The 108,181-nt window shown below is 41.3% G+C and overlaps 1 protein-coding gene across 1 annotated transcript; it reads right to left on the bottom strand.

Moving 5' to 3' along the window:
• Nucleotides 1–14,444: 14,444 nt before the first annotated feature.
• dchs1b (dachsous cadherin-related 1b) lies at nucleotides 14,445–91,448 on the bottom strand. Its single transcript, XM_080508429.1, has 29 exons — nucleotides 91,219–91,448; nucleotides 76,284–77,129; nucleotides 75,989–76,186; nucleotides 74,842–75,615; nucleotides 33,803–33,991; nucleotides 32,123–32,354; nucleotides 31,684–31,920; nucleotides 29,940–31,001; nucleotides 29,595–29,782; nucleotides 29,337–29,433; nucleotides 29,048–29,205; nucleotides 26,740–27,180; nucleotides 26,264–26,559; nucleotides 26,043–26,158; nucleotides 24,015–24,254; nucleotides 23,299–23,424; nucleotides 23,005–23,214; nucleotides 22,602–22,858; nucleotides 22,288–22,494; nucleotides 21,799–22,195; nucleotides 21,585–21,698; nucleotides 21,262–21,473; nucleotides 20,999–21,150; nucleotides 20,323–20,453; nucleotides 19,889–20,175; nucleotides 19,320–19,461; nucleotides 18,995–19,166; nucleotides 18,505–18,914; nucleotides 14,445–18,398 (listed from the first exon to the last, which is right to left on the bottom strand). Exons 2-29 carry the CDS (start codon nucleotides 77,109–77,111, stop codon nucleotides 16,351–16,353), a joined length of 9,921 nt encoding a protein of 3,306 aa, XP_080364555.1. The 5' UTR covers nucleotides 77,112–77,129; nucleotides 91,219–91,448; the 3' UTR covers nucleotides 14,445–16,350.
• Nucleotides 91,449–108,181: the final 16,733 nt, after the last annotated feature.

The following is a 108,181-nucleotide window of genomic DNA, read 5'->3' on the forward strand; positions in this document are numbered from 1 at the left end:
AAGACTTCAAGCGACAGACTGCACTCAATTAGTTAGGCGGTAATTGTGATGAACTCAGTGCGCCAGAACCCCCCCCAAAAAACCCAACTATTTTTTCGTACAAGTGCTTCAGGAGGCCTGAGATTGAAGAGCGTGTGGATGCCTCATAGCTCACCTACAGTTTTGAGAGAACTGCAAAAAGATTTGTACACAGACTGTAAATAAATATGCAATCAGCGCCTGTTCGGTTCTCTAAACACACATGGGCCGCCATGAGGGATAGCACACAGCCACAGCTTGCTCTACTGTATTTATTGCCAGATGTACACGCGGGCAGAGGCACACGTCAGATTGCTTGTGATTAAACTGTTTTCACCATCTCGGGCTGAACTCTCTGGAGAGTCCCCGCTTTGGTCACCTTCTCCATTGTGTTGAGTTGTGTTGGTGTACATTTAATTTTTAGCCTTTGATGTATGGCATAAGCTTCTTCTATGAGGATTCTCGCTTTACTTTTCAGAGAAAAGCAAGAAAATCCAAACCAACACAATTTCCCAGAGGCACGTCTGCATTGACATTTAACAATATCATACTCTCCCCATGTACACACTTGATATCAAATTGTGTGCAGACGTCATGCTGAGCTCCACGTGTCACAGTCTGGATTACTCAGAGTCTACCAGAACCATCATGGTCACAACCACTGAAAGTTTGTTTCATAATTGTCTGGGTGGGTCTGAAACAACAAAGCAACGACAAAAACCTGACTTGACTTTCTCTACATCAGCCAGGATTTGGATCAGTCAACCTCATGTATTGAACTTGCTATACATACGTACATGCAACAGCATAAAAACTTATGTGCCATTAGAATAATTTAATGAAAATGCAAAGATAATTATTGATAGAAAGCCAGAACACCTGGCTTTGTAGTGATCACTTTAAAACGATAACATGGATTACATGCCATTATTACTGAGTTGGCTCAAAATATTTATTAAATTTTTTTAAGTTGGTAGTTTGTGAGTGTTTGACAAGCTGCTGTTTCACTTTGGGGGTTCATTTACCATCAGAGAGCACAGCAAATGCTGAGAATGAAGTAAAGCAATAAACTGTGGGACAGAAAACACACAACTCTGAACTGAAAACTCCTTTGAGATGTTAAAATGATGGCAATGCCTGCACAGTGCTGAAATTACTTCTAAATGGGATGTAGTAATCATCAGATAATAAACAGAAACACATTGATATGTGGTTATTCTGGTTGTTCCAAGGAGTTCCAAATTATTGCTTTAATTGCTCAAATTTACCACACAAGTCAATGAGCAAACTTAGTTTCTTCATTGTTTAATTTCTGTTGGAATTCATCATCCAAAAGTCGCGTGGTTTGCTCATCAGCTATCGTGCTGTTTGACGGGGAAATACTGCTGGTTTAGTCTTTTGCTACCCGCACAAGTTATGAAAAAAGTACTTAGTAAGCAGAATATTATTTTTACTCCGAAGGGAAAAAAAAAAAAAAAGGATTTACTCTGACTGGCTTCTGTAATGAAATGGAATTGTCACCTCATCCATCTTAGTCCAACCCAAAATCTCTTGGGCTCATTCTCCCCACACTTTCTCCCGCCTTCATTCATGGCTCGCTGGCCTTGACATCTCACTGTTTCTCCAAGTGACATGCCACGCTGCCAGGCCCTCTGTTCATCTGAGCTATGTACCACCACAAGCCGTATCCCTTACAACCTGGACAACTCACTCAGTGGGGGCCGGGGGAAGCGTGAGAAGGACGTAGATAGCGGTAGAAAACTAAGTGGGGGGTTGCAGAGGTGAATCGGTCCAAGTTAAACTTGCCGCTTGTCAAACTCCCTCTCCCAGTGGCTCTTCTGAAATGTTAGGGAAAACTGTGTTTTCTATTTACCATATGCACAAATAACCGTGGAATGAAAAAGAGCAGAGTTGATCAAATTCAAAGGCAGAGAAAGAAATGTGAATAAAGCCGAGAATGTACAGTCTGCAATCCTTGGGTGTCTCTGTCTTCTTAATCAAACACACTTTTTGGGTTTATTTTTTGTCGTTTCTTTTTTCTTTGACACCTCAGTTTTCAAATCTTGTCACAATTAGACCTCGGAGCAATGAGTAATCCTCAGAGCATGTGAACAGAAGGATGGAGGACATGACAGTAAGGGGTGGACAAACAAGTAAAAAATCCCAACCATTGTGTAAATAGAGATCTGCAGACACATCAAAAATAAAGAGGAGACACAGTGCACAATTTCTGACCGCTGCTCCTCCCGAAGGAAAAGGACCAATCAGTAACCCAAGTAAGCACATCAATGACAAGCCAAGCTGTTACTCATAATTGCAAAATGACTGGATCAGTTGGATGGGCTTTATTTTACATATAGTTAGTTAGATAGCTGCACTAACCTTGGTTGAAAAGCTGTTTACCAGCATTGTTTTACACAACAAATGTAATTTTGTTTTTCAGATTTGGGATGTGGAAAAAAATATGTGAGCAGAAGACAAGAGAAAAAAGCAAAAAAAAAAAAAACACAGAAAAAGAGAAAACCCCCCACCCCTCCCACACCAAAGAAAGTGCCCAAACTTTTGATCCCCACTGTATAAAAAAATAAAAATAAAACATGTCAAAAACATCCAAAGACTGCTGCATGATACTGATGATTGGAGAAATAGATTTTCATTATGTTAAAGCTGCCATCAGTGGATTACAGATGATAGAGAACAGAAGACTATAGATGATTCATATAGACTATAGATGACAGTCATCATACATACATACCATAAACTGTATATAGATCAGTGGGGTCAGGGTAAGCAGTGCCTACTCAAGGCTGAATTAAAATGAATGAAAACTTCATTTTGATTATTTGTTTTTATGATATAATTTATTTTTCTTTATTTCTGGTAGCTCACAGTACCTATAAGTTTGAAGGTATCAGCATTTTGTGCTTTTCATAGCCCAAATGACTCAACACCACTGTTTACTGGTATGATGGAGTCACTTACTCCTGCACTGTCTTACCGTAAAGGCCGCACCCTCTCCTGAAGGAGGAGTGGATGTGTGAGTGAGTAAATCTAGGTTACCGCGGCAGAGGTGCCTGTGAGCATATTTGATTAGCGTGGAACAAACCGTGTTTCCTTTATGGGTGCCGATGATTTGATATGATTCTCCTGCTTTTATTGGAGACAACTTAATTTATCCATATTGTTTGGTTTACTTTTCTTTTTCCATTTATTGGCTCTTTTTCATTTTGGAAAAAAACCCAACATTTGGTTCAAATAAGGTATTGCTAATTGAATCCGGGCCCCACCCCAGCATACTACTACACCCCCAAGGAATTGAAGAGGAAAGTAAAAATTGTGACACCTTGGTCATTTATCTATAGTCCACTTGTAGTGCAATGTTTTAAAAACTGCTGCTTGCAGGCCTTGGGTTCTACAAATGCAGCCACAATATCTTTCATATCGAAGGACCTCTGAACGTCTCTCTCTATGGAAATCTATGCTCGTGGCATACTGTGCAGGCAAAGTTGGAGTACCTCTTACAATAAAGCTGTTAAAATTGGTGTAAAGTAAGAATAAATATGTGTTCTAAGTTTGTCATACCACAGAAGTGTGTTGTTACTGTCAAATTTGAATGATTCATATATACATAAATACACACTTTATGAATGTGTTTAGAAAAAAATGGCTGAATTCACTTTCCACTGACGTAAATGTGCAGTTTACTTTTCTGGTGCTTGGTGGATGACTGGGTGTTTGGGACAAAGTCTCTGGGACTAACTGGGACAGACGTTTATTATAATGTAACACATTACACACTCACTTACCGCTATCATGTTTTTCTTTTCATCCTCTTCTTGTTTTTGTTTTCTTTTCATTTCATGTGCCCTGAGAGATTTGTCTGCTTCATTTTGTTCGGTGTGTTTGACAACAAGGACTGCACATTGATGCAGGGTAGTAGTGGGGCCCCATTAGGGAGGTTCCTGATGTGTGGACATGTGTCCAGGGGTTTGAAGTTGTGTCTCTGATATCTGCCTTCTGTCGGGCCCCCTACTGGAAACTAGCCAGTGACTACTCGGAAAGGGCCCCGTGCAGGGGGATTTTCGACGCACTGTCGTTGCAGCATCTAAAGTAGTTACATTACTTTGTCATTGAAATTGACTAATGTCAGCCGTTCCTCTGGGCCCCCTTTAGCTCGGGGCCCTACGCAATCGTCTATGTTGCTTACCCCTTTGTGACGCCTCTGACAGTAGGGGAGGTGGTAGTGATGAGCATGAACTCTCATTCCTAAAGTTGCAGAGGGAGTCTACTTTCTGGACATGTTAAAAGAAAATGGAGGGGCCATGGGGGACACATCAAAGACATCCGCAGCGCTTCTATAAATCTTCTTCATTCACAGCTCACTATACCTGATATCTCTATTCGGTGGTCGGCGACTGTCATCAGCTGAGAAGCCAAAACAGTTCCTCCAGAGTCCACCCATTTAACATACAAAAAAACACCCTCATTCAAATGTGACTCATTGTATCTGCAGCCACACCACCAGCTGCAGGAAAGTGTCTGCAAAACAGGCATCTCTAAAAGTTAAGTGTTATAAATCAGTGAAAGTAATCCAGGTTTTCTATCAGTGAGAAAACAAACATTTTTGGAAGTGGTGAAACCAAAACCCTGTACATTTGTATGATTTCATGTCCCCTATAGCAACACTGCTCTTCTGTCCTCTGCGCCCTGTTTCGTGCAAGAGAAGAAATGTGGTTTCATTACTCATGCTGGCTCAAACAGATTGTCCTTTTCCCCTCATTTTCTTCACACAAACAGCCTATGGGATACACCCTGGGAGACGTGGAGCCCTGAGACATGAGGCAGGAATCAAACACAGGATCCTGACTCAGCTACTACTACTATTGGCAGCTGTATTGACTTGTGTTTTTTTTTCAGAGAAGCACCTAGTTATTATTCACAATGATTATCTAATATACAATGAAGATACTGGATTTTACAATGCATTCCTGTTGATTTGTTAAATTTGGAGCGACTATCATCAGCTCTACCTCGGTCAACATCACACTCATGTAAAAAAAACTTTCAAACTTTCTTCTGATGTGTCTTGGGCTTTATCCAGATGAATCATTACCATGTCTATTAACTGGACCGGGTCCAAGCCATTATGGACCAGTAGGCCAATCCATAATGCATGACTGAACAATTCCACTGACTCTGCCAGCACATATTATAACAAGAAAGGGATACGACTGCAGTGGTGGCAAATATTTGTGGCTTTTCCTGCACTGTCTGTTACATTAAAATGTAAAAAAGAAAGAAAGAAAAAAAAAAAAAACCCCAACAACAATATATTCAAAATTAAGTAACTGCAGAGTTTAAAAATGCTTTTCCGTGCTCTATTATTGATTTCCTGCAAGCTACTTGACTGGGAAGCCAAGAACCGTTGTAAGAGATGGTGTGTTATGAAATTGTCGTGCATTTTAATTGATGAAAAAACAACAACATATGGATGATAATGTAGTATTTGAGTTATAATAAAAATTGTATGTGTTTTTATTGTGACTGCCATTTATCAGCACGAGGACGGTCTCTTTCTTCAGCTCTAAGCTCAGTAATTCTGCAGAGGAGAATGATGCTGCTGTTGGTAAGAGTGTCTTGAAAGACTTGCACTCCATTTATTTAAGTGCAGATGGTGTGGAAATAAGCTACGCTGCTTAGTGATACTTTTACCCTCACACTTAATCTAAACAAAGGATTGGGCAAATTTTTCTGTGCCTTGGATACTTAAGCAGTCCGATGCTTTAAGCTGAAATGACAAGCGCTTGGCTTGTCTGAATGATAAGCCTGATCCCGCTTCGCCAAAAAGCCTCATACAACTGATCTGCCTCTTACAGTAAAGACTCTTTAATTCCCTGTTTCAGTTCTCCACTTTGGCCCAACGCTGAAGTTAAGTTTAGTCTGAACTGAAGACAGATGAAGCAGTTCTTCTCCATTCAGCCACGGGAGGTTGGACAAGACTGTGAGGGTCGATGACGAGGAAAGAACGACAGCGACGAAGTTGGGAAACTCATACTGACCCGCAAAGTGTCAAAACAGCAATCGCTCTTTTTGTTATGTGTGGAAATACTGCAAATGTTTCTGTTGAAAGCACAAGAGGAAGCACAGGAAGGGGGCTGAGTCTGTCATTAATAGTCTAAATGATAAAACATTGCATATCTGCTCTTTTGTATGTATTTAATTTTAACTTTGATTTCATCACAGAGAAGTTCAATATAAAGTTAATAGTCATTTGATTTGGTAGAGATGGTACACAAAATGCACCAGGATGTAAATAAAAACTAAAGTGCTATTAATCTATATCAAAATTATGACCAACAAATGTAACATAAATGTCCCTTCAACTTACTACATTCTCTTGCTTTTTACTGTAGGAACATTACACCACTTTTTGTGCTGGCACTGAACGTTGCCATTACACATAAAAATGCTGTTGGAGAATAGCAGCATATAAATGTAATTCATCAGAGACACGGTTTGCAGGAAAACACAGAAGTGAGGAAGAAATCATAAAATGCACCAAAAGAGGCACAGGAGAGAAAACATCTGCTCCACTGGAGACATGGCCGACTTACTGGAGCTGTGATTTTAGAGGGAATCTGATTGCAAATCATGGCAAACCGTCAACCTGTCAGAGAGGCGGCAGACCTGCGGATTCACCGACTGGTGTGAGTTGGAAAGATTGGAAAATGAAAGGTAAATAACAGTAAAGGAAAGGAGAGTAGTTGCACCAGGTATGGATAGAGTATCGGCAAATAATACCAAACCCTTGGTTATCCATTCAGTATGCCGTGCTAAGTGGAAGACAACCACCTTTTATTCAGGTATCAAAAAAAAAAAAAAATAAAAAAATTATACTATGGAAATGAAAACACTGCTGCGCTTCCATCCATTCATTCATTTCTATACTCACTTTGTCCGGAGTGGGTTTGGGGGAGTTGGAGCTTATTCCAGCTGACATTAGGCCAAAGGGAGTGTTCAGACTGGACAGGTTGCCACAATTCAACACACATACAAACCCTTGTTCCTGGTAATTATAAAATAAGCAAAGCTCATCATGAATATGTCCATTTTTGCCACAAGCTTGACCCCGAAGGTCTACGCTGCTGTGTTTTAAGAGGGCCTGTCTCTTATCATCTTTTTCCAAGTGCCAGCTACAGTCTGTTATCTGGGATTATTTATTAGACTTGTGAGTTATGACTTCAGGGAGAACTACTGGCTCTCGTGATCTAACTTTTGACTGCTTCTCAATCTCAGCCATACAATCCAAGATATAAACGTGCTGAACTTTGGTCGGTCTCGGGGAGGGTGTCAAGGCTGACGAGTGCATCCCAGGTAGACGGGGAAAAAAGAGCTTGTATTTAGCAAACTCTACTGATCACAGCAAATTTAAAAAAAGTGAAAACTCATAAAGATACTCAGTAAACAGACGTTGCACCAAATGAACACTATAATGGCGAAATTCACAAACTTGTCATTCTCAATCAAATATAATTAAAAACAAACTTCCTGAGATCTACGTGTGTTTTAAAAACTGTGTATGGCCACATTTTAATACCATGGATTACATACCATGGTGTACCATGATGAATAGGGTGGAAATACTGGCTTTAACTCTGAAAATAGCGCTCCCCTTTTTTGTTTTGGTTTGAAAACCCTGCAGAGGAGAATACTTGACATTTGTCTGACAGTGAGGGGGTCGGCGGTCTGCACCTTCTTACAGAGCTTAGGGATACATACTCCACATACTGCACAAAAACATACGGTGTACATATGATACGTGGAGCCACGGGGAAACAAATGGGTAACCGTGGTGTTTTAAAATGCTCGTTGCAGTGTCCTACATAGAATTTTTCCATCCAAGAAAAAGCCATGACTAGCACCCTATCAATCTATCAATCATAAATCACCATAATGGCTTGTAATGTGAAACATATTTTTTTCCTTGACGATATCACAATTTTTTCTGTTTTAATGGCTCAGCAGCTTTCTTTTGTTTGGAACAGGGAAAAAGATGTGGTTTTGTTGTCCTCTAGGTTTTGCTCACTGCTTGGTGTTGATATAACCTTCCCTATTGAGGGCCAAGAGTGTTTTCTTAAGTTCAGTATCTCTGTTGGACCTTTGGCTCACATCTCGCACACACACACACACACACACACACACACACACACACACACACACACACACACACACACACACACACACACACACACACACACACACATACAAAATAAATGAAATTGATGGAGAATTAGAAGTGGAAGTGGTATTATGATAGTTGAATAAATAGATGAGAAGAAAATTGAGAAAAAAAAAACAATTACACATAAAATGTCTAGAAAATGTATGTTGGTGAAGTCTGAACTTTCCTGTGGACCTGGACTAAACAGCTGCTGACATTATGAAAGTTCTAAAAAGGCTGACAAACAGTTTCAGCACATCCAGCACTCCCAGTGCATTCGTTAAAAAACAAAAAAATACACAAAGAGGAGGAAAGAAAGTGCTTGGACTGAGGAGGCATAGAGAGAGAGGGATGAAGTCTGAAGATCATTGAATGATCCTGACTATCAACTTCCCTCCCTTTTCCTCTTTGCTTTTCAGTTGATTGTCATTCAAATCGACATTTGAGTTGTATTAACTGTCACTAACCAGACAGGAAGGCCTCCTTTACCGCGGTCTTCGACGGCTTGGCATCCTGCATGTTTTACATGTTGCCCTGCTTCAGCACACCTGAATCTAATAATGGTGTCCTCATAAAACTTGTAAAAAGAAAAAAAAAATCCAATAAGCAGTACCTCATTGCAATCAGGTGTGTTGCATCTGGAAGACACCTAAAACATGCCGGACGCCCGCCTTCAAGTGCCAGAGTTCAACACATGGCTGTTGACGCCATGACTTGCTGCATTGAATGGCCCATTTCAATCAAATAATTACATCATGAATGAATGTTTTACTATGCTTCAATCCTCATCAATAATAAAAACATTCAGCTCCAGCACAGAGGCTTATTTGGTGTTTGTTTTAACCAAGTGTTTGTGTGCGTTTCAATTCTTTAATGTTGTGAAGGGCTCCAGTGAACCAACATTTTTATCTCAACATAATAACTATAGTTGATCTTCCCTCTGAATCATGATTAAATGTGTTTATTTGTGTGCGTGAACTGTTGCTTATGTGATATTAAGTTAGAAAGCTGTGCAAGTCTAATGAAGTAAATAGTTTTTAAGTATGTCTGTCATGGTACAGAAAATACTGAAAGTAACACTTTCAATGCAGCCGCCAGCCTAAATTTAACAAGCATTATAAAGAGTTCCTGGAACAGTTTGATACAGTTCATATTTCATGTTTTATTGTGGGTGCTTTCAGCCACCAGCTTGGGCGATCAAAATTATGTGGCACATAATCACAAGGAAACAGACCAGAGTTGAGTAAAAATTAACTTTTTTTTCAAGCACATCACATTTTTCACACACAATCGTTGCTTTTCTGATGTTTCACTCGGTAAATTGTGATCTATTAATTTGAACAGAACTGATCACATCAATTCCTTTGCAGTACATTCAAACATCGAGAAATGCACACAAGTCCAAACAATTCTTTGCTTGTTTGTCTCCTTTTTTGTCTTATTTGCTGCTAGCTTCCCTCCCCTCTCGTGCAGTGCAAAGTGTGAGTGACACTCGCGAGGGAGTCCTGTAACACAAGGTCAGCACAAATGAGAACCAGGCTTACACTGATTCAGCTGGCTCCTTTCTACTGCCATTTTTCCTCTGCTTGACACTACAGTAAAAAAAAAAAAAAAAAAAAATCCAAAAAACCTGGAAACACACTAAAAATAGCAATTCAGAGGCCAAGTGCCAAATAGCCTTAGTAACTGTTTTTCCTCCGTGAATCCTTTTAGTCATGCAAGTGGCACAGAACGTAAGAGAGAGGCTGAAATTAAATCTTTGTTGGCATTTGAAGTACATTAAAAATTTGATAATTGTATAGTTTACCTTTTCACTTTATATTGGGAAAATCCTGTAGAATTCTTTGCAGCTAATGCAGACCAGGTGGATCATGGGGATCAGCTGTAAATCAAGGCTGTTTCTCAGAAGTTCTTGGAGGACGCACAAAACGCCACTTGACAGTATTGATCAATTATAACACAACAAACTGGAAGCCACACTTTCTTAAAAGGAACCAACCCATGCTGTAATTAGGTTCAGCACATACAGACGCCTCCCTGAAATCAACGAGAAGCTTCCTATCGCCAGCAGAGATAAGAACTGAGAAATACTGAACTGGATCTTGGCATCACAGCTTGACCTGTGAGCCGTTTAATCTCAGAGAATGGAGGGACGCATGTGTCTACTGTAATTTCCTATGAAGGTGGATATCAGAGATGAGGAACAGATTTACTGGGGGCTGCCAGTGTGACCTTCAAGAAAATTATTTTAGCCAAGTTCAACAAGTTTTCTTTGTTTTTCTGGGAATTTGCTCAAAGAGTGATCTGGTTAAATTGGACACTATCAACATAAAGTATTTTTGAATTGCATTACTCTTATCTAACCCTGTATGGAAATAAAACCTTTTGACTTGGTAGAGTGAATGCAAAATGATGAATGGTCATCTAATGTTATTGAGAAATTAGGCAGTTCAGTTGCAACAGATACATTTCCAAAACAATATCTTAAACAACATGATATTGAAGTGCAATTTGGGGGAAAGCATAGCCAGATATATCATGATTTTCTTTGGCCCCCAGTTTGGCTCAAACAAAAGTTTAATCTGTTATATTGCTTTGAGCTGCCATGCATTAAATGTAAGGAAGTCATCTTTTTTGAGTGTTTATCTTCTGTATTTTCAGATTGAAATCAGCCTTGATGTTGGAAGTCCTTGCAGTGATGTTGATGTAAAATGTGGATGCAACCAGAGCTTGGATTAGTTTTGAAATGCAAACATTTATATTGAAATGTCAGGGGTAAAATGAAAAATCAAGATTCCTTTAAGCTAGCCTCTCATGAGAAGCATGCTATTTTATTGACTAATTTCAAGTGAGCAGAGAAGAGTTGGAGCCACAAAGCATCAGGTCCACAAGGAACAGAGAGGTGCAGCAACCAACTGCAAGGTCATAAATGTGACCATGTTAGTTATTTGTTCAATTAACTAACAGCTTGAACCCTGGTCAACCCCAGATTCACATGCTCAGCAAATAGCAACAGAGCTTTAAATAAGCTTGGCGTGTCAAGTCAATAGAAGCAAGAGGAAACAACAGCCAGATAAAAATGCTCTTTCTTTTAAAAAAAGAAAAAAGAAAAAAGAAGGTACTTCAGTAACACGTTCCAAAGTTAAAGCTTCCTTGATGCAAGCTAGAAATAACAGAAGAACTGTTGAAGTGGGAAAATTACTCTGAGCAGGATGGAAAAAAAGTCCAAGCTCCAAAGTGAACATTTCTGGAAGGAAACTTGTGAAGTTAAAAAAAAGAAAAAGAAAAAGAAATACAGAGAAACTGAGCTAGTGTGACATTTTTCTAGGGTCTCAAAGCATTTTTTTTTTACAGCTTGAATGTGAAGTAGAAGACTTAATAGGACTGTTCCAAGACACCATGAACTATGAAGGATGCTCCATTAAAAGACGATATCTGCAGAGACTATGAAAAAGAAAAGATGAAAGTTTCTATGTGGGTACACATGAGGGTGGATAATTTGTGAATGATAATCTGGCTTAAATGAAAAATACAAAGAGCTCTCATTCAGTCATTCAGAGATAAAACAGAGTTGGCATTATGGCATTATATTCAGGTCTACAGAAAATCTCAATCCAATGGACATGATGTATGTATGATGTGTTGAGGAAACAGGTAGATGTCTTGAAGAAAATTCCTGACATTCACATTTTATTACAATCATGAATATCTGAGTCATAGACTAAACTATAAGGCACCAAAAGGGGAAATAAAAATGGAATCAAAGTGAATCATGCATGTAAATCATGAATTGCTGGAGCATTAAAAGGCAAACCTTAGATGAAAAGTATAATGAGCTAAAAGCTGATACTGATGCCTGGAAGACATTAGTTCTTTTCAAGTCTCTGTTGGGATGCTGTGCAACCGTCTCTGTTGTGGGAGTGAGAATACTGACATAAAATGGTGATAACACTCTCCAAAAGCTATACGAGTAGACATATTCCATGACTGTGCGTGCACCGCGAGGTATTGGACCAGATTATTTTAAATTCCTTTCATGAAATGAATACATATATGAATCTTCTCTTGGCATTCACAACAATGATACACACATAAATCACAAAACTTTGAAAAATAATACCTCAAACATCTTCGGGGGGGGGGGGGGGGGGGTCTAAAACATCATGTTAAAATGATCAATAAAGATGGTTTCTTCTTGGTCTTCTATTTCTCGTTTTGCACTCTCTGCACTGACCTACATTAATGACCACTGTATCAAATGGTGAACCACATTAATAGGTTTTCTCTGAATTGCAAAGTAGTATACCTAATAGTTTGCAGTACCGTGCATGTTTTGCATTTTAGAAGTTGTGCATTTATGAACATCGACTGATTCATCATTTGACTGAGTTTCGTGATCAAAGAATGGGGAATAAACCCCCACCTGGAGTCTTGCTGCAGTGTGGGCCAACTCTAATATGATGTTTACAGGCTCTAGTCTCAGTGAGTGCAGCTGCAGATTTCCTCGACTTGCTGGAGAGAAAACACTGTTTAATAGAGTGTGCCGCCTCGGAAAGTAACATTTGTAGAGCAGAAGATTTATCCGAGTGCCTGTTCTCTAAAGCCTTCGCTTCTGTTCCAAACACTTTTCTGGGCGTCTCGTCCCACAACTACAAATCCATGTCAAAAGCTGTCGTTGGAAATGATATTTTTCTCGATAAACGAGTTGCATTAATGACATCTCCATTCGTATTCAACTATGAAAATGGACACAGCGATAAAACATAGCTGCATAGTTGAGTTTCTCGATTTTCATCTGATGAATATCCTCTACATCGTTAAACTTAAATGAGGTGAAGTCATTTAAAGTGTAACATTTCTGTTGCCTTTACGGAGCCAGCAATAACTGGAACTTTTTTCCCCCATTTATTTTGATTCACTAATGCTTCACTGGATAACATTTTGATTCATTTTATGATTTCAAGAGGCTCTCAAGTGTGTTTAAAATGATCATTTTCCTAAATGGGATGTGTGGTACTTCATTGTGCTTCACTAGTTATCACAATTGTCTCATGCTTCCTAACAAAATGCAGACTCACACATCATACTGTACCAAGTTTTTCATGTTGGGCCGACGTTCTCCCGAGGGGATGGACTTCTGCTCCGGACAGATTTCTCCCAGATTCTACCAAAAAAAAAAAAAAAAAATCTCCCAAGTATGTGCCTGTAGGAGCTGGAGCTGCGCCAATGTCAGCTGGGTAGATTGTTGTAGACCATGTGTGTCACTGTGAAGGAGCCTCGATGTGTGCGTGCACTTCTAATTATCTGAAGTTGTGTGGGGTGCGCAAAGGTGCAGGCGGCAAAAGCAGTCTTGGGATAGCAAGCTGTAAACACAGCTGTGCGGAGAGGGGGATGTCAAACCCGAAGCTGCAACCTTTGTCTTTGACTTTTGTTTCTTACAGACCAGCCAATCGCTTAGGTAATGTTTATACTGTACATTTCCCACATGAGCAACAGTTCCTTGTGTAATATAGAATGTATATATGTATCCGTGTATAAGCCTTCCTGTTAATTGCACAATTAACAGACTACAAAAGTGGGAATGTTTTTATGATTCATCATCAGAAGTCTCGCATTTCAATTCTGCGCTATGAGAGCTCCTGTCTACTGACCCTTTCTCCTGCACCTCGTCAAAATCCGTGTCCAGCTCCTTCAGTACAAAGGAAAGCAGGGGGACACTGCACAGCTCTGTGTGATGACCAAATCAGGCAGGAAAGCCCAGCAGCTATGCAAACATGTCAATTCTCGATATGAAATAAACATTTTGCAATCATTCGGCTAGATCAATATCATATGCTTTCTGTGAAACCATTGAATGCCGACTTTAGGTTGTAACATTTCCAACATTCTGACATTTTAGAATTTCAATAAGAATGTATTTTTTAGTTTCATAAATGAGGAGATAAACATGTGTATACAGATTTGATCCCAAACAGAGATACCACTGGCTACTCAAAGCATAGTGGAGTCCTTTCTTTTCCAAAATGAGTGGACATATCTTCTACTTCTAATCACATCATCATCTCACTGAAGCATGGTCAATCCTTTTCAGTTCTTCTGCAGAAGTCTTGGCTTGAATTGTGGGGGAAAAAACAGCCCGACTCCAGTTTGTCAAAAGAGATCAGTAGGAATTTATTATTTGCTTTAAATACATGTACAACCCCTTTTTTTCTGCCATTGTTCCTCTAATCAGTCAAGTGGCAGTCATCTCAAAATTAATTTCAAAGTGAGGTCCTCCAGCATGGAGCCAGAACGACTCTGAGTCAGGAACAAGTTGTGCTGGAGTTTGGCTCATGGCATGAGTAGTTTCTGAGCTGAAAACAGTGCCAGCTTTGCATGAGGCAATTTATAGGGTCCTGTTGAACAAATACCGTAGGTAGAGGCCATATCTTCATACAAGAGGAATTTTACAAAAAAAACAAAACAACATTTACCCCAAAAGATTAAAAACAAGCCAGGATGATAAATGCACATGGAAGAATGACAAAGACACTCTTACAGCCTTTTTGGCTGGTGCTATTGTAACTGAATAGTGAAATTGAAATTGAACAATGGGCGTAAAGAAAGCTGAATTGAACATATGGAACCTTAAAGCAGCTCATCATATCACTGACAATCTTGATGTATGAATAACTGAAAGAAAATACACATTACAGAGTTAACCTGGAACCTCATTACTGGACTGGTTGCTGAATCCATGTACATTCATCAGGGCTCATGCATTCAGACTTGTGCCTCATTTATCTGGCTCATGCGCTACATTTCTCCAAGTTATACCACTTTCCTATGACTATTTTGGCCCGATCATTGCATGTTCTTTCCATCCTGCTGATTTAAGCACTTTACAGTAAATTGCATTTATGTTAATGACTGATGTAACTGAGTTTAGGAAGCACTTTATTCCAAAGACACAGAGGTGATCAGCAAATTGAGTTGTCCCTGAATAAAATCGGTCATGTGCTGTTGCACTCAAGGGCACACACAACAGCAGAGTGCTGCACTACTGCAGAGGTGAATTATAGTTTGATCACCGATTTTCATCCAGTTGCTGTTTTGGAGTTGGTATGATCAACAATTTGACAAAAAAAAAAAAAGAAAAAGTTATCCTAAGGTAACAGCACCGCATGGAGCGAAATCCGCCTCGTTTCCTATTGTCAAATTGGACCTCTTTTCTTATAAATAATACTAAAAACACAAACGTCTCCCTTCTCACTCACATCACAAGTCTCTAAAAACCTAGGAGACACATACAGTACATAGCATAACTTGCATACATACAAATATACATATATGCAAATACACAACACAATAACCTCTCAATGTGGAATAATGGATCTGAAATCAAAACTTCATATAAAAATATAAAAATAAAATCAAAGAAAGTGTCATCTGAGCCAGGTGAAAAAACAAAATAAAACAAAACAAAACAGTAACTTCCATTGATAGTCCACTACATGAGGCAATGGCAAGTCAGTGGATCAAGTGTCTTCATGAATGCACAGTTTGTCTGTCCACAAGATTCACAGACAGGATTTATGTCCAGAGGCCATTTAAAAAGCAGCCATTACTTGAATTTAATACTGAAGTGTAAAAATGTCCACAGACACAAAGAGAGGGACAAGGTCCTTAGTTCTCTGGCCAGCCAGCGAGGTATAACATGAAAACAACACGTTTATCTATCTATACACTAAGGGATCTCTGACTACAGGGCACGGTAAGCGTACACTCCCATAAAGATGTCTGTTTACCTCTCAGCCCTGATCAGTTCATGGAGACCTGCGTCAGTGAGGACATGGATGGGTGAGATTCTCCTGTCAAACCAGGCACATAATCCATTTGGTCTTTTGCATCCAGTAATGTGGCTCATCAAGGGTCCTACTGATCGAAATGTTAAACCACCAGAGGTTAAAGTCTATTTTGAGTTTTTCGTGCCCAAGACAAATCACATGATTGGATGTTCCAAACTAACTTCATTTGTTCCAGGCAAAAGAACAAACCCAATCATAGTCCATCCCACTTTGTTCAGGGTGCCTGCCTAAACGGTTTTCCTTACAAGGTTTTGACATTTTCAATCATATTCTCATTTCGTGATCAGGACTTTGATCCAGCGAAGGCTCCCTGGTGCTGATCATGGATGCTGAGGGTCCTTGGTTGACTCCAAATGGAGAAACAGCTGGAGATCGAGCTGCCAATGGGGAAAGAGATGGGGAAAAACTTGGTGACATTGCTGCTGATGAAATGGATCCCTCATGACTGATTGGAGACCTACGAAGCGAGGCCAAGTGGGGGAATGTTCGCCCGATCACAGGGACTTTTGGTGGAACTGACATAGCCCCTGGGTGGGCCACTGATGTGATTAGTGGAGGGGGATCAATTCTAGGTTTGGGATCCATTTTGGGTTTGGGCTGGAAGGGCTGGCGAGGGTTTTGACTCTGCTGAGCGGTTTCATCTTTAAGCCTTGCAATCTCTGTGAAAACATTAGCCAGAGGTTGGAACTGAGGGCACCAGTTGAGGAGGTAATCCCAGTTATAGCTCCCACGAAGCTCCTCATCACTGGCCACAATAGCTGTGAGGGAACCATCCACTGAAGGTTTGCCATCCTCTGGGAAGGCGTAATCCTTAGGGAGAGATATGTTGAGGCCACGGCCGACACCCAAGTAACCACTTCCCTCATCCCTGTAGACAGGGAGCTGGCCAGAGAGCAAGGTTCCACTAAGACTGCCTCCAAGTTTCTTTCCTTTAAACCAGGTGCTGCCCTCCAAAGCTGCAGGCTCACATGAGATGTCCGAGAGCTGGTCAGCATCCTGCTGGATGCCAGAGTCGGGTCCCCTGGCTGAGATGTGCTCCTGCATGGATGAGGTGATGGATGCAACACGGGGGTATTCATTTATCATCCTGATCTCATCATCCTCTGCTGCCTCAGCTGACCCCCTTCCACTGGAGTGAGAGGGATCCAAAGAGCCTCCTCTGGTGTAGGGACCGCCTCCAGCCCCACCTTGATCGCCAGCATAGCCTGGCAAGGTCTGGTGGTAAATCCTTTCTCCTCCTGCTCCTGATTTACAGTCATCTAGTTTCTGTAAGGCAGTTCCTGTGGCAACAGCTCTGTTTCCTGTATCCTGGCCTTTCTTCCTCCTGCGTGACTTGACCAGGAACACCACCACAGCCAGGACGACGAGCAATATGATAAAACCTAGAGAAACTGCAATTATACTAATAAGCAGGACGTTGACGTCAGTGGCGAGGCCAAAGTTAGTGTTCGTGACATCAATGGAGACCGGAGCTGTAGTGCTCCGAGATGAATCAAGAGGGCTGTGAACTTTGACGTCTACTGTCATCATCCTAGTGTCCCGTTTATTGCGGCCTGATCCACTGCTGCTACTGCTGCCAGAGCTATCCAACTTGAGGAAAATGACACCGGTAGTCTTGTTTACATCAAAATATGGAGAGTTGGAGGTGAGAGAATACAGAACAATACCATCCACCCCTCCATCCTCATCATTTGCTACCACCTGGCCAATGCTTTGGCCTTTCTTAGCTCCCTCTGGGACTTCAAATGAAAGATCTGTGGATGTGAAAAGTGGATCATATTCATCTTCTCCTGTGACAAACACCTGCACTGTCACAGTAGCTGAATTATTTCCTGAATCCACTGCCACTGCTACAAAATCGAAGGAGTTGATCTTCTCAAAGTCAAATGGCATTTTGCTTCTTATTTCTCCTGAACTTTGGTCCACAGTGAAGCTTTCTCTTCCTGCTCCGTGTCGCTCCACCATGTAATACTTCAGCTGTCCAAAAACACCGGTGTCATGGTCTATTGCATGTAGAACCGTTACAGCAGAATTGGCCGGTTGGTTTTCTCTGATACTAGCCGTCAAGACTTCAACGGGAAAGAACGGGTTGTTGTCATTCACATCTTTGACTTCAACAATGATGGGAACTAGTGCAAAGTGACCTTGTCCATCTGTGGCTTGAATAATGACAATATGTGTGGGTTGGTGTTCACGATCGAGCGCACGCTGAAGTCGCAGAGCTCCAGTCCACTGGTCCATTGTAAATAAATTGACTTCATCACCAGAGCTGATAGTATATTGGACCTCAGCATTGGGAGTTGAGTCTGGGTCTGTGAACAAAGACATTAGAAATGTAAATAATTATGACACAGAGTTGTTGTTGTTTTGTTTTTTTTGAGTGAAAAATACAGACATAAACAAAAGACATCTGCCCACCTGTAGCAGTGAGTCGTATAATCTCGGTCCCAGCAGCCGCTCCCTCACTCAGCGAAACAGTATACTCAGCTCTGCTGAACACTGGAGGGTTATCATTCACATCACCAATGGTTATCACGGCAGCAACACTAGAGCTCCTCTGGGGCACGCCACGATCCGACACCACCACAGTGAGGTTGTAAAGTGGCTTAGTTTCAAAGTCTAGCAATTCAGCCAACAGCAGAGTCCCAACTGTTTGAAAGCCTCGTCCCTCCAAGAAGCGCACGCTACTTTCAATCTGGAACGCATTCCCTTCATTTCCGTTTGCAATAGCAAAGTCGAAGCCACAGTTTTCTCGAGAGAGGTCGCTGTCGAAAGCTTCAAATGTCAGGACTGTAGACCCAGGGATGGCATCCTCAAAAACAGTAGCCCTGCAAACCACACAAAGCGTTTAGTGACGGCTGTTGACGATACCTCCTAAGACGTTAAAATGTACTGCATTTAGACTGACCTGTATTCTGACTGATGGAACACAGGAGCATTGTCATTGACATCAGCAATTTGGACCTGGATTGTTGTAAGCGAGGAGAGGGAAGGGGAGCCTCCATCACAAGCTTCAATGACAATACTGACTGATGGGCGTTCAGGGTCAAACTCAGCTCTGTGACTGATGAACAGGGTTCCTGGAAACAGAAGGCAAAGAGATGGATTAGGCCATAAAAAGTTACCTCATAAGTAAAAATGTATTAAAATTTTTAAAAAAAACCTATCACTTCAAATTAAAACTAGAAAACTGATGCATAGAACATAAATATAACAAGATGAAGGTAATCTACCATTGCTAGGGTTAATGTAGAAACCATCCTGTGTTGATGACATCACTTTATACGTGATCCGCCCGTTTTCACCCGAGTCCCTGTCAGTAGCTGTTACTGTGATAACTGCACTTCCTGCTGGTGTGTGCTCAGGCAGAGTAATCTAGAATGCAAAAACACAGGATTTGAGAATAAGTTAAAAAAAATTTTTAATAAATACAAGGCAGGTGCTGATCACAGAAATACTGCAGTAACATCACCAAACAACCAACTCAAGATAAAGTAGTACAAACTATACAGTATCTTCTTTACAAAACTCTGCAATTCTAATGTCAACATCGAGAAAATACTTTCTGAATCAAATGAAACTGATTATTCAGACATTTAAGGAACAAATACATTATAAATGAAATATGGATTCTATCTGCACCGACATGGATACAAAACAGGTATACCAATTAGCAAATTCTATTTATATTGACAATTAAAACAGTAACACTCATTTGAATTATTTTAAAGCTGCTGTCCTTCAAGTTTTCTGATCACAAACAATATATGGAGAAAAACTGTTCCATTGTGTTGATCATTACCTGATAGAGGTCATGCGTGAATGAAGGTGCATTGTCATTGATGTCCTCCACCAGTATTGTAATGTTGGCCTCAGTTTGGTGCTGACTGTCTGTGGCTCTGACAGTCAGGGTGTACCATGTCTTCTCCTCAAAGTCCAGAGGGGCCGTGAGGGAAATGCCTCCACTGTAACGGTGAATCCCAAACTTGCCCATCGATGTTGGGTCGAGCTGCAAGGAGTAGGAAAGGGCGGGACTGGAGTCGACATCGTTTCCTGTGACAACAGTGATCTCTTCGCCAATCGAAGTATCTAAGGAAGAACATAAGTCAACATTGGTTGGTTGTGTCCAACATGTCACAACGAGATCAACAGGCGATAACGAGAAATACTATTAGTTTATGTCTTTGGCTGTTCCAAAGACAAAGAAGCAGTCTGAAATAATTGTTTAATACTTACTCTCTGCAATGCGGAGTTCCTTTGGTAATGGGATGGTGGGACTGTTGTCATTTTGGTCAACAATGATGACGGTCAGTGTGGCTGAACCGGCCAATCGTGGACTTCCTCTATCAGTTGCCGTCACAACTAACCTGTGGATCGACACAATAAAATGTTGTCACTCAACCCTCTTTTGTATCATGCCAACGGTTGGACAAGTTACATTTTATTGTTAATGTTGTGAACAAAGAAACACAACATAAAAATACTTCATGAATGGACTTCAGTTTTGTTTGTGTATTTGATTACAAATTCACATGTTGTTACAAAGGGAATGTGCAACACATGTTGAATTGATGCAGTGCTGAGGACATCTTTTTGTCGATGTTGAAACTTCAGTTTTGATACATCTGGCATGCAGTTTTTTTTTTCTCGCAGTGCTGCTTACATCTTCTGGAGACTGTTAATTTCCTCACCAGCTATCTAAACACAGTCTAGCTGAGTGATTATGAATCATGATGTGGTAAGGATATTTATATAGCTCTTTCTTCTATATGTGTCTACCTGTGTGTAAATATAATGAACTTCACACTTCACAGCACCTTGTGGCAACAATTATTTTACATGAAGAATCAACCTATACTGGAAATACACATACACGTAGGGCGTTTTAATTAAACTACAGGTCTGTCCTCACTTGGTCTGTGTAAAGATCTCGCGGTCCATGATGGCTGCTGTGGTAATGCTTCCTGTCACAGGGTCGATCTTGAACAGGCCACTCATGCTTGATGATTGAATGGAGTAGGTCACCTGACCATTTTGGCCCTGATCCACATCCTCAGCAACCACCTGAGAGAGGAGAGAAACAACAATAAAGGAGAGAGATGATACATTTAGCACTCATTCTGCATGTCAACAACCTGCAACTTTGTGTTATGATCCAGTTTTTTTTATAGGCACCTGTATGATTGGCATTTCATATCCTTGTGTTTCTTTCATGTAAGCCACATAATTCTGCAGGTGGAAGCGAGGCAGGTTGTCATTGACATCCTGCAAGATCAAGTTAATAGCCATGAAAGATGTAGAGGACACAGTCTCAGCCTTGACAACGAGACGGAGTCTTGGGGAGTCTTCAAAGTCGAGCCCCCTGGAGCTCTGGACCCAGATTTCACCTGCAGCACAGACAAACAGAGATCTGGTTGTAAAAATGAGGCATTGGACATACTTATAAAGGGTCCATGTTGCATGACAATACATTCAATAAATATTCCATCAAGTTTCACCTGTTGCAGAGGTGATTCTAAATGCCTGTTTCCTGTTGCCACTGAAAAGGCTGTAGTTGATCCCTTTACGTGTGCCATCTGGATGTTGAGCCTGAGCCTGAGCCACAGCTGTGTCTACATTTTTTATGTAAATGAGGGGGAAAAAATCCTTAATTATGACAGCAGTGAATCAGAAACAGTGCCCATCTTTTAAATTATAATAAAGCAATCCAACCTTTCACAGCATTCTCCTGTAAGCTGACATCTCGGGCGTTCCTGGAGAAGCGAATGCCATTGTACTCCACCTCTTTCACATAAATAACTACAACTCCTTGTGCAGACTGAGCCGGGCTGCCTTGGTCCATGGCCTCCACTATTAGTGTCCTCTGAGCCTGGGTCAGATCCCCCAGCGGCTCAGTTGCCTGGATTTCCCCAGTTAGAGAATTTATACTGAATCCCTTCACAGCAGTGGCAAAGCGATAAAATACAGAACCATTGGCTCCAAAGTCCTTGTCCTCTGCCTTCATGGTGGCTAAGACCCGCTGTGATCTCCTGCTGGACACTTCAACAACTAGTGGATCTTGTATGAAGAAAGGAGCATTGTCATTGACGTCTAAGACAATTACCTTCACCTGTAAAACAAAAGTCATACATATAAGAAACAGTAAAATATAAACTTTTCTTGATTTAACATCAAAGTTGTGAATTTAGAGCATCGAAATACCAGTGCAGAAGAATTCCTGGGCACAGCAGGTGAAAGGTCAACAGCAAACACGTGGAAACTGTACGAATCAGATTTTTCACGATCCAGGGGGGCTGATGTAGTGATGCGACCGGTGTCCTCATTCACAATGAACACCCCGTGTGCATCCTGGCTGAGGAAATACAGAACTCTCCCATTTAGCTCATCATCAGGGTCTGACGCTGAAACCTGGAACAAGCAGAAAAGAAAGTGACATTTGTAAAACGTTTTTTTTTAAAAGGCGTACTTTTTAAAAACAAAAATCTCACATTAAGTTAATTTCTATTTCTTCTTACTTCTAAAACTTGTGATCCCTCTGCAGCATCCTCAGACACCTCCACCTGGTAGGTACTTTTGCTGAAAACAGGGCTGTTATCATTGATGTCCAGTACTCTGACCTTCACCATGACAGTGGCACTGAGAGCAGGACTGCCTCGGTCTGTGGCCACCACCTCCAGCGTGTAGTCTGCTTTCTTTTCCCTGTCAAGCCCATGTGAGGTTGAGAGAGCTCCTGTACTGGCATCGAGTTGGAAATCTCTGTCAGGATCACCCGCTAGATAGAAGGAAATATGACATTCATAATTTTTCTGTTATTGTTAGTCAAACACTTATAATCCGTCAGGTGGTAAATTGAAATAATTGCTTTGCTGAGGCTGTCTGGTGAAACATCAGTGTCATCTGCAGAAGGTTCATTCTCACCAGTGATTTTGTAGTCCAACTCTCCGCCTGGACCTGAATCAGGATCGGTGGCCTTGAGGAAGCAAAGCTCAACAGGCTCCTGGTTCTCCGGCACTTCAAGTCCATACCAATCTCTCGCAAAGACTGGAGCGTTGTCATTCACATCCTGCACCTCCACGCGGACTACAGTCTTAGCGAAGTTTGGAGGCAGCCCACCATCCCTGGCATACACTGGAAAAAGATGGAAAGTATAAGAAGATCACGTGTTCAATACCATGCAAACAGGTCATACAGATCTGGGTGTATATTGTGTACCTGTGAGTGTGTAGTGATCCTGCAACTCCGCGTCCAGTTCCTTTGTGGTGGTGATGGTGCCTGTCGCAGGGTTGATGACAAAGCCTTCCTCTGTCACACCTCCATATGTAATGTGGCCATTAGAACCTGGGTTGAAATACAGGGTAGACATGAGTTTAAAAAAAAAGAAGCAAAAAAACAAAAAAAAAAGCAAATGCATGCCAAAAAATGTTCAATAAAGCAAAGCCATTGAAAGAATTTAACAAGGCGGCAATACTAGCAATTTCTAATAAAGTCTCCATAAATATGAGGCTCAGTATGGTGATGAAAACCACACATTTTCATTAGAATGTGTCCGTGGCCGGGCTTACAATAGTTGGTTTGACTTAAAACTATAGCTTTATATTGTTTCTGACAACCCTGTTTTGGTTTCCTAAATATTCATTCTTCCAGGAAATGTGGAATATTTTTCTTCATTTGTGCTTTCATATGTAAATCTTGACCAACATTTTGACATTTTGACCTCCTAATAAGCCCAAAAAATGTTTAATCAAAATGAGGCAGGACAGCTCTCCTAAAAGTGTTAAATTGATTCTATACGACCAAGACTAGTAAAAGTGTTTACTCTAAGCTCTCGCCACATTTGGCTGGTTTCTTGTGAGAACCACAGTCAGTTCTCTTTTCCTGCTCATTGACGCTCTTTATTCTCTACCTTGAAACAAAACACTTGCACCAACCTTGGTCGCGGTCGGTAGCCGTTACTGTCAACACTGTGGTTCCAGGTCCTCGGTTTTCCATCACCTGGGCCTCACACTCTGCTCGTTGGAACACTGGCGCTTCATCGTTCACATCTATCACCTGCACACACAGCACCTGAGAGGTGGAGAGCTGAGGTATCCCATGATCCTCTGCTACAATGGTCAGATTGAATACTTCTTGCTCTTCCCGGTCTAAGGCTTTAAGAATGGAGAGAGAACCTGTAAAAACATGAATTATAAAAATTTGTGAGAAATCATATGTAATTTATACAATCATTTTTTTAAGGTATTTTTTTTAGGCTAAATTAGTGAGCATGACCCACAACCCACTTCACCACTGTCCTTAAGTTTAGCTTTTAGCACTTTTTCCAGCGCTGCACTATTTATTTGCCTTTAAATCTGCAAGACATTATCCGGTATGTGTAAATGTGTATTTTATGTAAATCATTCTAGTTCACATAGGGATTGTGAATCAGACCTCCGCTGCTCAGACTCTGGCTTCAGTTACACTACTACCTTTTATGTTTACATCCCACAGCCCTGTCATCACCCAACTACAAGAAGGGTCAGCCTGAGTGAGCAAAACACAAGTGTGTGTGTGTGTGTGTGTGTGTGTGTGTGTGTGTGTGTAGTGTGTGTGTGTGTGTGTGTGTGTGTGCGTGTGTGTGTGTTTGCATGTGTCCTTGTGTGCGTGCCTCTGTATATTTCACAGCAGTGCACAGGTTTAGCTGCCGTGCCTCAGAGATGCATATAATTTATAAATGCCACAGTGTGCCAAATGTACATTGTGTTTTCTGAGAGGTCGTGCTTGCTCCTCATATTTCCGCTAAACACAGACAGATGTAAAGCCTTCACTGTACTTTTTCACAGTCCTCTCTTGTCTATTTACTGTTTCCAAGTTAGTATCAACTACTCTATAAATGTTTTGTTAATCCCCTATCATTATGTGCTACTGATGTACAGAAACATAAGCCAGGTTTTTTGGGGGGGGGGTTTGTATTGAAAGTGTTGCCATAACAATGGTATCTACTCTTCTGTTTGTAAACAAATTAATAATAATTAAATAATCCAAACACACAATGGCCACTTCCTTAAATTTGTATCTAAATTATTTTGCCATGTGAGGACTGTTGGACAACATGAGCTGTTTCATAAAGCTAGCAGTAGCTCAATGGTAATCTGGAATAACATGAAGTTGGCAGAATAAACATATAATTTATAAGTGGCAATCAGTCTAATGACACCCCCAACATTCTTCAAGCAGTTTGGCAAATGTCTTTGCAATACATGCTAATCTACTATTAGAGGTTAGGGTTATTAACCGTTATTAACCCCAAGCTTAACACCACACAGTCTCAGGAACAACACAGAACTGAACTTAATCTCCATTCATACACCAGACACTTGACAGTACTGACGTAAGTGACTTTCTTCCATCTGGAAGTTGCATTAAAATGTCTGTCTTATGGTTTTTAATCCCTTCCCAGCCATAGCAGAGAACGCCTACACCACCCAGCCCCTGCGATGAAGAGATTACACATGACCGTATCTAAGATATCAATGGCTGTCCGCATCCCCAGCCCAAATAAAGATCAGTTCCCATGAACAAATCCATCAAGAAAACGCCAAAGCATACTTCGAGTGAAACATTGCAGTGAGGCACTGAAAGATGGTCTCCTAAAGAAGGTTATGTGGGTTATGAGTGTTTAAGCAGTCGAAACTCAGGAGGCGCCGCACTTCAGTGTGTAATTATGATGTTCTGGAAAGTTTTGTTCCTTCAGGCAGCTTCAATGGGTGGGATTCTGGTTATCTGTCAATCATAAGTATCCCACAGAAAAATACCTCAATGCAGTCTTATCGTGTTAAATCACTTAAAGATGAATTGTAAACTGGGAAAAAAAATCATTTTACTCTAATGAATGGAATAATTCTGAGTAATTCCCTCTCTCCTGACATATATACACAATAATTTCATATAGATATATCTGACTGTAATATTACACTTACCAGTGTTGGGATTCACGCTGAAGCGACCGGCACTATTCCCTGCCTGGATTCTGTATGAGACTCTGCCATTTTCGCCTTCATCTTCATCTTGAGCAATCACATATAAAATCACAAATCTGCGAAGTGAGACACAAAACAAACAAACACAAGCAGAAGTTGTTTTTTCAAAGTCATGACACACCTGTAGCTACCAACGAGCAAGCTGCAGAGAAGACACCCACCCAACAGGTTGATCCTCCATGACGCTGACGGCAGACGGAGAGCTGAAGACTGGAGCGTTGTCATTTTCATCTGTAACAAACACGCGAGCGGTGACCGATCCCCAGCGTCTCTGAGAATGATCCACTGCCTGGTCTGTGGCTCGCACAACAATGTAGAGCGACGCCGTGGATTCACGATCTAACTTGTGCCCCAGTGTCAGGACTCCACTGGACGGGTCGAGGCTGAGGAGGTCAGGCGTGTCCGGCCAGTAGTGCTTGATGGAGTAACGCAGCTCACTGTTGGGTCCACTGCCATCCTGGGGAAATAAAGGTCGAGAAAAGATGAAGTAACACTTGGGTTAAATGCTTGCCTAATCCTCTATAAACACTTTTTTTTTTTCACGAACATAAAATGAAGCTAAAACATTTTTATGGCTCTATATTCTCTCTAATCTGCTGATTAACCAAATTATTGGTCCATAATTTCAATGTCCCACCTGATCCACCGCCTGGAAGGTGTATATTGACGTTCCTGGTTCAATGTTCTCGGGGATCACGATGGTGACCGGGTCCTCAGTGAACCGAGGGGCATGGTCATTGCTGTCCTGCACGTTGATATCCAGCTTCACCAGGTGGCTGCTGGGAAAGGCCTGCGAGAAGTCGGACACCTCGATTTGCAGCATGTAACTCGAGCCCTTCTCGTAGTCCAGCTCGCGCACCAGGTACACGTCGCCCTTCAAACGGTCCACCATGAAGGTCCCGTCCCGGTCAGTCCCTCCAACTACCAGGTATGTCACCTGGCCGTCCAGCATCACAGTCTCGTGTTGGTTTGGTGGGCGGACCGAGCCAATGATTGAGCCTGGAGTGGCTCCTTCCACTGTGTTCAGGGTCATGGAGAGGACGCTGGGCTTGGGAGCAGATCTGGAGGAGCTGAGAACCTGAGGGAAAGAAAATTACGGTCAAATAGGCAAAGGCAAATTTTACTGTATGAGACAGGGTCTGATTTAGTTTGATATTCTGCAGATAATGCAGCTATATGGTTCTCCCCCTAACCCATCCCTAAACATAGCCTTGGGCTGTAGTCTGTTTCTGGTTTATTGTCATTACTATAATAACCCTCACAGGCATTTCCATTTTGAATGAAGACATTGTGTGCAACCTTCCCCATAAATATCTTGACATTCTGACTTCGATGTGAGCATCAGGATTTGTGACCTGCGGCAGATTATAGGAGGATCTGATCATAGGGCAAAGGGTAACAATTCCAGTTCAAATACCGCAGAGCAACAAGCAACCTCACTATGCCAAAGTCTCATGGGAAACAAATATGTGCCAGAAGGGCTTTGACACTTGGTTCTGCCTGAGGCTTCGATCCTGTTTTGAGGGCAGATCAAAGCGTTCTGTAGACAGCAAAGCAGATTTTAACAAGGTCTGGTTTTATCATCAAATCATTCAAGAACACATAGCATGGACTGCTTTTAACACTAAACATTGCTTGTTTTTGCTTCTTTTTCCCTGTTTATTTTCTTTTGTACAATAATGATAATGGCAAATTGGATAGTGGAATGTCTGACTGACTTTGTACGTGTAAATATGTCCAGTTCAAAGAGTCTAAAAAGCCCAAAAAGTACCTGCCACAAATTAAATAATAAAACATAATAAGAACTCTGGTTTGTCATCTGTCTTTAATTGTAGTATTACAGCAAACAATGACTGAATGCATTAAAATGAACATTTGTGGTCTGCTCAAGCTGCAAATGTTTACTTATTGGGCAGAAAAAGTATTACTAAAACTATTAATCAACTAGATGCCAGTAATTTAAGATAACCATCAGGAATGATCATTGATTAGTAAATTTAACTGCAGCTTAGTCGTGTTTTCTCTTATGGCTTTTTCCTATACCAGGTATCTAGTGTACTTTAGTACCTGCAGTGTATAACAGCATCCGTTTGTGATTTTTCCCACATCGATGTGAAATGTTATCTCAAAATCATTATCTGGAAATGTTACCTCATGCAAGTGTTTGACTGTGTCGTTATAGCAAGTGTACCTGCGTGAGAGTATATATCAGTGCCTGCTACCGTACAGCAGTGTATCCTTTTCTCTCTGTGCGATTTGACGCAGCTGGCTCTCGTCAAATCTCATGTGGGAGCATTTGATTCCAAGGTGCCTGTTTCCCCTCTGTCTAATTTCAGTGTCATACAGGCAGCACGCAAGCAGAGTCTCCTGCAAGCACTCCTGCCGTAATTAGCATCCTTTTCCTTTCTGAAAACACATCATACAAAAACACAGAGCTCAGAGCTCTGCAGTCAAAGCAAACCACCACCCTTCCCCGGCTTAATGCCTCAGTGGCAGACTTTCTTTTTTTCCTGCTTAGGAATTTCTGATACTGCATGTTGATATGCAGGATTGACCCTTCTACTGAAAGTTCAAGCTCAGTCCAAACCAGCTCTCTCCTACAGCTCAGAGTTTTCAGTTACCTCAGTAACCTTAGGATCAGGAAGCCCACATTACATGGAATAGATCATTTTGTTTATAAAGGCACAGGTTCAGCTTTCCTCCTCGGATTTACCTATTTTTATAATTCCTTTGACAGTCATAGTGTTCACTATGTACACAGACTGAGGTAATAACTCAGAGAAACTAATGCGAAAAAAGACTGAGGTAATCTGTCGGAGTGACAGTTTCAGGTTAGTTCCCTGGACCGGCTTTTGCTTCCACACACCTTATGCATTGGAAAAACTTTGAAAGACACAACAACTGTTAAATAGATGAGCATATGACAACATGGAGGTTGTGTTTACTTGTATTTGCAGCTGGCAGGTGGAGCTGAGGCCTGGTGTGCCATGGTCAGCAGCAGTAACAGTAAAGGCGTACTCCGCTCTCTCCCCCCATCTCAGAGGGGAAGCGGTTCGAAGTTCGCCGCTGTTCTGGTTAAGGGAGAAGCGCTCTGCTCTGGAGCCTTGGGAGAAAGCAATCAACAGCTCAATGTTAAGAAAAGGCAGATGTTATTATCGTTCAAGTGAAGGTTTATGCAACAGAAGCAAGAGTCATCTGTAAACATTCAAACCTGTAATGATTTAGATGACTCACCTGATAAAGAGTAGTATATGGTGCCATTCTCTCCTTCATCTGGATCTTTAGCTGTCACTGTCCCTACCACTGTGCCAGATGGAAGCCCCTCCATCACCTTCGATGGATAAGTGAGTTAAAGTTACAGCCAATTCATGAAACTGACAAAATCTCAAGCACAAACCAGTAAAACCTGCATTCTTTGTCATATGGTATCAATTTCTCAATGTAGCCTGATTCCCCCACGACATGATGGATCTAGTTTCACTTTATTCTCACCTGTAGTAGCAGCTCTCTGTTGGGCCTTGCATGGGTGAAACTCGGGGCATGGTCGTTTTCATCCAAAACAGTGATGTGAGCGGTCCCAGTTGCACTGCGAGGGGGTGTGCCCCCGTCCTGAACGACAACAACGACCTGATAGCTGGACTGTTGCTCCCTGTCTAGGGCGAGGCGGGTGCTGATCTCACCTGAATAGCAAAATAGGCATACAAAGATAGATGGCAGGTCAGCAAGATATTACCATGTTAATTCAATAGAGAAAGAGAAGCTGCTCATGAAGTAACTCAAATCAAAAAAGTGTGTACTATTATGATTCTATGCTGAAGTTGTAGTGTTTGTCTTCACCTGTTTGTGAGTTGATTTGGAAGTGCCTGTCAGTGTGCAGCAGCCTGTAGGTGAGTCGAGCATTTAGTCCCGCATCTCTGTCGGTGGCAGACACCCTGCCAAAGCCTGTCCCCGCAAGCAGGTTTTCTCGAACAGCCAAGAACACCCTCTCTTGACTCAGCCTTGGGGAATTGTCATTTTCATCAGTTACTGTCACCCTTACGGTGGCACTGCCAGTTCTCCCTGCCCCGCCCTGGGCTGACGTGGCAAGGACGGTCAACAAATACATGTCTTTAACCTCGCGGTCCAGGGAGCTCCGGACAAAGAGCCAGCCACTATCCGGCATGATGCCAAAACCAGCAGCGTCCCCATCTGGCCTCAGGCGGTAGGAGATGGAGGAGGAGGAGGAGGATGATGAAGTGCTCCCATCGTTCCCAGAAGCCTCTCTGTTTAGTGCTCGAACCTGGAGAAAGCGTGTGTTAAGAGGTGTGTTTTCTCTTAGCTCCACACGGTAGGTGAGAGTGTCAAAGTTGGGGCCTTGGGCATCTTGTGCTTGAATGTGGACCACAAGGGTGAAGGTGGAGCTAAGCTGAGGCGCTCCGCCATCTTTGGCAACCACCTGGAGGTCATAGCGTGGGACACTTTCATAGGACAGACTTCCAATCAGACGTACCTCCCCACTGCCCCGGTCAACACCAAATGTCCTCTGGCCGCTGCTGCCTGCAACCCCAGCAGAGACAAGGTCAAAACTGAGCTGACCATTGTGACCGGAGTCTTTGTCCGTGGCTTGAATGCGATAGATAACAGTCCCCATTTTGGTAATTTCAGGCAAAAGGAGGGACTCGGATGATGACGGTAGGAAAGTTGGGGCATTGTCATTGATATCTGAAATGGTTATATGAACCCGGCTGGTTCCGTATGCTGGAGGAGAGCCTGAGCGTGCCTGTATCTCCAGATCAAGACTGGAGCAGGTCTCGTGGTCCAGAGGGAGAGCTGTGCGAATGGTACCAGAGGCACTGTCCACTGTGAAGTAACCATCGGGGTCTCCAGAAGAAATGGAATAAAAGATGCCTCTCGAGACACCTGAGCAGAGGACAGAGAGACAAAGACACATGAGACAAATGAGTAAAAAGCAATAAGGGTTGTAATATATCAAAACAAATGTGATGAACCTGCATGATAAGATTATTATCAGTTAATCAGCAAAGTCTGTCGACAATATAAAGGCTTTTCGCAGTAAAAAATACAATGTGCTACAAAACCATACAACATCCATATGCACTTTTAGAAGACGTGGATGTGTTTACCTAAGCTCTTTTGTTTATAAAGGCCTGGGTTCACTCAAAGTTTCTTAAAAGTCGCCATTTAACTTAAAATGCTGTACAGTAACATAGACAGATACTTTAAGTGGGCATCTGTCTGCAGCATCACCGATCATTCTGACTCCCACTCAGCGTTACAGCTCCATCCGAAGCCTCGTCTCCATCATTAACAGTGAGGGAAAACAAAAGTCTGGCTGCAGTGAAAATAATTGCCACTACAACCCACGCTTTGTGATGGATGTGATTTCCTAATGGAGTGTAATCTCTTACAGTTTGCATATTTGTGCACTCTCTACCCCATTACTGCATTTCTTGTCCTGGCACTTGTCAGAATGATGAAAATAGGTATGTGACATAAAACAAATTCAACCGATGCAGGAAAAAAAAAAAAACAAGACACATACAAGATGGAGGTAAGTTCAAGCTGGGGACATAAGCCTCACCTGTCTTTGTGGCAGCACGGACCATTCCCACCGCCGTCCCCCTCAGAACGTCCTCGGACACAGTGAAAAAATACTGCGCCTGTTCAAACACCGGGGATGCCACAGAGCCTCCCACCACGCTTACATTCACTCTGGCGTTAACGGGTGCCGTCAGACCACCGCCATCCTCCGCTGATATCACCATCGAAATCACAGTGTTGGCTTTGCCATGGAGCGAGCGTGAAAGAGAAATGACACCTAAAAGGAAAGGCAATGAAAAAGAGGTGAGGGGGAAGAACAAATTCTGCGTAACCCAGAAAAATTGCAAAACAAACAGTTATCAAGCAAACCAAACCTTGAAATGCACTGTGCTAAATACTGTATTTGAAGGTTAAATAACTCAAGGAGACTCGTGTATATTAGAGCAAATCTCAAGTCTCAAACTTCCACGTAAACACACCTGTGTCCTTGTTGAGGGTGAAGAAAGTGGAGCCTCCACCAGGCACCGTGCGGTAAGTCACCCTGCCGTTCTCTCCAGAATCAGGGTCATTGGCTGTTACTTTGACGACAGACGTCCCCGGGGCACTGTGGGTACTTAGGCTGGCCGTGTACAGAACTGGGTAGAAGGTGGGCCGGTTGTCATTGATATCCACGACAGTGACCCTCACTCGGGCAACGGAGCTCAACCCACCCTGGAAAAAAAACAAAACAAAACATAATTAGAAAAGCTGTTTCAATGAAAACAAACCTTTTCTCAAGCAACATTAACTTGTTTTTATTGTCCTTTGGTGAAAAGTGACAGTGCAGAACTTCCATGTGAAAGCCCAGTGACACTGTATTTATGTTACACTGTAAAAATGAGCAGCTGTGAAGGGAGGCAGAAACATTTCTCTGCTGGAGATCCTTTGAAATGTGAAACCAATCAGCCACCGAGCCCATTTGTCAGGGATGGGAAGAGCTTGCATCTCATTACACTATATCTGCAGGCTTAGTTTTATGAGATCATTAAACACAGGAATAGTTGAGATTAGGAAAGCAGGAAACAGCTGACATCAAGTTTGGAATGTGGAAATGTGTGAAAGGTACTTCCAGTGGTAATATTGAAAGATTCCTAATGATTTCGATGTATGTAATGTTTGTGTTTCTTTAAATAACCTGACTGCACACAAGAGAATCAATCTGCTTGATCATTGAGTGAATCTATTGTAGTTAATTGACAGTTTAAATGTGTATAGGACTGTTGGGAAGATCTTCAAGCAAACTGTGTACCTAAATGTGGTCAGGTAAAACATCGTGTTCAGCCTAGATGGAATAATGCTCAAGTAAATAGTTAGTTTAATAGACCATTTCAATGGATCTGTTTTCCTACTTATTTACCTTCTCCCTCTTGTATCCCTTCTGTTTTCCTCTGATTGCTTTGCCATGCTGTTGCCGTTCCCCTTGATATTTGGAGGTACACAGTAACGGACAGGATGCCGCTCTTTTGAAAGCATCTCTTGAATGTCACTTTGATCAGATTTATCTGAGAGCAGCTGTACACATCTTTAATTTGCCTTTAGCTTGCAGCTTTGATCAGTGGGAGTATGGCATAAGCAGCGGGCAATGTGTTTGGTCTTGAAGCAACACACTTGAAATACTCCTCTTCTTGCTTCAGAGGTACTGCTTTTACTTTACTTGATTTAGATTTTTTTTTTTATTGCCCTCAACGGTCTGTTTCTGTTATAATTAAGTCTGCTTTGATAGAAAAAAAAGTGCAAAGCACGAAGGAATAATTTTATATCTCTGTTGTTGGCATCTATTTGATGAGAAGATCAATTCTACTTATAGGTCTAAATTTATGAATCCACTGAAACATCTGGCTTATCTTAGCTCTGCACAAAGATAGAGCAGAGTCTGGTTAATCTTAAATTACAAATATCTATCCACCAGAGCTTTTCAAGATGAACAATTAACACATTATACAGTGTGCTATGGGACTAAACCAGGCAAAACCTTACATTTAATAATGAAAACCTGTTATATTTGCTACTTGCTAAGTTAAAAAATATGTGTCTCTGCTTTAATTGTGCTAAAACAATGATGATGCATTAACTGATAATAGCAGCTGCTTCAGTTTGGGAGGTACAGTATGGGTTCTTACTCCGTCTGTTGCAGTGACTGTCAGGTCAAACTTGTCCAGTCCATCATCCCTGTCCAGAGTTGTGCTGGTGCAAAGCTGGCCACTCTCTTTGTCGATGGTAAAGTGGGTCGGGACTGTGCTTCCAGAGGCTGATCCCAGCATGTAGGTTATAGCACCAAAGGAACCACGGTCCTCATCTGTGGCTGACACCTAAGGGAAAACAGACATGAGTTAAGACTGACGGTCCACTGGTGCCAAACAGCCCATGAGCCAGACGGATTTTCAAAAAGTATCACGCCATCGCACCCAGCAGGCCCTCGAATTGGCATGAAAGAAAAACCTACACAAGTCACGAATGTTATATATGAGCTGAGGGCCTTTCTGTTATCACAATAATGCCCCATCATATAGTCACCTCAAAGACCCATACATCTGCTCCTGTCCAAATATCACACACCATCGCACTACTTGTTATGATTTCCAGAGTACTATAAAAACGAGCATCTGTGCGAGTGATTCGATTTTATAGATCACAGATATATGGTTGAAAAAAAAAAGGGGGGGGGTAGATCTTATGTGGATGTGTTTAACCGTGGTGTAACCATGGATACCGATTAGAGGAGAGGAGAGGAGAGGAGAGGAGAGGAGAGGAGAGGAGAGGAGAGGAGAGGAGAGGAGACTTCCACAGAAGTTCAAGTGGTGATAAAAATTGCATTTAAAGAAGTCACAACCTGACACACACACCATAGTTGAACAATTGTGTTTATTTCTTTTAACACACCTTGGACATGACTCTCAACTCTGTTTACCCAACATCTGACACAGACATCCTCATTCAGCTATCGTCACAAACCCACAGACACACATCCTGTGTGCTGACAAAACCCATTAAAACACCAAGAAATCTCAACAGAACAAACATTTCCTTGCAAAACACAAAAAGGAAATGTCCCGCGTGCTCTGGGGTCCTGCCTCCGACTGAAGTTTTACACTGGTCCATAACATTGTTTGGTGGCATTTATGGTGCTTGTTAAAAATATCATTCCTGCTCAGATGTGGAAGTCTTGAAACAGAGCCAAGATCCAGGAGGCCTGATGACATCAACCCCTAATTCAACATAAAAGATTATTAACTATCTTGATTGTTGTTTTAATAGTGACAAAAAACATATCCCTTTATTGTGTATTTTCTAAGAAAAGATGTGCTTATACACAGTTCATGACAATATAAAGTCAGAAAATGTTCATAACGTTTCACTTTGTGTGAAATATGGTAATACTATTAAAATGTTTAGCATCATAGCTAAAAATAAAATAAAAATACTTCAAATATTGGCATAATCCTGGTTTATTTTCAACAATTCTCATCAGTCCCACAACAGAAAAGAAATCTCAAATAAGCATATATGTCATATAATTTAGGTGCTTCTATTTTAATGCTTTAATGCTTCATGGGTTAATATAGAAGAGAAACAAAAGTGAGAGAAACATTTATTTTGTCTGCACCTATGTAATGATTTCAAAACATTTCTGAGTTATACATGTGAACTCGCCTTGGCCCTCAAGCCTACAGAGGATTGGACCATCCACTATGCGACAACCATTCCTCCACCCAATCAACACATGTCTTCATCATTACACTTTCCCATTGGCTTTAGTCAGACAGAAACACCCCCACCTAGAGTAATACTGTGGCTGCTATAGGAAATTAAAGCACAGTGATATTACAACAGCTCCTGCAGGGATTTTAGTCCCTGCATTACTATGGCGAGACAGTTGTGGATTTTGTGGGGTTGTACTGTACCTCTTCCTGTGGTCAGTGTTTACACCTGGGGCTTTTAGATCATTGTTGGGACTTCCAATAGAGTACAGTGTTGAGACTACCGCTATCTCTGGGATCTGTGGTCATGTCTGGGTGTTCGCTGTGTCCTCCTCGCTGTCTGTGATGGATTAGCCACCTGTGGTGATGAGAGCCGGACGACTGTGCATGAACTCACACACACACCAACACACACATATTCGATGACCCCATCCTTCTCACTTAATCTAATTAAGTAGATTTAAACACCCATGACCGCCCACCTGGTTATAGAGTGACTTCATCATCACCTCTATCTTTACCACAAAGCGTCTATCCCAAACAAAGAGTTGCGAAAGGCCTCCAGCCTCTGGCCAGCTGGACATATGTGAAAATCATACTTCGCTATCGACTGAAAACACCGAGTATTTGGGCAAATGGAGGCTTGTTCAAAAGTTGGGAACAAGGGGAAGAGCAAGACATTGATTCTTCACACGCTGTAAAATTTGAATGATTCTTCATGCCGGAAAAAGTATGCGAGTCAAACACAAGGTTGAAGTTCAAAACGGCTTTGCAAGCACTCCTTCATAGAAACCATGGGAGCTATAAAATGAAATTTTAAAAAAAGTACCGTTTTGTGTCTTTCTGCTTTTGTACACTAGGGACAGTGTTGTGGTTTTGTGGTTCCAGAGTTAACAGAGTTAAGTACACCATGGAAAAAATGCAGAGGAGCAAAACAGAGATACAAACAATACTTCCAGAAGAACATTTCAAAATATGCACCACGAGAAACTTTTATTATCTCTTCCAAAAAGGATCATATATGTCAACAGCCCATTTTTCTCCTGTCAGTCCACCTGACAGCATTGCACCAATGTTCAGGTTACATGACCCAGGCAACAGGTCGGATAAGGAAAACTTTTGCAATTTGTTGGTGTATACTGCACTGACAGCACTTATCTCGACCTAAAAAAGTAGCCCGATCATAAAGCCAAAAAGGTAATCCAGTATACACACATTTTGGACAGGTCTTCTTAAATCAAAAGATCTGGTCGGCTCGTCGTGGGAGTTTGCCAGGGTGCAATATCTCCCACACCGGAGCCTGTTCTCTGATCCATGACTAGCCCGCCAGCCTCATCGCTGCACAACTTTTCCTCACTGTGCTCTCAGGAGGTACCCTGCCGTGATAAACACACAATTACATAGCAACACAAACACAGAGCCCAGTCCTTACCGTTCCGACATCTAAATCTTATTTGCTGTTGAGAACAGTATGTGTCTGCATAGTGCTTGTTTCCATGATGTTTTCAGATATAAATCCCTCACATTTAAGGAGCATTTGGGGTGCGGATGCATCTTGTCACTGGGAAAGGTAGTTGAGTTGTTGAGCTGTTATTTAGCTGAGATGCCAAGTTTGTTCCTCTTTTTCATACAAAGCTCTAAAATCACACACTAATTATTGTGTTTTATTTCTTTCTGTTAGTTGTTTCGGTTTATGCGGCATTTATAGAACCACGCAAGTGAGAGAGAAAATAATGGAATACACAATTTGCAATGATGAGGCTAAATCCATCAAAATCATTATTTTTGTTCCTTTATTTTGCAGCCATGATATCATACCAAGTAGGAAAGGTAATTTTTGAAATATCTGCAAAGACAACTGAAATAATGATGATCGACAAAGAAAATCTTCATTGACTCCAACCAAATATTTGTGGTATGTGTTCTTGATTGGTAAGAACACGGAGAGCGATAATGGCAACTTCCAGTTCACGCATCAGTCTTTCCACTTCAACATGCATTAACTGAGACCCCAGCAGCATGGCCTCGTTGCTCTTGGCTTTGAAATATGTAGTAGCTCCTCAGTAGTGTAAATATCACCAAAATAAACTTGGAAATGCGCTGCAACACTTCAGCATCTGCCGGCCATCTGAATTCGCAATGCATAAAACATAAGTGCACCATAACACAAAAGCGTGACTTTGATTCGCTTATATCGTGGTCCACTGACTGACTACTGTGAAATGAAGCAGTTTCAGTGCCAAACAATCAACCAGGTGAAGACTATGTGAAAAACAGTCAGGGAGAGTGTGCCGAGTATCACATCAAGCCAAGACTCAGGCAGGCCATGAGCTTTTTAGTCCACGGAGAGTCATTTATCCCTGGCCAGGACAGCCGAGGAGCGATCACTCACTGAAAACATCCAGACTTCACCTCTCGTTTAGGTCACTCTTATTCAAAACCAGTTTCTCTTTCTGCCCTTTAGTCTTGAAACTTGAATTTTCTGCCACTGTCATTACTTCACAATGTCCATTTAGACCTCAGACACACATGTCAAACATTTCACGTCTGCTCCTCAGTGCAGATCACCCACTCACTTATCTGTGAGGGTTCGGTCACGATGCCAGTAAGTACTGGTCTGGGATGCGGTGCAGATTAAAAGGTGGTGTTCAATAACACCAGTGTGCAAAATTCTTTCTCTTCTGCTTTGCCAATATCTTATCAAACCTTAAGACGGACAAGCATTACATCAGCTGATGTGTTCCAGGTTTTATTTGTCTTCCCCAGATTGTGTTTTTTCCTTGTTCACCCCTTTTTTCTCTCCTCCATTCTACCCATGGCCTTGATTCCTTTCACCGTGTTCTATCTCTGCTATCTTTTCCACTCCTCTGTTCTCATCTTCTCCAGATGTGGGCGCTGGTCCAGATAGATCCTGCTGTTCTCTGCAGTTTGTCTCTGTAAAACATTGGTTAGTGTCAGAGGGAGTCTGCGCACGGCTTCCCGGACACAGCTGCACTGCTGCTGTGGCTCGGGGTTTTTATGGCCTCTCGTCAAAGAGAGGCAGAAAGACGTTCTGTAGGCTTTCATAGCAGAGCCTGTAAAAGACGGAGTCATCCCGATCTAATCTACTTCTCCCTTCTGACCGGTGCCAGGAGTGAATGTTTATAAAGCCATCATCATGTCTCGAGTCAAACAGGCCAGGAAGAAGCCTAATATTATTGTAAATGTTGTCCCACTATTTGCAGACTTAGAGGATGATTGCGATTTATTACAATGCTGGTTTACCTCAGTAGCTTTGACCACCCTTTCTGTTGGTTGTAATAACATTACAAAGAGGAATATACTTGTCCTGCAGGGCCCTCCCCTTAATGTCATTTCAGACTATAAATCAAAAGGCATCAACTTTCCCCTTCACCTTCTGCTCTGGTTTGAAAACAATGGTTCATTAGTTACTATGAATGCTTCTCTTCCTTTATGAAACTGTCATAATATCTGCAGTTTCTCAAAATTAACTCAAAAATTGTAGGAATACTGCCATCAAAAACAAAGCAAAAAAAGTGTTTGTTTGTTTTTTTTAGCAATATGCCTGTTCAATTAAAAACAACATGTGTAACAAAACACGCAAAGCACATTATAGATGATTACTGGCTGTTGAGCTGATAGTCTTCTGAACCCAAGATGGAGGATTCGATCTCATTCCCTCCTTATTCTAATGTGTAATTGGTAAAACAAAACTTCACCTATAAGTACCTATAAGTACCTATAAGTACAGCCCTCTTGCTACTTAACTTTTGCAACAAAGTGAGACGATAGCCTGGGTTTAAATAACAACAGTGTAGCAGTGGCGTGTTGGATGGAGCAAAAGTATTCACTGGACATCGCTGCGCTTTTTCCGCTGACACATTCCTTTGCTCTCCAGCGAGCTGCATTCCTCCTATTAGGCATTCTCAAGTCTCCAAATCAATTTCTGCCTTGCTGTCGCCAATGAGCTGAGGCACTCCGGGTACAATTAAGATATATGGCAGGGAAGGAGAGAAGGAAGGGGAAGGTGGGAGAGGGGAAAGTTTGGCAAAAGAACAAAAAGGCTAATGATAACATGAGACCTTAAAATGGGGAATGAGGACGACTGAGGCCTCATCTCCCTATTCGTTCAATCTCCATTCCTCCCTTGACCTCCCCTTTTCTTTTTTAGTGTCCTGCCTAGCTTCTAGCCTCTCTCTCTCACTCGTTCTTTCAGCACCCTATTACGGCAAGTGCTTGTTGTCTTTCATGTGGAGTTCACGGCTGGAAATGATTATGAACATCAAACCACTGAGGGGAAGGGAACGAGGAGGGAGGTGAAAGGGCCCGGGCGAGAGATTGATTTCTATATTTGGAAGAAAGAATGCTAATGTAATTAATGAGCATAATAAGGGATGATTGTCACCAAAAACTATTGGCGTCTCTCTCTCTCTCTCTGTCTCTCTCTCTCTGACATCTACAAATATGCATACTTTGCATATTTCACATATACAAAGCATGACACGTTTTGTAGTTTCATTATCAAAACTTAACAACCAACAAACTATTGCTGAGGGCTATGGCTCTGGCTTGTAGGGTTTGACATGCAGACATGTGGCGTGCATTAGCAGGTTTGTCTTTGGGCTGCATCCTATGCTGCAGAATAGAAGGCATAGTTTACCCATGTTGGGTTTAACAATGTGCTGTCACTCCCTGTGCCTGCTTATACTCAAAACTCTGCAACAAAAAAAAAAGAAGACAATTAAAAAAAAAAAAGCAGAGGATGGACCTGAGCAGAAATCTGATACTCTTGTGAGGCAACTTAATATATAATATAAAATAAAACAAAACATAGATGATGCAACACATTAACTACATTCTGTTTTGTCAGCTTTCAACAACAAAAGAGTTTAAGGTCATAAGTCAACTGTGCGTCAACATTAAGCTTTGTATAAATACTTACAAGAGTTTCTCAAAGCCAACATTTATTCATATGGAAACTGAACAGAATTATGTTTTAGAAAGTAATTTCTACCATCCGAGAAACTTGAAGCAGTCACTGTTCCACAAACTCTCTCCATTATAACAGTTATTGGCAGTGAACCTTTCAGATGCCTGACTAATCTTAACAGTTTTGTATACAGTAAGTCTGTTTAGCTTCATGATGCAGATGCACAACAATCCAGCCTGTAAGAGTTTGCTTGAAAGGTCACAAGAAAAGTAGTTTTCCTCATCAAATACAGGTAGAAAAAAGCAAGGACAGGGTTCACTGTGAATGAAACTTAAAAGTGAATTCAGAAGGTGAGAAATCGCTGGTCGTGGGATGGAGAGAGAACCACATGAGGAGTGACACTATCTTACTGGACTCAGGAGCGATAAGACGGTGGAGATTTAGATGGTCATGATCCCATCTTGTGCAAAGCCCTTCAACGCGGCTACTCTTGGGGGATTTCATGTTTGCCAGCCGACCGTATGTATTCCTGCTGCGCCCCCTGTTCAGGGTCCTCTGGGTAATAACTGACAGCTAACCTCATCAGAGAACAGATCAGCTCTATTTTTTACTTATTGTTAAACATTTATAGCCGTTTGAACCGTGCCTCTCTTTCTGTCTGTGCAGCAGCTGCTAGCCGCGGACGTGCGTATCTGTGAAATACCAAAGATTTCACAACGTCACCAACAGAAAAGCTAATTAGGAGCTTGAGGTCAGGTGCACTCAATGAAAGGGGTATGTGCATGTTCAAAATGCGAAAGAACAAACACTCAATTTAAATTCTCAGCTGTGGTCATTAGCCTTAAATTTGTACATGATAGATGCAATACAAAAGACAATTATTAAGACATTTCAACATTGGGGTTGTTTAAAAAAATTATAATAATTAGGGAAATCAACATTGTGCTTTTGTAAATGATCCTTGATCTGCTTTCAAAGGCAGACATGCTTGAGCTTAATGAGGCTCAGCGCTCTTACAAAGTAGATGATAGACACGACTGTTCTTTATAATGCCTTGTCAAAATATCACATCACTGTAAAAGTAAAATCAAAAGCTGCAACACAGATAATAAAACAACGTATGAAAGGAAATCATTGCCCGGGTCATAATCTCTGATTTACACAGTGAAGTCTGTAAAGTAAAGTGAGCAATGACGATCACTTATTGTCTTCCACTTGTAATTTTACTTGTGAGATGAAGCAGAGAAAACAATGAGAGAGTAAGAGAGTGCAAAGACAGGCCGGAGTTGAACCTCAGACAGGGGGCTGCTGTGTGAGACTGTCTGAGCTGTTGGGTTTTTGGGATGAATGAGAGGACGAATGATTGAGAGGGAGTGGGCCACAGTGGCCTCCGGGACACCACTCTGGGTAATTTAAAAATCCTCTGACCGCCTAAAACAGCACTATGTGTTTAAGAGGATGCATCTGTGTTTCTGCTCCAGGGTTTCTCCCAGAATGGGTGAGGACGTGTGTGTATATATAAATGTGGGGCATTTTAGTGGTTTATGCAATAAAAACATGACAAAGAGACGTAGAGATTGTGGAATCTGTTTTGTTGTTTCTCCAACTGGCACACCGCAGGATCTTATTTTCTACTTGACGAGTGTTTGGAGCTCTCAGACCTCAGTTTAAGGGTATATCATTGAGAACCAGTGCCTGGTTTCACATCTTGTTGTTAGTTATTGTTTCCAATTTGTCATTTATGTATAGTCAAGACACTTTTGTCTGGACCGAAAGGAAGGGAATTATAAAATCAGGCCTTGGAGCATATGCAGTCACCATCCGATTGTATCCATTGTCGTAAAGTATTTATAGACAAAAATACACTTTATTGTGCTAATAAAGAAAAATTGCAACATTTCAGATAAAACAATGTTTCAATTCCGAGTTTTGTTTTCTAGAAGTGCCATAGTTCAACCATCTGAAGCAAAGAAATGTTTAAAAATTCTTAAATACGACACGATCTGCATCTGTGTGTAGAAACAACATGTTCTGATTCTGAAGTATTGATTAGCCCATCTGTGAAAGTAAAGAGCACAGACAAGAGAAGATCAATAGTCACAATTTGCACAATTTATCACAAAGACAGATGCTGAGGGAGTAGAAAAGTCAATGTTAGTTAACTAAAGCAATTTAAAAACAAAAATATTTTGAATAAGCTTGTTTTCACAGTAATATTTTTTTTTAAGTGGTGAAGGAGAATCTAAAAAGTGTTAGCCAAAGCTTTGATCTGGTCATAAACTGGACATGTGTTGCTGTGTAACTGTGTGTTATCCATCATGTTTACATTTTGTGGGCAAGTTTTCCCAGATAAGGCTGATGTTTGACAGTATTAAAGTAAACGTTATTATCGCCACCATTTTATTACTCTCAGATGTTTACGCAAACATTTCTAAATTAGGCCTATGGAGGGAAACTCCTAACCTCTCAATAATATGGTTCACAACTTGATTCACAAATAGACACACACACACACACACACACAATACGTTCTAAACATGAAACATAAGGGTTCAGGCTTATACAAGTTGATTACACAGCTTCGCTCCACTAAACCAAAATAGTGTCTCTAAGCCTCTGCAGCCCTCCACCCATTTAGTCATGCTTCCTGGTCCGGATGAGATCCTCAAGGCCGTAAGATGATTTCCCCCATGGCCATATCAGTCGCCTCCTCAACAATGTGCTTCATCGCTGAGCACATCAGAGGTAAATAGTTCAGAAAAACTGTTTGTGTTATGGTCTGGTATATTAAGCAACAAATCAATAATGATGCTTTAACATTTGAGTAGTATCATAACCTAACAATGTTATCATAACCTAACGATGTTATCATACTGGTTTATAATTTTGAACATTCTGCTGTTTATTTTGAATTAATTCAACAATTAGTGTCTGTGTTTGCCCTGTGATGGACTGGTAATCTGTCCGGCTATATTACTCTGCTTTCCACTATAATCAGTTGGGATCAACCCCAGTCACTCACCACACTTAATTCAATAGATATAACAATTTGTTTTTAGGTGAAAATGAAACAAGTCAAAATAGTGAACATTGTACATAACTTCCCAACTGATGGCCTGGTAAAAAAAAAAAAAAACTGAGGCAACTTAAGGGTATTTTGGATGTATTGACTGATTGTGGCTGCTAGACAAATAAAGACATTTCTTCAACATGAAGCCTGACTCACTGAAAAGCCACAGAAAGCTCAAAACATGCCAGATAAAAATGGCTGACTTCATACAAACACAGGGGTAAACTCCAAAACTCATTTGTCAGTGCCACAATGAGCCCTTGTATTTGACTCTAAAGCTTTGGATAGGGCATTGTCAGAGGTTGCCAGATGGAAGCCCTTAACTCAAACACTTATTATGTTATTTATCTATTACTATCTCTGCCCAGGGGTTAAGAACACAATAAATCGAGCCAAACTCGAGTTAAAGGATTCTATACTGACATGTTTCCAATTCAAACTAAGTCAAATGTGTATGTGAATGAAACCAAGTCCCTCCTCTATGGTGCAGTGAGCTTCCAGGCCAGTTGAAGCCTGATTTTCTTCACGTAAACATTTATGTTTCTGTGTTATTTTATTTCTCAATCTGTAAACCGGCACACAGCACTGTGGGAGGTTCGCACTAATAAGGCCGAGCATGTTTATCATTGAAAATAAGCGAGATTTTACCGAGGACAGACTAAACTACCTTTGTTTGCACCCGGAAAAAAACTGATCATACAAAGAGGTAATAGTCAAGTGACAATATTACTTTCATGGAAGAGGGTTTCTGCAAACTGTGTATCCGTGCATGTGTGTGTGGCACGTGCCTCTGTGCATAATGAAATCAGTGTGAGTCTTAAGGGTCAAAGGTGAACCAAACTTCCAGCTGCACCTTTCATTCTTTGACCCCCGGAGCTGCATTCGAGCGCGCATGGTTTATATGTGAGCAGAGGGTCACAGTGGGATGGACATGCATCATTCACAAATAGGGAAACTAACACCTGTTATCTTTATACAAAAGAAAAACCGCTCTGACCTTAGGCAATACATGCAAGTCAATTTGCATAGATTTTTTGAGACATAAAGAGAAAAGCTCTTGTGAAGGAACAGCGAAGCTGACATCAGTGTTAATCTTTTGCTTTTTCTCAGTTTTTTTTTTTTTTTTTGGGGGTGGGGGGGGGTTTGGAGTGTTTTTTTCAGTATGTGTTCTTTTCTTTCTCCAAATCCCTTGTCTACGTCTGTAGTTTCTCTATGTTGCTCCTCCATTCCCTTGTTCTTCCTGAGGTCAGGCGTTTAGTGACCTTCACCTCGGGGAGGTGATAATAGTAAAAGATAGCAGAGCACCCCTGAGCTTTGCGCTTACAGCTGGTGTTGGGTTACTCTGATAGATGTAGACTGCAGAGAGGCACATCGGCTCTGTAGCGTGTGCTCGTGTCTGCACACACTTTTGTGGGATCACAGAAGAAAATTAAAGCTTTGGGCTGCGGAAATGTCTCTGCATCGGTATACACATCTTTTGTGAGAATAAACACATTGACGCTCACACTGTAACAGTAATGCCTGCAAACATAGATACAACTGAGGCCAGTATAGAGAGAACATGCCTGCTTCCATCTAGTAACCTACGACAACCCAAAGCACGGGGTTGAAAACAAAAAACAAAAAATAAAACCTGTAATCAAATACACACAGTATTTTCATGCAAATCTGAATGTTTCTGTATCTACAGATGTCCGTGACCTTTTGTGGTTCCCATAGTCATGTGCACCATAGGTTTCTAACAACATTCAGCAAATTTCAGCAAATACTTGACATCAGACAGACAATGGGACTAAGTTGATTGTGCAGTTAGACGTATTGGCCAGTTACGGTAAATGGATTAGCCTCCCACTGACCTGGTCCTGAACCACTGTCAGGGTCAGAGATGGGTCACCCATAGGTGACTGGTGGGGGAATCATATAGAGGTTCCTCTGTGTTGATGCCTATTAGCAACTGGGTTTGACGGCAGGATGAAATTAAACATAGTTAGTAGATTTAGCATTGAGAAGGTTAAACTATTTGGGTCCAAAGGTCATGAACTGCAGCCACTAGACAAGATCTGCACTGGCAATTTAAAAACTGACGGACGGCGTTAAAGTGCATAATGCTCACTAACCCACACATGCTCAGACACACGCAGGTCCACTGAACATCAATACAGTCACACACACTGCTGCATGGTCAGCTTGCAGTTAAAGCTACCCCATCTTAATGAATTCCATTGATTTACTTTATTCTGCTGAAGGTTTAGGAGCCAAACTGATGTCTACATTCACATGAACACTACACCCTGATAACGTTTTTTGTTTTTTTTCCATTGACTCTGATACAACAAGCACCCATGCTTATAGAGGAGGGGTGAATATTATATGCTGCAATTGCATATTCATACATAGCCTGGGGGGGGTGGGTGAAAAACCAGCTTATCCTTGTTAAATTAATTTCCTGACTCTGCATAAACGAGGAAGTGGTGGGAAACACAGTCCTGATTCTTAAAGCACCTGTTAAATCACAGTGATCCCCCACATGTTGACATTTCTTTAAAGGGGTGGCTGACTTATTTTCAAGAAAGAACGGTTCGTTCCAACGATGCTTCAGCAACTGAAGTGATCTTTGCATTTTACGGTTGTGCCTCCCATTATTTAGTCATCACACGTCTGCTTTGTTTGTCCAAAAAAGGAAAACCAATTCTTCTGTCTAGTTAATTTTCTCAGGCTTTCTGATACCAACATGAACAAAAGGCCGTCACTGCAGACCGTGTGGCCTCAGTCAAACAGCAGGGAACCCAACAGCTCAAAGCAAAAACCGAAGGCCTCATAAAACCCAAAACAGACTTGGTAAACAAGGTGGTGGATGATGCAGACCATCCATTAAAGACAAAATAATTTGCTCAAAGTATACAAGCACACATGTGCAAACTCTCCTCCATCATTATCGAACCATCCTCGGAGGCCAAGAGCTGCCAAGTGGAATTTCCAAGAAAAACAGGTTGGCTATGCATGATGCTGCCCTGGGGTTAGAGATACAGCCAACTCCAGCAGAGAGCAAATCAGGCAGGGATAAAGGACGGAGGGACAGAGGGAGAATGTGAGAGGTGAAAAACAAAAGAGATGGGTAAAAGGGGTTAGCACGCCACACCTACACACAAAGAAGACTTAAATCAGCTGCACGTCCACACGTCACATCAGTCAGCTTGCTGGGAAACGGCTTCTCGACATAAAGAAAAAGTGGAAGCACAGTAGAGCAAACTAGTAGCTTCAAACACAAACACTCCAGACATGAACATGGAAGCTTGAGCTAAAGATTACGCCATTGTCTATATTAAAATACCAAAGAAGTACACTGCAGGTACTCAGAGGAATGTTGAATGCTTACACAGTTACTTTATCTGAATGCTGGGAAACTCTGAATCTTAATTGCTTGAACAGCAGCATTAGATAAGCGAGGATGAAGATTAATTTATAGCTGAAAGTTCTCTATGTAGACAGACTTTGTCTTCAAAAAAGAAATAATGAGACTCCAGTGACTGATTAATTGAGGGGCCTCTTCTATCTCCATAACTCCATCTTTCTCATTTCTTAGTATCTGCCTTGCTTTCATTAACTATGCTGAATCATTTCTATGGTGTCATTGACGTCATGAAAGTTGGGGGAAAAAAAAGCATATGAGGCTGAATGATTACCTCATCCTAATCCTTAAGTTCCTGCTAATTGAGTCTCACCGGAGACAGAATAAATTTTCTTCACACTCTACAAGAAGGTCAAAAAAAGTTGGATGGGGCATATGTTGCCTCTGGTTGAGTGTAAAACACAAGGGTAAAGTGACGAGTGAACGCTCTGCAGCACAGCACAACCCAAAATGCTACATATGATCGCTTAGATTCTGGTGTGCAAATCATAGATCGCCCATCGTTGCCGTCCAGGACGGGAAGAGAGAAAGAGGTGTAAACAGAAGTCAGGAGGCACCGGGATGAAAGAGAGATTACACTAATGGCTGTGATACTGAGAGATGAGGTGATGATGTGCAGTCAATGTGTTGGCTGGAGCATGTGCAGGGAGGAGTGGAAACTGTGAGAATAAGTGTGCATGAGGAAAGGTGCAAAGCGAGGGAGGGAGCGAGTCCAACTAATGTGGTGTTTTGGAGATATGAAACAGGAGGTTAAGAAAGACAAAGTAGAGGGGACAGACAGAACGTGAAGAAACAGTAGAGAACTGAAATTGTACGGGTGTTCATTGCTTTATCTGATATGTACATTGGACATGTGGGACTGAGAAAAGATTTCACTTTTTACAAGTCGGCTTTCTGTTGTGGCTTCGTGTTCACCCACGAAGGAGGGGAGGACAGGCAATGAAGGTTGAGGGGTTTAGCAGGGGTTTTCAGAGCTCGAAGCCAGATTATCTGAAAGTCACGGGGTAAACAGACCTCCAACACAGTTGCCCAAGAGGTTCAAGGTAGGAGGTGCTGACTATGATGCACTAAGCCACACAGTAATGGGAAATGATGGGGCTCTAACGATCACATGGTTTTTCACATTGAGTCTGCCTGGGAGAGGGATGAGAGGTGGACTGAGGGCAACGCAGATTATTAACCAGATCAAAGCCGCTTTTGAGTAGATTTGGGTTTTAAAACTGGGAAAAGAACAGGGGCAGACTGTGAGGTGAGGGGAGATCTGAAGATAGAATCTAAAGATTTTGAAGGGTTTAAGTAGCATTGTTCAATCCTAAATCTTGTTTTTCAATTGCCTACAGTCATTACTTAACTCAAACGTATACAACTGGGTTAACATAGAATTGCGTCAGTCCCTTTTACCCCTATAATCAAAGTGCTAATATTCAATATTCATCATTTGTTTCAACAAACACCTGCTATGACAAACTTGCACCCATGAAGCCAAACCCCGTCTTCCCACTTCTGCCCATGCTTCCACAATGTTAGCTTAGCCTTTATCGTTTACTTGACCTCCAAAAGACATCCACATGATAATATTTCCCCCATCCCTAAATTGCCCCCCCGCAGCTCAGATAGCCGTATCGTACCTGAGCCAGCAAAGCTCACTCTCAGCAGGGTCGCATTTAGCTCAGCTCAGCACTTACAAAGGGGAGTGACAGAGAGACAACTGATATAGCTGCAGAAGAAAGGCAGCAATGCGATAAGATGCTAGAGCAGAAACAATATGACACAGAGTAGTATGAAACTCGCAGAGGAGCAGAGGTATGCTGAGCTTGGGGGGGAAGGAAAAAAAAGGTCCCTGCTGTCTTCAAAGTCTTATTGGTTTTCTCTTTTATTACGCTGTGTTGACTCTGCACACATCTTGTCCCCTGTGGGTTAACAGTAATGCCTTGACCATCAATACATTAACAAGGAAGCCTTTACTCAAGAACATACTGAGAAATGCCAACGGTATATATGCGTACTCTCATTTAGCAGTCAATTAATATTAAATACAGCACAAAAATGGGCAAAACGCAAACTTTTGCATGCACCGATGTGCCTGGATGTGACAAAAGGTTGTCTTCACTGTATGACTGAAGCATGAAAGGAAGCCAATCTGAGCGACAGAAACTACAGCTGCCGCTTGAGCGATGTAGAAACAACATGCCCCTGTAAATTTCTATCTCAAACACATTGCTCCCTGAGGAGCCAGTCAAAACAGGCCTGTCAAACCGAGTTAGCAGGCAACTATAGACACACAATGGTGCCTTGTATGCGGGGGCCAACTAAAACTTCTCCTAGGTTTCCTCTTGTTGGCCCGTCTCTGCACTGACAGGGTATTTCCCTTTGGACCTGCTTCCCTTTTATACCTCCAATTCCCTCTTATCACATCCTCCTCCACTTTTTGAATCGTCCTTTCGATCCTTGTCACCTCAATCTCGTCTTCATAGCCACGCTCTTATGTTTGGCCCCTGTCTCTGCTGTATTGACCATTTGTCCCCAATGGATTGAGCTCTAAAAGCAACGTGTGCAATATTCTTTGCTGAGAGTAAAACCTAGAAAGCCTGGGTGCAGTGATTTGTACTTAACCCTCAATTTCAATCAGTTTTTATCTCATTTCAATTCTCAAAGTAGAATTTTAATCTCTCCATCCAATTTTATCTTCATAAATGCTTCTGCAGTTTGGGATATGCATTTGTTTAATGTGCATTTCCTTCTGTTGTGGCTACATTTTACTGTGTTATTTCACAGAGAGGGTGTGTGACACACATTTTTCAATGTTTTTTTTGCTACAGTCGACTCTCATTTTGGTTTTGACCAAAGAGGAGAACCCAAGAAGCTTTCTCGTGGATTTATATTTTATGTCAAGGGTACATGGTGTTTCTTTGCTATGATGGCACCACAATGCCAAAAAGTGCACAAAAACACAAGAAAATCTGTCAGAGACTTTAAGAAGCTAATCACCATTATCTTCCGTGTCATAGTACGAACAGAAACAAATGTAGGAGCACTTCTGTTATTCTGTGCAACCATGTGTGTAATTTAATCTTACAAAAACATTCAGCTTTGTTATGTTTGTGGACTCCAACAGACTTTGAAAAGGAAATGGAATTGTGATGTGGTTTGTAAATAGACCACAAGCTAAAAATTAACTCAATTCTATTGTTGCAACCTGAGAAAAGACACAGAACACAAACATAAGATTAGGAATGAACATTTAAATATGTTAGGTTTGATCAATGGTTTCAAGATATTTCTGCTTTACATTCAGGCTTAACTAAATCTTTATAAAACTCCAGACAGAAAGAGCACCAGGTATAAACATTTGCATAATTAACAGTTGTGGAGACTCGCTGAGGTGACTCCTGTTAATAGGGAGCATCTGAATGAAAAAAAAACAACAACATTATACTAGCATCATGTGTAGTGGAGCTGTTACTGACTTCAAGCTAAAGATTGAATTCTTAGAATAATTTCAGTGTTTTATTCCATGTCAATTAAAAATGCAGAGCTATGTATTTGTCCGTGTTACATGCAAAAACCTGTGAAACATCTTAGATTTACCTTTGAAAAATACACTAATAAAACACCAGCGTGACTAATTCCAACACTAATAAGGATCATTTTTGACATCATCCGGCACTAATGGAAAAATATATTGCCAAAAATCCCTTTAAAGCAGAAGAAACCCATTAAAGTCTTCATTACATTCTCAGTTCTACCTCTGCCAGGTCTTTTTATTCCCTGTGTTTTTAATTTTTCTTTTGTCTTTTGCTTCCCACTCTCCTCCTCTCCTGTCCGTGCTCCAGCCAGTGCCAGCCTCCGCTGTCTTTGTTCTCCACGAGGTGTGGCTGATAACAGAAGGCTAGGGGGCAGTAAACTCAGCCACTGCTGCAAACGCCATTTCAGTGATTTTCAGCCTTGACACCCTCCCTAATCTCCGGCACTACAAACTGGCGCCGAGCTCCACAGACTGCACACGTGCACGCAGACCTGCAAACATACAACTGCTGTGAACAAAGCACACACATGGATTGAGGCTACAGAAGTAGAAGGCATGGAAAACACAAACGCTGCGTTATGAAGTGAATATCTGAAACCTTACGTCAAATAAAATCCAGAGAAAAAAAAATTAATTGGTATAATATGAACACATAATTAGGTTTTACAACTACAGAATAATGCTTTCAATGTGCCTGAAATCAAAGAATAGTCTTACAAAATGTTTCACCAAAACAACATGCTGAGCAATGTCAGGGTCAAATAACAAAAGAAAATAGAAGGCAATCTGTGTGAACTCAAATACATCTCACAGCTGATTGCTTCACTGTCTTTGACAAGGCCATCTCACAACCCGTTAAATAAATAAACTTGGGGATCGAAGAACTGACTTTTCTTTCCCATAACACCTGCAAACAAAAGAGTAACAACAAAATCAACAAAGTCGCAACAGTTTCAACACTCTGGCATGCTTTAACACAAAATCATGAATATCATCACAGACAATGGCACAGCAGAGTTCTTTTAACTGGAATATGAGCTGAATTTACCACAGCTGAGATGCATTTTTGGTTAAACACAAACAAAAACATACCACGAGTCACTATTTCATTGTTAGAGGATAAAAACAATCCAATTGATCCTGTTTTGGCTAAGTAAAATGGCAACTTTTTGAGAGCTCAGTTGGGAGTCCCTGAGGTCTTCACTCACTAAACTTTGTTTTAAAAAAATCCAAATTAAATACAAATCTGTCATATTTTTCTCATTTTATAGAGCCATCTTGGTGCTGTCTGAGCTTTCTCTTGATTTGCTGAGCCCACTCCCAGTCGATCTAAATGTTGGGACGTAATTTTACATCCATTTTATTCCAAACTTTATGATTACAAGTGACTTGAGTTGAAATGAGCCAGGAAGATTACACTCAATCACTGCATCACTGCTACATGGCACTACGAGATGAGATGGATTCTCCAGGCTACATGAAATAAGCAATACCCCGTTCCAATTTAACATGAAAGTCCCTTTCTTTACCCTTGGTTTCAGCCCCCGCCATACCGCTGGCATGCGAGGGTGTGCTGGAAGAAGACTGGGAGTAGGTTAACTTATCAGAGATGTGTCAGTAAGGATTGCGTGCATCATGAAGCATTATGTATGCAGCCTTCACCACAGTCTTCAGCAGCTATAAACAAGGCTCAGAGCCAGGTGGATCAGGTGACCTCCAAGTCGAAGCCTGCGCAAGGATTCAGCCTGACTTGATTCAACAATGACGAAATGCACAAGCAGCGCACCATGGTTTTGTCAATGGTTAAATATCCCTGAACGCTTGCCTTACATGGGCTTTGAAATACAAACCATAAATGAGAGAGAGAGAGAGCGAGAGAGAGAGAGAGAGAGAGAGAGAGAGAGAGAGAGAGAGAGAGAGAGAGAGAGAGAGAGAGAGAGAGAAGCAAGCTGTTAAGATGTTGGACAAGAAGATTATTGCATTTTTTTGTACAAACTAGACCACCCACCCACACAAACACACACCAATACAGTATGTAAGCAACCACAATGCATGAAAGAGACAAACCTTAACTGATTATGTGAAATGTACAAATGTTACAGCCGGGACATGACATGAGTGACAATATTATATCAACAACGGTTCACACGTGACGTCAGGTCTCCAGGCACGTCGTGACAAGTGCTGACTATTGTCCTGGAGAATACATTTTTGTTTTTTGTTTTTTTTAAATGTAGATGTGTCATTGTGGAGATTCGTGTCTGTTTATCTCAAACAATCCTGAAAGCCAATGAAGTCACATATAAACGAATGGTACAGTACGTCCAATAACTTTTAGTTTCTGTCCTTGTTTTTCTGCTATAAAACGTTGACCTAAATAACACTCTTTCAACAATATTTGACTCTGTTACATTCCTTTTAGATGTGAAACACAGGGGAAATTATTGCAGAATAACTGTAACATTTGGATTTTATGGTATGCAAATACCATGAAGATGACCAGATATGTTCCCCAGGCAGACTCTGCTGAGTGTAACAACGAGGACACAAGTTCATGTTTTCCTACGGTTTATTGGGGAAGTAGAACAAATGATTTATGGTGTGTAAAATCACAAATTTAATTTGTAAAATCAAATGAGCTTTTAACCTGATCCTTCAACTTTTACCCCGTCAGTGACTACTTGTCAGGGTCCAGGGTGGATTTCCAGTCTCTTGGACCGGACGCTGGCGTGTGAGACTGTATTAGAACTGAGACAGGAAATGACGTGATAAACCAGGACGCTGCAACTATTGTTGGGAGCAGAAACGGAAGCTCTGCTCAGGACGATATGCCTGGTGATTTAACTTGGTGAAATCACACAAGAAAACGAAGAACAAAGAACACACCCTCACGCACAAAAAATGAAAGATTTGCATTTGATGAAGCATCTACAGAGTTTGTTGTTTACTAATGACAAGAATGTAAAAGCTACAAATCTTGGCAGCCTTTGTCATGCTTTATGACAAACGCTGGGAAAATAGTTAAAAGTATTATGAACATGAAAAGAAAAAAAGCTACATTCATGAAATAATTACAACTATTTGTTGATGTTTTCCATTCATCTTTTATACAGTTTCATCCAAATCCGGTTCATGTTAGGCTTGACTCCATCCCAGCTGCCATGTGATGGTTCTTGGAAGCACGCAGAAACACTGAGGGCATTGTTTGCACCTTAGAAAACCTTCAGATTTAAGCAGATAACCCCGGCAGTTATTCTGGTTCTGAGTCAACATTTGAAGCTTGCTGACATGCATTTCACACTTCTCCACAGATTAAATTAAACCTTTATACGGTATGGCCTCAGGAGAAACACGCACATCCCTCTACTCATCCTCCTATCATCCCTCTTGTTCCATACATAAAACGATTGGTGACATAAATGAAATTTTTTTTTTCAGCATTGCACATCAATGATTTACGAATATGAGCTGTGGTTAAACTCCATGTCAACATCCCAAATTCTCCCACAGACAGAGAGACAGACATGGAGAAAATAGGACTGGCATGCATGTTGTGGAGCTTTCAAATGGGTTTGGGCAAGCTGATGTTTAGCTGGACCGGGCATGCTTCGCTTTCTGTCTTTCTCTTTGGCTTGAACAGATGTGACATTTCTATTTACCAGGCAAAACCTCATTATATCCAAGGACAACGAGATAGTTGTCAATCAGAACAAGATGGCCATTTTTCACACTATCATAGCAAATGGCAGTCCGTGTGCGTGTGTGTGTGTGTGTGTGTGTGTGTGTGTGTGTGTGTGTGTGTGTGTGTGTGTGTGTGTGTGTGTGTGTGTGTGTGTGTGTGAATGCATAAAAGTACACATGTAATGGAGCACCCAGCAGTGACAGCCATTCTGTACGAGGCGTCAGGGATTAGATATGAAAACCAATCTCACCCAGCCATGACCAAAAGTCTTTAAAATAATAAAGAAGAAAAGCTTTGCAGACAGGAGAACACATCTGGATTACTCATACAGACTTAATCTAACAGCTCGCCATGGACACGACTCGTTCAGAAGAAGACTCACAAGTACATCTATATCAGTGTGAGTCTCTGTATATGCACTTGTAATGTACAGTAGCTTGTGTTTGAAGCTGATTTCATGCCTGAATGTCATCAAGTGTGCAAAAATTTAGTCAGAGTAAAAACAAAGAGCTGTGTCAGATAATCAGAGGTATCAACTCCAAAACATGTACTCATAATTTATTTGAAACAAATATAGACCCACAACACAGCGCATGAATCAAACAACAGCCATTTTCTCAATTACTTTTGCCTTTTGGTTTTGTTATCCAACAAAATAGTGGAAGTAGTGAATAAATAAACATGCATGCTCCACGATGTTTGCTTGCATTCCTTCTCACTGTGGGATAATTATTGTCCCTGTTACAAAATTATTTCACTACTCGGTTTACAAGGCAAGAAATAACATCCAACAGCTTTTCACTACAACATTGGCTTTCCAGTCATTTATTCAAAGAACGACACGGTTGTTTAAGAAGTCATCCTCCAAAGCCTTAAACCTTTCAAATCAAAGAGCTTCGATCAGCATGGGGCTCATGAGTGAAGAAATACAAGCAAACCAGATATGTGACACACTTTGATTCTATCACATTTATTTTCAATTTTGAAATATTACCCCAGGAAAACAATGTGCTCTGTTTCTGTGCCATCAATCCCCCAAGGCACAGCGAGGATGCCGAACCTTCCTGACAGAAAACATCTAAAATATACTTCCCCGTGTCAGCTCAGGCTACACAGGACCTGAAAGAGCTGAATGGGTTGACTTGTCTTCAGACTTTTGGAGGGAGAGAAGTCTTTGGAACAAGGGCTGTGCCAGGTAATGGTTTCCAGAGTGGTCGAGTTCAGAGAGACGGGGAAAGATCTTGGTGGTTGCCTTGTCAAGGTTAGAAGTATCCTTATATACACTGTGATGTACATGAACTGTGGAAAAACACACAGAGACAGCTCCCACAGCAACTGGAGATCCAGTGTAAACGTCCAGTTGGTGGTGCTTTGATGCTTTCTGTCTGGTTTTAGGAGGGTGGTCTTCTAAACAGCCCCTTCGTGCTGGTACATGATCAATAGGTCTGTAAATGTTTTAGCAGTGGCGTTACAAGAGGCATAAAATATTGAGGCGTCAGAGTGAAATACAACCCTATGGGATAAAAGGAGTTATTGTGTGCATTTGTGTGTGTGTGCGTGTGTAGGAGGTAACATGAGGTAGGGGAGTAGGAGCCAGGCGGCATTATAAACTGCCCGATCAGTCATTCTACACCAGTGTTTGTATGATGAGGGGAGGAGGGACGAGACACTGAAACAATTTCTCGGTGTTTACATTGATCTCTAATTCAGAGTGATTAGTTTCCTGATAAGGGGACAGACCATATTTCATGTTCAGTATCTCATCGTTAATACTTGTGCATGTCAAACCAATCACTGTTTCAGTTATCTGCCCTCACACACATAAACAGACTTGAGGAGATTATGTGTAATTTGTTTACACATAAACCATTACATGGCTCAAACTGTGGCTTCCCATTTAACAACTGCTGACATGAGGCATTGGACTTCCAAACCCACCACTCACCTCAGGCTCCGAATGATTAACTTGGATGTGTATACAACAAATGATGTTGAACCCAAACATGCCAGCTCGTAGATGTATGAACTGCACATCTACTGACTTCAGGTGACTTCAAGTGCAGCCATTTGTGCAGAGGCACAGCTGACCTCATGTTGTTGTTAAATGACATCTGGGCATGAGTGAGTGGAAGTTGGGACTAAATGAGAGTCCAACTTTATGACAGGAGTAACATGATAGGCTGTATTTATGACAAACAGAGCTGACTTCCACTCAGCGTGGCGCTCAGCAGAGAGAGATGAGGAGATTAAAATGTGACTGCTCAAAGCAAAAACGCTGGTTTATGACCATTTGGATCTTGTTTCTTGTAGTTTCAGAAAAACCCTTTTTTATTATGACAAGCCATGTCAACATGGAAGCATTTATACAGCACAAAGCAAAAGAGACAAAATTCAAAATATGCTATTATAGAATTTTGTTTTTTAAAGACACAAAAGACAGAAAACAAAACTACATACGGAATTCCAAGTAAAGTGACGCAGAAATCCTTTTTAACTAAGTTAGCAAACCAAATTAATGAGAGCTTGCAACCTCTCTTGTCATTCATGTCCAAGCCCACATTCCACATTTCCCCATCTATGGGCTTTGTAACAACCCTCTTAACCTGCATGACCCTGTGACGACCTCCAGCAGGGACACAGAACCACAAGCATATGTTCATTTTCTTAAAGAATGTGAGACCCTTTATCCAAACTTACAAAACCCTCATTCTACTTGAGAAATCTACTTTGCCTTTTGGTCTAATTCACCCCCCCCCCATTGGTAACAACTCGTGGGTGCAGACTTCTGTGTACTACATCATATTCTACACTGATGACAGATGAAAAACAAAATGTGGTACCTGAGAGGGTAACCTTCCAACTGATGGCCTGACATACTCTGTATAATGAGTTTACACAGGGATTATGGCCATGAAACCTAATCAGGACATAAATAACCATGAAATGTTTAAAATAAAGAATTTAGATTTCAACTTTTTCAGTTAACTGCAATGATGTACCAGGAGTTTGAGCTCAAGGCTTTAGTTACATTGTTTTTTTTTTTCTTTTCTTTCTGCATCTCTCTATGGATGTTATGTGAGAGAGACAGGGCTGACAGATGGCTTAAGGTCCCAACTCACCACCTTGCGTGAGTAGCAGGCCTCAGACCCAACTCTTACCCCGGTGTCTGCCCCAGGCCCGGGCTTTGACCCAATCAGAGAGATGGATAAACCAGACACACATATGTGGATATTTACATACATCTGCTGAACCTATCCCTTAGAGGGAGACGATTGAGAGGATGAGGGAGGCAGAAAAACAGATTGACATGAGGGGTGTAGAAAAGACCAAAGAGACTGGGCTCAAGGCCTTTGTCATCTGTCAACCTGCTACAAGTCCTTTTCTCACCTCTCCTCCTCTTCGTCTTCTTCTTATTCCTCCTGGCCACTGCGGCAGTCAGGAACTGTAAATTCTAACAAGGGATCAGAGTAATTTCCTCACAGCTGACTCACAATGGACGCGGTCAGTATGAAACTGTATGCCAAGTGGAGAATACAGTGCTGAGATCATTGTTGATAATTCACTTTTTCCCACCATTCAACACACTGGCAGTCGCACAAGGTGATGGAACATGTGGGAGAGTTCGTGCGACGGTGCGTGATTGTTTCCAAGTGTGCGGGTGAAAAAGCAACGAAGAGAATGAGGAAGACAAAGATTTACCAACATTCTAATTTAGCTTTCAGAAACAATTGCAATAAGAAAAAAAAAAACGCTGCACAATTCACTGAAAAGTATCATTCTGACCGTGAAGTGTGGAACAACGCCATGTATGGAAACAATAGGGAATGGCCTGGCAGAACCGATGCCAATGGCGTTATGCAGCCAGTTTTTAACAACAGTCCTATACAGGGTTTCTTCATTGAGAAATTAGGTAAGGCAATTGTGCCGCCGCCAACTTCACAATGACAAAAACCAAGTTGAGGTGGGTGGAGTTGCTCCATGTGATTGTAGTAGCTGCAACTGATCAGCATATTAGAGTGAGATTGAGGGCGGCAGTGAAGTGGAAAAACAGGGTAGTGAGGGTAACACAAGAGTCTGACCTTAACCTCAGGGATCCTAAGGGGAAATACTACAGGAACTCATGTGTGTACACGTAGGCTCTGACGTCTACTGCCAGCATAAACCATGGTATGAACACAACACGTATTGCATTGGAATGAAGCATGTGCCATTTGGCTCAGTGTGGCGGTATGAAAAGACAACGTGAAGAAGAGCGAAACGAGGAAAAAGAACAGATCCAAAGATGCAAGGAAAAAGCGTGGACTATTTGGGAGCCGTCCACAATATATCACAGTAATAGCGCTCTTTGAAACTTCCCATAAGAGAGGATGTCACGGGCCAACATAAAAGCTCAGATTAAATCTCTATAGCTGGACTCTGAACGGACGACTCTCTATTTCCATTACACTTCTACAGCCAGCATCTCATATTACCTCTGTCCTGACTCTGTGGCTTTCTGGCTAACCAACCCTGACTCCTAACTCCTAAACTTGACTCCTGTCTCCTCCAGGTGCCATTAAGCTGAGAACAGTCGGTCCCAAACGGGCCACCAGACGCCATAGGGTCGCTTAAGGGGCCACTAAAGCAGTGGAAACCCAAATCAGAGGAGTTGACTCATACAAGTCCTAAAAATCTGAATAACGATCAAATTTAATTGATTTGGATGAAAAACTGTTAATTTATCTCGATTACCATGTGCACAAGGCATGTGTATGAAAAAAAAAATTCAATGTGCCACTTTCCTAAAAACTGAGTCACCAATAAAGCTACCTCATTTACAAAAGTTTGTTGAACAAGAGGTATTACTGTATTTGTATAGATTATGTTTTTTTTTTACTGTAAGCCCTGAACTTGTCTGGAGGTAATAAACACTCGCTTCCATCGTCTTCAACACAATATGTTACTGTAATATGTGGTTAAACTTCCAGGAAAATGTGCAGCTTTTGGATATCAGCTTCATATCTTAGACCCGACATCCTATATGTCACAACTAATGCAGTAATGGGTGTTGACCTGGCACCTCCTGCACGCCACTCAAAATTTGCCCTGTGATCTTTTGCACATTTCTCTCTCACATATAGGAGAGGGCCCTTGTTTGCTCGTCATACATATGAATTCGCATGGAAGTTGCGGCTATGCCCCGAGGATGGAACTGTCAGCTGTAATTCTCCCACAGGTGTTAGGATGTAAATGTACCTTTGTCTCTCACAGCTGAGAAATCCCAACATATCTGACACAGTCATCCTGTTGCTCAGTAGAGCCTAAGATTTGATTCAGTGCAGGGCAAAGGCAGGCCTCCACTTCTCCTCCACTGTAGGTTTCCAAAAGTATTAAAGACTAATGGATAAAACAGGCAATGTGTTCACACCCCAGCCCAGATCTCAGGATACCCGGTCCTTTGTTGTTTCCACCCAGCAGAGGAATCCAGAAGAGTCAGTCTCAAGCTGGGGACAGCCAGGCAAAGGAGTCTGAACTATGGAATATTTGTCTCATAAGTTTGCTGTGAGCTGTGAAATAAGTGGACGTGTTTGTTTTATGAATGCATACACGAGCCAAGGTGACCTCTGAATGAGCGTGATTATACGAGCCTCTAAATTTTAGAGCCTTAATGTGTGTAGATGTGTGTGTGTGTATGTAAAGGTCAACCATGACCGGGTAAGGGAAAGGGTGCACAGAGAGAGCACACATACAAAAATGAGTGAATGACTGATTTATTAGGTGTATAATTGCCACAGCTCCCCTCTATCTTGGCTGTCGATCTCCAATGGATGTCCAGTGTGTGTGTGTGTGTGTGTGTGTGTGTGTGTGTGTGTGTGTGTGTGTGTGTGTGTGTGTGTGTGTGTGTGTGTGTGTGTGTGTGTGTGTGTGTGTGTTGGAAGTGGGCAGCGTGTAGCAGAGCAGGATTAATGGAACACTCAGCACGCTAACTCCTTGCAGACCACCAGCATTGCATTAACCTCGCATACTGAGACATTGAGACAGAAAGACCGTGAAATTGTACTTATAGTTAAATATGAGTCTGTCTGCCAGGGCACCTGCATGCTTGTCCATCTCATTTCCGTCTTCTTATTTTCTTTATTGTGTGGAAGTGGAGGCTTAGGTTCTTCTTCTTACACTTATCTTGAAAAGACTTGGGAATGATTTTTTTTTTCTATTACCCTGGTGACTAAATGCATGTCATTTAGGATTTTATCCAATCTGTTTGGAGTATATCAAAACGTGATGATGTATATGAGCGCTGCAGGGCTCACACATGCACACAATTGTGCCAGAAGACATCGTATTAATCAAACCTGACCTTCTGAAAGTGAAGACCAGAGTATAGTCTTTTAAATCTCAGGGATGAAACAGCAGGAGGAAGACGCTGAATGACAATATTACATAAAAATGTACAAATTAAATGTCGCGCTAACAGAAAGATATTAATTGAACTCAATTTAAAAATCCAATCAACCCCTTCTCCATATTCTACACTTTATTTCTTTATATAAATAATGCATACCCTTCCGGCAAAGCCTTTCCTATTGAGAACATGCACCTGTTTCAGAAATACCAAATGAGCCACTGATTGGACTTCAGGCCAAGGTTCAAGTCCTTGCTCTTTAAAACCCTAAAGCACTAAAGGCTGCTCTGAATTTGGAGCCTTAATGATGTGTCTTGAGGGCCATGCAGCAGGGGGACTTTAATTAAACTAAATGATCGTTTCACAGCAAAATACTTTGGAGCATTCATCAAGGAATAAGCAGTAGAATTGTTCCTGCGGTGTGAAATATAGGTGCGTATTGTACGAAGCCATGGGCAGCCTGGACAGCACTACAGGGTTCACATCAGCTCCACGATGAAAGAGAGGCAGCGAGAAGAATGGAGGACGTGTGATTGGACCAAGGTCCAAGACGTCTGCCGGGAAAATAAATACAAAAGAATAATCGCCCACACGAGAGAGAAAAAGGAAAGCAGAGAAAGAGACCACTCTATTCTAATGTTGGAGTTTTCCATTTTGGAGGTAGGTCCCTCCCTTTTCTTTCATAATTCACAGACATGACAGGGATGGATGGGGCTTTCTAATGGCATTCTGGGATTTTAAAATGCACACATAAACACACATATACAGGCTTGTTCGAACAGCTACACGTTCAATGGCACTACATGGTAGCACACACACACACACACACACACACACACACACACACACACACACACACACACACACACACACACACACACACACACACACACACACACACACACACACACACACACACTCAAGATACTGAGGCAGTCTGTGAGGTGATCGTTACCGGGGGTGGGGGTGTGGGGGGTGGTCATCCATCCACTTTCACCCGTTGACAGACAAAAGATTACACAGACTTTCCATTCACCATTTTCTCACCATGTGTGTGTGTGTGTGTGTGTGTGTGTGTGCGTGTGTGTGTGTGTGTGTGTGTGCGTGCGTGCGTGCGTGCGTGCGTGTGTGTGTGTGTGCACATGTGGCAGAGGAGAAGAGATTTTTCAAGCATATTTAAATAGTTTTTTGGGGGGGAAGGGGTCTTAATGAATGAGGTCTAAAAAAAACCTTTTTCATTGGACGAGCTGGCAGCTGGCGCATGCATGTTCCATTCAAACAAAGTGACATGTTTAATTTGACAATTAGGAAAACAAAGGACTCCATTTTGAGCCACAGTTGGAGGCTGTGTATATGCTGCGTGTGAATGTGTGTGTCTGTGCTTTTGCTTTTCAAGAATCCTTGTTGAATTTAAAACAGACAGGAGGGGAAGTATTATGGATACAGAAGCCCCAACAAGCACGAGGAAACTCAAATTGTCAGTTTAGATAAGCAGGAAAGTATATGAAACTGTAAAAATAAAAGCAGGCAAGAACAAAAAAATTTACTCATATATGAATTTACTTTCTGCTAATTCAAACCACTATGCCTAAGCAACCACTGTGCCAGTCAGTGTGGCTCATGCGTGGACTATTTACAGTTGTACAAACCATTACCTCAGTTTACCTCAAAGGATAGCAGACCACAGGGATTTAAAGGTGATGCAAATAAATCCGCCGCACATTGTTTCTTTTCAGCAAAGCTGTGAACCGTTAACCTCACATTATGTCACACTTCAGGTGCTGGAAAGCAGGCCGAAGGCCTAAACATACACACGCGGTAGATGTCGTGCAAGTGTGCATGAAATTATGCTAAAATAAATCGCACATATTTCCTCACAAACAGAGCACAGTGCTTTCATGAGAAAAGCTTTGCCTGTAGCCTTCAAAAAAAGGCTTTACTACTTAGGAAATTCTGCAAAAGAGTTTCCAGCACGTGCTTCTGCAAGGTCAAGGAAATGAAGAACTGCAAATTAATTTACAATGATCTTCTTTATTTTCTTCTGCATTACTAATAAATAAAAAAAAAAAAGATGCCCTTGTAAATTGTTGGTTTAATGTTTCATATAGTAGCTATTCATATTCATAGTAGAATTTTTTTCTTTTCTTTTTCAAATGTACTTTGATTTGCAGGAAAACCCAAAAGCGTGCATTCTTCTCCTGCTCCATGAAGCCCAGATTTAGATCATGGTTTATCATGATGCAGACGCCCACCAAATAAAGCCCCATAATTTCTTCATTCTCCCCACTGTCCGCCACCATTTCTCCTCTTCCTTTCCTCCCTGTGGTCCTGAGAGTCCTGTTACCATGGTTACCAATGAACGATGGCTCCAACCCTTTGAAAACCATCACACACACACCCACCCCCCGCCAACACACAGACACACATGCTATCTGTATGAAGTAATGGCAATCATCTTTCACGTGGTGTTCATATGAAAAGCATCTGCCCGCACCTCTCTGTGCCCAGTTACAAAAACATGACCCTTCTCCCCCCCTGACAGCAATGAAATATACCTTTAGGTGGAGAATTCCTCCCTGTAATCACACATTCAAACACAGAGTCCAATCTGCACATATTCTCATCTCCCTGTTGTAATTTGCAAAGACAGATGAAGCCCCCCCTTGTCAATGGTATCTCCTGCAGCCTTGTGGTATTTTGTGATGTCATTGTCACTCTGCACATTTCAGAAGATAATATCTGGTGAACAATAGAAAGTGTGACAGGCTGCCTTCATGTGGAAAAGATTGGGGAAGAAATATTTGTCCTCTTCGTAGATGGCGGTTTAATTCAATTAGCACAACCAGTCTGCTCTGTACCCAATTCTCTACTGCACTACTCCACTTTTTTCTTTTTTTTAAATATGTGCGTGCATGCAAGGTATGCCATTGAGAATTGGCCTGTTTCAAGGGTGTACTCAGACAGATAGAGGTGAAGTCACCCACACACACACACACACACACACCAGTAACAGTGATGAATCGGCTTGGCTCCGCCTCCCCTGTCCTCTTTCTACGTCTCTCATTGTCATGGTAACCATCACCACCTCTGCTGCATCCTGCATTCATACTTTCGCACCAGCCATCCTTTTGATCGGTCTCCTCTGCACCCGCTCTCATAGTCGAATACCTGCTGAGTTGTGATCTTTCCGGAGTCCTACATTTCCTTACCATGAATCATCCATATATTCAGCACCATCAGTTTAGTATTATAAATTATTCAAATGTTCATGCAAGAGAATGATATTCCTTGGACAGTTTCTCATTCTAACTGAGTTGAATTGCAGCAGAGAGAATACTTCAGGAAAATCAGTCTCTTTGTAACGTAATGATCGGCACTGATCCACTGTGACACGTTTACCTCACTGCTTCAGTCTCCTGCAATATCAATCAGCTATCATTCTGAAGACAATATAATTGTGAAATGGATTGTTATTTCTGGTAATCAATAATTTCATTCACAATGCAAATGAGGTTGTTTGGGAACACAAGTCCATAATGCTCATGCACTGTAATGTGAAGCGGCAGATTAAATACATCTTCTTTTGTAAATATGTGGCAAAATTAAAGGCTCTGGCGGAATAATGTTGAATTCTACAGATAACTGGTGGGAATATTTTAAAATTATCACAAAATGAATATGAGCTTTCTTCAGGTTAGGTGCATGTCTATACAAGGGTTTTCTATTCACTTAAGTAATTTTGGTTGCACCTACAGAGTGACCACCATGTCATTATGAAGGAATTAATATGACTGAATTATATGGTGAGGTACCACAGACACATGACTGTAACCAGCCAAGATCAGACTCTTAAAATTCATTACTGGCATTGCACGCTTCATTACAGGGTAGAGCATACATAACACTGCATGCTATTCACAAAGTAAGCACTATCATCTGTTCTCCACTTCCTGTGATCTTAGTTGCTGCATCTGGATGGACTTCAAAACAAATGTTCTTCAGATAAGAAACAAAAGGTTTTAGAGGAGAAAATGCCCCTCGATTGATTCACATTAGCTCTTGTATCCGCTTATAGAGCAACAGAACTGGCACCCCAAGATTCCTGCAATCAAGCAGCTCCTCTGTAATCGTCTCCTGAAGCCGAGCACAAAACGCTCTTTACGACCTGCCAGCGGTGTGGGTGTTTACCAGTATGCACTGGTGTGCTTGTGGGGAAAGCATGCATGCATGGGTCTACAAAAAAATGTGTTTGTGTGTTTGAACACCTCTTGACAAAATCAGAAATCACTTCCAGCTTTCTTAAATTGATATTCCCCAACAGAGAGTCGGGATTCTGGCCAAGACATTTAAAGTCTGTTTCTGCTAGAGAGTGAGAGAGAGCGAGAGAGAGCGAGAGAGAGAGAAAGAGAGACAGAGAGATTGCACTGCCAACAGAACATCCTTCATTTATCAGTGCAGTCTGGAGGGAAATGGAGTGAAAAGCACTGTGCACATGAAACTGTTACAACAAACCAAAAAAGCGCATCTGATCTATAAAGAATATTCACGAGAATATTCACTTCATGCATTCTTGGTAATGATGCACTCGAACACATTCGACTGACATGGTGAATAACCAAAGCCATTTTTCTTCTTCTCTTCTCAGAGAAAATGAGTCAGTTGGACATCACATTCAATAAAGAATTTATCTCTTTTCATCTTCCGACCAACCAACTGCTCCCACTTGCCACAATAGTGCCGCTCTGCTGAGCCGTGATGTGAAAACATTAAGCTGTGGTGAATGACAGCAGCGAGGACACCAGATGTTGACGTTCAAGGATGGCTGGTGCAGCTCCTCACTACTTTTCTTCCTGCCATCTTTCTAGCCCTTTGATCCTTTTTCCTAAGAACAGAGTACAATCCTCGAGCTTTCCTTGTTACGGGAATGTATCCCTGTCACATGTGAGCTGAGTGGTCTTCTATTCATGGTAAAGAGCCGATCTTCAAAATGCATAACTTCTCATTGTGTGCTTTGATTTCAAAAACATCCTCCCTTGGCACATTTACTGTTAAATTCTACACAAACATCATGCTTTTTTAAAAACCTAGAAATGCATTCCAAGTAGTATAAAGGACTTCCTAAACTGCACACTGCACACACGGGTGTGTTAGGCCACAGCAAGTCTGATCCAAACCCACAGAGCTAAGTTTGGGCCACATGCACCAGAAATGTTGGTTCTCCTGAACTGACATTAAATCTGACACAACCTTACTCTCAAAGTTAAATAACTTACAGCAGCAAGCGAGTACTCATGCCAAATCACAAAATTTACCTAACCTCAGCCAACATCTATGACACATGCCAAAAGGCTGCGAATGTACTCAGTATGAGGTTAAAATATCACATATCAACTACTGTTTCATGTCAGAAAGATTCATCCTGCGGTGCTCACAACTCCAACACAAACACCTTGAGAGTGAGTCAACTCCTGTCCTATGCCGTGTCAGAGCTAGACTTTGTATAAATTAATTGCAGGATGGGGATACAGAGAGTCCCAGTGACAGCAGCGATGAAGAATTAATTTTCCCTAATTATGACTTACAGTTTGGTTGGTTAAAAATGGATAGACCACCCTGAAGAAACGGAAGAGATGCTGAAAGCTTAATTTGGATTATGTCTTGTTGGAGGTGGTTAATTTTCTGTTTTCATAGGGATAACGACACTTGTTAAAAAATAGCATTCTGAGGTGTACATACACATTATTAATGCTGAAATCTGTAACACAATAATACAACTATAATTAGCTTTTTCAACATAAGGCCATTTTATACGAATGTAAATGAATGCTGCACAAAACTGCAAAAGGCACAGTATGAGCCTTTGAATCCGTCGAATCCACACTGAGCTATTTGTTCATTCAAAAAAAATAAGAAAGGACCAGAGCACTCATTCACATCCCAAGGCTGCTTTTTAAATTAGGATTCTGCTTCTTCCATACTGATGGGTTCACCGAGTCCATAAGGCAACGGCACGTGGGATCCTCAAAAGCAAGCTGGAAGATGGGACTCTCGCTGCTGATTGATAAAAATGTAATAATCAAACTTCATAAATCTCATTTTCTTGTGTTTGTTGACATTCTGTTCCACACGTTTTATCCTTTCTTTGTTCATCTGTCCATTGGTTTTCATCACCCTCGTTCATTTACCCTCTGTTTCGCCCTCACAGTCGAAGATTTGTACAGTTCATCGAAACAAATCACAGCAGCTGCCCATCCAAACAGTAGAGTTATTTCCACTGCTGTCGTCCTTCCAAGCCTGTCTGTCAGACCACAGCCAGCGACCACAAACACACATGCATGCTCACATGTACGGAGGCCCACAGTGGAAATAAAGTCTCCTACTTGCTGTGGTTTCTGTCCTTAAAAGCCCACGCTCCATGGTCAGATCATAAGCTTTTCGTCTCACTGTACAGTGCATTTACTTATATTTGTGCACCCATCAATATTGGGGTTTAAATGTAAAACACACACACAGACACAGTATGCCTTCACTCTCTGTGGAATGCTCTTCTTATAGGGATCAGACAGAAATCGAAAAAGGAGAAATAGAAGATGGCAGTGGAAGTCAGTGTGGGCAGGTGAGAAGTAGTAAAATATATCTTAAAAAAAAAAAGATTCCACTATAGGAGACTGGAAACTTTTCTTTGCTTCTTCTGATGTTGCTCTTACCTTTATGGGACATATCATGGTGAGAACTATCCTTATAAAAACCAAAATCCAAAGAAAAGACAATATGATGTGCACGCATGATAGAAATGCATCAGGGAGAGATGTGAAGGAGAGAGATGTGATGTGGACCGTATTGAATAGAAAATGCATTTAACAAGCATGTGCTATTTATCTGATCCCCTATACCAGACAAAACCAGTCGTGTTGTTTAATATGGTGTTTTTTGGCACCATTAACGCAAAACGCGAGCTGGAATATTAATGCACACGTGTCTGCTTCTCTCAGCATCCCTCCTTCTTGATTTCCTGAGGTGAGAAGGAAGAAGACGAGGACAAGTGAGATGATTAAATTGATGATTCGTTTGAGAAAACAAATATCTGTAGCTGCACTGTCTTTGACCCTTGAGAGGAAAATAAATAGTGTGGAGAGAGCTGGGACACAGACACAACAGCAGAGGAGCAGAGTCAGCCAGATAACAGCTCGGAGGCTGATGCTCTAACACACACACTGATACGCACACCGACACACAAACAGCCGTGCCCAAACGAGTGTGCAAAAAGGCAGGAAAGAAGAACAAACCCCACAACCTAAATGATTCATATCTTACACACTTGCTCAGCCCTCAGAGAGCAAAAATCCCGATCACACCCAACTGTGACTTCAAATCTACAATCTATCCCTCTGAAAAGCCGAAACGACAGAAACTGATACACTGGGAAACAAGCGCTCACACTGACCTTCACCCCAACGTTTTTGACCACCTGCTGTCCCAAACTGTAGAACCACTCCCAAAGCAAATGAAATGGAGAGAAACACAGGAAGCATGCTAATTTACACCAACTTAACTCAGGGTGTCATGAAATTAGATTAGTGTGACCTAATGAACTGCAGAGAGCCTCTGGATCACCTGCTGCGCGCGTGCAGTGTGTGTGCATTCGCCCTTTGTGTGACTAATTTTCTATTTGATGGCGTTTGTTCCTTCCACTCCCAAGGTCCTTTAGCTGGACAGCAAAGAAAGATTTAAGCAACGCGAGAAAAGGCTGTGACCAAATGGAGGTTCTGACAGAGATTGAGGGGACATCTGGACAGGAGATATAACTGAAAAGAAATTAAAGCAAAAGATGCCTGGGAGGACTGAAATAGGGAGATAGGCAGGAAAAAAAAGTGCGTATACGTGAATGGCTTTGTTTGCATCTGCTGCCTGCAGCTGTTCGATATGAGTGCGATCCTTTTTCTAGCGGCGCTATCTTGACACTTCTTATTGGTAAAGGGTAATAGGTGTACCTTTCTAGGTTTAGATGATTGAGACAGTCGGCATCATAGGCAAATTTTATATAACCTACACATCTTCATCCCTTACTGAGTAAATATTTTTTATATGTACAAGGTTAACCCAAAACTAAATAGTGCATCCTTGACAAACCTGAGAGCTTTGACATAAATGTTGTTGTTTTTTTAATCAATTCGCTGAAAACTTCCCTCATAGGTTCGATTAGTGTTCAATCAATTGTGTCATAAAAATTTCAAACTGTTTTGAACAGGTAAAGTGACTCCTTTATATCACAGGAAAACGTGACTGCTTGATGAATAATGCAAGTGTCAGATTTAACTCAGCTATCTTAGCTGTTACGTCTACATCCATTTAGACACCATAAGCAGGGTTGTTTGGGAAAGAATTGTCCTTTCTTATTCTATTTTTACTTTAATTCACTTGGCTTTTTGGCTTTTTTTTTTACCACCTCTGATATGGGACTGCACTGGGAAAGATTATAACAATCAATGTTTTGATTGTGCCAAGCAAAACAAAGAAGTCACATACAGTCACATGGATAACCCAGCGACATGAGGTAAAACCAAAAATTAAAAAAGAACAGTTATTTTCAAGCAGATTAGACGGGAAGCAGTCAGTTTAGACGGAGATGATGAAAAGAGAGTGGGAAGAAAAGCCCTCTCTGCCATATGGTACAGAGTATTGGACTTAATGAGGCGGAAGGCTATCCCCTCCAAAGAGGCATCAGCCAGTCAGATCACACATGCATGAACACTCTGATAGGATTAAAACACAGCATATCCAAACAATTTGTGATATGGAACCAGGCTACTGACTTTGAAAAAAGGACTCCAGTGGAGAAATGCATCTGAGGAGAACGAAAGCTTGCTGATAGGAGGAGCAAATAGTGATATACCGTCAAGTGGGAAATCCGGCCTGTAAACTGTAACATCCACCCAAAAAGAAATAAACACTTCAAGATATGTTCAATGTCTTTCAGTGTGTGTATAGATAAGGCAGTATTTGTGGTTGATTGCGGCCAAATGAAATGTGGTTGTAATTCCTGAGTACCGACGGCACCACTTTGGTGAGCGTATCTGTTGTTTTCATATATTTGGAGCTCAGGTAATGGAGGCCTGTGCACACTTACAGATAGCACCTATTCTGTTTGCTTACCTGGCACAAGCTGCAAAAAATGTTTCCAAATGTTAACTGTCTGTGGTGTTGCATTGTACAAATGTGCTTTGGTCAGAGCCCACCTGAGCTGATTTCTGCCGTCCAATGTTTCAATAGCATTCTGCTGGAGAGGGATACAACTTCTATACAATGATTGTGTTCATCACAATTTCTCAGCAAACTTTACATGATCATAACAGGAGTTCACACACCATTGACATTAATTTCAAGTTCTGTGGCTTGCCCACGGACATGTTGAAACATGGATGGAAATGGAGATTAAACCAACAGAAGGTGACTCACTCGTTCCAGTGGGCCACACTTAGATGGATGGCAGTTCATCTATTCCATTTTTGATGCATTTTAAGGAATAAGCCTGAGAATCTTCCAAGTCTGAAGGATTGATCTTTTTGGCTATGAATGAATTGAGAAAACACTCGATCCATTGGATATGTATGATATATGATATATTTCACTTATACCAAAGTGGCCAACTCTGTAATCTCTACAAACATTTGGGACTCATAATGGGAATGCAGAATAAAAATACTTAAAAACAAATCACAGTGAGACTTACCGTCTCACCTCTCAGAACATTCAGCAATAAAATGGATATTATTGCAACATTGCAACTGTAATAATGACTACTTCGTTGTGCATAAAGCTTATGAGGACAAGCACAAAACCAAAATGGATTACCCCCTGGAACTCCAGTAGCAAGCAGGTGATAAATTCACAGCAAGTGTTGATGGATGCTATGAAAATAGTTCACATAGCAAACACACCACCCTGATCCCTCGTCACACACATCCTGTCAACATCGCCAACAGCTGAGAGACGCCTGAGTCGGCAGGAGAGGTGGAGAAGGAGTCAGAATTACCGCACCAGACAGAGATAAAAAATAAGCATGTCAGAACGGGAGCCAGCTGCTAACAGCACGAAGTGATTCGCCAAATTGTCGGTCTCATCTGGGACTCCTTGTGTGTCAACCCAACCATTTGTTATTGGCTATCACCTGTTAGATGTGACAGAGCCGTGAGGTGACGGAGATCGGTAAAACCTATGGTATTCCTCTCTCAGCTATCGATCCAAGCAAATTAGACACACTGACAGATACATTCTTTTTTTTTTTAAACACAGAGGAGAATGTTTCGGCGGAGCTGTCTCATAGCACAGCTGCCACTGTGCGAGAACAAGCAGGAGGGAAGACATCAAGCAGACAATAAATTTCTTCTTCCCACTTTTTTCAAGCTTAATAAAAGCTAAGAGTGTGTTTTGTGAGTCTGGGCTGGCGAAGAGCTTGTGAGCTCCAAGTGGAAGCTGTGGTTTGTTCTGGCTCTGGTTTCTACGGGGGCCGATTCAACACAACACCAGCAGGAGGCTGGTTCGGCGTTACAGGAAGCTGAAGCTGAATACCTTCCGACTTCAGGTCTGTCAGCATGTGGCTCTAGCTCTGTTGCTGTTGATTTAACAAATGTGATTAGTATCAGTATGTGCTTTAAATATAATTAGTATTTCCTTATAGACAGCCATTCAGGCTTTTGCCATTGAGTCCACTGACTCTGAACTGAACTTCACACCAAAAAGGCTGATTGCTCTGACAGACAGACCTGTTTTGTACTGTCAGCTGGAAGTTAAGGACAATTCACTCCCCCTGTCATAAGACACCGGTCGCCTTCCTATGTGTGTTTTGCTTTATTTCACTCACCCTGATACCACACTTGCATATTGCAGTGTGACTTCCTCACCTTTCTTCTACGTGACTACCAGTGACGCTTTCCCAGAAGGTCAGACAGTCTGTAAAATCTGGTGCAGAGCAGGATTATATCACACTGTAATTAATTGACTAATGTTAGATTTATATTTTGCATAATTAATTAACATGACTTAAGTAAGTTAAGTGTAATCCGAGGAATCCTGCTCTCTAAATTTGGAGTTAAGAGACGCGTTTGTACGTAAGTGTACCATCATGATAAACAACTTTATCCAATGTGGACTATGAAGAAACGTACATCGTTTATAAACACTGGTCATTGGTCAGTGCAGGTACCCAAATACATTGTAGTGCTGTTGTACGGTCTACAATGTCTACAGTGTCAACCAACCAATCCCTTTGCATTTGTACATCCCCCAGATGAGCACATCTGTGGGTCTGTCTGCAATGATTGAGTGTTGTTTAACAAGCTTGACCAGGAAACCACATGCGCAATATCACAGGGGAGATGCATCACCTACCACAAGGTCCTGGCCTCAAAATCATACACAGGTACACATACACAGATGTAAGACAAATGCTGCATGTTTTCTGCAGGTTACCATTTTTGTTATTTTATTGTATCAATGTCTTTATCCTGGGACAGGTGTTTGTCTCCAATAAAACTTTTATATATCCTACAACTGATTTACTCGTGTTTTTGCTGGATTTGTGTCTTGACCAGGCTGTGCATGCCATTGCTTGTGAGATTAGCAGCGCCTTCCCAGCAGTCAGGCTATGCTGGAAGTCAGCATGTCATTGGATTTAGCAGAGACTGTGTGAGACACAATCCACACAGGAGGAGGAAAAAAAGACCCTGAAAAAAAACACAGATGACGACAAAAGAAGAAAGAGCAACAGATCTGTAAGTAAATACGTATTTCAACTCCATTGCAGCAGCAGAAACCACCAAGATAGGACGCTGCTCATAGATCAAATGAATTCAGCAACCTCACATTGCAAACAACAGTTTTTCAAGTGAAGAACAGGAACTACTCCAAATATGATTCATACTTTTCACAGCCAGGCAAAATTCTCACTGTTCTCATGACCTTTACCTTGACGGGTTATGAACCTCCTGATTCCAGTGGGCGTACATCACACACACACACACACACACACACACACACACACACACACACACACACACACACACACACACACACACACACACACACACACACCTTCTTGCCTGGGAAATACTTTAAGGAAGTGGGGGAAGTGGAAAGCTGGGAAACCAAGAAATAAATAACTCCTTTGTATCGCAGCAGCATAAACACCGCAGCAAATTACAGATTACTACAGTGGCAAAACTGATAAGAAACCTCCTACATACTGCTTATGTGTATCTTTGTTTTACCATGTTTGTGGGGTCCAAAGGCCCTTTATTATTTTAGACCAAACTAATGTAAAGTACACTAGGTGTTACTGTTAAAATAGTTTAGGATTAATATTAAAAGAAAAGCATACACATATATAATATACAGTATATGTATGTGCGGACATGCATGCGTGTGTGATGACAGACAGTTAAGGAACGCAGGTCGACGTGCTTTTTCCCATACAATTTTCATATACCCCTTCCGATAACACATATTTTAATATTAAATATTGCCCCCGCATTCATATTTCTTTACACTGTCTAAAATCCAATCCTCGTCAGCCAGGCCAGTATCTTACTTCCAAAGAACAAGTAGCGATCGCTATCTATTGTAAATATGGCTACAATTCTGAGAACATGTTGCCTTTGTCTCAACTCTGTCAAGAACGTGACAGAATCTCACAACCAGATCATCGGTGCCAAATAACATCACACAAAAATTCAGTCCTTGAGGACCATCTGACCCAGTTGTCAATAAATGTGAAATGCTTCACAGTCTTGATGCTCGTTTGGTAGTCAAAAGGGGAATAAGAAGCAAATCTGGAACAACAATCATTAGGCTATGATTTCAATATTAAATGTGTGTGCATGTGTGTCTGTGTCCTCTCTGAGTGACCACATACCCCAACAGCCAAGGAGAAAGTTTACACCAACTGCCATTACTCTGAAAATAACTGATCTTGTGGGGAAACTCTCGCCTGGAGAATCTTGGCTTGGTCGAAGCGAGCCTTGAGGAACGTGCCGGAATGAGTAAATCAATCCTTATTCACTTACTCTGGCAAACTAGAGAGCCACCCGTGATGTCTGGCATGGGATTATGCCTGAACCTGGTGCCAGAATAACTGCCGGCTAGGATTAGAAAAAAGGGTAACAGTTGATTACCACTGTTACGACGGCAGGAATGGAGGTCCAAAAGGTTCATTAAATTGCTTTAAGGACAAAATAATCTAACAGAACCAGCAAATTACTGCAATCCCCACAAACAGCAACAGATTATTCAATATTTTCCTTCATTTTATATCACTTCTATTGCATAGCACGACTCCTCGTCACCCTCTCTGACCTCGTACCTCATGGTAGAATTTCCCTGATTAATAGGCCCACATGCCAGTTTTCACAGAGTATCAACCAGCCATCCTTTTCAAATACATGTTAAGTGCACATGCACAAATGTAAAATTCAACCTACTTTGACTTTGGTTGGTATGATTAAAGGTCTAGAGCATTTCATTGCAACACTGCACTTTTGAGACAGAGAGACAAGCTTCCTGACAGAGAAAGAGAAAACACTTCTCTCTCTGCTTTCTGCCGCCGCACGTCAGAAGGCTAAAATCAACCTGTAAAAACAGTTGGCCTTCACGGTGCATGATGTCAAGTAAGGACCTTGCTGGAAGACCAACAGCCAGTCATCTTTTTTCCATTTCTCAGGAGACACCCCCCCCCCCCCCCCCCCTTATATAAAAGGGCTGCTGGAATCAAGATAAAAGCAACATGGCCAAGCTGGAGTGAGATATAGCACCAACAGCAAGGGCTCACCCTACGCTGCTGGCTTGGTTACCGTGGCAACCCTACGAGGTGAGAGAAAGGACATACCACACTGGAGTAAATCTCCTCACAGTAGCTTCAGGAATTCAGGTGAAGTTTTCCTCCCTGCTCTTGTCAGCATGATTTTTTTTTTGTTTTGTTCCAACTTATGGAAATGTGTTCCCTCTAAATGATCATTGTGAATGGCTGCACCTCTCCTCTCTTCACCCAGACTTTACAAATCACTTTACAATGCATGAGTTCTTCCAAGTGCACCATCCTCTTTTCAAACACAACTTCAAGGCTGCTTTTCACTTCAGACATGACTATAATTTCCAGACTGCTTTTTATGATGTATAAATCAGGCTTTTGCCAGGGGAGTAATCAGAAAGGGTTTAAAGGGAGGGTGTGAGTGAAAAGAGAGAGTGAACAAAGACATGAGAGGACAAGTTAGACAGTGTGTGCTTGATCTTGGCTACATACATGGGACAACAGCGTTAAAGCCAACACGCAATAAGATTGAGCACTGTAAGAGCTAAATATGGTGCTTGGATGCATATACTGTAGAATAAAGAGTTAAATAAAAACAATAGAGTACAAAACTGGAGCAGAAAGCTGAATAGAAAAAGTTCTTTGTCATGATTTTTCTTACCTCCAAGAAGCAGGTCCCAGCTGGTGTGTTTTCCTTGATGGAGGCATTGTAGTAGTTGCTGGAGAACACGGGCGTGTTATCATTAACATCCTGCAGCACAATGTCCACCTTCGCTGTGGAAGACAGAGGTGGGCGACCACTATCCGTCGCCACAACAGTCACACTGGGGGCCGGCTCTGATTCAAAGTCCAGAGCAGTAGCGGTGGTGATGATTCCTGTAACCGGGTCGATCGAAAACCAATCAGAGTGGGAGTTTTTGCCTTTTAGTAAGCTGTATCGCACATCCCCATTGGGGCCCTGGTCTTTGTCCCTTGCAGTAACCTGAAGTACAAAAGATCCAGGATATACAACCTCAGGAATGGTCTGTCTGTAGGCCTGCTGGTCAAACAGAGGGGGGTTGTCATTAACATCAGTCACTTGGATGGTGAAAGAGGACTCTGCCCTGAGTGGTGGTGTGCCAGAATCTGTGGCCATCACCCTGAGGTCATACGAGTCCCGCTCTTCTCTGTCCAAGACCTGGTCCACGTATATCAAGTAAATGATGCTGTCCTTGGTTGTGAGAGCAAACTTCCCATCACCCCCCTCAAGGGACACATTCACGTTGGCATATTCTCCATAATCTGGATCCGTGACAGATATCCGAGCCACGTACTGGCCCGGCTGGGCTCCCTCCGAGATCTTTGGAGAGCCATCCTCACTGAGGAAGATGATGGTCATGGTGGGTTGGTTGTCATTGTAGTCGCGCACATGAATAGTCACAAACGCGTTGGTCACCTGGGAGAGGCAATGGTATGATGATAATGTTATTGAATGCTCAAGACATGCACTTCAATTTTATTGATAAACTTAGCATTTTAAACAATCTTTTGAGGTGTAAGAAAGAACATTTATTAACAACTTAAATATACATTTTAGTACAAATGATCAAAAGTTGGATTTAATCATAGTTTATATATATATCAGTTCACCGTGTTAACTTTCTCCTGCCACATACTAACATTGTACAAAGCACCAAGTATTGTTGACATGAATTAAAGTGTTATGTGGCTTGATCCTTGATATCTTGATACTAGTGTAAGAATGAAGTATTTATCTATCAAAATAGATACTAAAATACCTAAAAGAGCAATAGTCAAAATGTTGTTACCTCCGGGTGGCTGGCATTGTCTCTGGCCTGGATCACCAGTTCATGAACCCTCTTCAGCTCATAGTCAAGGGGTTTATTCAGAGTGATGACCCCTGACTTCATGTCAATGACAAAGTAGCGGTCAGGGTCACTCTGACGGCGGTTGATTTCATAAAGCACCAGACCATTATCGCCTTCATCTTCATCTGTTGCAAATACCTGCAAACATGAGACAACAAAAAAGAAAAGAGAATTTACAGGCCAATATATTTTTGGTAATTAATTAATACTGAAATACTGAAAAGACTGTGCTAACCTGCAGGATACTGCTTCCTTGTGGGAGACTTTCAGAGATAATAGCATGGTATCTACTCTGATTAAAAGCTGGTGCATGGTCGTTGATGTCAGTTACAGTCACTTCCAGGGTCATGGATCCCATCCGTCTCGGCGAACCTCCATCAAAGGCCTCCAGGACGAGGTGGTACGATGAGCGTTTCTCTCTGTCTAGAGGTCCGTTGACCACAAGGTCAAGATAAAGCACTTTGTTAGCAGCTCTCTTGGTCTCTAGTCTAAATGTCTGGCCCACATTGCCCTCTCGGATGGAATAGCCTTGCGTGGTCAGTTGATCCTTGTCCGAATCGGTCGCAGGCTCCAAGGAAAATCTCGTCCCCACTGCCGTGTGCTCAGGGATTTTAAGAGCTACTTTCTTTTTAGGGAACGCAGGTGCATGGTCGTTGATGTCGTTGATACTGATCGACACTTCAATAGTGATCCCTGTCGTTGTCACAGCAATGAAACTGTAGTGGTCCCTTTCCTCTCGATCCAGGCGCCGCGCGGTGGTAATGATGCCAGTGGTTTCGTCAATATTGAGGTCGCTGCCGACACCTGTGCCCTCATGGTCTGAGATGAAGTAAAGGCTTGCCGTTTCACCAGGAGGTAAACCAGCACTGATATCGCCAACAATAGTTCCTGCCGGTTGCTCTTCATCCAGCTGAAGTTCGAGTGCTCCAAGGACAGATTTTGACTGAACTAAAATAAGGACAATGTACAAATAAAAGAGTAGCTTTGGTTGCCAGACACCTGAACCCACACAAGGTCCAGTGATCCAAGCCCTCCGTCTTGACCCTTTACTTGTTATCGGCATGGCTGGGCTCTGCTACGCCTAGGAGAGAGAAAAAGGGGAGAAAAACGAAAGAGTAAGCCAGGAGAAAACATGATCTAGAGTTAAGAGTGGTATTTTATATGCGACTTGAGTGACTGAGCAATGTTTTTGGTTCACGATTTGAAAACATCTTGAAAATTCACTTAGCTCTCCTAGCACGCAGTGAAAACAAAATGTTCATTTTCTTTTTTCTTAAAGTGGAGTAAGTTTGTTAAATCCTTGCGTGACAACGTGCTAACGCTTTTACAGTCCAGAATCTATATTAAAGACACTGCATGATGAATATAAGCTTTTTTTCCCCCCATAAAATGAATATATATAACATCTTGGAAAGAACTTTTGAACTTGGAGAGAGTATGAAAATGGAAGTCTAAGTCTGTCCAGGATCCACATAGGCTTTAACCACACTGAGGACAGAATCATAAACTATATTTATCTCAAGGATAACAGTGAGAACATCCTAAAGCACCTAGAACATCACAACACAATTAAGTCACGGAGGACACTGAAATGGGCATCAAGATTTATTGTGAGATTTTTAGCCACCATAGATCTCCAATCACAGAGCAGCAAATTCTTAATCGTTGAATAAATGCACACATACACATGTACATGCACACACACACACACACACGCAGAAGGAATGCATGGGAAAGTAAACTTAAAGCTACTTTAGCGGAGCCTTTATAAGCAAACGCAGTCATTTAAGACTGTAAGCCGAGTCTTTATGTTCCTCAAACTTTAAATCATGCACATATCTATAAAGACAATATCCTCCTCATGCAAAATCGACATCAATCTTATTGGTCATACACTGGAGCTGATCACGAACAGATATACTAAATGCCAAACTGCATCAGGGTCAAGATCTTATTGACTAAGGTTTCCTGTGTGCTTGAGAGTTGGCTATGCCTCAGTGAATCACTCAGCAACATCAAAACAGTTCATCACGGGAGTGTAAAAGCTCATCTAAATCTCACCTGACGCTGTCTGACTTCCCCTGCAGCTATGTCACCATCTGGTCCTTCAGCATGCTAAAATAAACACTAATAATTGTTTGCAAATGGCTGATTGACCCTTATTTGACTTACATACTTTCACACACTGCCATGAAATTCTGAAAATACACTTGGAATTGTTCTGGCGAGATTAAAAAAAAAACTCTCATGAGATAGATGCATATTTTGTATCTTGATGAGGGCTACATATATTTTGATTACTTAAAAAATCAGACCATTTGCTTGTGCATTTTTCTCTCCTATTTACAAGGAAAGATTTATTGAGTAGTTAACTCATCAAAACATCCGGCAATAAAAAGAACTTTGGAGACCTGACTTAACTCATTCATCTCACTTTGAAACCGGGGGGATGCTGCTTCAACAAAATACCTAAACCATATGTCTCCTACAGATTATTGAAAAAGTATAGATATGTGTGTTGCATGTGATGCATGCAGGAAAAAGCCGGTAGCAGACAGGGGGTGAGCTGTGAGTGGAGGGTGTTGGCCAGTCATATTCACCCAGACAATCACTCCCACAGTGCATGTATAATGTGGACAGTTAACTTTAGGAATGTCCTCTGCCTCGAGAGGAAAAGACAGCCTGATGCTGGCCTGAAGTATTTGCACCTTTATTCAACTGAGACATTCATACTCGTGCATGCAAAAAGACCATGGATTGACCTTTGGACAAGCCAATGGAAAGACTTAGTGCTACCTTAAAAAAAAAGGGTATTGTTATCTCTCTAACAGAAACAGATTAACTGGAGAGAGACTGTAGGAATAAACTCAGTCAATCACTTTAAAAAGTGAATATCAGTGTTAGCCAGACTTAGAATGTCGGTCCTCAAGCAAAGCGTAGAGAATACATAAGATAACATTTGATATCCGATAAATTCTCCCGTTATCATCTATTCCACAAGTTGTTCTCCTGACCCTGACCTTATGTGGTAGTTTATGAGGACTCAGGAGGAAAGATTAATAAAGGCTATAGGTCCAGAGGGATAGAGAGTAGGACACTGATACTGGCCCCTTTGATAAGGCCACTGACCTCTACATCTGGTCCAGACGGCTGCTCTGGACAGTTGCTGCACTCCCACACAAAAGAGGGAGCGAGCAGAGCTGAGACTGAGCACATGTCTGCAAACACACCCTCCTTTTGTTGTGTTTGCTTTGTGTCGAAAGGCTCGTCTGTGTTTGCGTTTTTTTCGACTACGAGTGGGAAGAAAAAAGCAAAGCGGTAGAAGTCGAAGGATGAGGTCTGATGGAGACAATCGAGGGTGTGATGATCAAACGCAGATTCTTTTTTTTTTTTTTTTTACTGCTGAGTGGAAAGCTCAGTGCCAAACTTTAAGCCTTTTGAGACACAGCTCTGAAAGAAATTAACGCACAGCACTGTAATTCATTCATGGAGAACTTTGGGGAAAAAACATAAAGAACAAAGCAAAGAAATGGAAAAGAGTGGACATTGGAAACAATAGAAAAAGCTACATTCTGGGGAGCGATTCCAGTTTGCTTTGGCTTGACAGCACAATTGCCTTTAGGGACCACTAAGCTGCGTCTCGGCAAGACTCATGATTGAAATCTTATGTTAGAATGTGTGTAAAAGCATATTTGTATCTTCTCAATCCTTCATCTGATTGTCAGTTCAAGGTTATATTGCTGATCAGTTTGCATGACTATAATCTGTCACTGTCAATGAGCAATTGGTCCAAGGTGTCATCTCCCCTTGGACGATTGCTGCAATACACTTGTGTTCATGGAGAACACGAGCTGATGTTTATTTTGAAAGGACACAATTAAGTAGTCAGTCTAGTAAGTTTACTCCCTCTAGTGGCACTATTTATAATACTCTGTTAAATATTATATATTGTTTAGTTTAAATGAATATATTGGAAGCTCCAAAAGTGTTTTTCATTAAGATTGAGGAATGAATCCATGTCAAAAATGTAAATGGATCAAACAAGTTTTAACCTGTCCATGTGGTTACGTGGGTTTTCATGTGGTTGTGACAAACAGTGACATCATATCTGAGTGACCACACTCAAAGACAGGGCATACCCAGAGGGCTCCATGCAGTCTCAGCCACATTATATCTGGCATTGCACCCCCATAATCTGCCTGTGCTGTGTGGAAGCCTCAAAGCCTCAAATGCACGAGCCTCCACTTTTAAGTGCCGTTACCAAATAATAGAAAACCGTACTGTTTTCTATATGACCACCATAGCACGTGTACAAGGATATGCATGAGTGTGTGTTTATGTTGTCAAGACTTTTCCTCATGCAATGTCATCTTCCTTTCCCTTGCTTGCATGTTCACTCCTCCTCTTTTCCTCTCTCCTTTCCCTCTAATGGATTTAGCAGATATAGTTGGGCAAGCCATAGGGCCCTACAGCCAAACTAAACAAGACCCAAAGTCATGAAGATGAAAAAAAAAAAGTGGTGACTCCCTAATACCTCTATCTCTGCCATTTTTCGTGTGCTTTGATGGGCCAGCTCAGTTTCTTTCAGCAGGTTTCACAGTGTTTGAGAAGTCTGGCATTGCCTGGGAGATATTTGGCAGCAGGTCATTCACTATTGCAACCGCTTCAGAGTGACCATGAGCAATGAGCAGACATTGTGATTGATGGTAAACGAAAGGCAAAAAAAAAAAAAAAAAATCATAGTTTCAAACGTTGACATCAAAATATGTTATGAAGACATACAGTACACTTGACACATCTTCACCTTAGCCTGTTCAAAACATCATCTTCAGAAATCTGATTCATGTTGTAGCTTTCACTTGTCTTACACTTTCTTTCACTTTCTGGGATGTTTCTCAGCAAGTCTACAGCCTTTCTGAAGTGACTGAAAATTGAATGTTAGATGAGATTGTGGTGGAACAGCCTGCAGTGGTTTAGAGGGGCAACATAAAACAAAAAAAATGGGGGGGTTGAGTGTGGCATGGGGTTTATAGGACAGAGGAATGTATTGCATCTCAGTTTTCATGTCGTTTGGGTTGTATGTGTGTTCAGGGGGACAACTATGACACCAGTCTCCCCTTCAGTTGCCTTTCCCTGGATATCTGGATATAGACATCCTGTTTCTAACCCCAGCTGCCACCGGCACTGAGAGGGCACGCGTGTGCTGCACAAATGTAATTGTGTGTTTCTCTGGGTCCCCTTTCACTTCTTCTCCACACTACGCCAGGGGAGAGTATTTGTTTCCATTTATTTCCACAACTGGTTTAATTAACAGAGAATCAATCCCAGTGTCCAATGATTTTAAAGTGTGACAGTGCCGGCCTCTCAGACAGCCAGACAACTACTGTCTGGCCACTTATGGACCGATGCTGAAATATACATGCATGTGCTGCACCTCAGCACAATCAATATTAATAGCATTACTCATAAAAAGAGTCCATGACTGCCTTATATGACTGGGGCATTACGCTCAAGGGAAGCATGGAGCTGTAAAAGCTCTCACAACTTGTGAAACACAACCTACCTGGTATTTGGCGACCAGTAGAGTCTAAGTAAGTATGTTTGAATTAATAATGATGAAGTGAAAACCACTGTCTTGGCAGCTCTTCCCCTGTAGCTCAAGTGGTAGCTATGGCAGTGAAGGATAACAAAATCATCTGCAAATGCATGCTGTACTTGGGAAAGCAAAAGTAACGTGACAAAAAGCAATTACAAGCTAATGGCATCCATCTGATTCTAATTTATATTTTTTTTCTTGTTGTTCTGACAAACAGTTTAGATGTTTTCCTTGCTACCCAATTGTTAGCAGGGAGTATTAACTCTGGCAGTAATGAAACAATTGTTGCATTTTTCCAAGTTTACCTCAACTTTGCACAAGCATTTGTTTTAAAATCAGTCCAAAAATGTTGGTTCCTCTGGAGTTTGATTTTATGACTTATTTCCCACATAAATGTCCATGTCGGTGACATCAGCGAGGCTGCAGAGTGAGGATGAGACATCGCAGGGACTAGTCAGTTCATAGAGAGGGCACTGGACCTGCCGAAAGTTAGAAACGCCTGTCCACTCTGAAATATACATTTTTCATTATTGTTCAGAAAATCGATTATAAGGAAGACACAAACAGGATATCCAAATATGCCCCCCTTGTGATGTTTTTTTGTTTCGATTCAAAGGGACACGGAAAATTAGACTTTTTTTTCGTGGTTTGGCTCCACACTCTCATTTGGACGTGAATTCATGTGATGAAAATAAGGTTCAAGTGCTGACTTGTTGTTTAGGTTTTGCTTTATTCTCAGTCGTAAAAGATCTGCCTCAGTTGTACTTTTTCTCTTCTCATTTTGTGGTGAGGGGTATTTAGATAATATTCAATAATATCACTGAGTGTGAGTTGCTTCCCACTCTTATACAAGAAAACCACTGAAACATCCTGAGAGCTCTTGGCAGCCATTGTGTATCCAAATTCATCAGAGTATTGAGCTATGGACTATATTGGACTAATTTATGTTATAGTGTAAGACGGCTACAATTCATGACTAGCTGAAGTTACGGTATGAGTCTCAATTGACTATGCAAGCAGAAAAACACACATTTTAACATTTTAATATTTACATCTCATCGCTGACATTCTTATGTGATTCCTCAGGGATATAACTCAGGAATAAAAACAACTGCAGCAGACTCTGAATCTCTGCAGCAGCAGCAGCAGCAGCAGCAGCAGCAGCAAGACACCTCAAAGCTGGTGTGATGACTTGGATTTGTTTATTTACTCTCACAGATGCTGTCACACCACAATACAGAAACATGCTGTTACAAACTGCAGCGGGTCCCCTGCGACAAAACGTCCTAGATTTTACTGCCCAACAAGCCCAAAGGAGAAAGAGAATGGTATAGTGAGAAATGGAAGGAGCAGAAGAGGAACTGGAAGTACAGGTGCAGGTTCAGGAGAAAAGTTTGATTCTGAATGAGGTGTCTTAAAAAAAAAAAAAAAAAGTCTCCAAAGTCACAGTAACAAGCTAAGGAAAGTTGGAAAACTTTTGTAAAATTGCGTGTATGAGTATGTACGCTCTTACTATTCCTGAAGCCATGGAAATCGCAGCCGGAGGTAATTCACTGACCCAATAACCTTCGCGGCCATACCGCCAAGTGATTGTGAAGTAAGTTTTTCCTCTTTTACGGAACATCTGTGAGTATCCATGTGGAAGTGTGTGGTTTGAAGAATATCCGATTTACAAAAACTCAAAAAAGAACAGCAGAGAAAAGAGAGAACAATAAAAATAGGGGGTGGCATGGTGAGAGCTCCACTAAGGTGAAACAGCAGCTGCCATCTACCATCAGTCATCGCCCCTCCCCATCAGAGCATGTTTAATATCCCACAAGGGCAAGCTGTCGAGCTGAACCGTATCCATGACTCTGTCAAACGTTATTACATCACAGGTGAAACTGAGATAAATACCCTCATAGTAACTCAAGCAGATGGGTCTATCTGTGAGGGGAACACCATGTCTGTCTTGTGCAGTGAGGAGCCCAGCTTTGAATGGAAGCAATTAAGCATCAGGAAATATTGTTCGTGAAAAATGTGGAAGGCATTAAAGTGTATAAACAACTACTTAATGCTTTTGTTTGGTTCCCTATTGTGTAAAAACATGCTCCACGGTTAGGCTGGCACTCTGGTATTTCTTATAAGGCAGAGATAGATAGATAGATAGATAGATAGATAGATAGATAGATAGATAGATAGATAGATAGATAGATAGATAGATAGATAGATAGATAGATAGATAGATAGATAGATAGATAGATAGATAGATAGATAGATAGATAGATAGATAGATAGATAGATAGATAGATAGATAGATACCAACTGCTACCAACATCCCTCTTATTTTTCCTGCCACCAGTAACCTTTTTCAAACAATATGTAGAAACCATTTTTGTGGTTTACACATCCATAACAAAGGTGCATTGACTTGCTTTCATTCTCTGGGGGCTAATTAAAACTGTCAATGCTTCACCCAAACCTTTACCCCAACCTTAAACTGGTCATATATCTTAAAAACTCCTGGATGAATGTTCAAGCTTGTGAGGGCTGGGGTTATTTCCCCATCAGGGGGGGTGACTGCCAAAATGTGGCAGCATGAAAAGACTTTTGTCCCTACATGTGATGAATATAGCAGAACACACACACACACAGCACAATATAAGAAGCACAAAATTAGTTAATGACCTAAAAAAGGAAAAGTTCAAAGACAAAACACTCAGCTAATAGCCAAAACAGGGAAAGAAGAAGGAAAACCACGAATAAATCTTGTAACTTGAACGCACGGCACACACTTAAATCTCCTCTCATTCCATCCAATGAAATCATCAGCACCAAGGCCCGACAGCAAACCAGACATAAAGTCCACAAAGTCGTATCAGGTCATGTTGTTGTTCCAGAAGTAACATAAATATTAATTAAATTGATAAAAAATGTTTAGTTGAAGACATTGCCAGCAAATGGACTAATGTTTTTAGGGTGGAACAGGGTTAGTGTCTTCATAAAAGAAAAGCTGTGCACGTCTTTTCACTTGATGTTTGGGTATTTGGCACACAGAACAGTTAGAATATCAAATTGTGTAATTACTCATCTCTCAGTCAGAATATGGGACAGTGACTTGGCTTATCATTTATTAAATCCTCCACCAACTCCTGGTTTAGTGGCGCGCCGACAGCTGTTCTCCAAGAAAATGCCTTTGTATCATATTACTCCATTATACTTTTTGTGCTAAGTCTAGGAATTAAGTCTGTCTGCCTTGGTTTTAATTTGTTCTACTCTGCTGAGGAGGCATCCAAACACATCAGTGAATCTTAAAGAAACAACGATAAAGACACTAACGATAGATGGATTGAGACTTCAAGACCACAAGCGAAGTAAGGCTTTATAATTGCTCTGCTACAATGTATTTTCATCTAAATTGTACTTGTGACAGTAGTTTCATTGCAAAATACTTTTCATTTCTGCAAGATTTTAGAAAAAAAAAACTAAATAGGTGCAGAATGCTGCTCAATACCTATCCCTTTGACAAAAATGGATGGAAATAATGTCAATATTTGACAGAGAAACTGCCTACAGCTCTGTCACGTGTCAGATGACCAGTCAAATAAAATTTGCACACAAACTCTCAGCGAGAAGAAAAAGCACTTCGACATCAACAATAGTTACTGAGTGATTGGTTATGGGACCGTGTAAGATATCATTTCTGCTACAGCCACTGACATTCAGTCTATTATCCTGTCCACTGATTTATATTCGGCATTGCAAATATAGTAATATAATATAGTAATATAGTATTAGAAAACCATATTTTGGTTGAACTTCAAATCCTCTGAAATGCAGCGGTTTGGCATTTTGTGAACAGATTAGACACAATGCTGCTCTGACATTAATTTCTCTTATATCATATGATCTTCAACTTTTTGTGAGCAAAGTAGAGCGTATTTTTGTAGTTGTAGATCTACGCAAGGCAGGTTCTTGGGGAGTTTTATGTGTCACACAACAAATCACTGTCGTACTTTGTACAGAGCAAGAGCCAATTTAAATACATGTCTTGTGAAAAACATTAAAAACCAGACACGTTGATGGATTTATAACCAAAATATGGTCACTCCAGCACAGAAAATGTAAAACCAGTGGTCTAGTAAATGTGTTTTATGTTTAAGTTTGTACTCAGCAGTCAGTGCTGAGTACAAAGCTTTAAAATGGAAAGGAAAAAGATTATTTGCAAGATTAGAATCAGAAACAGAAACAGAATCAGAATCAGAAAAATGTATCACTTTATAAATCCCTGGGGGAAATGCTTGAGACATAGTTCCACACAGAATGTATAGGATAGTTAAATAACGTTAAATGAGTACCGTAATATTAATTTAACTCTCAATATATACAGGGTTAATAGAATGAGTTAAAAGAATGTGTCAAGGGAAAAAAACGTGTTTTGCCGAGAATCATCATCACCACATTTCACTTTCAAACTCCAAGTTTTCAGGCAGCCCTGTGGCTCTTCCCAGGCTTTGCTCTCAACCACCTACACACATCTCGTCTGTGAACCCCTCGACTTGCATAACCCGCTACTAATCTGAACTCTGCCCTACGCAGCTCGCAGCTCAGTGTTTGAAGTTACCAGGAGCTCAGATCACTTACTTCATTAAAAACCCATGACAGGCTCTCTCCTCCCCTCTCTCTCTCTCTCTCTCTCCCTCTCTCTCTCTCGTTGGTCTCAGAGCTCAGACTCCTCTCATCCGTCACACACCCAGACGAGGCAGTGCTCACCTCATCTCATTCATCTTTTGGTGTGACTAATAAAATTAACACATCACTTCATTCGGATACATGCGAGCGTAACAGGCACACATGCTCGTGCCAACCGTTTCCTCCCAGGTGAAGAATCAATAAAACGGTTTGAGCAGAGCTCTCGCTGCTGCTATCGGGAAGAGCAAACGAACATGAGGGCTTAGGCTCAAACAATCAATTCATTGATTGATGGGGAGACAGAAGTCGCATGCTGATGTCATGATTAGTACTAGTGCCTCATAGGAACAATATTCCCAGTTCAAATTTGGGCTTGGGGACCAATGTGTGGAGTTTGCATGTTCTATTGTGTATTGTCCAAGACAGCATGAGGAGTTAGGAGAAGCATTATTCATCAGTCTTTGGCATACCTTCATTTCAAATGATTTACTGGTCAGGTCAAGATGATTCACTGGTGAAACAGCCATGGCTTGCACTGTACTTGACTTTTTTTTTAATCAGTTTAGGCCACATGCTTGCAATCATACTCAATCAATCAATCTCCAATGATAACAAGAGACTCAGACTTTCATTAATTCTTCAATACTCAGAGGCCTGTCTCAAAGCCCAAACCCCTGATGGAGAAGCACTGAATGAGGAAATCTGAGACATTTACCGTGTTTCCATCTGAACAGTTTGATCAGAAATAACAAGATATTTCCAGCACTCATTACTCTAGAGCTAAATCATTGCCCAGCGAAAGGTGTGGTCTGGCTGAAATAAGCATTTTGGCTTCAGGGGTCAGCGTTCAATTTTAAGATATCTCAAGTGAGATGAGGTATTATAAATGTAGTGTTCTGGAACTATAGTAATTTTTTCCCCCCAAACCATTAAGGCTGCTTTGCCTTACATACACCACCTGTCCCACGAAAAAGTTTTTTTTTCTTTCCTGCAGTGCATCTGGTTCAACAGATCATTACAGTGGATCTCCTCTGCCTCAACAAAAATCATGAATAATGATGATAGCACTGGGCCTCAGAACAACCAAAAATTAATTGCACAATTTCAAAGCTGCAGCGATAGTCAATCATTCTTACAATAGAGTCCAGTTATTTCTTTTGATTGGTTGATTTAGTCATCCAGTAATATCTTCTCCAGAGCCAGAGCCATGGATAAATGGTTTTTCATACCATTCATGGGAAGGTAAGGTCTTTATTTCCCAAGAGGAAAGACTACTGTGCATTTTTAGAAGAAGAAAAAAAAGAAAGAATAAGAAAAGAATGTAGGTCTCAGATAAAATAAGAAAAGGACTTTCAGATGATTAATTATTACCATTTTGAGTCTGCTTATATATATTTACCACAAACACATCCCACTGCAATTATCATGTCTCATTATTCAAACATTATCCGTAAAAGATGCCACAGGAAGAGTTTGGATTAAAGTATAGTAAATAATACAGCAATGACATCAACTGATTTATCTCTCCTGTACAGTCAGCCAACATGAGATACGATGTTACAAATTATCTTAGTTAATTTTGGGGTTTAAGTTAAGTATAGAAGTTATTAACCTTGATAAGTTTACACTCAATGAAGCTTGCAACATTTATCTATTTCATTCTCCATGCCTCCATTATCCCGAGTATTGCAGAGGGATTGAGACTAACCCAGCCACCAGAGACCTTCCTCCCGGCACACACACACTCAGACACACACACACTCACACACACACTGTGCAATATGAGACAATGAAACCAACCCAACACAACCGTGTTTTGATTCCTTACAAGAGCATAATTTAATTACTGTACACGATTATAATCAGAGCAAGATGGCAGAGTTGGTGATTGTGGCTACCATAGCAACCAAGATGCCCTGGGGGGTAAACTAGAAAAAGAGCGGCGCAATCAGCAAAGGGGATTCCATTATCAATGGGGATCTTATTTCTTTACTGTACTAGTGAAGCTATTAATAACCGTCTGGTGTTCCTGTGGAGGGATGATGCAAACATAAAGTGACTTTCCAGGACTTTCCCGAGCTACGCCCTCACACAGGGCAGCATGATGCTGCTTTTTGTCCACACACTGTGAAATAAATTCAAATGGCATTAAATTACTTCAGTATTGACTCTCTGGCTTATGTTTTGTCTATGATGGTGGTCTGAGAGGTAAATAAAAACACCAACACAGACCTCGGGCATCAGCAGCATGCATGAGGTGAAAGATGAAAAGTAAATATTTCCACTAGCTACTTGCGGAGGCGGGAAACAATCTCTTTTTTCTTAATGTTTGTTTGATTTTTGTTCGCTGCCGTCTCTTTTATTCTTCTGTATTTGAAAGGACAATTTTTCAAATGGGTGTTTGGGTCCATTCATTTCTTAAAGTGGGATTTTAGAGTCGGTCGGACTTTTGAACGTCATTTGTATACACTGCGGACACTGGAATATATTTGAATGTTCCTCTTGAAAATATGTATCAATATAATCACGTGCGTGAGCGAGGGAGAGGAATATCTGAGTCACTTTCCGATATTTGTGCTCAGACGTTGATTTCCCACACTTCAAACTAAAATTTAAACTCGGGGGGAAACTGTTCTGTGATACAAGTAGAGCGAGATTTTTTGTTTGAGCTTCAACAATTGGATGTGAGGATGCCTTACAAGATCCCCTTTTTCTCTCTCTTGCTGACAGCACCCTGAGATTATGAGCTGAAACAGATATCACAAAATCATTTTAAATCCACAGCTTTTGTTTTGATAATTAACTTTGAGACATCTGGATTTGTAGGAGAGAAGAAAACATTTGACATAATGAAACCTGACTGAAAAACATATTTTTTTCTTCTCATGTGGGTTTTGTGGAAGACACAATGAGGACAATGGATACTAGCAGGAATCCTGTGTCAATGTGGGTGGTAAATGCACAATTTGATTTCACTGTTTATCGCCGCATTTTCATATAAACCCTCAAAAGTGCTTGAGATTTCGAAAGAATGAAGCCTGAGCTTGGACATCCCGTACAGAAAAGACCATGAGGATAGACACCAAAGTATTGTTAAAAAAAACTTTGGATATGGTAATGGGCTTCATACGCATCAACATTTGCCTTGATGTCAACACGAGTTGGATGTTTTTTATTGTAATATTAGCAGTTTCAGGAGACACTGCTGTATGAGAGGCGAGTGCATTTGATGCATGGCCCTGGTAGACAAAAAAAAAGTCCCTGACACTGGCAGAGTCCCTATCATGCTCACCCACATGAAGAGTGAGGTAAACAGCAGAATGTTTACTTTGTTGATGGCCTCAACAAAAAGACCTGACACAGAACTGAATCAATAGACCTCTCCGCTTTGACAGGCTCGTTACAGACACCATTAACACACAGGAGTAGAAGCATGTGCAACCACAAACCAATTCTTCACATCGGCTAAATGAAGATGAATAGAAGCACCTTTCAAATGGGAGTGAGAGGTCAAGGTGGGAACTGCATCGACCACACACTAGAATCATGCAATCTAGAAAGTATAGTAAAAGACGAACTTGCATTAACTTTACTACTTGAAAACAAAGAAAACATGATTATCTATCAGTTCAAACATAAAGTTGTAAAAAAAAAAAAAAAAAAAAAAAATTTTAAATCACCAATTGTTAAAAATGTTGCTTCTGTAAAGAGGGGATTTTCCCTTTTAAGTAGCTGATGTGAACAATTATAAAGTTGTTTGTATAAACTCAAGTTGTACTCAGTTCATGCCACACCAACTAGATATCCATATGGTTCCTGTTAGAGAATGTCTTGTTGCACGCCTCATCACTCTGTGGAGAAACCAAATTCTTACTGGTTTTCTGCAGACCAGAGGCGAACGCTGAGGCCAGTATGCATTGCTGAAGCACACAAGACCATGTAAGTGGATAGTGTAATAATGCACAGATCTGTATCCCTCCTCGTAGCAGAAAGCCAGGAGCTGTAGATTTCAGCGGACACCAGATATGGCAAGAATAACTGCTGTGGTGTGGTGCTTAAATATGCCTTTGGGTTCCCATTTTTAGCTGTTGGCCCAGTAAACATAGGCCGACATAAATGGCTGCTATAAATACACTTTAAGTTGGAAAAAAAGTACAATTATGTCAAGATCTATTGACTGGATAGAAAACCCCCACCCATCTCTTTCTTCTTGTTGTCTGTATGGTTAATGTACACTACAGTCTACTGTATGTAGAGAAGACATACTATACTCCAGGCCCTGCTGGCTTCAGTGACTTGTTCAAAGGTTCATAAGAGTACTTCACATTCTTTCCAGTAGTGATGCTTAGCAGTCATGCCTGCACTGTCACATCAGTCAGTCTCTCCAGGAAAAAAAAAATAAAAAATCAACAATTGCTGGCCGACTTTGTTCACTTCATGGTGTTTCCTATTAAGTGGTTCTGTCCTGCCTCCAAACTAAAAAGTGCAGTGACTGTAAGTTGCCAACCCTGGAAAACCACTGACTTACTGTTATTAAATAGTTCCATAAGGTATAAGAAGCTCCTGGGGTAGCTACCACACTGACCTCCTTTTTATTTTTATTAGATATATATATATAAGAGGAGCACTTTTCCCACCCTGCTCTTTTTCGGGATGGTGATCAATAATCAAAACTGCATCCCTCCGCAGATCTTGTGCTACTTTTAGTAGTGGTTTCAGTGTAATCTCCCCCTCTCACAGCAGCCTGGCCGTGCATGCAAGGTGCAGATGCAGATGGAGGGTGCACCCTCTCTGCTAGGGAAAAACCACAAGCCTCCACCCAACAAAAGCTAATTTCCCCCACCTTGATTTCAACCTAATTCAATTAATCAGTGCAGATGAGAATAAAGGAGCTGTCACTTACATGCATCGGAGCCGGTCCGCTGTTCTGGATGTGTGCTCCGGTTATCCCTTCCAAAACCTGATTAGTATGCAAACGGGTTTTCCAATCCCCCCCAAACGACAGACAATCCGCCAGGACAAAATGTTGAATGGAGCCGTGCTGGCCAGCTGGACTGGGCTTTTTAGGATTTTGTTTTTTGTTTTTTGTTTTTACATAATATCCAGAAAAATCCTACTTCCACAGATTTTCCAATCCGGCTGACCGGTTACTCCACAGCAGTGTGACGGGTCTTCGTGCGTCGCCGTCCCTTGCGTCAGGTGAGCGCGTCTGGGAACAGCTGGATGTGTAGCCCCACGGCTTCTTTCTCTGTCTGTGGTGCTGTGCCCGGCGTGCGTCTCTCCCCCTCTCTCTTCTCCTCCCTCAGCATCCAAGCCAGTCACTCAGACACGGTGTGTGTGTGTGCGCAAGCAGAGGAAGAGCCGCTCCGAGGCACCGTGCGCCTCCAACCGCCACACACTGAAAGCCGACTCCTCCGCCACCAGGCCCAGCCCCCTCTCTCCACTGCGCTCCCCCCCTCCTCCTTCCTCCCTCCTTCACCGACTTGGATCGCTAATTTATTCGGGTAGCAGCCAGCCACACAAAAGCAGGGACAGGGGGAGAAGAGAAGGGAGAAAGCAGGGAGAGATTGGAAAGAAGGCTCTGGTGCCCCCCAGCTCCATTTAGTGGAAGTAGTGTTTGAGACAAAGGAGCGCGCGATGCGCCATCAAAGGAGCAGACATTATTTATGCAAGTGCCTGAAAATTAATGAATGTTGAATTTTATTTCATCCAATGCTTCCATGCATAAAGACTAATAGAAACAGAGATGCATCTGTTTTGCATCATCCATAGTAACTATCTTAGATTGGCCCATTTCTCATTCTTGTCTTTATTTGTTACATTTGGATATACAAAAACAAAACAACTATTTGACGCTATGCTGCATGCAAATGCACAAAAAAAATACCTGAGTAAGATAAGTAACTAAAATCAGCTGCTCAATATACAATATGTATTGTCGATTATATTTATTTTCATACAGGATGCACAACCTTTTCAAGATTACTGACAATAATCAACGTGTTTTATTGTTTTGTTTCTGTTTTTCTTTTTTAATTGCTTTGAACAATGTATTTCTGCAGGAAGCAGTAGATCCGTCTAGACTGGGGTTTACTTACACAAGCACACACACGCACACACACTCATTTGGACTGCTTGGATCAGCACGATGGGAGTCATTCATCACCCCAGATTTTAGGTCAAGCCTCCACCTGCATCACTGAAGTAGAGCGAGGGAGGAGATGTGGAGGAGGGAGAGAAGGTCTGGAGGCTGGATGTGTGAGCACGTGGAAGGAGGCTGTCGTTGGGCGTTGGAGTCAGTGGACAAGGACAGCAATCAATCCATCCTCTCTTGCTTTTTAGGGTCCACATGCCGGATGAGTGTGTATATGTTGCAGTCAGTGAAGGGAAGTGGCTCGTTTACACTTTCACCACTGCATGTTTAATTCACCCATGACATGATGGTTTGAAAGAGGGATCTTCTGGCTTATTCAACACATTTTCCATCAAAAAACTGTTTGCTTTTTGGCTGATTCAGGCAGCAGTGGTGTATGGAGCAGAAATAAATACAGTGTCCCTGTTTCCCCATATTGTAAGAGCGCTCACTTGGGAATTAAAACATTAGTCACAGCAGTACCGTCGGGTTCTATGTACTCCATTAAAGAATTACATTATGTCTCAGAGGAGCCAAGGATGATGTTTAGTCAATTATTCTGAATGAAGGTGCTTTTGAGGTAGTAGTATACCCTTCATTTGTTTCAGCTATTTCATGATGTACTCCACATTTACAGACAAATCTTGTCAATATTACCATGTTGTGTCGAATTGACTTTGATTATAAAATACTACCAGGGGCTTTGCAAGGAGGGAATTCCTGCATAAAAACTAACCAGGTCCATGGTGCACGTTATAACAGCTTACTGTGGCGACCCCAGTGAAAGAAAGCAGCTGAACAGATACTTGTATTCAACTTTGCCTGGTTCAATGGCATATTCTAATAAAGCCTTAACATAATTTATAATATTGCTGATCTTTGTTGTTAAATAAAACAAGACTACCTTTTTTATTTAGGATTATCAGATAAGCTAGTGCAATTTTAAGTCCTTCCCTTTTCCTCCCCAGTTGATTCTCATCTGCAGACCCAAAGCCCCAAATCCTCCTGCATTTCAAACATACCGAAGGGTTAACGTGAAATGATCCAGTTTATAGCCAAGATAGAAACTGATCCACGAGCTGATGGCTGTTTTCCTCTGATGGCTGTGAGTTACGAGGACAGAATTTTATATGCTGCGAGAAATATTTGCTGTCTTTGAAAAGGGCTGTTAGTTTTTAAGACTAAAGTCTTTGGATTACTTTAGACCAAGTAAGTGCTTTTTAAATGACATCTGATGAAAAAATGAACACATTTCTCTGAATAGAAATGTCTGTTACTTTGTCCTTGAACATTTCTATATCCTCGCAGCCTGGTCGAGCATACTTTTTTATTTTATTTAAAAAAATGTTCCTTTGTGAACATTGGGCAGTTGTGCAAATCTATTTCAGCTTGTGTGAATACCTACTACACAGTTACAAATATATGGCTTAACCCAAGAGCAGATGATTGTGAAGTGACACTTTCAGGTGCACGAGATCAATGCCACACACATTCATCCATTTGATGTCATTTGTGATTTGATTGAAAACCACTGGGTTTCAAAAAACCTTTTTTTTCTTGCATCCAGGATGTCTTCATCCTCTTATTCAGCTCTGACCTGAACCGAAACCAACACACAGAGTGAATTCACAGGAAAACTTCATAAAAATAATTTTGCTTCAAGGACATTTAATATTCCATCCTAACTTTGCTTATCTGGTCTACGACCCATGCTAAAAATGTTTAACAGTCAAATAAAAGCACGGCAATAGTTAGCTTACAGCTAGTAGTCTTGTGGTCATTTGGAAATGCATCGTTAGGAGCTAATGGAGGGGCCTGTCTATATTGGCTGTGCAATTGGACTTGTTGGCCGAGTTTCTCGCTCCCTCCTATACAAACACTTGCACACAGTTGACTGCAGATCTGATGTGTCTGATGTGCATCAAAGCGGTAAATTGTCCAAATGAACATGTTTGCATGTCCAGTAGATTGCAACAATAAGACAACAAGAAAAAAAAAGTGAATTCTGAGGAAGAAAAAGAAAAAGAAATCCTGAATTAGTTAAGTATACAGAGTTAATGTGTCCTCTGTTTTTTAAGCCATCCAGAAGGAGAGGTGTGGTACCTTTTACTTATCAAAATCTCCCGCTGGATTCAAACAAGCCACCCCCCATGTACAAGCCCACTTCTCTAAACCCGAGACCACCACCACTCTCTGGAATATCCTGTAAGAATGTCAAGCAAAACATCAATTTAATGTTCAGTAGCGCAATAATTCTGGAAGATGTACTACAAAAAGAGCAAGAAGCAATGTCCAACCGCAGTATTAATCATTACCACCTAATTCCTGGACTTCCAAAGCTTACCCAGCTTCAGGCCTCATTCAGAATTCATACAGTCAGAACAAACAGTCGTTGAATGAGGAAAAGATTATTGTTACAACCTCAAGTAAAAATGAGGGAAAAGCGTAACTTAAGGGGGTAGAGTACCTATTCCCACCTCATTTTGTTTTATTTTTTCTTCCACGTACAATTATTTACTGGCACTAAAGTTCATATCTGCTATAAACATTAACTTTATTACATTTGTCACTTAATTCTGTCTGTCTCTGACAGAGAGTGGAGTTCCACGGTGTGTCTGTGCAGGTGTCAGCCACAGTTATCTGATCCACCTTTCCTGTGTAGCAGGATGAGATGAGGTCACAGCTCCACTCCGTGACTCGGTGCCAAAAAAGGAAAGAGCGCCCATTTAGTCAGACCTTCCTTTCCCATGGCCAAAAGATCAACGCATGCCTTTGGTGGGGGCTTCATTCAACAAACACCTCTGTGACTCCTTCTTGCTTCCTTGATTCACAACAGGCTACTTCAGAATTGTAATTGTGTGGATCTTAGCGGGTCTTAATACACTTTCAAAACAAAAGTGTTTTTTTTTTTATTCGTGTTCATTTCAAAAACATATAAAAGAAGTAAACACACAATCTAACTGGTAAATATGTCCTTGCAGCAGAGTTAGACCCAACATCTATATTTTCTACAAAGGGACTCCTGATGCTGTTTAGACTTCCTTATCTGTTCTATAAGCTCTGCGAGAGCTGCCAGCTGGTAAAAATATCACCACACTGGTCCCTTGAGTGCGTTTTGCCTTGCACAATGCATTGTTGTGAAAAGTCTTGAAGTTCTGTCACATGATACCGACTTTGTCACAACAGCTGTCCAAGCGTGCCTTTTCGTTAAACCACTGGTCCACTGAAAATGCCAAGATGGAGCAAAACAAACCAGACCACGAGACTACAATTTAGATCCTTTAATACCAGTGCCTGTGAAAACACTCCTTGTGGTGCAAAAAAAAATGCACAGACTGAGAGTAAAAACTAGAGTATACAGCTTTAATGCAAAAATAATAACCCTTTAGTTAAGAAATCTCTTCACTTGTGAGATTATGTTTAATGATTTGAGGATTTTTTTCCCCCCTGGCTCAGTATGATCGAGAGGCTAGAAATGTAATAACGTAGTAAATTCGTTGGGCTTATCATAGTATTTGTTGCAGTTGCAGTTGCTGTTGAAGTAAGGAAATTTAATTTCAACAGGTTTGTGGAACCTGAAAAGCGAACCATTAAAAACAACCCACACATAAAGGGTGCCCTTTGTTCAGCTTCCCTTTGCACGCCGATGCGAAAGTCACATTTTTATTTTTCACTCTTGGTTCCTCAATTACCCTCCATTTTCACTGGCAACAAATCCAGTCATATTTATCCTCATCTGTGCCTGCAGTGTATTCTCGGAGAGATTTATATAGCTTACTTTGCTCTGAGGCCAGTCCTCGTACCATGCAACCACACACCGGCCCAGTGACTTTGGCAGGTCCTTCAAAGCTACTGCATTGTTCATTTCTGCAGATGTCACGAAATAGCGAGTATACAGGGAAGTGTGGAGTGTTGAATGCAAATCGTTAATAGTTGTCATTTGTCCTGCCAGCAGGGCAAAAACAATGTTTTTTCTTTAGTTGTGTGTTGTTACCATATTTCTTGTTGTGTGAGGTCTCTTCTTGAATTCTACAAAGCCGATTCACTGTATTTACTTGTGTTTTGTTTATGTGTTATCTTTTATGTGGAAAGTCTGCAGCTTTTGGACTATTTCGAGAAGAGTTGGTGAGGACAGATGCAATAAATGACAGCAGTAAAAGGGATTTGTCATTGGACGCTCAAAGTGGTAATCCTCAGAGCTCCACAGACTGAAGCCACACATATTGTTACAAGCCCAAATCCAAAAGGAAATTATGTCTGAACTGAAATGTTTTCAGTGGTGATATCATCATGGCAACTACTCGCCCCTGAAATACCTGCTGCAGTATATACAGTGCAGTTCCTTCTAAAAGCCACCATTAAATCCTCTTCTCACTTAGTGCAGGTTTCCGCTAATTCTGAGCTTTATTTTTCAGCCTTATCTTGAGTTACGTCATCTCCTTAATGTGTCTCACAGTTGAAAGAAGGGAGAAATTCATCTGTGTCTGAACGACTACAACTTCGGAGCCGACTTAGCAGACTTCACCTGAACCAGCATCAGCTAAACGTTTGCTGAAAAACTTTTATATATATGCTGTACATTCAAGTTTGCTGACATGACCTTTCTTTCTTATCAGGCTGTGCGACATGGCTCAATTAAAGGTCCCATAAATGTGGTGTTATGAACTTGCTTTTAAAAGTCCAGCAACGTGCACGTTTGGAGACAATGAGGCACAACCAAGGGAACACCTGAAATAAGAGGAACGTTAATGGGTGGCAAAGCCAAACACAACAAGAAATGTGAAAGTGTGGCGTATAAACATAAGTGTGTTCAGACCCAAACCATAAACCATGAAGCTAGAACCATGAACCAAAACTAGGAATGTGACCAATGTTTCCTGACACAATAATCCTGAGTGTCTCTGACCACATGAAAGTTTCATGTCACACTTGTAATGGCCGCCACTCTCTTTACATGTAAACTGATATCAGAGCAGGTCCTGTGACCAGCTTCCATGTTTAGTGCAGCGAAGAAAATTTATAGGTCATAATGTATCCAAAGGTTCTTTGTGTTGTAAGAAGATTTTTGCACTCGCTTCTTTTAGATATCCCTTGGGAAATGTATATGTTTTTCTTGTCTTTTATTATCTTCTGTTGTGATCATTACCGCAGTCTCCTTTTTTGCATGACTTGTACATCACATTCATGCAATACCAGAAGACTCCTCGCCTGCACCCGGATCTACAGTATCTCTCTTTACCAATTCATCTCTCCGTGACACCTTCCTTCCTCCTTCTTCCTCCCCATATCAGGATGTTTTATTATTACAGAGCAAATGCACCAGTCAGGCAGATACACTAAATCAGGATGGGTTTGATCTAAGACCTGAAATTGTTTAGACTGTGAAGACAGGATCTAGCTGTATACCGATAGACATACTTTTAACCATTTATAGGGCATCTGCTGAAATATGTGTACATTGAAAAAATTAACCCTTCAGATGATGAAAGAGATTTTCTAAGCTTTTGAGAAAGTAGACAAATACACCGCGACATGACATTTATACTTCAAATTTCTTTCAGTGTGGTTTAATACTAACAAAAATTACACAAATTCTACCTTTTTTACTTTAAAAAAACATTTGTCATGGCCTCTCTTATCATGCCTTTCATGAAAGATTACTGTTCTTAGTAATAGTGTTTACAAAAGTGTACAGTCAATGTGATTTTTTAAACTTGTAAAAAAATAGATAATGTTACTTGTCATAGTTAATCAGTATTAATCGGCACACACGACAAAACAATTATGATAAGCAGAATTTGTTTTCGTCTCTGTATGTCCATCAATACACTATTCTTCACCAGAAGACATAGAGGGACGCACAAGTTATATAATCACTTACTCGTATAAAGGGTTTAACCATGCAACAATGAAACATAGGAGCACTGTATCAAAAAAAAGTGATTTGAAATAACTCATTTCTGCTCACGTCATATTTTGTAATGGCAAAAAAAGAGCTTGCGAAGCTGGATTTATGAAAATGGAGTGTTTGAGTGCCTTATCAGCTGCATGGTGGTCACAGAAAAACAGTTCTGCATGGCAGCACTGACGGAGTCAAACTTTATAGGAATAAAATGAGCTGAAATGTCAGTGTTGCTAAAAATTCTTCATGTGTGCCGAAACAATGTGGACTGCCAGCTACAGCTGCTAGAGTACTTTCTCCTAATAATCTCACACTGGTTCGTTACACTTGGTGAATAGCTGCTGAAAGGCTTCCCTACCTCACAATGTGCTTCTAATACAAGCGTCCAGCAAACAGGAATCAGCCAAAGCTGAGAACTTCCTGTATGGAACCATCGACGGGACAGCTCCTGCACAGTGGGTGCGAGCGAGTGTGTTTGTGTGTGGGTGTGTGTGTGTGTGTACGCCTGCCATTCAGCATTCCATCTCCTCAGCTTCCTTCCCCCAGCCCCAAACGTTCACCGATGCAAGGCATCGTGGGAAAGATTGAGTCGCACCTCCACACGCCACGCTCGCTCACTCACCGCACACATAAAACAGCAGAGACGGGAACAGATTTAGTGGGTGTTGTGAGCCAGATGTGATGTTGCATTGCACTGTAACGACATTTCGCCGTTAATGTGCCACCGTGATTCCATTTTTAGAATGACTGACAGGAAGGTCTGTGTGGTGGGAGCAGAAAATTTGAATTTATTTAGCCACAATTGCATTAAAAGGTCTTTCATTATAGTGAGTAGCTTTGGTTTTTTTTTAAACTTGCTCATATCTCATAATCTTGAGTTCCCACCATACAATAACATTCAGCATTTCTGTCTCCTTCAAATGATTATATATACAATTGTACAACAATTTCCACAACTATGAAAGCTATCAAAGCTATGAATCAGATATTTTCCAGTCATTTCTGAGGTGTCCAATGTTTTGGAAATAATATTTTTTGCCCATGTATATACATTGCAAATACTAGTTTAGTCCATCTTGTTTTCTTTTCTTGTCCTATGCAGACAATAGGATGTAACAGGGAAAGGCACACCCACCGGAGAATAACACCCCGGAAAGGGTGGATCATTCACCATTAAAGCAAATATTTTTCATGGAGGGACTGAAACATCAGAAATTATATCATCAGCTATGGAAGAACATGAATTATTGTCTGTGAATTTTTGAACTGTACGTAATATATTACAGATAGTCACACACACACACACACACACACACACACACACACACACACACACACACACACACACACACACACACACACGTTTTCTTGTCATCATATCATCTAAAGCTAAATTTTCAGCTTTATGTGACAAGGTTTATTGTTCTGTTTTGGTGTGTGCGTGTGTTATGGGACGTCTAAACCTTGTGTCAGAGACTTCACAGGAATAGGAAGATGAGAAGGTCAAGTGCATCGGGGGAGATAAGTCGTCGCTCACGCAGGCCTTCTGGATCTGCTGCTTCCTGTTTATTCCTGTGTGTATGTGTTGTCCATCGGCAATAACAAGGATTTGACCTTTGACTCGAGCGGAACAGGAGCACGTCCTGATGCGGATGCTATATTGTTCAGTGAATCGTCACACCTTGTCACATGACCCATGTGGCCCGCTGTCCTCTCACATTTTGTCAGTTTGTACGTCATAGCGGATCATAGTGCAACAGTATGATACAAAAAGTTGAATTTAATGTATCTGCCTATCTTGATAGTATTTATCATTCATCATCATGATCCCATTTTTGTGAAGAAATCCAGAAAGACCCATAAAATCTGTTGATTTTTTTTAGTTTACCCAGTGTTTCTGAGATCAACCCTCCTCAAGTAAACAGAAGTTTAATGGAAAAAAACAACACAGCCACTAGAGCCAGCAGCTCTGCAGTTGTTCTCATAAAGGACCTGGAGTCCTTTTAATCCTGAATAATGTCTGAACGTCACTAATTTCCATTAGTAAACAGGTACTAGCTCATTTGTGACATTAATTAGTGGCATTAATGTTACTTTATAGAGTATTATTAGCAACACTGGTCATCTTTCTGATCTTTATTTGACTCCTTGATATAATTCTAAGAACTTTTTCTGACCTCCAAAACTTGACATGTCAGTTTCAATTTAAGATAATTACAGTCCAGTTTTGTAGAATTCACAATTCACACATCTCATGCAAATACTTATTCCCACTCCACGCACGCACACACACACGCACACGCACACAGTAAACAAACTGATATGCGTAACACAAAACTCTGCCCAAAGCACAGTCTGTTATTTTTAAAATGAAGTTCAGGGTTTAAGTTTACCTTACAACAACGGAGCTGATAGATTATATTTACGACTTTCCCTGTCTTCTCAGAATCAAAGAGCGAGAACTTCGGGCCACTTTGTGTCTGGAAAACAGTCAAGACAAACTCCAAAATCAGTTCTGCAACTCTCACAGCTGTCTGAGGCTGGAGCCAGGGCAGGAGCCGGAGATTTTTCCCCCTTCTACTTTCCTTCAGTGTGATTTATGTCCAGTCCAGTCTTCTCCCACTGTTCCAACTCTCTTTGATTGTTTGTTTTTTTGGAAGTGTCTGCATTTCTTTTCTTTTCTTTTCTGCACAAGTACAACAATCAAGATAAGGTAATGCCAGATTTCCAACCAGTGCCACACGCAGTATGGGCCACGACATGTTTACATTATGGAGAACTGTCTGAGCTTTTAGAGGGATTAGGGCCGGAGAATGGAATGGGTCCAACAAAGTTCATATTTTGTGGGGATTTTGAGGGTAGTTTGGCAAAATGACAACGTTAAAAGCGTCTTTGAAGGATATGGAATGCAACACTCAACTCAAATGGAGGCAACACATACATAAAAAAATGTGAATATTAAAAAATAAAATGCTTGTTTAGAAGGATACTTTGCTGTGACAACACAGATAATCTCTGCTCTTTAAACTGCAGTGTTTGCATGAGAAATTAGAGTGAAAAGGGACCTAATAACATCAACGAAATACTTTTTAACAAGTCTACCCGTGTTTACTGCATGACATCTTTATTAGATCCATCGAAAAACATTCAGGACTTGTCGGTCTCTACACAGGCGCGTTATTCATATCTGCATCTTTGTGAGTATCGCTGCCAGTGTGTCGATGTGACCTTTACGTGTCCCTCAGCATGTGACTGCGACTTACAACATGTAGACCACATCTTCCACAGTCGAGAGAGAGAGAGAGAGAGAGAGAGAGAGAGAGAGAGAGAGAGAGAGAGAGAGAGAGAGAGAGAGAGAGAGAGAGAGAGCATTTTGTAAACACATTTTGAAGGCAGGTTTCAAATGTGGTTAACAAGGTTAAGTCTAGACTCCACACTGATAAGAGCTGGAGACAGACGAAGGCAGTCGTGAAGCAGATCGGAGTTTCTAATGATCACGGTGCTGCTTCCCAAAACTCACTTGTTCAACCCAATTTAAAGCTAAATTACCTTGTGTCCTTTTGCTAAATTCACATTTTTCTCTCAATTAGACATGCTACTGACAAGGTCTTTCTATGTTGAGTGGTAAGGTTCCCTGCAAGTAGTTCCCAATGGTGAAGACTGCTAAGAGCAGTGAAAACAGGCAATAATATTGAAGTGTGTTTAATGTGTGATGAACTGCAGACTGATCTCAAGTGTACAATGCTTCTGGATAAAATAGATCGGTAAAGGAAAATACAAGCAGTGATCCACATCATCTAGTCAGTATAGCTCAATGGCTGCTTTCAATTGATATGTCTTTAGAGTTACTAAAATGGAGAACAGAAGAACTCCCAATAAAAAGACAACAGTGACTACTTAGCGATATCCTGGTCAAACAGGACCAGGCTTGTGTTGTTCTTTTCAGCGCGGAGTCGGTTCTCAGAGTTTTTTAACTCACTCTTCCTCTGGCAGCTTGGCAGCCGGTACGGCCCAAATATTTACAGAGCCTTGTCTGTCATCTAAACACCCTTTCTACACAACATATTTATTCAATTATGCTTCATTTCACAGAAACAAAAAGAACACGGCAGGTCCCCGTCCAACTTGTGAGCATTTTTCCACCAACAACCGTATAGACCCCGTGGCTTTGATTCAAACCAGACCGAGAGAACCTTTGAATACATGTATGACATTTGTTAAATGCTCGCTGTAAACCTTTCTGACTGGTGAGGAAATCATAAACACTACTTTTTGCACGATTCAAGTCCAGGTATGCCACTTGGAGCCGACATCATGGTGAGGTGTTTTTTGGAAGCGTGCCTTTTGCTTCACAAAGAGTGCTGTATGAGCTACCAGTGATTACCTACCACAGGGGAGGTATTCTCCAATTTACAACAGTTTTTTTTTCTCTTTTATTGAACATTTGGTGTTGTTTTAGCATGCCTCAGCTTTCGGGTCACAAGTCTAAGATTTGCAGCTTGTGGAGGACACATTTTGCTCCAAAATATGTAAATTCAACCAGGGACTCAAAACAAGAGTCGGAGTCTGCTTTGTTAAAATTCGAAACAGTTTTATTTTTTCATTTCTTCAAAATAATAGAAATGGAATGAAGTAACTGTGAATGTCTAAAGAAGCCAATTGTGGCAGCTAATTTTTCATTTTTTTTCCCCCAGCATGCCCACTTCCATGTGAACTTGGAATATAATACATGTAGTTACACGCTTCGGGAAAGATGAAGCATTGCTTTTAAAGATGCCTTTGACATGTTGACAAGGCAGCCCTTTGATAAAATACATTTGGCAAGATAAGACGAAGAACTTTCGTTACAACCTTTGTTTGTTTTATGATATGCATAAAAGTCTTGTACTATGATTCCAAAGAGTTTGGGCATTGTGTTGCTCTATGTCAATTTAACTCAACCGCTTGAAAGTGCCAGTTTTTGTTGTCTTTTTTTATGTGTGGTAATTCAGCGAAATGCAAATCTCTTAGCAGACGTGTTGTTCCTTTCGTCTTTTGTGGGTATGACCTATTATGTCTAGTTTGTGAGAAAACTACCACATTTTGTTTATTCTAAGTGCTTTGGGAGACATCCAGCCTTTTCCCAGTCCCTTGCATGAAACATAATGCTGCAGCCATCATTACCCCGTTCTCTGCATTGCCATAATGGCCTGTATCAGGCAGTCCGTGAGGTGCCAGGCACCTTTGAGTACTTGGTTGACATCATCATTACTTCATTTTGCCGGTTTTCTGGTTTTCGACGTCAGTCGGAGACATCTGAAAACCTGGATGCTCAAGTGGGCTGGCATTTGTAATGGGGCCTACGTGGCCTATCCCGGCATCCTGCTCTTTTTGTTTTTTTCTTTCAGTGTCCTCAGCCCCTCCTTTCCTAACCTAATTGCAGCTTTTCTTTCTGAGTTCGCCTCAGAGGCACGACTTAATACTTTCCTCTGACATATCACGATGCCTTGCCGAGGCAGTCTCTTTGATGCTGGTGAAGTGCGCAGGGTGCCGGGTGCAGAGATTTGGGGGATATTGAGGTTGTGGTAACTGGTTCCACTGTTTAATTCCCCAATTTTCCATGCATTAGTCTGCTAATATTAACTATTGCAGCCTTGATATACTCATAGTCAAACACACCATGGAGGCAGCAGTGTGCAGGATTTAGCATGGGGACAAAGCTGTCCCTGCCTTTCCCATCATTCTCTGCACAGAGATAGCCCTAAATGGAAAAGCAAGGTGGCGTGTGCACGACCGCAACCAGAAAATCTGCTACACTGCTTAGGATACCCACCGGCTGTCCACATCACAGTGACCACTGATTTTTGAACTCTGTAATCACAGTACACAGGGCTATTTTAGTGCAATCTCACCATGGATTAGACAGCAAATTACCAAGGATAGTGAAGGTTTCCATGGAGCGGATGGAAGTCGCTTGTAAGGAATAATAAACAGAGTTAGATTCAGATTAGACATGACGGCCTGAGAGAGGGAGCAGTTGGAGAGGTGTTCGTCCGTGTATGAGTGAGTGAGAGAGAGAGAAAGAGAGAGAGAGTGAAACCCAGGAAAATGAAATAAGATTGTTTTAAATATTTCATCCCTCCATTCAATCTGCCGTATGTGTACACATCTATCTTGTGACTTCTTCCACACATTATCAAACAGTTGGGTGTAATGACAAGCTGACAAAGCCATAAATGTTTATACTCCTTCAAGCTCACTTATGTTGTGTTAAAGGCTCACGAACTTGTCCCAAGTTTATGCAAAATTTAAATCATTACCATGCTTGTGCTTGCAACCATAAGAACCCAATAATTATCTCCTTTTATAAGTAAATATCTGAAAATGTTCCTGTGGGAAATTCTTGATCGTGGCTCTGATTAATGAAACTCCGACAAGCTGGAAGACTCTGGGGAGATTGTCGTAACATACAGTTCAACCGTGTATGCAAATGCACAGCGGAGAAAGAAGTATTGGCATGTGGTCCATCTTTCAGGACATCAGGCAAATAATATGTGAAAGCACATAAATGAAACAGTCAGTCAGGACTTATACTGGAAACCTCAGCATGAATTCTTTCACTTCGCCACATATTCTCTCAGTCGCTTCCTTTTCACCACGGTCACAAAATGTAATATGCCTTCTCACAAATCAGAGGGAAAAGTTCAAACAAAAACAATTGCAGAGGACACACATCTTTTTCTATTTTGATGTGGATTTCTTTTTTCTTCTTAAGCTGTGATGAAATTGCTGCATGATGGATACATAAAGTGTGCTATTTTGCTCTCATTTTTATATAAAAACATGTCAGGGCTCATTTATATGACAAAGAATCCAGAGCACTGTTAAATGCACAAAGCCTGAGTGCACATGGTCCATAAATCAGGCCAAAACAAAGTAAATCTGCCATAACTCTATCAATGATAGGGCTGTGAATTATTGAGGAAAAATACTCCAGAACGATGAGTCATCTCAGTGTGACTCTCTCATCATTGGTGTCAATGATGAGAGCGTCAGCACATGAGGCTGCACTCATGAGGTCATTCAGAAAGTGTGTTTGAGTTACTGATCAGTGCAGAGATGCTTCTCTTTGGTGGATGAAATAAAACATCCACCCTTTTGTGATGAATTCCTGCATATATATATAACATAACATGCATGGGGCAGAATGGCTTGGTTGGGAGAGTAGTTATCGCTCAATTGGGAGGTTGTAAGTTCTATTCCCATCTCTGCCTACCTACATGCCAAAGTGTCTTTGTACAAGCATCACTTCTGTCACTGGCTGTATGTAGCTGTGCTACATATGTACCTTACCATTGAGTATGAAGTGAATGAATAATGCACTGTAAAGCATCTTCAGTGTCAAGAAAAGCCCAATATAAACCATTGCATTGTTATTATTTGCCAACATAGGTAAGCATTGGTTTGCTGCTGTTACTTTCATCCCATTTCCTTCAAGCTGGCTTGCCTTCTAATGACTTCTACAACAGTTCTACTCACTCTCACCTGCTTTCCAAATGGTTAATTTCCTGCACATCAGAGGGAGTCGGCCACAAAGACAGGAAAGAGTTTGAAAAACTGAAGGCTTTGATAGTTATGGGGCGCATTGTGCTATGGTAAGCACTCTGTGTGTGTGTGTGTGTGTGTGTGTGTGTGTGTGTGTGTGTGTGTGTGTGTGTGTGTGTGTGTGTGTGTGTGTGTGTGTGTGTGTGTGTGTGTGTGTGTGTGTGTGTGTGTGTGTGTGTGTGCCTGCCTGTGTAGGACAATATGGGCGCCATGTGGGGCTGAAGGTGTGAGTGAAAGCCTAACAGGCCTTCACATTTGTACATCATAAGATCAACTGCCACAGGCGCACACTGGAACTGCTTTGATGACTCTTCAGGCCGCTCCAGGTGTTCGGAATGACCATAAAAGACAGCGAACACGAGAGCGCTTGTTCACGCTATTAGAATACAACAATAATCTCCCTCTTTGTGTTTCATCCACGAGGCTGAATAGTAAGAAACACTTTTCTTTGCGCTGCAGATTCTTTGCGAAGACTTAGGCAACCATTCATTTGCTCAGCTGCTGCGATGATCGCAGCAGAGTGAAGATGGCAGGGAGGCTGTGATTTTTTATAAGGCTCTTCATATGGCTTGTGGCTTCTCTTGTTCTTTCTTTCATTCTGTCCATCTGTCACACTGTCGAACATGCCAGCATTGTTCAGTTCCGGATAATGCTAAAGGCCTGTCGCCCTCTGATGTGGGGATGCTCTGAGGAAGAATTCAACTCTCGTGTAAGGAGAGATTTGAAGTGGGGAATAAACATTAAGATTTCAGATTATTCTTGCGGATTATGAATGCAAAAAAAAAAAACCTTAAGGGATATCAGAAATGTACCCAAACATAGCCAACTTTGTGCTTTCTATATGCAGCTTAGGTTGTGTGTCTGCGTATTGTTTGTGCACGCAAATGCTTATTTGTGGCTGATATTTTGTTTCTCATTTCTTCTATGATTCTATCTTGTAATAGGAGCAATTAAGGGATGATAGAAGGAAAATATAACCCACCCAAAATGCAATCAGTTCCAGGCAGGATGGTTTAGGTTTGCTTCAGTGATTTTGATTTGCAGGTGGCTTTCCTTTAACTGACACTATCATCTTCAATTTCTTGACCTCTTCCCCAGTTCTGCACTCAGACCAGTTCTCTTTTTCTACTCGTGTCCCCACTTATCCTCTCTGAACCTCTGGGTCTTCTCTTCATCATCATTTAAAGGTTTGAAACAGCACTCTTAGGCAGTTTGTCATGACTACCTCAAAATAAAAACACATTGTTGAGCTTTAAAGGGCAACACATGTTGCAGTTTGACATGAATTATCATATCAAATTTTTTAATGTTTTAATAATTAGTGCAGTCATGATGAGGCATCATATATCAGTTTGCGAAATCTGCTAAGGCCACACCAATAATTGGCTCCATTGCAAAGCTTTGTTCTCCTCTTTTGTTACATAGTATTTTGGCGTATTAATCCTCAATGCAATTGGTGTTGCATGATAAGAGACTTGTGCTGTCTTGCCTGTTTCCCTTACACATTTTTAACATTTCGATTTTTAACATAATACTGAAGTGATCTGCACAGGTTCAGTTTGTGCAAATAAATCTCACCTCCATATATTAAGATCCCCATATGTGTAATCACAGTATAATGAATGTGCTTGCAGAAAGCAGAAGGGTTTTATTTAGTTTTTGTTTCGTGTTTTATTTTAAACATATTGGAAAAAGCAGAGAGATTTATTACATCATGTAGTTGGTCTGTGATTCCTGCCTGTCAGGGAAGAATTATTGAACAATTGATAGTTTTGTTAGTTGTTGCTTCCCAGTTTTGCATGTGAACTAATCAGAGTGAATTGGTTGAAACAGCAGCAAGAAAATGTGACCAAAATGACATCAGAAACTACTCATTTGTGTGTCAAAAACTGAAAAAGGCCATGTTTACAACATCTGTGGATTGCAACTTTTGCGTTACTTGTCAGTTTTTTTAAGAAACAGGATCATAGAATCACTGAGTTAGTCCAGCTGCATTCACCCAGTGCAAAGTCCATCCTCATCCTCAGAGGATGTCCTGCAATCGGCAGGACATCCTACAAGACTGTTGACCTCAGTAGACCTCCGTCCACTCACTGCACGTGTAGCCTGACTGTGGCTCTGTGGGTACAAGGGGGTGTGCCTGCTCTCCATTAAAGTGCATCAGAGAAAGTGTTAGCTTCTAAAAGAGCTCAAAGCGCAGGCTGTAATTTACAGTCTGTGTTTAGGATGTGTGCTTGGAGCTGAGGC

The sequence above is a fragment of the Blennius ocellaris genome, assembly GCF_963422515.1.
Source record: "Blennius ocellaris genome assembly, chromosome: 14".
In the NCBI taxonomy this organism is placed as follows: Eukaryota; Metazoa; Chordata; class Actinopteri; order Blenniiformes; family Blenniidae; genus Blennius; species Blennius ocellaris.

What these genes read in the sequence shown, in the direction of transcription:
- dchs1b (XM_080508429.1), bottom strand. Translation starts at nt 77,111, where the DNA reads ATGCCGATAACAAGTAAAGGGTCAAGACGGAGGGCTTGGATCACTGGA. An exon ending in ACAGAGAGCTGCTACTACAG is followed by an intron (nt 29,434 to 29,594) that starts GTGAGAATAAAG and finishes TATCCATCGAAG; the next exon opens with GTGATGGAGGGGCTTCCATC. An exon ending in TTCCATCAGTCAGAATACAG is followed by an intron (nt 18,915 to 18,994) that starts GTCAGTCTAAAT and finishes TGTGGTTTGCAG; the next exon opens with GGCTACTGTTTTTGAGGATG.